At 36.1% G+C, this 112,354-nt stretch overlaps 2 protein-coding genes and 2 long non-coding RNA genes across 6 annotated transcripts; 3 read left to right on the top strand and 1 right to left on the bottom strand.

The window, feature by feature from the left end:
- Positions 1-14,450: 14,450 nt before the first annotated feature.
- Positions 14,451-19,035, top strand: LOC130054095 (uncharacterized). The gene is made up of 2 exons (XM_056162533.1): positions 14,451-14,527; positions 17,169-19,035. The coding sequence occupies exons 1-2, from the start codon at positions 14,466-14,468 to the stop codon at positions 17,530-17,532; spliced, it is 426 nt and encodes a 141-aa protein (XP_056018508.1). The 5' UTR covers positions 14,451-14,465; the 3' UTR covers positions 17,533-19,035.
- A 19,360-nt stretch (positions 19,036-38,395) lies between these two features.
- On the top strand, positions 38,396-44,745 carry LOC125659555 (uncharacterized). Its single transcript, XM_048891270.2, has 3 exons — positions 38,396-38,691; positions 40,248-40,593; positions 42,766-44,745. Exons 2-3 carry the CDS (start codon positions 40,257-40,259, stop codon positions 43,761-43,763), a joined length of 1,335 nt encoding a protein of 444 aa, XP_048747227.2. The 5' UTR covers positions 38,396-38,691; positions 40,248-40,256; the 3' UTR covers positions 43,764-44,745.
- Positions 44,746-45,735: 990 nt separating this feature from the next.
- On the top strand, positions 45,736-91,225 carry LOC130054111 (uncharacterized). The gene is made up of 3 exons (XR_008802388.1): positions 45,736-45,780; positions 71,821-71,873; positions 90,841-91,225. It is a non-coding gene; the product is annotated as an uncharacterized LOC130054111 (long non-coding RNA).
- On the bottom strand, positions 76,577-82,323 carry LOC125679496 (uncharacterized). 3 transcript variants are annotated; one of them, XR_008802379.1, is made up of 3 exons: positions 80,636-82,323; positions 79,415-79,526; positions 76,577-77,577 (listed from the first exon to the last, which is right to left on the bottom strand). It is a non-coding gene; the product is annotated as an uncharacterized LOC125679496 (long non-coding RNA). The 3 variants fall into 3 exon arrangements; XR_008802381.1 differs by lacking the exon at positions 80,636-82,323 and adding an exon at positions 79,751-80,603; XR_008802377.1 differs by having other exon boundaries at positions 79,415-82,323.
- Positions 91,226-112,354: the final 21,129 nt, after the last annotated feature.

The raw sequence follows: 112,354 nt of genomic DNA, 5'->3' as shown, positions 1-112,354 counted from the left end.
AGTTTCAAAAATATTTTTGCGACTTTACAAGAAAAAATCAAAGATGATTGTGATTTACGTTTTTTATATTGCAATGGACGATGCTTTTTATCTATGTGGAATTCCAAGGGCTACAGTTAATTAATAAGACCTTATTGATTTTGAGGTCAGATAATTGAATTAAAGACCATTCCAAAATTGTTCTTCCGCAGAAAATCAGCGGTTATAGCAATGAAATGTTACAAGACTCAAATAGCAGAGTACATGCAGAAATTTGGAGGGATGATTTAGAGTCTCCGAAAATGGAAGTATTAACTATAACAGACCTCAATTGCGTACAGGAAGCACCGATTTCTTTAAATGAATGCCAACTAATAGCACCAAATATTAATACTTTTTTTTAAGCCGGACACAGTGGAGGCCAATGAGCTTGTACGTTTTCCTATTGTGTATTATAAAAAAAGAGAAGGGACGGACGGTTGTGTCTGACTTTAAATCGGATTTAGTCTTCTCTACTATCGCGTGTGCATGCGCTTGCGTATGTGTGTTTGGTTTTCCTAGCTATTCTTGCTTTATTCATTTCTTCCGATAACCAAGTAAATATTTTAGATACTATTGCTGGATCGAGTAAATGCTCTATCAACCCCCCAATCTTTGCTCCTCGTGAAAAAATCAACAGCTGTGAAAGAGACACTTCAAACGCACTGTGCCACAACATATGCCAGAAGTGGTGTAAATCAAATGCGGATTCTAAAAAATATACAGAACTTCAAGTATGTTTAAAATCTCTAAACTTTTCTCAAATTAACAACATCAAAACGTATGGTATTTCAACTATTTACCCCCACCGTTCCTCACGATGAATTAAAGAATAGAATTTGACATCATAGACAGTTGCTTCGTCTACAAAGATGGTAAAAGGACATATTATCTAGCGATCAGTCACACCAAAGACTACGAAGAATTGTCAACGAGGAACTCCAGCATCTTTCAATATGCTTGTGCGTAGAATCAGAGTTGTGTTTGACAAAGTGATTTAATCAATGACTGATCTTAAGATATGAATATTTCCCTTTTCCATGTTTATTGAACAAGCAACTGCCTATAATGTCAAACTGTCAAGTGTGTGAAGGACTACAATATTTAGAACTGATGAGGGGTTTTATCACAATACATACAAAAAATCTATCAGTGTTTCCAGGAAAATTTCAGGTTTAATTTAACATTTCAATCGACGCAAATTAACATCCTCATTTCGAAATACATGTATCTGCTTAGTGAGGATAGTGAGTTACATGATGTCGTGACTTCACATATAACAATTGCATCTCTCACCGATCAGCTTATTATGAAGAAATTCAGTATTATTCAACTTCGTTTGATACCACTGTGATAGTTGTGTTTCTTTTACATCAATGTTTCTATCAAATACTATTCCTCTATTAAACCCTAACATTTTTTGTCAACACGAAAACGACGAATTGAATTAAGAGGGATTCAGCTATATAACCTACTGCATATCATGCAAACTAATGTACACCGACCTACTCGTTTGTTTGTATTATTTATGATTTACAGTCATTCAATTAATTAGTTATGTTCCTCGTTTATATACCTAAAATAAACTATTTTGTTTCTATCTGAATATTTTCCTCCATAATCCATTGAACAGTAAAGGGTCAATCGAACAGATGTTAAGGGGAAAATGATGTAAACATGGCGAGATGAAAGTAAAAGTAGTTGCTAAAAATAATATCTGAATTAGGCAGATGTTTTTATTATCATATATAATATATATTTAATCTTTAATTGTGAACGTTGTCATAGCTAAAATAGACAGACCTTTCTAAAAATGTGTAAATGACGTTGCTCAATGATCATTCAATTATCTGTCTGAGAAAACTTTGAATATAATGAATACCTGTTTAAATATCACGCTCTATGTTTCAATCGAGATTTTATGATATATGTAGGAAGGAAATACGGATGTTTCTCCACAGAGATAGACAATTCTGTTTATAATAATTACAGTAGTGGTCTATACCATACCACCCCCTAGCAAAATAAGACTCACAGAAACCGGTAATTTTGTCAGTAATAATTGTAGTAGTTGTCTATATCATACCATCTGTTTTATTAGGGGTGGTATGGTATAGCCAGTGTTATTACTATCACCTCCTGTGATTCCCCGTTGATCAGAATACAGACAACATCAGGTATGCATTGAAAACTGGGCATTTTTATAAGATCACCATTTATTGAGAACCACCAACAACCAGTTTGAACTTCACGCAAGTGATTTGAAAAGAAACACTAAAGGGCATATTGTAACAGAGAAATATTTAATTTGTGACAATAAAAATCGCAGCACAGCACATTCAGATAATATTGCAAACCACAATTATAACATCATCAAATTCCGTGGGGATCCGGATTGAAATAGGTGTAAAGTACCCCTTGCTTGTCGTAAGAGGCGGTTAAAGTTGTATGGTCCGAATTACGACAATTTTTTCTATCTTGCAAAAACGCTATTAAATCATCGCACGTATGTAGTTATGAGGATGTATGACATGTCATACATTATTTCACCTCTTTTAACTAATTTTAAATCTGTATTTACAAACAAAGGCGTCACTCTGCCATTTCAAGTGACAGTCACGTGATCAGTTCAAACTTTCAAATTATCAGTGGTCTTGTCTGTGTAAAGCTGTGTATTTTGTAACAACAGTACCTTGCCATAAGTTGTATAGAAATAAAACTATAAAATACCTCTTAGTAATTCATTGTTTTACGCTCCTTCAACCTTCAAATTGTACAGAATACGGCATGTTGGGATTCCACTGGCTATTTATAAAATCCTAATAATTAATAATTTATGCGTCATCCGGAACACCTCGAGCCTTTCACCGTAAAAACCGTGTTTTCGGTGAAAAGCCCGAGGTGTTCCGGATGATTTTATTTTATGTATCCTTGGACGAATTTGACTCCAGTTTTGGCACTCTAGTTTTCCTTTTAGCTATTACAAATTTATTGTTATTTCGAATTTCCAAAATTTCGGCTTGAGCATCACTGAAGAGACATTATTTGTGGAAATGCGCATCCGGTGCATCAAAATTGGTACCGTATAGATTTTACATTACGACCTCTGGGTCGAGGTATCTGCTGGTGTACTGTTAGTTTCCGAGGGTCTCTACCGCCTAATTGCTAAGTACTTCGTTACTAGCTTGGAAATACGGATGTATATTTAATTTCTGGGATGAAATTTAGAAATTCATTTCAAAATTAAGGATTATCTCCTATATGCATAACTCTTATCCTTTGACGAATTTTGCTCCAGTTTTTGGCACTTTAGTTTTCCTTTTAGCTCTTACAAACATTGTTATTTCGAATTTCCTAAATTTCGGCTTGAGCATCACTAAAGAGACATTATTTGTCGAAATGCGCATCTGGTGCATCAAAATTGGTACCGTATAAGTTTTACACACACACACACACACACACACACACACACACACACACACACACACACACACACACACACACACACACATATATATATATATATATATATACTCAGGCTGATGAAAGGTGAATATTTTGGATCAGTTCTTTGAATATATCCTATTTCGCTCCGCTTTAACAATGAAAACCTACATATGTAAAACTCCAAAAACATGTAGTCTGTGGTGTAAATACGTTTGTAGATTAGTGTAGTTGAAGTGCTAGTTGTTTTTATATGCACTTTTTATTGTTTTGTTAAATTCTTTGTTAATATTGACAACATTATATGCAAGGTGAAGATAACGAACAGTGATCAATCTCATAACTCATACAGGAAATAGAAAATAGATAGTTGGGCAAACACGGACCCCTGGACACACCAGAGTTGGGATCAGGTGCCTAGGAGGAGTAAGCATCCCCTGTTGACCGGTCACACCCGCCGTGAGCCCCATATCCTGATCAGGTAAACGGAGTTATCCGCAGTCAAAATCAGTGTGCCAAGAACAGCTTAACAATCGGTATGAAACACGTCAGACAGCATTTGACCCAATGAGGTTGTATTGACGAACTAGATCGTTATAACGACCATAGAATTTGCGAAAAGCTCATTTCAATCGAGACTGTTGAAATCCCTGTACCATCAACTTGTTTGTCAGTAGCTTACCTCGATTTAAAAACTTACTATACCCAGAACAAGCTTTTGCATATCGAATCAGTTGAGATATATAAACACCATATGCAGGTGATAATGGAATATTGCTACATAAATGTGGGAAGTTGACGATTCTTTTCGTTTGTCATGAAGAAGGGAAAGGTCGTCGCGAGACAATCTGGTTCTTCTTGTCGTTGGTCATTTTAGTGCTTTGTATAATGTTTTGTATTTGACCTTGTATCCACATTGTTGATCCAGCACTTCTAGGTATCGGGTGTTGTTGGAATGTGGTGATTTACGCTTTCTGAAATACTATATACTAATATTAGTGAATATCAGCCCACACTTAAACGTACGCTAGATTTACGTCTACGAATTTCAGTAAATATGGATTCAAACATCTCACCTGTGGTGTCCCCAGTGGCTGGTGATTGGCCTACTTTCAATTTTGTATTCTAAATAAGATTTCATGAGACTGATCACTGTGGTCTTGAATTTTTCATTTTCGAAATAACTTAATTAAGCGTTAAATTTTCAATTTATTTTTCATTTTTTTAATATGGAAATTTAATTGTTTCAATTCAGACATTCTACGCAGAATGTAAATGTATAAATAAAACTTTTACCATTTTATAAACTAAAAATATGAACATGGAATTGTTAAACCAATTACCAATGCTGAATTATAAAACGTAAATACCGGTATGTGAATATAATTATTAAATAAATTGAATTAAAATCACAAACCAAACAACAAAATAAAATTCATACTCAGAAGTTAAAGCGCAAGCTCAATAACTATAAAAGTGTTGCACTGGTATCTGTCTATACTATGACTGACAATCATAGCAAAAACTTAAAATTCCTGTACATTTTTCAGCTTGTGCTAAAGGTACTTATGGACACAATTGCTCTGGACGACGATGTGTTTATGGATCGTATGGATTTGGATGTTCAAAGAAGTGTGACTGCTCACGTGATCAGTTTTGTGACGCAATTATAGGATGCTCATATAATACCAGTGGTAAATATTTACCCTAAAATGAAGTTTAACAACACATATGCATGCTATATTGCTGCCGACCAGGCATATACATGTATATCTATTCATGATCATCCATATATGATACCATACTGATAAGATTAAAATTGATTTTTGGGTTAGTGAAGCTTTGTTTGACCTCCTACAGTCTGTAGACTTTGGAGTAGCGTCTGATGAGGTAGCTGTTGGAGTTATCTTTCCTTGACGCAAGCCTGGGCTCTTTCATGGAGGTGTCGTATCACCCAGAAAACAATATCCCTCCCGGTCTTCCTGGTATGGTCCAGAGGAATGGAAGATCCAATACATCTGGTATCAGGTTGACTGTTGGGGCTGCCAAAGAGAGCACCATGTTGATGGGACTATCCGCTTATAGGGCTCTCCTCCATATTTTTCTGTTGGGATTGTCTCCCTTAGCCTTTGGCGATACACCGCCGAACCACAAGGCAGTGTTCTTTCTACTTGACCCAGTAGGGGGGGGGGTAGTTGATGGACATTGAATTGTATTCCATCCTGAATGTTATACATTAGGCAGTATTTCCTTCAAGTACCTCAATATCATTGTGTTACAAATTTCCTATCAGTTCCTCTCAATTCTTAGGCAATCAAAAAGCAGTAATACGGCCACTTGAAGCTTTCGCCATTTGTTTGAAAATAAGCAGGATTTTCTCAGCGACGTTTTTACACTTTTGATTGAAGTTTAAAAAAGTACTACCTATTCCATTTATATTATACACTGGTTGCGTTTTATCATAGATTAATTGGTGCATACTAAGGTGTATATATAATCTGTGAATTTAGTGCCCTGTAATGTAAAAAAAATCAGCACCTTTCACGGCAACTTGTTCGCATGTGTCTTTGTTTTGTGGTCTCTTTTGTGCCACTTTTTGATAATTAGTAGTGTTTTTTACATGTATATTGGCTGGAATCAATTTTTGTAATTGACATATTTATTCGCTCATTTGCAAACCTAGTCATTAGTAAACGGTTGTTTGTATTAAGTTGTCTCAGCCAATTAATTTTGTATATTTTGGTATATTACGTCATTTTGTTTGCACTTGGTTTATTACGTCGTTTGTTTGATCATGATAATAAATCACATGTCGGCGCGGGTTCGAATCCCGCTCGCGCCGATAAGTGAGAAAGTTTCCCAGTTTACTTTCGGAAGGTCGGTGGTCTCTTCCAAGATACATTATATCTGGGTTCTCTCTTCCACCAATAAAACCTGGGCTCCACCAGATAACTGAAAAATTGTTGAGTGTGGCGGAAAACATTAAATCAATCAATCAATCAATCAATCAAATGCTGTGTTATTTCATTAGACACTTCAATGATTGTCCAGTAACAAAAACCGAGCTATGGAATGCCAGAGTTTTTGCTCGTGTATGGGTTTTTCTATTTCAAAATTGCGGAATATAAAAATGTTTGTTTTGTGTGTACTTGTATATAACATTTTGAGATATCCGTACGTCTTTTTTAGTACATTGTTTGTAATAATAAAATATTATGTAATGGTTTTTAGCACAACAGTTTTACCATTAAATAACACACGTCACTGATATCATGTGTATATCTTGTTGCAGGCGAAACAGAAACAAGTGGAGGTATGTAATATCAACTTCTTTTTCTGAAAAAATGAAATATAGAGTTAGGAAGAATTCAAATATACTGACCTTTACTCATACTCGGAATTGTAATGATAGTCATTACCTAACGAATGTGATGCAGTTGGGAAAAAGGAGCGTATTAATCTGAATAAATAGTTCGTCTCTAAATTCACGGCTGGGAATCCCCATAGTTTTGAGAGAATCATGGATTGATTGTATCTTGCTTAACGTCTCGCTCGAGAATTTTTCACTCATATGGAGACGTGTATTAAACTGCATTAAAAATCGTCTCTAAATTAATGGCTGGAAATTTCCATAGTCTGAAAGAATCATGAAAGTAGCCAAGTTGATAGTAACTATCAGAAATATATATATATATATATATATATATATATTTCTGTCAATTTATGTAGCTCCGTGAGGCCACGTCGAGCACTCTAGAAGATTATATCGGAGATTTATCCATATATATATATATATATATATATATATATATATATATATATATATATAAGCACTAACGTTCCAACAACACCCGATACCTCAAAGTGTCGGATCCACAACATGGTAACAAGGTCAAATACAAACATTATACAAAGCACTAAAATGACCAACGACACGAACAACCAGATTGTCAAATTTTCGGGACTAAATCCACTAAATGCATAGTGATGAAGAGTAGGAAGCAGGAAGGCCTCTACCAAAATTGTAAATTTCATGATCCCCGGGATAGTGGTTCTGACCCCAGGGCGTGGCCAAACTTAGTATATATTGTTCATGTGTAAAACACTTAGATAATATCTTCTTTAATTCTATTGAAACTAAATGGATATTTAGAAAGAACAGGTAGTCCTTTACAAATATCGTGTTTAGTGTAATTAATGTATCTGAACCGATGATTTCAATACATGTAATAGATAAGATTTGTTTCCTTTTAATATACAATAGAGTAGATAAAATGTAATAGTTTGATACTTCGTCATAACGTAACCATACGTATGGAATGTTTAAAGCAAGAGAAGGGTTGCAAGAACGCAGTTCTGAATTCTTCTTAGCGAAACAACGCTTAGGAAATAAAGATAAACAGGTTTCTTAATATTTGTTAATCCCTCCATATTTTAAAAATTGAAATGCAGAAGTGTGTGTGACAAAGGTAAAAAAATCTCAACATGTTGTTTTAAACGTGTTGATTTTAACTAATATCAAGGAAGCTAGTTATAGGTATACAGACATACATGTACATCCCATTTTGCGTCTGTGTAAACAATAGCTTACTCCATTGACCACACATCGCCATTATACTCGCCGCTCCAATGAGGAGATATCGCCGTTACAAATTTTCTAATTTTGTCTACGCCCCTCCCCAATTCCTTCATAAGTTTAAATAATCGTGAATTAAATTTTCCCTATGACTTTGAATTAGTGAAAATTTAATTTGCGTAAATTTAATACACTATTTAAGGTTCCGATTCGCGGGGAAAAACATGACGTGAAAAAACCCTGATATACGGTAATATCTTCTTTAGTGCTCTTGATTCTGAAATGAAGTAAATAAATGTTTACAAAGGGCAAGTAGTCATTTACTAACATTGTATATTTGATGATCCCAGGGATAGGGGTTTTGGTATCAGATTGGACCAAAATGACCAGTTATTAAATGTGTGAATAATACACCATATTTAACTTCTTTTTAATAAGTACCATTGTAATTCCTTTTAATTTTGGTATGAAGCATATTTAGGACAAGGGGACATAATTTGTAAAATAGAGGATTCCTGAACCTCTGGGGCCTTAGGGTGGGCAAAAATTGACCAATTTTCAACAAAAAGAAAAAAATAACATGCATAGTGATGTCTAGCAGGAAGGCCTCTTACAAACTTGTAAATTTCAATGATCCTCGGGGTAGACGTTCTGACCCCAGGGCGTGGCCAACCTTGGTACATGTATATAGTGTTTATGTACAAAACAATTAAATAACATCTTCTTTACTGCTATTGATACTAAATCAAATTTCCATGGATATTTTAGAAGGGCAGGTAGTCCTTTACCAAAATTGTAAATTTTATGATCCCATGGGAGTGTGTGCTATAGATTGTCAATTTCAGGACTACTGCACCCCTGGGGCCTTAGGGGTGGGGCAAAAATTGACCAATTATCAAAAACCTTCTTTAGAACCATAAATGTGTGAGAAAGGTTCAGACCCTAGTGTGAGGCTTAGTATTATATTGTATATACACTGTATGTGTAAAACATTTAAATGATAACTTCTTTGATGCTATTGATACTAAATTGGAACTAAATAAATATCTTCAATGTAGGAGTAGGTCGGCCTTTACCAAAATTGTAAAGAACAAGGGACGTTATTGGCTAAAATTGATCACCCTTCAAAAACCGATCAAATTGTAAATTTCATGATTCCAAAGGGTAACGGTTTTGGTTCCAGGGTGGGGCCAAATTATCATAGTGATTATTGTATTTACCATTTGAAAGACTTCTTTGTGTTTGCTTTTACGGTATAAAAACTATCCGCATATATAGGTAAAGCAGGAACGTGAGTACCAAAATTAAGAATTTTGCAACATTAGGGTTTTGACTCTAGGACAGGTCCAAATTAGTTATATCATGTTAATGGTAAAACCTTTCATTAAAGCCTTTCGAAGAAATTCAGTTTTAAGAACAAATCTTGATTTATACTGTTGATAAACATCAGAATTTAGCTTAGATATGCAGAACAGGTTTTCATAGCCCTTGTCACTAGTCAAGTGATACTTTTTAAAATTAATAATCAGGTGACCGATATTGGCCTCTTGTTACTTTATTGTTATTGACACGGTGGCCCAGTTCCACCGTAGGCCTCCTTGGACTTGTGTTCATTGGTAAATACATGTATCACACCGGGAAACACGGAGGACACGATGGACTTCCGTGTATTTTCCACCATGGGATTTTTAAGACTCGTGTCCTGTACTTTGTTATGTTGTATGTGTGTGTACGTGCGTATCTTGTTACACGTATCCATTTTGTATTTTGGGGAATACCGTATAAACAAATTGTTAGCGAAGACTTAAAGGGAAAGGCAACCCAGAAGCTTTTTACATGATAAATGATAGGATTAATTAAATGATAAAGTCTGTTGTTATACGGCCTAGATAAGCGTCAGTACTAATTTGAAAACGTTAAAAATTGAAATTCCCGCGATCTATAGAGTCTACCATGATGTGTAACGCTTTTGTGTTCAAGATTAAAAAAAAAATCAGTAATTTTGACGTCACACCGTCTGTTCCGGTTTTTATGAGATTCTAAGATCATCAAAGATATGCATGTGGTAGATCTTACGAATAGATAGATTGATGCCTTCCTGTCAAGCAATTAATTACACTAATGCAAACGGGAGATGTGAAAAAAGTTTGTTTTTTTCTCTCGAAATTTCCGACCCAACCAAGTCATTTGAAAAGAAAAGACTATGTAAACTGTGGATCCATCATTTGTGTAATGAGAATTTGAGATTCGAAACATTTGTATGAAGAAATGTTTGCCGTCTGCCTGGTTTGCGACTTGACTGAACGCATTTTCTCAATTTCTTCTTGCGAAAGAACGGGCTGAAATCTATACAACTCAAATCTTAACTGTTCGTTACTTGTCATGTTTACAAGGCTACTGATGAAATAAACCGGAACAGACGGTGGGACGTCATAAATTAAACATCAATGGCCGCTCACTTAGCGGCGGGTAATTTAAAATATATGATAGATTAATATTGATTTAATCGTTAAGCAAGGATTTTTGTTGTTAAATTTACGATAGCACGATAGCAATAAGTGATACTTTATTCATAAAAACAACAATGTGATTCAGGTTTTCCTTCCCTTTAATTATGTTCCCCAAACAAAGTTTGGGAACATATTGTTTTTACTCTGTTTCTTATTATTAAGGTCTTCCGTCTCAACGGAAGACCTTATAGTGATTCTTATGTTTCTTTTCCTCTATTATTAGGGTCTTCCGTCTTCAGTGGAAGAACCTTCTGTTATTGTATTGTTGATTTTTCACTTTTCTTATTATTTGCATTCTTTTATTTTTCCTTACCGATTTTGTGCAGAGGATTTCTCGGAGATGGTTGGATCGATTTGCTTTGCTTCAATTTTTCAGAGTTGATGCATTGCCATCTGAAGTTTATATTTCCGTTTCAATTTCTGAAAATTCACTTTCGGTCGCAAGTTACGTCCGATTTATCGTTTTTTAAAAATGACATATTGTCCAGACGATTTTTCATAAACCGTCAAAGATTGAGTCTTGAAACTTTCAGGGATGATAGATGATCACTAGTACCTTTGTAATAAGGTTTATCATTGCGATCTGTCACTTCCGGCCGTCACCGGAAGTGAACAAGAGAAACGTCAAATTTTAAAATTATGCTTTTGAAACAAAACTTGCATAGATAAATTAGGTCTCTTTCGGCGTTTCAGAAAATGTTAGACTTACCGGAAGTTTAACCAGCAACTTCCGGGTTTTAGAGGAAACCTTCGAAAAAGTAGGTTTTTCTTTGTCCTAGTATATCTCGCTTATTTATCAAGTTTTTAATAAAATGTTTACAGAAGTTATTGCCAATTTCCATATCTAGGGTACCCTTTAGTACTTTTTCAAAATTCACTTCCGGTTGTTCGTTAGAGCTAAATTTCCGTTTCTCAAATGACATTTTGTCCAGGCGTTTTCTCATAAACTGTTAAGATTGAGTCTTGAAACTTTCAGGATGATAGATGGGGACTTGTAGCTCGGTAATAGGGTTTATCATTGCGGTCCGTCACTTCCGGCGGTCACCGGAAGTGAAAAAAGACATGTCATATTTCAGAGTTATGCTTCTGAAACAAAACTTGCATAGATTTATTGGGTCTCTTTCGGAGTTTCAGAAAATGTAAAACTTATCGGAAGTTTAACCTAAAACTTCCAGCTTTCAGAGGAAAATGGGTCTTTCTTTGTTCTCGTATATCTCGCTTATCTACGCAGCTATGTTAAGGCTTCCCGGGGTTTGAAATGCGTTCAAAGCATACATTGCATTGCGAGGTCGGTTTTTGGTTTTCAATTGCAATTTATATACTTAAGTACAGACAATTTATATAGAAGGTTCTTTCGGCTATATATTAACATATCTGTTATGATATCACATGACTTTGTTGATCACATGACGGTCATTTATAATTGTTTAAAGTGTTTCACATAAATCGCTTCAACGCAGCTCATTTAACAATTATTTTTAACTCTTTGTTTGATAAATGAACTCACCGTATCCTTGTGTACCCGAAATGTGCTTGGGAAAAATAGTAGTATTACTTGCGTACAAAATACACGTATTTCATGAAAAGTTCAACTTACTGACACACTTACCTACACATTTGAGAGTAATCTGTATTCAAACAAAGCCATCATACATTTAACCAAGCAAGATTCAGATAGAGAACAAACTCCTCTTACGATTTCCGTAATAGATCTCAAATGAATCCTCATAAATTACATGTACCTGCGCTAGACTCTTTTATAAACAAATCATAAATTCTACCTCTTATCACTCGTATAAAACAGAGTACATTTCAAAAGTATATTTTTCGAAAGTATTGTAAACACGCTGAATTTAAATCAAGGGTAATTAAACAAATTATTTTAAATTATTCGGACATATAAGATATTAAAATACAATTCAGACACGTGAATTTTGCAATAGCTTTCTGACATCTGATAGGCAGTTTGAAATAAGGTCTCGAGTTTTTGACACTCTCCCCGTCATAACAGCTCTAGTTTGCAGTGACATGACGTCATTTTCCATTATGAGGTCATATTGGTAGTTCAGAGAAGTGAATCCTTAACCTACCCGCGTATCAACTTTATATTACGATGTTTACAGATATTATTGACATTATCAATCTCTAGGAAACCTTTAATAATATTTCAAAATTCACTTCCGGTCGCGAGATAGGGCCGAATTTCCGGTTTTTTAATGACATTTTGTCTGGGCGTTTTCTCATAAACATTTAATGATTGAGTCTTGAAACTTTCAGAGATGATTATTGGTGACATGTAGCTTTGTAATAAGATTTATCATTGTCATCCGTCACTTCCGGCCGCCACCGAAAGTGAACGAAAGTAACGTCAAACATCAAATTTACGCTTTTGAAACAAAATGTGCATGGAATAATTTAGTGTCTTTTGGAGTTTCAGAAAATGTTACACTTGCCGGAAGTTTAAACAACAACTTCTGGTTTTTAGAGAAAACCTTCGAAAAATTGTTCTTTCTTTGCTATCATATCTCTCGCTTATAAATCGAGTGTTTGATATAATTTTCACATATATAATTCATATTATCCATCTTCAGAATATAGTGAATTTTTTTTAAAATTCACTTCCGTTCGTTAAATATCTACGATTTCCGGGGTTTTTTTCTCTAGACGTTTTCTCATAAATAATCAACAATTGAGTCTTGAAACCTTCAGGAATGTTTTATGGTGACTTGTAGATGTGGCATACGTGCTTCAATTTTGTTGCCTTTACTTCCGTCATCCAACGGAAGTACCTTAAAAATATGTAATTTTTCATTTTTTAATATTCTAATGCTCATTACATTATTTAATAGTGTGATAAGTCATACCATTTCCACCGGAAGTTGATTGTTCGAAACCGGAAGTTGTCTGAAAATTCAATATTTTTCACGGAATTTTTAGTGTGGGTTCCGACATGGTCCATTTGGAATTTTTAGTTGTTTTATGGACTCCTGAGATACTCGAAAGCAAATAAAATAAAACCGAAATTGTTTATAATTGATAAATCGTGTCTTACATGTACGTGTTTATTTCTTTGATGTATAGTCCTTCTTCACTAGTTGAATTCTTCCTGTTACGATCCTATCTCGTCAGAAATTGGACGGAAGACCTATTCGTTGCTCGTAACGAGATCATTTCTAGTTATTATTATTATTATTATTGTTCTTTTTCTTAACGATTTTGTGCACGTGATTTCACAAAAACGACTGGATAGATTTTCATGAAACTTTCAGAAAAAAATGTAAAATAGGATTCTCTAGAAGTTTTTTTTAGTTATGAAAAAATCACTTCCGGTCGCAAGTTACGGCCGAATTCCGTTTTTCAAATGACATTTTGTCCGGGTGTTTTCTCATAAACGATTAAAGATTGAGGTTGTAGGTGTATGGTACAAATGCCTGTTGAATGACATCAATAAAAGTGCGGAATCATACACACGTGCGCGTGTATGCACGTGCAACGCTTTCTTTCATTTTTTGGTACTAAAATGACCATATTGAACGTAGTACATGTAATTAAAGGCTAAAATAAAATGATTTTTTGCTGTAGGTTTACAATGACATCACTGTTTAATTGGGGGAGGTTTGGGGAACATATGTAACGGTCCCCGTTACAATTAGAACTAGTTTTGGCATTATTAGCGAGAGTAGTGAGAGCGCTAAAATTGAATGATGCTAACAATTTAGTCCATATCGAAGGTAATAGGCATCTTTCCAGGAATTATAAAGTCGCTAAGATTAGCTCTCACTATATATATATATACCCATTTTTACGGAACAATCGCTAAATTTGTGTCTCATTAACAATACCACTTATACGATATGCTGTTGGTATATGTATCCATATTGTTTGTCTTAGGAATATGGACGGTGAATGTACCCTTCATGGTCGTCGGTTTTGCTGGAGCAGTCCTTTTGGTGACTATTGCGGTTATTCTTGTGAAGAGGTAAGTTGGTCATTGATTAATCTAATGGTCTCCTTGGATGATCGTCTATTCCACTCAGTTATACTTCGAATGGTTGTTAATGTATTGTATTCAAAGTAAATGTTTGCAAATCGATAAATAATTGCGTTTTGATAATCGAAATCTTCAACAATAATGTTCATGTATCACATAGATGTACACAACAGTGAAATGTCAGCGTTTTTGTCCTACGTTCTTCGTTTCAATTCAAATTGATACTGTGACAGTGTAATATAAAATTAGATACTTCGGAAATAGAAAGATAGTATCTGACAAAAGATTTACAACTGAATTGATTACAGGATGAAAGCCCACACATATTTCAAATAAGATATCACTCATATGTTGAATTGATGTATTCCGAGTCGTTCACTTCTGCTTTCATCTTCGTTTGCCAAGGGTTTACGATCCGCTCCGCTTCTCTACAACCCTAGGCTGCGTTACCGCGATTTTCGTGACAACAATTTGCTACATATGATTGGATGCAGGCCAAGTCCCCTGCAGAGAGCGTGTTAAGTCAGAACACGTTCAAGACGGAGGAATGTGTAAACAATTACTTAGCTTTAGTTGTCTTCAAAACGCTTCCATTTAATCAGCTTTTTATAGTCTCCATACAACATGGTGGTGTGTAGACTGTGGAACGAACCTTTGCTTACGAAAAAATGTGTAACTCACTGGTTGCAGCTATTTTTATTTTACAACACACAAAGTGTAGCTGAAAAACGCATTTTCATTGGTTGTACATGATGTAAACCAAACAGTTTGTTTTCTCCATCCGCTAGAGGACGCCACTCAAAGCTAATGCAACCAAGAGTTGTAGAGAAGCGGGACAAATCGTAAATCCTTGGCTAGCGAAGATGTTCTGCTTTATACTTATGACAAACGGGATGACTTCAGCTTCTCTATCGTCAATTTTCCATACTTCTGTAGCAATATTCCATTATCACATGAATATGGTGTTTATAGCTCTCAACCGATACGATACTTACCTCTTGTGTATTGAATCATGTAGCTATAGGAAAGTGACGATAGAGAAGCTGCAATCATATATTTTTATGCCCCGGAGATCGAAGAGCGGGTGCATATTGTTTTTCTCCTGTCTGTCATTCTGTATTTTTGTCTGAAACTTTAACCTTGCTAATAACTTTTGAACAATAAGTGCTAAAGCTTTGATATTTCACATGCGTATTCCTTGTGACCAGACCTTTCCGTGGGTACCAACATTTTTTACCCTTTGACCTTGGAATTAGACCTACTTTTAAAACAAAATTAAGCTTGCTAATAACTTTTGATTAGTCAATAGTGTGTGCTAGAGCTTTGATATTTCACATAAGTACTCCTTATGACAAGACCTTAGCGTGGGTACCAACATTTTTGACCCAATGATCTTGGAGTTCGACCTAGTTTTTGAAAACTTTAACCTTCCTAACAACCTTTGAACAGTAAGTGCTAGAGTTCTCATATTTGACATGAATATTCCTTATGACAGGATCCCGTGGGGATACGGGTTAGAATAGGTCCTCAGTACCCCTTGCTTGTCGTAAGAGGCGACTAAATGGGGCGGTCCTTCGGATGAGACCTTCAAAAACCGAGGTCCCGTGTCACAGCAGGTGTGGCACGATAAAGATGTCTCTCTGCTCAATGGCCATAAGCACCGAGCATAGACCTAAGCTTTGCAGCCATTCACAGGCAGTGGTGACGTCTCCATATGAGTGAAATATTCTCGAGCGGGACGTTAAACAATAGTCAATCAATCAGCCTTTCCGTGGGTACTAAAGCTTTTGACCTTGGTATTTGACCTACTTAAAAAAAATTGACATTGGTCATAACTTCTAAATGGTAAACATTAGAGTTTCATTTTGTACATGAGCATTTCTTGTGACAGGATCTTTCTACTGTTACCAAGATATGTGTCCTTGTGACCTTGACCATCTTTGGAATTGGCCATTATCGGGGGCATTTGTGTTTCACAAACACATCTTGTTGAATATTTGAACCGTACTTCAAGATGAAGAAAATTCATATATCATGGTAATTATGTAAAACTTACACGGTACTAATTTAGACGCACCAGATGCGCATTTCGACAAATAATGTCTCTTCAGTGATGCTCAACCGAAATGTTTGAAATCCGAAATAACCATAAACGTGATAGAGCTCTTTTAGGGAAAAACAGAGTGCCAAAAAGTGGACTCAAATTCGACTAAGGATAAGAGCTATACATGAGGGAGATAATTCTTAATTTTGAAATGAATTTCTAAATTTTATCACAGTAATTAAATATACATCCGTATTTTCAAGCAGCTAGTAACGAAGTACTTAGCTACTGGACTGTAGAGACCCTCGGGGACTAAGAGTCCACCAGCAGAGGCTATGCAACATGTTACAAAATCTCAGGATTAAGCATCTGCAATGACATTTTAGATTTTATGATTGATTATTTCTACACATACTTAGAACAAAATCAATATAGATCAAAGGAAGGAGACTGCAACTAATGTTGTCTCTATGAATATTAAACGAAAGGAGAGCAGTCAAGCAAATGAAAATTAATGATAATCAGATTTTTAATTAAAGTTATCAACTGTTGATCAAAAAATAATGAAATATGTATTTATTTCAGACAGAGAGTGATGAATGCGACTACCCAAGGAATTTATATGGGAGAAAGCAGACCTGTTGCTGATACCACCTCTGAAAGTTATATGAGAGTGGAAGAAAATATCTACGATGAACCTGAACGTGTTTCGTTGGATTACATTGATCCTGTTGATGATAGCGATAAAAATAACTATAGCACGAACAGGCAGGAAAGGCCACGAGAAAGAAGAGAAGATGGGTCGAAAGAAAAATCTTCAATACTGTCTCTCCTCATGACGGAAAGAAAGGAATCTGAATTCGATAAAGTGGACAGGGGATACATAGATATTGTGGAAATTGGTTCCTGCAAAGATTCGCTTCCAACATCACCACCACTAACACATTAACTACAACAGCGACAACATCTACAATGACAACATCAACCCTCCCACTACAAACGACATCACAATTAACAACAGAACCACCAGCACAATCTCCACCAGTAGAAAAGAGAAAACTTCAATTAACAACAGCACTTCCAAAACAATCTCACCAATCAGTAGCACTTGAAACAAACACCATGATACAACCAACTGTCGCAAAAGCAAATACAAGCACATCACCTTTAGAATCAGCAATATATACACAATCATCGACATCTCTTGGAGCGAAAGTAACAGAACAGCCATCATCTCCATTCACCGTCACAACAGAAATAGTAACACGGCCACATTCAGCAAAATCAGAAACAACCAAGCTATCATCAATAGCACTGATGAAATTAGCGTCAGACACCCTATCAGAACCAATAAACAGGACAGATTCAACCACACTACATATACCACGGACGAGAAAAAACGTAAAAACAAAGACGTTTTTGCAACCACAACCTACTACAACAGGACAACCAACGACAACAACAGTCGCAACAACAAGACAAACCAATTCAAAACCATACAACATATGATAGATATGTTATATTTCATATTTCAAGACTTATGATACATACATCTGTGGACGTCTATGTATACAATCATTATGATATGTGCGTATATACATGTATTACATTTGGCTTTCCCTTACTGTTCCAGAAATAATTTATGTGAATAGTGTAGAAAAAATATTTTCAACTGAAAATACAGTTCCAAATCATCAGTATTATCATCATTGATAAAAGACAGTAATGAGATGGTGGCAAATTGGTTTCTTTGGTAAATTGTTCTCGATAATATTTCTATCTGTGTGCAAACCTATCGCAATTTCCACTTCTGTCAATTGTGTCTTGAGAAGGAATTAAACAACGAAATCCATGACAGGGGAATGGAACAAGAAACTACAAATATTAAGATTGGTCTAGGCTTGACAATTCTTATTCTTCTGTTTCTGTCAATCTGTAGAAGGATGATGAGGTCTAGATATCACTAGTAGGAAAGACATCGTTGGAAAATTGCAAGGAAAAATACTTAGTTTTTCCAACAACTTCTAAATTCTCTGCGGTTTTTTCCTATAATACTTTTATCAACTATCTGCTGAAAGTCCGCTGTGACAATAGTAGTTCTGGTGCGTATCAGATGACACATTTGTCATTGGTTGGTGGATGCAAAAAAAGATTTGGTTTTGGAAAATATCCCACATTGTGTAAACTGACAAGGATGAACAGTGGAACACACACATAAAGGTTTATTTCCTTGTTTTTGTTTATTACCTGCATATATTCATCCCTTTGTTCTCTGGTTATTATTGGTCATTAACGACATATTAAATTCATAAACTGCTCATGAATTGTTTGTAACATTCTTGGCTTTTACCATTAAATTTATCACTACTTGATATAATGTGGCATTCATCATTTCACTGAATGAGTCACAAACAGATTCTAGTGTACATGTTGGAATTGTGGCAGAGGTTTTCCATATAATTTAAAATATGGCTAAGATCAAAGGAAAGAATACCGCACCATGACATCAATCTATACTTATAAATTAACACATTTTGCCAATAAACTCCTAAATGCTTTCTCCAGAGTTACTGCTTTCACCTTTAATATTGTTTCGTATGGGAGGTGAAGTCCGTAACCTATGATAGAATCTTACTTCATTAGTGAATATCGTAAAATTAATTAAAAACCTAATTTCGTTTTCGATAAACTACCCCGAAATTGCAAAAATGAGAGAAAAGTGGTGGATCTAAGTCAGTTTTATATGTATGACAATTTAAAATGATATGATATAAAGTTATTCTGTAGTTAATCGATGCTTGATTTTGATATAGAAGATATAAGTTTTGATCATTGTCGAATAAATAAGATATGCCTGTTCGTTTCCTCAATCCGTGATTTTAGTTTTGAATCAGCTTATGGAAACTTCCAGAACGAAGCGAGGCAACATCATACAACCAATTGCACATCCTCGGGCCTTTCCGGCAAGCCGAGAAGTTTCGATTGGTTGACAACATGATCAGCATAAAATTGTGTGGGTGTTCAGTGTTAGTTATGATAGTTTTGGCTAGACCAATATTTATTATTTGATGAAGATTTATACATGAAGTTATATTATTCATGTACATCTCATTCAACGAATGACGCTCCCCCCTTTCGTTGTTCTTAACCTGTTTCGTGTTTACAGAAGTCTGTTACGACTGAATTTAAACTGAATTTCGACTGAAATTATGAACAACTGTTCATTTTGTCCTTCGTCAACTATTCGGCATGACTGATTACAAGTGCATTCGTAAAATCATTATCTAATTTTCAATGCGGTGTGAGATCATTTATGTTAGACCGTTCGTGGCACACTGATTTAGATTACGAATAACTCAGTTTAACTGGTCAAGATATAGGGCTCACGAAGGGTGTGACCGGTCGACAGGGGATATTTACTTCTCCTAGGCACCTGGTCCCACTTCTGGTATGTCCAGGGTTCCGTGTTTGTCCAACTATATATTTTATATTGCTTATGAGATTTATTAGATTGATCACTGTTGGTTATCTTCACCTTTCATAAGGAACATTTAATTTGGAGCTCCAGGTGACTTCCTAATAATCAAGTTTCATTTAATCAAGATTATTTGATACATATCAAATAGTCCACAATTAATTAAGATTGGTTAATACAGTTCGTACCGTTTACGAAATAAACCTGGTTCGAAGTATCTTGCCTCTTACAATTCTGCCTAACGGGGAACGAGTTAATTTTTCATTCTGCTCAAACCATTGTGAAAAATGATTTTCTTAATGACAATCCATTGCCATCGAGCTAATTTATTAACATCGTACACTGGTATACGCAGCCAAACAATCCTTTACCAGTGCAGCAACAGGATGAAGCCACAAAAAAGGGACAGATACTGAGATAGAAGCAATTCCGATCGATTGGTTTTGTTTTTGTTTTGTCCATGGAGAAGATAACGAACTGTGACCTATCTAATACCGATAAGCAATACAATAAAACATCTCTTCCAACAATGGAATCGTCACCGCTGTCGGCGATGGGTTGCCAAACTTTGGCCTGAGTTCGGTGTTTTCTCGGCCGCTTAGCGGGGAGCCTCAGCCTCAGCGATATTTATCGTGCCACCGCCCCGTCAGGTGTGACTCGGACCCGCGGTTTAATTTGAAGGCCTGTTACAACTGTGATGGGTGCTGTGGACCTTTCTATCCTGGGCCCCACAGGACTTGAGTCTGAGACTAGGACGGCAAGGCAGTGAAGCACGGCAACGTTGTGGTCACCCCCCTCCCCCTTTAAATGCAGGAGGTACCCATTCAGCCGGTGATGGAGGTTTAATCCCGGGCGAACGCTACTCGCCTTTCTCAAGGTCAACCTGAAAAGAATCGTCACCACTGTCGACGATGGATTTCCAAATTTTGGCCTGTGCTCGGCCGCTTTGCGGAGAGCGATTTTTATCGTGCCACCACACACGGACCTTTTTAACCAGGATCTCCATGGGACTGGAGCTCGAGACAAGGACGGCATACCAGCCAGGCAGTGAAACACGGCAACGCTGGTCCTCCCCCCTCCCCCGAAGGCAGGAGTACCTATTCAGCCAGTTTTTTTGCAAGAAGAGGAATTTGGTGGATGCATTCAACTTCGACAACGAAATCAGTTTCGTTTTATGAGTGAAAAAAAATGCCATAAACTTGCATTCAAAACTTCAACTCACATTTCCTCTGCTATTTCAAAACGCAATTTATAATAACATCTGTAAGTTTAAACACACGGCATACAGTAGATGTATTATTTTGTATGTATATATGTATTAAAATATAACTTCCACCTGTGCATGTGATTGTAAACGGATGTCATGTAAATGTATATAACATTTGTAAACATGGGCTCTCACAACTCTTTTATTAAGAAAATATCGTTATGAAAATAACATACCTTGAACTACATGTATAAAAGTGATGAAAAACAACTATCTGTATAGATCTTCTATCTAGGGGTATGGGGAACCGGATAGAAAGAGGGAGGGGGGCATGTGTTGAATTATAATTCCCTAGACTATAGTATACATATATACTATTACTTTGAAATTTCAGTGACTTAAGAAATATATCAAACCTGAGGTTTCGTGTTTCACACAAAATGTAGGTTGGCAAAACCTTTTTGAAAATAATGTTAATTAATCACAAGTCTGCACATGCCCTCTCATAGGCAAATGTATGCATTGTATGTATAAGTAAGATATGTATACTACACGTATGCCCTTTTCTTGACCCACATTTTGTAAATAAAACAGATATGATGAGTCTATGGCAGATTATGAAAACATATATACATGTCATCTCATATTGCAATTTATAATTTTGAAACATTAGTATTTGAATTTTCACTGAATATGTGTTGAGGCTCAATTTTAAAATTCACTTTGTCTGACGCAGTCAATGGTATAATATAGACTTAACTGTGCAAATATCAATTATGATGATCTTTTTTCTAGGCATCAGCCTGAGGACCAATGGAGGTTAGATAGGACCAGTGCAGGTTAGATAGGACCAGTGCAGGCTAGATAGGACCAATGCAGGTTAGATAGGACCAGTGCAGGTTAGATAGGACCAGTGCAGGTTGAAGTGGATTTCAAGTCAACAAATAAGAGAGGTACTATATTTTCTTTTGATAAACATTTGTAAAGACAATTCTGAGTATATCTGACATATATTCATATTTTTTACTATATTTAAATATATTTATCTATATGTTGAACAGGTATTCCATTTACAGTGATGATGGCATATCCCCTGGCCCCCCACAACTCCACAAATTTAAAAATCTAAAAATGTTTGATCAAGTTCCGAAGATTAAAGAACTACTGATTTGGATGAAAAACATTAATTCACTTATATGAGCTCATGCAGAGCAGTGGATGTTGTACAACATACTTTACACTAAATTGTGAATTTATGGGAAAAGAAATTATTTATTGAAATATGAAATGGTTATTTAAACACATTTGGTGTAATATACTGTATAGTGATATAAATTTTTTATCAAAAAATGTGTATAAGAAGTAGATTTGGTCCAGTTATTACAAGTAATTGTATGAAAAATAACTAAATATTTAGGCAATCATTGTGAGTGCAAAAAGGTCAACTACAATAGCACACACTATAGATCATTCTTAAATGGCTCATACAAACTTCTAGTATTGTACGTTTGAATGCTCAAAGTGGTAATTTGGGAATGCTTAATCATTTAACGTCAATATTGATTGATTGATTTATGTTTTCCGCCACACTCAACAATTTTTCAGTTATATGGTGGCGCCCAGTTTTTATTGGTGGAAGAGAGAACCCAGACACAATGTACCTGGGAAGAGACCACCGACCTACCGGAAGTAAACTGGGAAACTTTCTCACTTACCGGCGCAAGCGGGATTCGAACCCGCGCCGACAGAGGTGAGAGGCCGTGTGATTTTGAGCGCGATGCTCTAACCACTTGGCCACGGAGGCCCTATTTTAACGTAAATAGTTTATCTCTGTTGACTGTATCTCTTAAAATTCATTTCTAGAAGGGAGGTGGGTAGGGTTACAAAATCTGACATAGTTTCAGATTAAACCTCATTTGGTATATTTTTTTCTATTCAATATTTTAGATACTACTTGGCTTATTGTAAAAATGATATAAAATCAGGAATTTTATAAGCAGATTTTTTTTGTTATCAGAAAGTTTATGCCTGATAGTATTTGAGAAACGCCATATTCAGGGTAAATTTGGCTAATTGCCAAGTCGAATTATCTCAATGGTTTCCTTATATGTATTTTGAATTTCTAATTAATGTTGATTTTTTTTATCTGTTTGTGTTTAATTTACATAACTATATATGACAAACAATATTTCTGGTGTCAATAAATTTTTTATTGGCTTCTGTATTAATTTGCTAAATTTTGGCATTTTTTGCCTTTTGGGGCTGCAAAAGAGGGGATTTCAATCTCGCTTTCCTCAAAAATTAACCTGATTACTTTTGTTGATTTTTTTTATATGTTTTAGAATAAAGTCCAAATATTATAATAAATAAAATTGAAAAAAATTCAATGAGTGGTTTTTGGGGGGTAGCTATCAGTAGCTACCTTAATGTGCCAACGTCTGTAGCGACACGGGATCTCCGTTTTTAAGGTCATATCCAAAAGAGTAACCGCATCTAAGGTTTGATGCGGCCATGACACGAGCAACCTTGAACCTAGCTTTTAATTGTACATACAGGAGAATAATTTCCAGCTGATTTAGTAAAATCAAATGTTTTTCAAGCATTAGGCATTTGTCCCTCACAAGTGAATTGCATCGACTTTTTAATTTGTAGGTAGTGATAGAACACTTGATTTAGCTATATATCTCTCGGTGATAGTCAAGATTTTGTGCAACTAAGAAAAAAGGGAGCATGGCGACGTCTCCATATGAGTAAAAATTCTCGAGAGGGACATTAAACACTATACAATCAATCACTTTTAATAGATTGTGTAGAAGATGAGAGTCACGTTTTACTATCTTGTACTGCATACTTAATCAGAAGAGATGTTTTTACTACTTGTTGTACCCCACATTGTATATGTCAACTTACACTGCATTATTTTTTATTAACGAATTTCCCTCGGCAAACCACCCAGTTTATACTTTCCGCTTATATTTACAGGCATTCTTTGATTTACAGAAAAGACTATGCGTAATCATTGTCTTTATATATATTTCTATTATTTCTTTATCACAGTGACATATAGGTCCAATGGATCAGGTGTTTTGAATTCGCATTCATAATCATTCGAAATGATGTATGTCACTACAAATACTGACTTACTGTAACAATACGTGACAGAAGAGTGCATCAAAATTGTCGCCGTGACTACACTAATCCCAATACAATAATTTTTTTCTAAAGAAAATTTGGTGTCTAAAACTACAAGTTTTAATCATGAATCAAGTCGCGATCTTCGCTCGACAACACCTTCTTTTTACTTTGACAAGAACTGTATATTTTGTGCAAATTTTCTGATAGGAAACGTGGCGTTTATGGCTTTTCTATCCGAGCTGTAGATTTTTCAAAGAAACTCGTAGATATGAAAGCAATGAGGAATGGTAAAAAACAATACCCTCGTCCCGGCTAATATACATGCATCCGATTCAATTTATCGCTAAACATGTAGCGTGAATTTTCTAACTGGAAAGCAAATCTGGCATAAATTGATACCATTATTTATACAATGTTTGGTACCATATAAAAGTTTTGTCTCAAATAATACACATATAAAATATGAAAATACTGTCATTTACCATCCAAATGTTACGGCCAAAGTTAAACATTTTGCGGACTGACAAACAATCGAACAGAGCAAACAAGGATCTCTTCATTAAATATTTGATACAACAGAACTTAATGTCACATTAATTATTTTGAATTTTATGAGGCTTTAATGTCACATTAGATATTGGTACAACTATGTCTATGGTACAAATCACGATGCATACTCTTCCAAATTAGGACCTAAATAGAAGATTCTCGAGTTGAATATTAGTTGATTAGTTTCGCAATCTTATTATTCAAAAGAGGTACTAAGAAAGAACCAATTTTGAACTTATTAAAATCATAATCAAAATTTTTTTAAACTGTTTCACCTTTTTTCAAACCTTCTTTCACCTTTTGTTTTCCAAAATGCGAAAACAGTGTGCAGTTCATACTTTCGGAACACGTCGTGTGGTGAGTTCCGAATTGAGCATTGACTTAACCGACTTTCATTTTTAGGACGCTGTAGCTACGGTAACAACTCCATCAGCTGAATATGATGATCGATCAAGTGGATCAACTTCAGGATGGTCGATTGGAAGAGGCAAGGGAAACGTCGGAAAGTCTGACACGCCTGTGCACGGAGAAAGAAAATGCAAGTAGATCTACACTCAAGTTAATCCGAGATTCCCCTGACTATAACAGGTACGGTACAATCACTACATTTAGCTACGTAGCTTGAATTACCTTCATAGCTTTGTTTACCTACATGGCGTAGCTTAATTTAGCTACTAAATCATACTTATTTCTTAAATGAGCATTTTTTTCAGGATGTACAAAAAATTGCACTTTCATGCAGTGATAATTTTCATCCAATTCATCCAAAAAATACTCTTGAAGATGCGTCTCCTTCAGCGCAAGTGCAATTAAAGTTCTGAAAGTTTTGGGGCTATGTGTTCATGACCAAACAGTTACTTCGTGAATTGAATTACAAAGAAAACCAGTTTTGGTTGACATGATAATTGATTGGTAGTTATTCAGCACAATGTGAAGTAATCATAATTATCCATGCCTCACCGTACAAATGGTGGTGAACAGTTACCCAAAGAATAGAAATACATCTTTTGCTTAAAATTGTACAAAAGCAGCAATGCTTAAACTATCTTTGCACTGGGTTGCGTTTTCAAAACTCCATAGTACAAATATTGGTAGTCATATACTTGCAATTTTTTTTGTCTATTTTGAATAAAAAGCAAATTTGCGAAAACTTGCATTAAAATAGCTAAATAACCCCTGCTTTTGTTCGGCGGAGGTTAAAGTCAGAGGAATCTCGAATTACACTCAAGGGCCAGATTTATTTCTGCGCTTTAATCGTTAACAGATTTTGTATTTCAAATATTTCACAAAATTTTATATAAGTTATTGTAGTCAATATATGAAAATTTCAGACTTATGATCAAAGTAATTTTATCTGAATTTTTAGAATTTTAATGTGAATCTTTGTTGTTAATTTTGATTAATAGGAATTTACATAAGTTGAAGCTCAAAAGAAAAATTTAATTTTTACATTTAGATTACATATTCCACATGATCCAGTGAATGTTCAAAACTGTAATACTTACAGAAAAAAACCCAAACAATGGCATCAGATTTATATCTACACATTGTGCATGATTTGTAAATAATAGTGATAGCCAGTTGAAATGTTTTAGCAATTTTTTTAATATATTGTTTCTATAGAATTATATATATTTAACCCTTGAGTGTTAAGACAATGATTTCTAGTTTTCTGAAGATCTAATGGACTTTCTTTTTTAATACACTACACAATAAAAGTATACATTGACTTACTTTTATGCGAATAAAAAGAGGATATTTTTTGCTCTCAATAGCATATGCAGGCAGTTATATATCCGACAAGGTTTTTGGGTGTGACAATATATCAGAGTACAACTAAGTTACACATGTTACTAATATGTAATATTCAAACAACTGAACACAGAAATTTTGATAGAAATTGGTGTACTGGTAGGGAAGACAAGTGTAAGTAACACATAATCATCATCCATACATGTACAAAATAGGTTGATATATTTTTTTTTTTGGATTAATTATTTTAGCATTAAGAAGTATTCTTGACACACTGCTCAAGCAGCAAAACGAAATACTTGAGAGGATCAAAGTCCTGGAACAAAAAGAACATGATAGAGAGGACTCTAGGGAAGAAAAAATACATGTTCCCCCAAGTGTATGGGTAAATGACTTAAAATCACATTCCTTAATATTTACAACATTTTATTTAGAATGTCTAATATTTTTAAAAGTTAAATGAAAATTGTAACCAAGATACTTTACAAAAACTTTATGTTGTTCATAAGATATGTAGATCTAGCTACTATAAGTAATTTCCCTCTATGTTTTAATTTCTTTCCCTTAAATTGTACTGCCAGAATTCTGTAAGAGATGGATACACTGATGGTTTAAAGAGAGGTTTCGCCTGGAATTTTGAGGGAAAAAAGTAAATTTGTCATGCCATATACTTGCTCTGATTTGAAGTTATGTATCTATCATATTGATCTTGTGCATATAATAAAATTTCTCTTGACTAATGTTAATCTGCTTATATTTGAATAAAACTATGCAAAGCTAAAAAGATATATGAAGTAAAGACAAAATCTCCCCAGTTTTATTTGAAGTAAGGTATTTTTTTAAGATCTTAAAGTCCTCATTAATACACTTTATGTTACTTTTATGTGTTAAATTAACGGACTTAAGTTTCAAGTATTAACTTAAAATTATATTGAGTAATTAAAGGGAGAAATGTTGTGCATTTATTATGAAAAAATATTATTATGCATATATACAAAATAGACCACAGGAGGATGAAAACCAGGAGATGTCATCTCATATCTCCACTTTTGTGAAAGGCTGGAATGCCAGTGTAGAAGAGCGGATAATTCAATGTAAGTTTAAATGAAATATATATATAAACACTTTTATTTTGCTGATGATACATATAGCGCTTTTTATTATAACATTTCCATTCTTTGCTCTATAATAATAATTAATTTTGTTTATATTAAGGTGGTTTACGAAGGTATTTCCTGTCACCCCCCCCCCCCATAACGTGTTTGTAAATAATACACTTTGAAGAACAATTAATTTGTTCAACTAAACTTTGAACACACATATCAGTCAACCTCTGTTTTATAATAGGAAAAAAAGTTTAGAAGTTGCATTCTCCTGATCACACCAAATATATCCTAACCCTATATCGTACAATTTTTGTTTGATGCAATAGGCCCAGTTTTTGCTACATTTTGTCATTCTATCACAGTTGTAATATTAATTCATCGTAACAATTTCTAATTATACAATTTTCACTACGCAACACTTTAAACCAAAATTTGAACATTCTGAAGAATCGAATGATTTTCATAGGTAACCTCCCAGTTTCAAAATACACCGAGGCAGAATTTATGTTTTTTCGCACACCTAAAACAGATTTTATAAACTCTAACTGTATCTTTTCTATATCTCTGGCATTATGGCTTCCCCATACCTCACAACCATAATTCAGGATACTTGCTACATATATGTCAAAAAGTGTCAATAGTGTTTCTGTGTTAAAGCACATATTTTTTACTTTTGATTTTAATGAGAACATAGCTTTTCTACCTTAACAGGCTAGTTGTTTTTGCGTAAAATTGTAGTTACCATTAAACTTAAATAAAACACCAAGGTATACAAATTTATCAACAACTTCAATTGGCTGACCATTGAGATTCCATTTTTCTGAATGTTTGATTTTACCTCCATTCCTAAAAATAACAATTTTTGTTTTATCAACATTAACAGTAAGATCCCACTCAGTTGTATATTCATATAACTCATCTAACATATTTTGAAGCTCATGTACGCTTTCAGCAAAAATGACCATATCATCTGCATACATCAAAACATACAAGTTTAGCTCTCGCAACTGTAATGGCACAATATCGTGTTTTAAAAATTCTACTTCAAAATCATTCACATATAACGAAAAAAGGATGGGAGATAACACTTCTTGTAATAGTCCTATGTTACTTTTAAAAACTTCTGACATCATACCTGCAGATTTAACACTAGATTTCATGCTTTGATACATAACCCGGATAATGCGTAGTAATTTACCTCTAATACCATATGTGCTGAGCTTTTTCCACAATTTAATTCGATCAACAGAGTCAAATGCTTTCTTGAAGTCTATGAAACAACAATATAATCTCTTTTTGTTTTAGAAAGCGTCATATTAATAATTGAGGACAGACAAAAAATAGCTTCTGTTGTACCTACGTGAGGCTGAAACCCAAACTGAGCATCAGTTATTATATCATCGTTGTAAGACCACTGTACAAGTCTTTGGTTTAAAATCGAAGTAAATAACTTACAAAAACAACTCACTAAACTAATACCTCTATAATTGTTGGGATCTGACGTATCACCCTTTTTATGTAGTGGAACAATTATGGATTCTGACCATGCATGAGGAAAAATACCTGTTCTAAAAATTCTATTAAAGGAATTGTGAATAATAGGCAAAATACAACTCTGAAATTCAATAAAATATTCATTCAACAGCAAATCAGTTCCATGGGATTTCTCTCGTTTTAATCTTTTAATTGCATCAAGTATTTCTTTTTCACTTATTTCACAATCAAGATCCTCAAATACAGTTTCATCAATATTGATAAAGTGTTCTTCTGATGGTGTAGGTGCTTGCGATACCAGTTAGTTCTTTAAAGTGCTCAAAGAAAATAGATGGATCAGAGTTTGGTCTCTTTCTTTTTTTCATTTCAAACTTTGAATAAAATGCATTAGGATTATGTTTACGTAAGTAGTCCAACATATTTCCCGCTGTCCGTTTTGTACTGACGCTTCAGTCTAGCTGATAGGACCTTGTATGCTTTTTTCGACTGTAAAAGTTCCTGATGCGTGCTTCGCGTTTTAGTGCTATTGAACAATCGAAGGTCATTGCGATACACATAATACTTTCTCTTCAGTTCAGGTGTAACCCACAGTTTGTCAATGGGTATTCTGCTCGAGTACACATATCTACGTTGGTTACTAGTCGCTCTATTTTTCAATTCAAATAAGGGTGCCATTACGTCAGAAAGTTGAGAAGTAAACAAATCCACCGAGGAATCAATAGTGTCCTGACACTCGACTTCTGGAGTTTCTGCTGCTGAGTGTAAAGTACTGAGACATGTTTGAAGTGCATTTCTTGCCTCATCGAGGCAATCTGATTTCCATCTGAATATTCTATATGGTGGTGTATGACTGTCGGCGGCAAAGGTTCATTCTTTACAATATTTATTTCACTAGTTTTCATAACCTCCAATATTTCCTCCATTTCACAACTTACATTTGTACCGAAAGACTCACCACCCAAGTCTGTTTCCTGTTTTCTCTGGCTTTCATCTAAATTAAAGTCAGAAACACACTCGAACACGCCTGGTTCGTCGATAATAGCCTCCTCTTTGTTTGGACTCACATGGAGCTTGTACCTCACATTTTTCATAGGCTTGCTGTTTTTTCGCTTTCGTTTCCCTTTACCTCCGTGACTAGTGTGTGGCATACCAAACCATAAGAATTTCACTTGAACATGCGCTTATTTCCGCTTTTTTGATACAAAATGTCACTAATCTCCCTCTGCTCAAAAATACACCTCCATACCGCCATTACACACGTGACTATATATATTCAAAAAGCAAAGGGTGGCATACAGAGCAGAGAAGAGCTCAGATACAGAAGATACTGAAAGTCGACTGTACGTCAAGCGATGAGGAGTGTGAAGAAGGTTTTATTACTTATACCCCATCCTGGCAGAGTGACACTTATGCCAAAGTGAAGAGCACTCTGGATAAGGTCTTTCTCGAAACTTACTCCTTGAAAAGCAGGCGACTTCTTCAAAACCGACGAATTGGAGCTAGTCATGTCAAGGAGCCCCCGACTTTTCCAGAAGGATGTTTGTGGATGCTAAACAAAGATTAAATATGGTGTCCTATTTCTATCTGTTTTTATCCGTCGTCTTGCTGGCTTGTGTATCATGCGCTAACTTTTAAAATTTTCAACTTCTCAAGAACCACCGGACCAGTTTCAATCAAACTTGCCCCAAATTATCTTTTGGTGTAGGGGATTCAGATTTGTTCAAATGAAGGGCAGTGTCTTTTTCCAAGGGTAGATAATCAAAAAAGGCAAAAATAAGGTGGGGTCAATTACAAATCTTCTTCTTAAGAATCATTGGGGAAGTTGAAACTTAAATTAAGCTTCCTGACATAGTATATATTGGAGTTTGTTCAAACAATGGTCCCCATGGGTGGTGTGGGGCCATATAAGAGGATCAAAGCCTGCACAGAAATATATTGGATGATATCTTTTAAATTCTTCTCAAGAGTTGCAGGGTTATGATTGGTCATGTTAATATGGAAGCATCATCAGATAGTGCTGATTCAAGGTTTTTTTTTCAACACCCCCTCCCCACTCCCCTCCCCGGGAATAGGGTAGGGACACAAAAGGCATTCAGTCTTACATGGAAATATATAGGGAACATCTTTGAAATTTATTCTCATGAACAGCAAAGCCATGATTCACATGCAAGCATCTTCAGGTAGGTTAGATTCAAATTTGTTAAAATCATGACCCCCGGGGATAAGGTTGGGCTACAAAGGGCAATCAAAGTCTTCCACAGGAATAGATAATAAAAATCTTAGAAACTCTCTCAAGAACACCAAAGCCATCATTATATAGTCATGTAAATATGCAAGCATCCTCTGAGAGGGTGGGGCCACCATTAGGGATCATAGTTTTATTTTGGAATATATAGGGAAAAATCTATAAAAATAGAATGTTCCCTTCTCAAGGACAACAGTGATTCTAGTTTGTTCAAATAATGTCCCCCAAGGGATGGATTGAGGCCACAACAAGGGATAAAATTTTTATATGGGAATATGTAGAAAAAAATCTTTTAAAATTCTTAAATAAATGCTCTCGGGGAAAATCAACTTTTTAGGGCACCTGAGTAAACTCAGGTGACCTATTGCAATTGGTTGTTGTCCCTCGTGTGTTAACAATTGAACATTTTTAACTTCTTCTCAATAACTACCAGTCCAATTCTTTTCAAATTTGGTATGAAGTATGATTGACACAAGGGGGACATATTTGTAAATTCAAGGACTCCATCACCCCTGGGGCACTAGGTGCGGGGCAAAAACTGCCCAAAATTGACCGGTTTTCAAAAATCTTCTCAAAAAACACACACATGTAAGAAAAACTAAATACATAGTGGTGTAGAGCAGGACGGCCTCTACCAAAATTGTAAATTTCATGATACCGGGGGTAGGGGTTCTGACCCCAGGGTGGGGCCAAACTTGTAATATAGTGTTTATGTGTAAAACATTTAAATAACATTTTCTTCAGTGCTTTTGATACTAAATTGAAACTAAATGGATGAAGCAGGTAGTCTTTTACCAAACTTGCATAAATTTGATTTTCCCCTGACGAGTAAGGGTTTTGACCCCAGGGTGGGGCCAAACATAGTATATAGTATTTATGTGTAAGTTTGCTGATACTGTATAAAATCTAAATACATACTTAAGAATAGCAGAAAGGGATGTACAAAAAATGGTGAATTTTTCAACCCAGGGTTATGTCTTTAGGATGAGTCCAAATTAGTCATACATTTTGATGTTTCAATGTTAATACACCTATTATTTAAAGCCTTTCATCAGTGTATGCACTTTTGAGGGCAGTGAAATTTTAAGAACACATCTTGTTTTATACTGTTGCTGAACATTAAATTTAACTTAGATATTCAGAACAGGAATTTTTTTCTAGATTTCATAGCCCATGGAAGTAGTGATACTTTTTCACTAGTATTCAGGCGACCGATAAGGCCTATGGGCCTCTTATTATAGCTACATTCTGGATTAAACTTGTTTGAATTTTAAGCATTCAACTTAACTGAATAACCTCCCTTCTCTAACGCAATGTCATTGATTTTTATACCCCCCCCCCCCCGCAACAAGTTGGGGAGGGGGGGGGGTATACTGGAATCGGGTTGTCCGTCTGTCTGTCCGTCCGTCCGTATGTAGACGCAATGGTTTCCGGGCTCTAAAGCATTATCCTTTCCACCTACCGTCACCATATCATACATATGGACTACCTATGGGATGAAGATGTTCCTTATCGATTTTGGGGTCAAAAGGTCAAAGGTCAAGTGCACTGGACATCGCAGTAGCAATATGGTTTCCGGGCTCTAAAGCGTTATCCTTTCAACCTACAGTCACCATATCATACATATGGACTACCCATGGGATGAAGATGTTCCCTATATATTTTGGGGTCAAAAGGTCAAAGGTCAAGCGCACTGGACATCGAAGTAGCAATATGGTTTCCGGGCTCTAAAGCGTTATCCTTTCCACCTAGTCACCATATCATACATATGGACTACCCATGGAATGAAGATGTTTCCTATATATTTTGGGGTCAAAAGGTCAAAGGTCAAGCGCACTGGACATCGAAGTAGCAATATGGTTTCCGGGCTCTAAAGCGTTATCCTTTCGACCTACAGTCACCATATCATACATATGGACTACCCATGGGATGAAGATGTTCGCTATCGATTTTGGGGTCAAAGGTCAAAGGTCAAACGCACTGTATGGTTTCCGAGCTCTAAAGCGTTATCCTTTCCACCTACAGTCACCATATCATACATATAGACTACCCATGGGATGAAGATGTTCCCTATCGATTTTGGGGTCAATAGGTCAAAGGTCACGCGCACTGGACATCAAAGTAGCAATATGGTTTCCATTTGAATTCTTTAACGGCTTTTTTCATCGCATGGAGATGCTGAGTTCCTAGATACCTTTTGAATCATAATACTGAAGTTTTACCTATTACCAACACCCTTTGGGAGATTGGGGTAAGCGGGGGGTATTCTTAGTGAGCATTGCTCACAGTACCTCTTGTTTCTATTGGCTTCAGAAGTCACATGATTTTTGGTCTGCTGGTTTATGCAATGGCGAGGTTCACTGATTTAACTGATGATGAAGTACAGAATTTACTAGATGAACCAGAGCTGAAACACAATAATCTATGAAACACAGTAACTGTTAATATTAATTAGGATATTGGATACGTTTTCTTTTAAACTAGTGGATACGGTGCATGATAAATGATAACAATCACACTGTCCTGTTCAAAGTCAAAAAACCGTGTGCATCTAGTAAAAACAGCCTAAAAATATGAAGGTGTGTAACAAAACAGTTATAGACTGTGTCCTCGGACAACAGCTGTTTTGTTTGACCTTCGAATGGATCTGTTGCCCTCAGCCTACAGATCCATTTCCGGGCCAAACAAAACAACTGTTGTCCTCCGACCCAGTCAGTTCAGTTCAGTCCCTTTTATTTGGACTTTCATTTCAAATTTTATAGAAGAATGACATTTTGTTACATCGTATAACAAAACTAGACTTGACAATAAACTGGCAATTAGCCATATATTCTTTGATAATACAACACTGGATTCAAAGCACAAGTAATATTGACCTCTAGTCGAGCAATATATGGAAATCCTAGCTGCTAAAGAAATTGTGTTAACCCCTAGATATTTCTTGGTACCAGTAGATATTACCTCAGTATCTGAAGTCAATATTATGCATAATTTATCTAATAATTTGTCCTGACCGATCCTCTTTCCCTGTTTTTCAGGTGTCAGGACGTGTGTGACAAATACCGGTATTCCGTGGAATTCAGTGGCATTGGCGATCCTCCAGAAGAATCTCAGCAGGTTGGATATTGTTCCCAGGCAGCCATTTTCACTTCCTCATCTCAATCTAAACCAGCAGTGGACAGTGATGGCAGCTGTTATCGTTTAGTGAGTACTTCAAAATTGAAAATGGGAAATATATTGGTACATATAAAAAGTACAAGATTATAAAAAGTTCATTATTATAAAAAGTACATTTAATTGCATGTTACTGGGATGGCTGATATCCATGCATGATATAAAGTTCTTTACTTGCATTACCAATGACAAGCTCATGGGTATGTTGCGACCCAAAGCAGATCACTGTGGCCTCCTTTTGGAATTGCAACTTGTGATGACATGTAAACATAGATATGCATCATGTTCATGTAGTTGAGGGCACATCGTGTACACTAGCGGTGCACTCTATACTCACCTAATCAAAATCCATCGTGTACATGCACTAACGGTGCACTCTATACTCACCTAATCAAAATCTATCGTGTACATGCACTAACGGTGCACTCTATACTCACCTAATCAAAATCCATTGTGAGCTGCTGCCATCAGTTGTCATCCATTATTTGTCTGTCGTTGGTGCCTGCATATTCAGTGTTTGTCAAGGTAAACTGAATTTAGCATATAATTTCATATAGAAGCTTGTACAATGTACAAACATTATTAATGATATGCAACACATGATTATGGTATATTTCTCCAATGAAGCCATCCTTTTTTATGCTCCCTGAAAATTTTCCAGGAGAGTATTTAATCGCCATCATGTCTGTCCGTCTGTCCGAGCTAATATATCTTAAACCTTTTATCAGAAAGAATTTAATCATAATTGATCACAAATATTCTTTGGGACAGGGACTTTTTGGACCAAGGTCATTTTGGAAAAGTCAAGGTCACTGTGGAAAGGTCAAGGTAACTCAGATCATATACCTTGTGTAAGGAAAAGTTCCTCATAGGCAAATGGCTTTCAGACAAAGGTCATTTTTGGAAACAGTAAATGTCATTTAGAACGTATACCTTATATATTAAAAAAACCTTCATTTCAACAATATTTCAATTAAAGTGTGTTGCACTCACACATACAAGCTCATCCTGTATATTATGTGTTTGAGATTCATTTTATTATAGGGAAGTCGTGTTCAGTTGAACTGGTGAATTAAAACATAATTCTGGGGAAAAAAATTCTTCCCAGGTTGCACAGTAAATATTTCCACACAGAGAGTTGTTATCCCCCGAGGAAATTCTGAAATTGGAAGTGGCCTTCACTATAAACTTAATGAAACAGAGCTACCCAGACTCGGACCAGGAACAGGATAAGGAACAAATGGAGATCTCTATAAAGCAGTTGATGTCATTTAGTAAAATTTCCAACTTAGTTAATGCAGACAGATTAAGGTGAGCTAATCCATAATCACTTTCAAATCTGACTCTATGTGATATATGATGTTACATATCTTGCTTAGTTTTTGTCTATTTTTATTGCAATTACCATTAATATTTATTAGGGGGGGGGGTATATAGGAATCACTCTGTCTGTCTGTCTGTCCGTCTGTCCATCCGTCCGTCTGTCTGTCTGTCTGCAGATTCGTGTCCGGGCCATAAGTTCTTTGTTCTTTGACTTAGGCATGCCATATTTGGCACACAGGTGGATCACCATGAGAGGATGTGTCGAGTACCTTCACGACCTCTATATGACCTTGACCCTTGACCTCAAGGTTAAAATTAAAGGTTTTTTATAATGGATTTATGTCCGGGCCATAACTTCTTTGTTCTTTGACATAGGCATACCACATTTGAAACATGAGTGTATCACCATGAGACAATGTGTCATGTACCTTCATGACCTCCATATGACCTTGACCTCAAGGTCAAAATTAAAGGTTTTTACAATGGATTCGTGTCAGGACCATGACTTCTTTGTTCTTTGACATAGGCATACCATATTTGACACATGAGTGTATCAGCATGAGACGATGTGTCGGGTACCTTCATTACCTCTATATGACCTTGAACTTTGACCTCAAGGTCAAAATTGATTATAGGGTTTTGACATAGTCATACCATAAGACATGGGTGTATCACCATGATACTATGTGTCATCTACATTCATGACCTCTTTATGACCTTGATCTTTAATCTCAAGGTCAAAATTATAGGTTTATGCCATGGATTTGTGTTCGGACTATATCTTCCATTTTCTTCTACAAAGGCATACGATATTTTTACACTCAGGAAAGAGGTAATTTATCCTATTAACATCACCCTTTGGGATATTGGGGTAAGCGGGGGGTATTCTTAGTGAGCATTGCTCACAGTACCTCTTGTTGAGACTTGATTTGGGTCAAGATAGATGTAGGTCAAAAGCATCAACACACTAAATCTATTCCTGTCCAGCACTTCAAACTTCTAGTCTTTTTTGTTTTTTGTTGTTGTTTTTTCATTTGTTTGTTGTATAGTTTTACACAAATAAAATATTGTTATTTTAAACTACACATGTATTTGTATGATCGTTTCGAATTGATGGAGTCCAGTACTTTTATTATACCGCTGAACTGCTGAAATAGTTTGCCAGATATTTATACTGTGCACATATGAAAAGGATATCAGAGAGTATTGTTTCCTTACTCTGAACACCATAAAAGAGTGGAGATTTAAGGTATAAAAGGTGTCAGAAGATGGCATTTTTGACCTTTACAAAAGCTGCATGAAAGTTCAAATTAAATGCAGAAAAGTATTTAAAAGTTGACATTTTGTAACATCAAAAGATCTGCAAAAGTTGCAGAAAGATGAGTTTTACTCGTGAAAAGGTAAATAAAAATCTAAAATGTATATAAAAGTAGAAATTTTTAATGGCAAAGTTATCAAAAAGGTCAAATTTTGTTATGTAAAAAGATGTAAAAAACCAACAAATAAAAAATTCTCAAAAAGATGGAAAAATATCATATATTGATGTTAAAAAAGGTGTATAAAAGTGGGTCATTTGGATATCTTTTTTGCGTTCAAAAGCTGTACAAAATTCGATCTTTTGTACATTTCATTAAAAAATTAAAGGAGCAATAAATGTGTAAAAAGATTAATGAAATGTGGCCTTCTGTTCATCTTTTGAATATACAAAAGGTGGTTTTTCATGTAGTGGTACATGTGTAAATGTTATTTTCGTCAAATCTAGAAACTTTGCTTGATTACATTATTCATTTTAAAATTAAGGATTATCTCCCCCCATGCATAGCTCTTAGACGAATTTGACTCCACTTTCTTTGGCACGCTGTTTTTGGCTATAATAGCTCTAAAACTTCATTGTTATTTCAAATTTCAAACATTTCGGTTGAGCATCACAGAAGAGACATTATTTGTCGAAATGCGCATCTGGTGCATCAAAATTGGTACCGTATAAGTTTTTACATTATGACCCCTGGGTCGAGGCATCTGCTGGTGGACTGTTAGTCCCCGAGGGTCTCTACAGCCCAGTAACTAAGTACTTCGTTACTAGCTTGAAAATACGGATGTATATTTAATTGCTGTTATAAAATTTAGAAATTCATTTCAAAATTAAGGATTATCTCCCTCATACATACATGTAGCTCTTATCCTTAGACGAATTTAACTCCACTTTTTTGGCACGCTGTTTTAGGCTATAATAGCTCTAAAACCTCATTGTTATTTCGGATTTCAAACATTTCGGTTGAGCATCACTGAAGAGACATTATTTGTTGAAATGCGCATGTGGTGCATCAAAATTGGTACCGTATATGCAATTTATGTAATAAATGATTTTATGCTGACAACTGTACGTACCATATGATTGTTTACCCATGGTGAACCTCAATTATTTACCAATACAGAACCCCGTATGTTACCCCTTAGCGATACTTCATTTTGATTGGCTAAAAGATAGCGTCCCTTTTGTGAAAGGTAATCCTGATAGAAGTCTAAGATCACAGAGAATATTTTTATTGCAAAAGTTTTGTTTTCGCCGATTTATTACGGTTTAAAAGTTGCTGCATCGTTTGAGGTTTGCAGTTCTACGCTATGTGAGCGGAACAGGACTTCTACAGGTAAAAAATGACATAAAACTGAAATTTGTTTTGTTTCACGCACAGCCGAGTGTGACCGCCATACTGAACTCTGTCTTTGTTTACAAACATGGCGAAAGTTTTAGTGGTTGGCCACAGTTTCATACGTCGTCTCGAACGATCATTGGGGCAAATTGAAGGATGTATCAATAATTTGGGATTAGATTCATCTTTATGTACAGTGTATTTCTATGGAATTAGCGGTGGAAAGTTAGATATACTGGAAGTTGACTCTTTGTTATTTGAGAAGCTACGGGCATACAGACCGGACATTATCGTGATTCAGCTAGGTGGGAATGATATGTCCATTAAAGCAGTCAGACCAGAAGTCTTTGCATGCAGACTAGTAGACTGGGTTCAATCTTTGACTGAACAATTTTGCTTCATAAAAAACATTGTGGTTTGTGAACTTTTTATTCGCACTAAACCAAGACAGGTTAGTGTTGAATTATACGAGTTTAAGCGAGGCATTGTGAATCAAATGTTAAAGGACATGTTGGAAGACCATCCTAACCTCACATTTTGGCGTCATTTGCGGCTGATGCAAAGTCCCTTGGCTATTTTAAGTGGGGACGGTGTTCACCTCTCTGTGATAGGGACAAAGAAGTTTTATAGGAGCCTTAGATTAGCCGTTCTTCATGCTAGACAGTATTTCTTTAATATTTGATATTTGTATTGCTCTTGTGAATGGGTCAATAATCAGATTGATGTTGGTGCAATATATATTTTGCATATATACAATTAGGTTGTATAGTGTTTGAATATTCAGATTGACGTTGGTTCACTAGTACATTTATGAATATATACAATATATGTTGTGTGGCATTTGAATACATTCTGGATTGCTGGGTTTACTTAACTCAGTTCTATGTGAGCTAATACATTGAGAATAACTAGTGTACTTTGACACAGTTCTTTTGTTTTCTATAGTAAAACTACTACTATACAAGTGTCACATTTACATCTACAATCAAAAGTTGAACATTAATTATCAAAAATGATAATAATATTTACCTACTTAAGTTTATGTCTTGTCTATACACTGGTAACTTGGTCAGTGACGTGCTGAATAAACAGTTTGTTCATGCTGGGCAGTTGCATATGTGATATTATTTGATGCCTATTAAAGGTTTATGATTTGTTTAGCATGGTTCAGGAGTCCTGGGCATGTATTGTTGCATATATGATATAGTTTGATGCCTATTAAAGGGTTTATGATTTGTTTAGCAAGCTTCAAGAGTCCTGGGCTTGTACAGTTACAGTTTATTTGGCATGGTATGAATTTATCATGTTATATACAGTATGGGTATACTGGTACTTTCAGATTTAAGCCTTGTAAGAGGTTGTAACACTGTATACAGTCAAATAGATGTCAGGTTCACTTCTGAACAAGAATTTATTTCTGAAAATATGTAGTTATATAAAAATTAGCAGGTTAAATTACCTGTACCCTAATTAATGGCATGCAGATATCTACATGTATAGTAGCATGCTAATATTATTTTAGCATGTGCTTAATGAACATTTTGTTATTGTAGATCTTAATCATGGGTCCAAAGAAGAAGTCCGCTGGCACTGAGCCTCCAGCTAAGCGGAGAAGGACTGCGCAAAATGGCAATGCTACAAACATTCTAAGTGCAAGTGACACTACAAATAGTGATATAATTCAATCCTTAACTAAAAACATTACAAGTAATATTATGACAGAATTACAGAAGGTCGGAGTTCTTCCTACACAGAATCCACAAGTGGAGCAAGCAGGAGGTCCAGATCAAGACAAGCAGCAACGATTTGAAAGAAATACCAGTGGTACAATGCTGCAAGGTGAACAGATACCTGCATCAGCAGTTTTGGATTTGAAAAGACAGCTACCAAATACACAGGGTAATCAATCCGAATATAAACCTTTGGGGAGACCCCTTCACACTTATGTTACGACAAAACTCAAAGAAAAGATTCTATCAAATGAGTTTGTGCAAATGAGTGATATTTTAGATCCTCCCACAGAGCTGGAGTTTGTTGACTTTCATTTGTCAGTGAAAGACAAAGGAAAAGTTGGGCTATCTTCTAACAAGAAGAAGAAATTTGTCACTATTGAGGAGTGGACTCATGCTTTTAATATCTTTAGTTCAGTTTTAAGACAGGACAGCCCAGATGATCGAGATCTTCCAGAGTCGTTAGCAGTGTACATGCACTTGATTAGATCTATTCAGAAAGATGGGGGGGGGGGGCTGGTTTCATTATGATGTAACATTTAGGAAGGCCAGACAAGGGGACTTGACAATGTCTTGGAGGCATGTCGATCAAGTGTTATATAGTCGTGCCCTTATGAAAAAGTTGGGGGGTCCAATTATTCATAGCCAGAATACAAAAAAACCAGCTTTTTCGTCCCCATTGTTTCAGATACAATGATGGGAAGTCCTGCAACAGTCAGTGTAAATACCCACACATATGCTCTACCTGTTTCAAACCCCACCCTAAAACCCAATGTTGGAGGGGCCGTGACAAAAAGTCTGCAAGTGGGCCACAGCCTCCCAAAAAAAGACCGAGTGTCTCTCCCAACTACCCACTCCTGTAAACCCTGCAAAACTAGCTCAATATTTAATTGGATATGACAAGACAAAAACTAAATATCTACTAGAGGGGTTTAGAAATGGTTTTCATCTAGAATTTGAAGGGAAAAGGGGGTTTCAGCTCAGTTCAAACCTTAAATCTGCTCTTGAAAATGAGGAGGTTGTTACTAAAAAAATTGCTAAGGAATTAAAGGAAGGTCGCATAGCAGGTCCATTCTCTGAACTACCATTTAAGTCCTTAAAGATTTCTCCTCTAGGTATAGTACCTAAGAAAACACTTAATCAATTTAGAATGATACATCACTTGTCTTATCCCACGAAACAGGAAGGTTCAGTAAATGCAGGAATCTCTGATGACTCAGCTGCAGTCCACTATGCTGGAATCAATGATGCTGTAGGTTTTATTAAAGAACTTGGTATAGATGCATTTTGTTGCAAGACAGATATTCGGTCCGCATTTAGAATCCTTCCAGTATCTCCAAAGGACTATGAGCTATTAGGTTTTATGTGGGAGGGTAAATACTACTATGATAGATGTTTACCAATGGGTTGCAGAACTAGTTGCAAGATGTTTGAAGAATTTAGCTCAGCAATAGAATGGATTGCAAGAAATAAGTTGGGAATGAATGCTGTGGTTCACATATTAGATGATTTTCTGTTCATTGAAAGATCTAAATTTTCATGTCTCCAGAAATTCAACGAGTTTCTCGATGTTTGTAGGGATATTGGTATTCCACTTGCAGCAGATAAGACTGTGCTTCCTACGCAGGTTATTGAGTTTGTTGGAATTGAACTTGACGTTAGGCTCAGAGAAACTAGGTTACCTTTGGATAAGATTGAGAAATGCACACGGTTACTTCATTCATTTAAGAGTAAGGATAGGTGTACGATTAAGGAAATGCAATCATTGATAGGTACGTTGAACTTCGCTTGCTCAGTCATTCTGCCAGGTCGTGCATTCCTCAGACGCTTTATCAATCTTTTGATGAATGTTTCAAAGCATCAAAAATTCATTACAATAAGTAGAGAATGTAAGGACGACATGTCTATGTGGCTAGCTTTTCTAGAGTGTTATAATGGAAAAACAATGTTTTTAAATGAAAACTTTCTGTCTAGCAACACTTTACAATTACATACCGATGCGGCACAGTCAAAGGGTTTTACAGGAATTTATAAAACGCAATGGTTTTATGGTAGTTTCCCAGAGGACTGGAAGAAATTGAATATCATGACATTAGAGTTTTATCCGATAGTTATTGCAGTCAATTTGTGGGGTAGATTATTTGCTAATCACTCTATTTTGTTCTTCACGGACAATGAAGCCTTAGTGTCAGTGATCAATAGGCAAACAAGTAAAGATTCAGTAGTAGTACAGATGGTCAGATATCTGGTTCTTCAGTGTTTGCATTATAATATCATATTTAAAGCAAAACATATCCCTGGAAAACACAATAAACTGGCAGATAGTCTTTCTCGGTTGCAGGTTCAAGAGTTTCAGAAGCTGGCACCACATGCTCAACCAGAACCATCAGTGGTACCAGAAGCTCTGATGCCTCAAAACTTTTGGAATACATTGAGCAACTTACAAAAGCAGCCATAGCACCATCCAGTAAGGCTACGTATAATAGAGCTTGGAGGACGCTACTGTCTTTTTGTAGTAAATATGGAATGTCTTGTGAACTACCCCTGAGCACTTCGCTGGTGGTTCTCTTTGTAGCTCATCTTTTCTCCGACTCTTTTTCCCCTAGGTCCATTTCAACATATTTACCAGCCCTTGCTTATGTTCACAAAGTGCTAAATTACCAAGACCCAACGCAAGCATTTGTTATACAGAAATTAGTTTCAGGGGCATATCGTTTGGGCAATACCTTTGATATACGTTTACCCATCACACCTCATATTTTAAACAATCTGCTTTCGTGTATACCACAAGTCATTCATGAGGAATACAAAAGAAAAATGTTTCGAGCTATGTTCTTATTTGCATTTTCTGCATTTACACGTATTGGGGAAATAGTAAGTTCAGATGGGCATACAGATGATGTCATTCAGCTTTCAGATGTTACTTTCACTCGGGGGGCAGAAAAATTTAATCAGGTCAATGTCTGCTTTAGGAAGTTTAAACATAATTCTTCAGAACAGCCTAAGTACATTTCATTCTCACATGGACCATGCCAAATTTCTGCCATCGATTCCCTTGTTCAGTATTTGAATGTTAGGAAAAACAATGAAGGTCCACTTTTCATTTTAAATGGGGGTTTACAGCTGACAAGGAGTGTATTTAATAAGACCCTACAAAAATGTTTGCTTTGCTGTGGCTTGGATAGTACACGTTACAAAGGTCACAGTTTTAGGATAGGTGCTGCTACGGTGGCTGCACAGAATGGTTGCACATATGCGCAAATTAGATCAGTGGGACGCTGGCATTCAAATGCATTTCAGAAATATATCCGATCAAATAACATACCTAGCAATAAGTAATAGTAAATTTTGTCAGAACCCTTGTTTGGCCTAGGATTGTGTATACCTGCTGGGGCCGGTATATGCATTGGTACAATATGACACTTCTATTTAACCAAGTTACTAGCTTGGGCCAGTAACTAGTGCAGTTTTCATGTACGGATTAACATTCTTTTACGTGTTACCTGCTGGGGCCGGTAATGCAGTTGAAGTTCATTATATGTATATCATCATACTGTTGAATTATGTTTTGAGTTATGATCTTTTAAGAGTTAACCTGCTTGAACTGGTAATATTATTGAAATTAAATTGTATGTACATATCAAAGGTTCGCATGTTATCTGCTGGGGCCGGTAACATTATTTTTCTTAAGATTAGTTTAAAATACATGTACATTTTATATTATATCACAATAGCCAAGATCTTTGGTACAATGTGCTTTTTACCGGATAAGGTTATGGATAGTTTTTATGTTTCTTCTAACTTGTTAATGGATGATGTGCTGGCAATGGCTTTGGTGGGGTCGTTTCAAAGACCATGATTGGCATGATCTTTTCAACCTGTGGGTAATGGACCCCACCTTTGCCCATTATTGGATTGTTGTTAAATATTAACAATATAACTTCTTATTTGTTAGTCCCATATACATGTTACCTTGATTATTATTTGTTTTCTTGACTTACATGGAATGCCAGTAATAGATATGTATTTTATATGTGTAAATTTTACTTCGGTCTGTCAGTTTTTCTTGAAAAATTCAGGGTAATTGTAAATTTAAGTATGTCCATTGTCTAAAGAGAAAGTAAGCTTTTGTATATTTATGTTTTGAATTGCTCGAGTGCAATTTTGTTATTTGTTTTGTATTTGTTTTATTCACATGTGTATTGGATAGTTGCATGTAGTCCTAGGAATATTTTTGGTAGTTATTTTTTCTATTTGTTCCAATTACATGTTTGAATTGTTGATCAAGATTTATTTGATCAATAAATTTCTTTTCAACATACATAGAGTTTTTGTTGTAAAGTAAGGAGGAGGCATAAGAGTTTTTACATTAAGAAAAACCTTCATATTTCACCAAGTTTTTTTAATAACCAAATCCTCTATATCAATTCAGTATTCTTGTATACTTAGTTTCACAAAAGAAATCATATAGACTTATCGCATTCATCATCGGCAGAAAAATTGCTTATCCAGCATCAATCTGAATGAATATCGTTCCTTTCAAATCCAAATACAAAATAGATAGTTGGGCAAACACGGACCCCTGGACACACCAGATGTGGGATCAGGTGCCTACGAGGAGTAAGCATCCCCTGTTGTCCGCAGTCAAAATCAGTGTGCCAAGAACGGCTTAACAATCGGTATGAAACACGTCAGACAGCATTTAACCCAATGCGAGATTGTACTGACGAACTAGGTCGTTATAACGACCATAGAATTTGCGAAATGCTGACTTCAATCGATACTGTTGAAACCCCTGTACCATCAACTTGTTTGTCAGTAGCTTACCTCGATTTAAAAACTGGCTATAACATATTAATTGGGGAAAATCTTCGTGTATATAGCACAAACTATTATTGAAAAGTCTTCAAAAACTGCTTACAATCATAATCATTTAATTTTGATAATAAAAACGCTAATTTCTTGATTTTGTGCTAGTACATTTCAGCCACTAGGATCTCCGTCTATACACAGGAACGCCCACAGGCCCATAGAAGCGGCATCGTAAGACAGTGGCTATAAACAGCCACCGTCTAGAAAAAGGACAAACATTCATTCTGTTTCATTGTTTTTTTACCCAATCCGTCGCCCACACTCAGTTATTGCTTTATAGAAATTGAGGTAGAAATAACTTCCTCATGGATATATATTTGAGGAAATAGTATCTTTATTCTATACCTCATTACCGTGTGTAGTTTACAAGCAATGTTGGAGGAAATTGTGCATAAACCATGATGTTAGTCGCATCTTACGTATTTCTCTTCTGTTTACGTTTTGTTCATTCAAAAGCTGGACTCGGGGTAGGAGTCTGCGGTCGGTAAGTAATGATCACCATAAAGAAAATGTAAACCAAATAATTTGATTGAAATTTGATGAAACTTAGAAACAATCATGCTTACATTTATAACATCAGACACAAGTCGTGTTAATACCGTGGCTTATTTGTAGTGATCCTTTGAGGTGCTGTTCGAATTTTCTACTGGGCGATGGACACTGCGAGCGTAAGCAATTATCTTTTGTTTTTGAATAGTTTAAAATCACTGTACATGTAACCATATTCATCATTTCTCCGACAAAAAATGATGGGGTATACATGTATCGCTACGTCATCCTATTTTCATTCCCTTAAAAAATAAAATGCATTGCGAAACGGATATAGTAATGGGACCATTCTTGTGTGGGTGAGGATGTTTCAGAGAGACTGTGTGCAACACTCTCAACTCTAAAATTAATTTTGTATTCCTTAGTTATAAGAGTTGTGATCGATATCGTCACCTTTTCACTGAGTTTGTAGACACTCTACGGACAGCAATTTCTGCTCGATTCATTCCGAACATGTAGCTTTGTAATCAAAAGAAATATCCTTGATTTTGTATCAGATGTTACTACAGGACTAAATAGCAAAGGCTTGCTCAATTGATACGTTACTTCACTTGAGAAGAAACATCTCTTTCTAGGACCTTCAACGCAACATTTAGATATACATTTATCTACGTTTTATCTATTAGTAAAATTCATTTTTATTCAGATTTCTTTCGGTATATTACAGTGAAGTCAACGTAACAGTCACCACAGAGTCTATCACATTTACTTCATATTTGGATATTCTATAGCACATCAATTTTAGCGGCCAACTGAGAACTAAACTTTATGACAAACGGGATGTCTTCAGCTTCTCCATCTACAACTTGAACCTGTTGTACTTGTTTCATACCAATTATTAGACTCTTCTTTACACACTGATTTTGAGTACGGGTTACTCGTTCCGTTTACCTGATCAAGCTATAGGCTCACGACGGATGTGACCAGTCGACAGGGGATGCTTACTCCTCCTAGGCACCTGATCCCACCTCCGGTATATTCCCGGGATCCTTATTTGTCCAACTCTATTTTGTATTGCTTATAGGAGTTATGGCTTGTGAGATTGATCACTGTTTGTTATCTTCATCTTTCATATAGCAATTTTCTATTATCACCTACATCTGATGTATTTATCTCTCAACGGATTCGATACACTAGAGCATGTCCTGCGTGTGACCAATTTTAAAATCGAGGCAATTTACTGACAAAAAAGTTGATGTTACAGTGGTTTCAACAATCTCGTTTGAAGTCAGCATTTCGTAAATTCTATTTTGTTAGAATGATCTTATTTGCAAATACAACCTGTTGTAAAGTACATGTATAATGCTTACTTGTTGCATAACAATTGTTCAGCCGTTCTTTAAACTGACTTTGAGTACGGGTTACTCCGTTTACGTGATCAACCTATAGGCTCATGGCGCATGTGACCAGTCAATAGGGGATACTTACTCCTCTAAAGCACCTTCACCCACGTCTATTAAGTTCGGAGGTTCGTATTAGCCCTACTCTGAATTATTCCCTGTGAGATTTAAGAGATTGGTCTATGTTCATTATCTTCACTTTTCTAGTAGCTTTGTTATCATGAGTGAAAAAACACTATTGAGTTTGGGATCTAAAGATCACAACGGGACTTCATAAAGAAAACTTGTAGACACTCATTGTGAGAACTCTTCTTATTGTTTTATCTCCCATTCTCGACGTTTTTCACACATAAAGATACGTCACCAGCCTTTTGTGAAATGCCAGAAATTTTTATCTATGCATGACGTTTACCTCATGTCCTACTGCAGAGAAAAATCTAGGCATTTGATTGGACGACAAACCGTGAATATAAGGCCCCATATTATACCCTGCCAAGAATAGATGGGTACAAAATAGCTTCGATAGATCTAGATATATACTTAATCGCTTCGTAAAATAAAAATTATTAAAAAAAAATATTAAAATCCATCATTTAGTTTTCGCAGTTTCAGAAATATTATAGTGAAATTATATTTATTTCCGTTAATTGATAAAAGTAACTGTAAGGTAATAACGATGTTTACCAGCTAATTTGTGTTACCGGTCACAAATCCCTCTCATCTTTAGCTGTGTACCAAAGCTTATCCAGCCGTGAAAAAGGAAACCATGGAATACACTATATCTAACTATTTTTACAAGACAATCCACATCAGCACTCCAACATCAATAGAAACTCCATTTATCATGCCACCATCAACTCAAACTCTACTTTCACTCCGCACACATCAATATTTGCCTGTACAAAATTCGCAACTCAATGCCAAAAAACCTCGATGATATTTTCCCCGATTTTGGACCTTTTATCCAGCAGCGACTACCAAATGTTCCATCCTTTAAGGGACACACAATTCACAATTTAAACACAAATGCCGTAAGGGCAGAGTGGTTAGAGCATCGCGCTCAAAATCACACGGCCTCTCAGTCTGTCAGCGCGGTTTCGAATCCCGCTCGCGCCGGTAAGTGAGAACGTTTCCCAGTTTACTTTCAGAAGGTCGGTGGTCTCTTCCCATGTACATTGTATTTGGGTTCTCTCTTCCACCAATAAAAACTGGGTGCCAGCAGATAACTGAAAAATTGTTGAATGTGACGGAAAACATCAATCAATCAATCAGATGCCGTAAGTTCAGGAATCAAAACGATGGCGATCAACAAGTTTACTCTGTGTGACGTCACAGCTGTTGCCGCATCGTTTGGGTTTACGCTAATATGCTAAAGTCCTATACATGTATATTATATATATTATTGATAACTTTCTCATATCAAATGTAAAGTTAAAATTTAAAATAAAAATGCAATTATTCTTTAAAAGTTGTCTGTTGAATTAGTTAACAAATGTATCCAAAAAAATTCTAATAAATTCTTTATTCCATGGGGATCCGGGTTAGAATAGGTCCTCAGTAACCCCTTGATTGTCGTCAGAGGCTACTAAATAGGGCGGTCCTTCGGATGAGACCGCCAAAATCGAGGTCCCGTGTTACAGCAGGCGTGGGCACGATAAAGATCCCTCCCTGCTCAATGGCCATAATCGCCGAGCATAGGCCTCAATTTTGCAGCCGTTCATCGGCAGTGGTGACATCTCCATATGAGTGAAATATTCTCGACAAGCAAGGGGTACTGAGGACCTATTCTAACCCGGATCCCCACGAGATAGAGAATTTGAGGACTGATATCAGAAATGTTTGGCAATGGAAATTATAATTTATCATTCAGGTCTTTTGTAAAGTATCACAGAGACATATGTCTCTGTGATACTTTACAAAAGACCTGAATGATATGTAAACTTAACCATTAGAGAAGCTAGGATAAGATTCATGTACGTAGTTTCAAAAATATTTTTGCGACTTTACAAGAAAAAATCAAAGATGATTGTGATTTACGTTTTTTATATTGCAATGGACGATGCTTTTTATCTATGTGGAATTCCAAGGGCTACAGTTAATTAATAAGACCTTATTGATTTTGAGGTCAGATAATTGAATTAAAGACCATTCCAAAATTGTTCTTCCGCAGAAAATCAGCGGTTATAGCAATGAAATGTTACAAGACTCAAATAGCAGAGTACATGCAGAAATTTGGAGGGATGATTTAGAGTCTCCGAAAATGGAAGTATTAACTATAACAGACCTCAATTGCGTACAGGAAGCACCGATTTCTTTAAATGAATGCCAACTAATAGCACCAAATATTAATACTTTTTTTTAAGCCGGACACAGTGGAGGCCAATGAGCTTGTACGTTTTCCTATTGTGTATTATAAAAAAAGAGAAGGGACGGACGGTTGTGTCTGACTTTAAATCGGGTTTAGTCTTCTCTACTATCGCGTGTGCATGCGCTTGCGTATGTGTGTTTGGTTTTCCTAGCTATTCTTGCTTTATTCATTTCTTCCGATAACCAAGTAAATATTTTAGATACTATTGCTGGATCGAGTAAATGCTCTATCAACCCCCCAATCTTTGCTCCTCGTGAGAAAATCAACAGCTGTGAAAGAGACACTTCAAACGCACTGTGCCACAACATATGCCAGAAGTGGTGTAAATCAAATGCGGATTCTAAAAAATATACAGAACTTCAAGTATGTTTAAAATCTCTAAACTTTTCTCAAATTAACAACATCAAAACGTATGGTATTTCAACTATTTACCCCCACCGTTCCTCACGATGAATTAAAGAATAGAATTTGACATCATAGACAGTTGCTTCGTCTACAAAGATGGTAAAAGGACATATTATCTAGCGATCAGTCACACCAAAGACTACGAAGAATTGTCAACGAGGAACTCCAGCATCTTTCAATATGCTTGTGCGTAGAATCAGAGTTGTGTTTGACAAAGTGATTTAATCAATGACTGATCTTAAGATATGAATATTTCCCTTTTCCATGTTTATTGAACAAGCAACTGCCTATAATGTCAAACTGTCAAGTGTGTGAAGGACTACAATATTTAGAACTGATGAGGGGTTTTATCACAATACATACAAAAAATCTATCAGTGTTTCCAGGAAAATTTCAGGTTTAATTTAACATTTCAATCGACGCAAATTAACATCCTCATTTCGAAATACATGTATCTGCTTAGTGAGGATAGTGAGTTACATGATGTCGTGACTTCACATATAACAATTGCATCTCTCACCAATCAGCTTATTATGAAGAAATTCAGTATTATTCAACTTCGTTTGATACCACTGTGATAGTTGTGTTTCTTTTACATCAATGTTTCTATCAAATACTATTCCTCTATTAAACCCTAACATTTTTTGTCAACACGAAAACGACGAATTGAATTAAGAGGGATTCAGCTATATAACCTACTGCATATCATGCAAACTAATGTACACCGACCTACTCGTTTGTTTGTATTATTTATGATTTACAGTCATTCAATTAATTAGTTATGTTCCTCGTTTATATACCTAAAATAAACTATTTTGTTTCTATCTGAATATTTTCCTCCATAATCCATTGAACTGTAAAGGGTCAATCGAACAGATGTTAAGGGGAAAATGATGTAAACATGGCGAGATGAAAGTAAAAGTAGTTGCTAAAAATAATATCTGAATTAGGCAGATGTTTTTATTATCATATATAATATATATTTAATCTTTAATTGTGAACGTTGTCATAGCTAAAATAGACACACCTTTCTAAAAATGTGTAAATGACGTTGCTCAATGATCATTCAATTATCTGTCTGAGAAAACTTTGAATATAATGAATACCTGTTTAAATATCACGCTTTATGTTTCAATCGAGATTTTATGATATATGTAGGAAGGAAATACGGATGTTTCTCCACAGAGATAGACAATTCTGTTTATAATAATTACAGTAGTGGTCTATACCATACCACCCCCTAGCAAAATAAGACTCACAGGAACCGTTAAGTCAGTAATAATTGTAGTAGTTGTCTATATCATACCATCTGTTTTATTAGGGGTGGTATGGTATAGCCAGTGTTATTACTATCACCTCCTGTGATTCCCCGTTGATCAGAATACAGACAACATCAGGTATGCATTGAAAAGTGGGCATTTCTAAAAGATCACCATTTATTGAGAACCACCAACAACCAGTTTGAACTTCACGCAAGTGATTTGAAAAGAAACACTAAAGGGCATATTGTAACAGAGAAATATTTAATTTGTGACAATAAAAATCGCAGCACAGCACATTCAGATAATATTGCAAACCACAATTATAACATCATCAAATTCCGTGGGGATCCGGATTGAAATAGGTGTAAAGTACCCCTTGCTTGTCGTAAGAGGCGGTTAAAGTTGTATGGTCCGAATTACGACAATTTTTTTCTATCTTGCAAAAACGCTATTAAATCATCGCACGTATGTAGTTATGAGGATGTATGACATGTCATACATTATTTCACCTGTTTTATCTAATTTTAAATCTGTATTTACAAACAAAGGCGTCACTCTGCCATTTCAAGTGACAGTCACGTGATCAGTTCAAACTTTCAAATTATCAGTGGTCTTGTCTGTGTAAAACTGTGTATTTTGTAACAACAGTACCTTGCCATAAGTTGTAATAGAAATAAAACTATAAAATACCTCTTAGTAATTCATTGTTTTACGCTCCTTCAACCTTCAAATTGTACAGAATACGGCATGTTGGGATTCCACTGGCTATTTATAAAAACCTAATAATTAATAATTTATGCGTCATCCGGAACACCTCGAGCCTTTCACCGTAAAAACCGTGTTTTCGGTGAAAAGCCCGAGGTGTTCCGGATGATTTTATTTTATGTATCCTTGGACGAATTTGACTCCAGTTTTGGCACTCTAGTTTTCCTTTTAGCTATTACAAATTTATTGTTATTTCGAATTTCCAAAATTTCGGCTTGAGCATCACTGAAGAGACATTATTTGTGGAAATGCGCATCCGGTGCATCAAAATTGGTACCGTATAGATTTTACATTACGACCTCTGGGTCGAGGTATCTGCTGGTGTACTGTTAGTTCCCGAGGGTCTCTACCGCCTAATAGCTAAGTACTTCGTTACTAACTTGGAAATACGGATGTATATTTAATTTCTGCGATGAAATTTAGAAATTCATTTCAAAATTAAGGATTATCTCCTATATGCATAACTCTTATCCTTTGACGAATTTGGCTCCAGTTTTTGGCACTTTAGTTTTCCTTTTAGCTCTTACAAACATTATTTCGAATTTCCTAAATTTCGGCTTGAGCATCACTGAAGAGACATTATTTGTCGAAATGCGCATCTGGTGCATCAAAATTGGTACCGTATAAGTTTTACACACACACACACACATACACACACACACACACACACACACACACACACACACACACACACACACACACACACACACACACACACACACACACACACACACACACATATATATATATATATATATATATATATATATATATATATATATATACTCAGGCTGATGAAAGGTGAATATTTTGGATCAGTTCTTTGAATATATCCTATTTCGCTCCGCTTTAACAATGAAAATCTACATATGTAAAAATCCAAAAACATGTAGTCTGTGGTGTAAATACGTTTGTAGATTAGTGTAGTTGAAGCGCTAGTTGTTTTTATATGCACTTTTTATTGTTTTGTTAAATTTTTTGTTAATATTGACAACATTATATGCAAGGTGAAGATAACGAACAGTCATCAATCTCATAACTCATACAGGCAATACAAAATAGATAGTTGGGCAAACACGGATCCCTGGACACACCAGAGGTGGGATCAGGTGCCTAGGAGGAGTAAGCATCCCCTGTTAACCGGTCACACCCGCCGTGAGCCCCATATCCTGATCAGGTAAACGGAGTTATCCGCAGTCAAAATCAGTGTGCCAAGAACGGCTTAACAATCGGTATGAAACACGTCAGACAGCATTTGACCCAATGAGGTTGTATTGACGAACTAGATCGTTATAACGACCATAGAATTTGCGAAAAGCTGATTTCAATCGAGACTGTTGAAATCCCTGTACCATCAACTTGTTTGTCAGTAGCTTACCTCGATTTAAAAACTTACTATACCTAGAACAAGCTTTTGCATATCGAATCAGTTGAGATATATAAACACCATATGCAGGTGATAATGGAATATTGCTACATAAATGTGGGAAGTTGACGATTCTTTTCGTTTGTCATGAAGAAGGGAAAGGTCGTCGCGAGACAATCTGGTTGTTCTTGTCGTTGGTCATTTTAGTGCTTTGTATAATGTTTTGTATTTGACCTTGTATCCACATTGTTGATCCAACACTTCTAGGTATCGGGTGTTGTTGGAACGTGGTGATTTACGCTTTCTGAAATACTATATACTAATATTAGTGAATATCAGCCCACACTTAAACGTACGCTAGATTTACGTCTACGAATTTCAGTAAATATGGATTCAAACATCTCACCTCTGGTGTCCCCAGTGGCTGGTGATTGCCCTACTTTCAATTTTGTATTCTAAATAAGATTTCATGAGACTGATCACTGTGGTCTTGAATTTTTTATTTTCGAAATAACTTAATTAAGCGTTAAATTTTTTATTTATTTTTCATTTTTTTAATATGAAAATTTAATTGTTTCAATTCAGACATTCTACGCAGAATGTAAATGTATAAATACAACTTTTACCATTTTATAAACTAAAAATATGAACATGGAATTGTTAAACCAATAACCAATGCTGAATTATAAAACGTAAATACCGGTATGTGAATATAATTATTAAATAAATTGAATTAAAATCACAAACCAAACAACAAAATAAAATTCATACTCAGAAGTTAAAGCGCAAGCTCAATAACTATAAAAGTGTTGCACTGGTATCTGTCTATACTATGACTGACAATCATAGCAAAAACTTAAAATTCCTGTACATTTTTCAGCTTGTGATGAAGGTTCCTATGGACACAATTGCTCTGGAGGACGGTGAGTTTATGGATCGTATGGATTTGGATGTTCAAAGAAGTGTGACTGCTCACGTGATCAGTTTTGTGACGCAAGTATAGGATGCTCATATAATACCAGTGGTAAATATTTACCCTAAAATGCTAAAATGAAGTTTAACAACACATATGCATGCTATATTGCTGCCGACCAGGCATATACATGTATATCTATTCATGATCATCCATATATGATACCATACTGATAAGATTAGAATTGATTTCTGGGTTAGTGAAGCTTTGTTTGGCCTCCTACAATCTGTAGACTATGGAGTAGCGTCTGATGAGGTAGCTGTTGGAGTTATCTTTCCTTGACGCAAGCCTGGGCTGTTTCATAGAGGTGTCGTATCACCCAGAAAACAATATCCCTCCCGGTCTTCCTGGTATGGTCCAGAGGAATGGAAGATCCAATACATCTGGTATCAGGTTGACTGTTGGGGCTGCCAAAGAGAGCACCATGTTGATGGGACTCTCCGCTTATAGGGCTCTCCTCCATATTTTTCTGTTGGGATTGTCTCCCTTAGCCTTTGGCGATACACCGCCGAACCACAAGGCAGTGTTTTTTCTACTTGACCCAGTAGGAGGGGGTTAGTTGATGGACATTGAATTGTATTCCATCCTGAATTTTATACATTAGGCAGTATTTCCTTCAAGTACCTCAATATCATTACGTTACAAATTTTCCCATCAGTTCCTCTCAATTCTTAGGCAATCAAAAAGCAGTAATACGGCCACTTGAAGCTTTCGCCATTTGTTTGAAAATAAGCAGGATTTTCTCAGCGACGTTTTTACACTTTTGATTGAAGTTTAAAAAGTACTACCTATTCCATTTATATTATACACTGCTTGCGTTTTATCATAGATTAATTGGTGCATACTAAGGTGTATATATAATCTGTGAATTTAGTGCCCTGAAATGTAAAAAAAATCAGCACCTTTCACGGCAACTTGTTCGCATGTGTCTTTGTTTTGTGGTCTCTTTTGTGCCACTTTTTGATAATTAGTAGTGTTTTTTACATGTATATTGGCTGGAATCAATTTTTGTAATTTACATATTTATTCGCTCATTTGCAAAGCTAGTCATTAGTAAACGGTTGTTTGTATTAAGTTGTCTCAGCCAATTAATTTTGTATATTTTGGTATATTACGTCATTTTGTTTGCACTTGGTTTATTACGTCGTTTGTTTGATCATGATAATAAATCACATGTCGGCGCGAGTTCGAATCCCGCTCGCGCCGATAAGTGAGAAAGTTTCCCAGTTTACTTTCGGAAGGTCGGTGGTCTCTTCCCAGATACATTATATCTGGGTTCTCTCTTCCACCAATAAAACCTGGGCTCCACCAGATAACTGAAAAATTGTTGAGTGTGGCGGAAAACATTAAATCAATCAATCAATCAATCAATCAAATGCTGTGTTATTTCATTAGACACTTCAATGATTGTCCAGTAACAAAAACCGAGCTATGGAATGCCAGAGTTTTTGCTCGTGTATGGGTTTTTCTATTTCAAAATTGCGGAATATAAAAATGTTTGTTTTGTGTGTACTTGTATATAACATTTTGAGATATCCGTATGTCTTTTTTAGTACATTGTTTGTAATAATAAAATATTATGTAATGGTTTTTAGCACAACAGTTTTACCATTAAATAACACACGTCACTGATATCATGTGTATATCTTGTTACAGGCGAAACAGAAACAAGTGGAGGTATGTAATATCAACTTCTTTTTCTGAAAAAATGAAATATAGAGTTAGGAAGAATTCAAATATACTGACCTTTACTCATACTCGGAATTGTAATGATAGTCATTACCTAACGAATGTGATGCAGTTGGGAAAAAGGAGGGTATTAATCTGAATAAATAGTTCGTCTCTAAATTCACGGCTGGGAATCCCCATAGTTTTGAGAGAATCATGGATTGATTGTATCTTGCTTAACGTCTCGCTCGAGAATTTTTCACTCATATGGAGACGTGTATTAAACTGCATTAAAAATCGTCTCTAAATTAATGGCTGGAAATTTCCATAGTCTGAAAGAATCATGAAAGTAGCCAAGTTGATAGTAACTATCAGAAATGTATATATATATATATATATATATATATATATATATATATATATATATATATAAGCACTAAAGTTCCAACAACACCCGATACCTCAAAGTGTCGGATCCACAACATGGTAACAAGGTCAAATACAAACATTATACAAAGCACTAAAATGACCAACGACACGAACAACCAGATTGTCAAATTTTCGGGACTAAATGCACTAAATGCATAGTTATGAAGAGCAGGAAGCAGGAAGGCCTCTACCAAAATTGTAAATTTCATGATCCCCGGGATAGTGGTTCTGACCCCAGGGCGTGGCCAAACTTAGTATATATTGTTCATGTGTAAAACACTTAGATAATATCTTCTTTAGTTCTATTGAAACTAAATGGATATTTAGAAAGAACAGGTAGTCCTTTACAAATATCGTGTTTAGTGTAATTAATGTATCTGAACCGATGATTTCAATACATGTAATAGATAAGATTTGTTTCCTTTTAATATACAATAGAGTAGATAAAATGTAATAGTTTGATACTTCGTCATAACGTAACCATACGTATGGAATGTTTAAAGCAAGAGAAGGTTGCAAGAACGCAGTTCTGAATTCTTCTTGGCGAAACAACGCTTAGGAAATAAAGATAAACAGGTTTCTTAATATTTGTTAATCCCTCCATATTTTAAAAATTGAAATGCAGAAGTGTGTGTGACAAAGGTAAAAAAATCTCAACAAGTTGTTTTAAACGTGTTGATTTTAACTAATATCAAGGAAGCTAGTTACAGGTATACAGACATACATGTACATCCCATTTTGCGTCTGTGTAAACAATAGCTTACTTGTCGCTCCATTGACCACACATCGCCATTATACTCGCCGCTCCAATGAGGAGATATCGCCGTTACAAATCTTCTAATTTTGTCGACGCCCCTCCCCAATTCCTTCATAAGTTTAAATAATCGTGAATTAATTTTTCCCTATGACTTTGAATTAGTGAAAATTTAATTTGCGTAAATTTAATACACTATTTAAGGTTCCGATTTGCGGGGAAAAACATGACGTGAAAAACCCCTGATATACGGTAATATCTTTTTTAGTGCTCTTGATTCTGAAATGAAGTAAATAAATGTTTACAAAGGACAAGTAGTCATTTACTAACATTGTATATTTGATGATCCCAGGGATAGGGGTTTTGGTATCAGATTGGACCAAAATGACCAGTTATTAAATGTGTGAATAATACACTATATTTAACTTCTTTTTGATAAGTACCATTGTAATTCCTTTTAATTTTGGTATGAAGCATATTTAGGACAAGGGGACATAATTTGTAAAATACAGGATTCCTGAACCTTTGGGGCCTTAGGGTGGGCAAAAATTGACCAATTTTCAACAAAAAGAAGAAAAAAAAACATGCATAGTGATGTCTAGCAGGAAGGCCTCTAACAAACTTGTAAATTTCAATGATCCTCGGGGTAGACGTTCTGATCCCAGGGCGTGGCCAACCTTGGTACATGTATATAGTGCTTATGTACAAAACACTTAAATAACATCTTCTTTACTGCTATTGATACTAAATCAAATTTCCATGGATATTTTAGAAGGGCAGGTAGTCCTTTACCAAAATTGTAAATTTTATGATCCCATGGGTAAGTGTGTGGAATAGATTGTCAATTTCAGGACTACTGCACCCCTGGGGCCTTAGGGGTGGGGCAAAAATTGACCAATTATCAAAAACCTTCTTTAGAACCATAAATGTGTGAGAAAGGTTCAGACCCTAGGGTGAGGCTTAGTATTATATTGTATATAAACTGTATGTGTAAAACATTTAAATGATAAGTTCTTTGATGCTATTGATACTAAATTGGAACTAAATAAATATCTTCAATGTAGGAGTAGGTCGGCCTTTACCAAAATTGTAAAGAACAAGGGACGTTATTGGCTAAAATTGACCACCCTTCAAAAACCGATCAAATTGTAAATTTCATGATTCCAAGGGGTAACGGTTTTGGTTCCAGGGTGGGGCCAAATTATCATAGTGATTATTGTATTTACCATTTGAAAGACTTCTTTGTGTTTGCTTTTACGGTATAAAAACTATCCGCATATATAGGTAAAGCAGGAACGCGAGTACCAAAATTAAGAATTTTGCAACATTAGGCTTTTGACTCTAGGACAGGTCCAAATTAGTTATATCATGTTAATGGTAAAACCTTTCATTAAAGCCTTTCGAAGAAATTAAGTTTTAAGAACACATCTTGATTTATATTGTTGATAAACATCAGAATTTAGCTTAGATATGCAGAACAGGTTTTCATAGCCCTTGTCACTAGTCAAGTGATACTTTTTAAAATTAATAATCAGGTGACCGATATTGGCCTCTTGTTACTTTATTGTTATTGACACGGTGGCCCAGTTCCACCGTAGGCCTCCTTGGACTTGTGTTCATTGGTAAATACATGTATCACACCGGGAAACACGGAGGACACGATGGACTTCCGTGTATTTTCCACCATGGGATTTTTAAAACTCGTGTCGTGTACTTTGTTATGTTGTATGTGTGTGTACGTGCGTATCTTGTTACACGTATCCATTTTGTATTTTGGGGAATACCGTATAAGCAAATTGTTAGCGAAGACTTAAAGGGAAAGGCAACCCAAAAGCTTTTTACATGATAAATGATAGGATTAATTAAATGATAAAGTCTGTTGTTATACGGCCTAGATAAGCGTCAGTACTAATTTGAAAACGTTAAAAATTGAAATTCCCGCGATCTATAGAGTCTACCATGATGTGTAACGCTTTTGTGTTCAAGACCAAAATAAAATCAGTAATTTTGACGTCACACCGTCTGTTCCGGTTTTTATGAGATTCTAAGATCATCAAAGATATGCATGTGGTAGATCTTACGAATAGATAGATTGATGCCTTCCTGTCAAGCAGTTAATTACACTAATGCAAACGGGAGATGTGAAAAAAGTTTGTTTTTTTCTCTCGAAATTCCCGACCCAACCAAGTCATTTGAAAAGAAAAGACTATGTAAACTGTGGATCCATCATTTGTGTAATGAGAATTTGAGATTCGAAACATTTGTATGAAGAAATGTTTGCCGTCTGCCTGGTTTGCGACTCGACTGAACGCATTTTCTCAATTTCTTCTTGCGAAAGAACGGGCTGAAATCTATACAACTCAAAACTTAACTGTTCGTTACTTGTCATGTTTACAAGGCTACTGATGAAATAAACCGGAACAGACGGTGGGACGTCATAAATTAAACATCAATGGCCGTTCACTTAGCGGCGGGTAATTTAAAATATATGATAGATTAATATTGATTTAATCGTTAAGCAAGGATTTTTGTTGTTAAATTTACGATAGCACGATAGCAATACGTGATACTTTATTCATAAAAACAACAACGTGATTCAGGTTTTCTTTCCCTTTAATTATGTTCCCCAAACAAAGTTTGGGAACATATTGTTTTTACTCTGTTTCTTATTATTAAGGTCTTCCGTCTCAACGGAAGACCTTATAGTGATTCTTATGTTTCTTTTCCTCTATTATTAGGGTCTTCCGTCTTCAGCGGAAGAACCTTCTGTTATTGTATTGTTGATTTTTCACTTTTCTTATTATTTGCATTCTTTTTTTTTTCTTTACCGATTTTGTGCAGAGGATTTCTCGGAGATGGTTGGATCGATTTGCTTTGCTTCAAATTTTCAGAGTTGATGCGGTGCCATCTGAAGTTTATATTTCCGTTTCAATTTCTGAAAATTCACTTCCGGTCGCAAGTTACGTCCGATTTACCGTTTTTTAAAAATGACATATTGTCCAGACGATTTTTCATAAACCGTCAAAGATTGAGTCTTGAAACTTTCAGGGATGATAGATGGTTACTAGTACCTTTGTAATAAGGTTTATCATTGCGATCCGTCACTTCCGGCCGTCACCTGAAGTGAACAAAAGAAACGTCAAATTTTAAAATTATGCTTTTGAAACAAAACTTGCATAGATAAATTAGGTCTCTTTCGGCGTTTCAGAAAATGTTAGACTTACCGGAAGTTTAACCAGCAACTTCCGAGTTTTAGAGAAAAGCTTCGAAACAGTAGGTTTTTCTTTGTCCTAGTATATCTCGCTTATTTATCAAGTTTTTAATAAAATGTTTACAGAAGTTATTGCCAATTTCCATATCTAGGGTACCCTTTAGTACTTTTTCAAAATTCACTTCCGGTTGTTCGTTAGAGCTAAATTTCCGTTTCTCAAATGACATTTTGTCCAGGCTTTTTCTCATAAACTGTTAAGATTGAGTCTTGAAACTTTCAGGATGATAGATGGTGACTTGTAGCTCGGTAATAGGGTTTATCATTGCGGTCCGTCACTTCCGGCGGTCACCGGAAGTGAAAAAAGACATGTCATATTTCAGAGTTATGCTTCTGAAACAAAACTTGCATAGATTTATTGGGTCTCTTTCGGAGTTTCAGAAAATGTAAAACTTATCGGAAGTTTAACCTAAAACTTCCAGCTTTCAGAGGAAAATGGGTCTTTCTTTGTTCTCGTATATCTCGCTTATCTACGCAGCTATGTTAAGGCTTCCCGGAGTTTGAAATGCGTTCAAAACATACATTGGATTGCGAGGTCGGTTTTTGGTTTTCAATTGCAATTTATATACTTAAGTACAGACAATTTATATAGAAGGTTCTCTCGGCTATATATTAACATATCTGTTATGATATCACATGACTTTGTTGATCACATGACGGTCATTTATAATTGTTTAAAGTGTTTCACATAAATCGCTTCAGCGCAGCTCATTTAACAATTATTTTAAACTCTTTGTTTGATAAATGAACTCACCGTATCCTTGTGTACCCGAAATGTGCTTGGGAAAAATGGTAGTATTACTTGCGTACAAAATACACGTATTTCATGAAAAGTTCAACTTACTGACACACTTACCTACACATTTGAGAGTAATCTGTATTCAAACAAAGCCATCATACATTTAACCAAGCAAGATTCAGATAGAGAACAAACTCCTCTTACGATTTCCGTAATAGATCTCAAATGAATCCTCATAAATTACATGTACCTGCGCTAGACTCTTTTATAAACAAATCATAAATTCTACCTCTTATCACTCGTATAAAACAAAGTACATTTCAAAAGTATATTTTTCGAAAGTATTGTAAACACGCTGAATTTAAATCAAGGGTAATTAAACAAATTATTTTAAATTATTCGGACATATAAGATATTAAAATACAATTCAGACACGTGAATTTTGCAATAGCTTTCTGACATCTGATAGGCAGTTTGAAATAAGGTCTAGAGTTTTTGACACTCTCCCCGTCATAACAGCTCAAGTTTGCAGTGACTTGACGTCATTTTCCATTATGACGTCATATTGGTAGTTCAGAGAAGTGAATCCTTAACCTACCCGCGTATCAACTTTATATTACGATGTTTACAGATATTATTGACATTATCAACCTCTAGGAAACCTTTAATAATATTTCAAAATTCACTTCCGGTCGCGAGATAGGGCCGAATTTCCGGTTTTTTAAATGACATTTTGTCCGGGCGTTTTCTCATAAACATTTAATGATTGAGTCTTGAAACTTTCAGAGATGATTATTGGTGACATGTAGCTTTGTAATAAGATTTATCATTGTCATCCGTCACTTTCGGCCGCCACCGAAAGTGAACGAAAGTAACGTCAAACATCAAATTTACGCTTTTGAAACAAAATGTGCATGGAATAATTTAGTGTCTTTTGGAGTTTCAGAAAATGTTACACTTGCCGGAAGTTTAAACAACAACTTCTGGTTTTTAGAGAAAAGCTTCGAAAAATTGTTCTTTCTTTGCTATCATATCTCTCGCTTATAAATCAAGTGTTTGATATAATTTTCACATATATAATTCATATTATCCATCTTCAGAATATAGTGAATTTTTTTTTAAAATTCACTTCCGTTCGTTAAATATCTACGATTTCCGGGGTTTTTTTTTCTCTAGACGTTTTCTCATAAATAATCAACAATTGAGTCTTGAAACCTTCAGGAATGTTTTATAGTGACTTGTAGATGTGGCATACGTGCTTCAATTTTGTTGCCTTTACTTCCGTCATCCACCGGAAGTACCTTAAAAATATGTAATTTTTCATTTTTTAATATTCTAATGCTCATTACATTATTTAATAGTGTGATAAGTCATACCATTTCCACCGGAAGTTGATTGTTCGAAACCGGAAGTTGTCTGAAAAATCAATATTTTTCACGGAAGTTTTAGTGTGGGTTCCTACATGTACATGGTCCATTTGTAATTTTTAGTTGTTTTATGGACTCCTGAGATACTCGAAAGCGAATAAAATAAAACCGAAATTGTTTATAATTGATAAATCGAGTCTTACATGTACGTGTTTATTTCTTTGATGTATAGTCCTTCTTCACTAGTTGAATTCTTCCTGTTACGATCCTATCTCGTCAGAAATTGGACGGAAGACCTATTCGTTGCTCGCAACGAGATCATTTCTGGTTATTATTATTATTATTATTGTTCTTTTTCTTAACGATTTTGTGCACGTGATTTCACAAAAACGACTGGATAGATTTTCATGAAACTTTCAGAAAAAGAATGTAAAATAGGATTCTCTAGAAATTTTTTTAGTTATGAAAAAATCACTTCCGGTCGCAAGTTACGGCCGAATTCCGTTTTTCAAATGACATTTTGTCCGGGTGTTTTCTCATAAACGATTAAAGATTGAGATTGTGGGTGTATGGTACAAATGCCTGTTGAATGACATCAATAAAAGTGCGGAATCATACACGCGTGCGCGTGTATGCGCGTGTAACGCTTTCTTTCATTTTTTGGTACTAAAATGACCATATTGAACGTAGTACATGTAATTAAAGGCTAAAATAAGATGATTTTTTGCTATAGGTTTACAATGACATCACTGTTTAATTGGGGGAGGTTTGGGGAACATATGTAACGGTCCCCGTTACAATTAGAACTAGTTTTGGCATTATTAGCTAGAGTAGTGAGATCGCTAAAATTGAATGATGGTAACAATTTAGTCCATATCGAAGGTAATAGGCATTATAAAGTCGCTAAGATTAGCTCTCACTATATATATATATATATATATATATATATATATATATATATACCCATTTCTACGGAAAAATTGCTAAATTTGTGTCTCATTAACAATACCACTTATACGCCATGCTGTTTATATATGTCTCCATATTGTTTGTCTTAGGAATATGGACGGTGAATGTACCCATCATGGCCGTCAGTTTTGCCGGAGCAGTCCTTTTGGTGGCTATTGTCGTTATTCTTGTGAAGAGGTAAGTTGGTCATTGATTAATCTAATGGTCTCCTTGGATGATCGTCTATTCCACTCAGTTATACTTCGAATGGTTGTTAATGTATTGTATTCAAAGTAAATGTTTGCAAATCGATAAATAATTGCGTTTTGATAATCGAAATCTTCAACAATAATGTTCATGTATCACATAGATGTACACAACAGTGAAATGTCAGCGTTTTTGTCCTACGTTCTTCGTTTCAATTCAAATTGATACTGTGACAATGTAATATAAAATTAGATACTTCGGAAATAGAAAGATAGTATCTGACAAAAGATTTACAACTGAATTGATTACAGGATGAAAGTCCACACATATTTCAAATAAGATATCACTCATATGTTGAATTGATGTATTCCGAGTCGTTCACTTCTGCTTTCATCTTCGCTTACCAAGGGTTTACGATCCGCTCCGCTTCTCTACAACCCTAGGCTGCGTTACCGCGATTTTCGTGACAACAATTTGCTACATATGATTGGATGCAGGCCAAGTCCATTGCAGAGAGCGTGTTAAGTCAGAACACGTTCAAGACGGAGGAATGTGTAAACAATTACTTAGTTTTAGTTGTCTTCAAAACGCTTCCATTTAATCAGCTTTTTATAGTCTCCATACAACATGGTGGTGTGTAGACTGTGGAACGAGCTTTTGCCTACAAAAAAATGTGTAACTCACTGGTTGCAGCTATTTTTATTTTACAACACACAAAGTGTAGCTGAAAAACGCATTTTCATTGGTTGAACGTGATGTAAACCAAACAATTTGTTTTCTCCATCCGCTAGAGGACGCCACTCAAAGCTAACGCAACCAAGAGTTAGACCTACTTTTTAAAAAAATTAAGCTTGCTAATAACTTTTGATTAGTGCTAGAGCTTTGATATTTCACATAAGAACTCCTTGTGACAAGACCTTAGCGTGGGTACTAACATTTTTGACCCAATGATCTTGGAGTTTTTGAAAACTTTACCTTCCTAACAACCTTTGAACAGTAAGTGCTAGAGTTCTCATATTTAACATGAGTATTCCTTATGACAGGGTCCCGTGGGGATACGGGTTAGAATAGGTCTTCAGTACCCCTTGCTTGTCGTAAGAGGCGACTAAATGGGGCGGTCCTTCGGATGAGACCGCAAAAACCGAGGTCCCGTGTCACAGCAGGTGTGGCACGATAAAGATCCCTCTCTGCTCAATGGCCAAAAGCACCGAGCATAGACCTAAGTTTTGCAACCATTCACCGGCAGTGGTGACGTCTCCATATGAGTGAAATATTCAATCAATCAATCAACCTTTCCGTGGGTACTAAAGCTTTAGACCTTGATATTTGACCTACTTTTAAAAAAAAATGATATTGGTCATAACTTCTAAATGGTAAACATTAGAGTTTCATTTTGTCCATGAGCATTTGTTGTGACAGGATCTTTCTACTGGTACCAAGATATATGTCCTTGTGACCTTGGCCATCTTTGGAATTGGCCATTATCGGGGACATTTGCGTTTCACAAACACATCTTGTTGAACTTTTGAACTGTACTTCAAGATGAAGAAAATTCATATATCATGTTAATTATGTAAAACTTACACGGTACTAATTTAGACGCACCAGATGCGCATTTCGACAAATAATGTCTCTTCAGTGATGCTCAACCGAAATGTTTGAAATCCGAAATAACCATAAACGTGATAGAGCTCTTTTAGGGAAAAACAGAGTGCCAAAAAGTGGAGTCAAATTCGACTAAGGATAAGAGCTATGCATGAGGGAGATACTCCTTAATTTTGAAATGAATTTCTAAATTTTATCACAGCAATTAAATATACATCCGTATTTTCAAGCTAGTAACGAAGTACTTAGCTACTGGACTGTAGAGACCCTCGGGGACTAAGAGTCCACCAGCAGAGGCTATGCAACCTGTTGCAAAATCTCAGAATTAAACATCTGCAATGACATTTTAGATTTTATGATTAATTATTTCTACACATACTTAGAACAAAATCAATATAGATCAAAGGAAGGAGACTGCAACTAATGTTGTCTCTTTGAATCTGAAACCAAAGGAGACCAGTCAAGCAAATGAAAATTGATGATAATCAGATTTTTAAATAAAGTTATCAACTGCTGATGAAAAAATAAGGAAATATGTATTTATTTCAGACAGAGAGTGATGAATGTGACTACCCAAGGATTTTATCTGGGAGTAAGCAGGCAAGTTGCTGATACCACCTCTGAAAGCTATATGAGAGTGGAGAAAATATCTACGATGAACCTGAAGTTGTTTCTTTGGATTACATTGATCCTGTTGATGATAGCGATAAAAATAACTATATCACGAACAGGCATGACAGACCACGAGAAGAAAGAGAAGATAGGACGAAACAAAAATCTACAGTACTGTCCCTCCTCATGAGGAAAAGAAAGGAATCTGAATTCGATAAAGTGGACAGGGGATACATAGATATTATGGAAATTGGTTCCGGTACAGATTCGCTTCCAGCATCACCACCACTGAAAACATTAACTACAACATCAACTCTCCCACTACAAACGACATCACAATTAACAACAGAACCATCAGCACGATTTCCACCAGTAGAAAAGAAAAAAAATCAATTGACGACAGCACTTTCAAAAGAATTTCACCAATCAGTAGCACGTGAGACAAACACCACGACACAACCAACTGTCGCAAAAGCAAATAGAAGCACATCACCTTTAGACTCAGCAATAGATACACAATCACCAACATCTCTTGGAGTGAAAGTAACAGAACAGCCATCATCTCCATTCACCATCACAACAGAAATAGTAACACGGCCACATTCAGCAAAACCAGAAACAACCAACCTATCATCAGTAGCACTGATAAAATTACCGTCAGACACCCTATCAGAACCAATAAAAACGACATATTCAACCACACTACATATACCACGTACAAGAAAAAAACGTAAAAACAAAGAAATTTTTGCAACCACAACCTACTACAACAGGACAACCAACGACAACAAGACAAACCAATTCAAAAAGCATACAGTATATGATAGATTTTCACGAAACCGCACAGAGAAAAAAATAAGTTACATTTCATATTTTAAGACTTATAATACATACATATGTGGACGTCTATGTATACATTCATTATGATATGTATGTACATTGTATATACATGTACAACACTTAGCTTTCGCTTACTGTTCCAGAAATAATTTATGCGAATAGTGTAGACAAATATTTTCAATTGACAATACATTTCCAAATCATCAGCATCATCATTAATAAAAGACAGTAATGAGATGGTGGCAAATTGGTTTCGGTGGTAAAATGTTCTCGATAATAGTTCTACCTGTGTGAAAACTTGTCGCTATTTCGACTTTTGTCAATTGTGTCTGGAGAAGAAATTAAACAACGAAATACATAACGGGGGAATTGAACAAGAAACTACACATATTAATATTGGTCTAGGCTTGAAAATTCTTATTCTTCTGTTTCTGTCAATCTTTAGAAGGATGATGAGGTCCAGGTCTTAATGGTAGGACAGACACCGTTTGAAAATTGCAAGGAAAAATACTTTTTTTCCCGAACAAATTCTAAATTCTCTGCGGTTTTTTCCTATAATACTTTTATCAACTATCTGCTGAAAGTCCGCTGTGACAATAGTAGTTCTGGTGCGTATCAGATGACACATTTGTCATTGGTTGGTGGATGCAAAAAACGATTTGGTTTTGTAAAATATCCCACAATGTGTAAACTCACAAGGATGAACAGTGGAACACACACAAAGGTTTATTTCCTTATTTTTGTTTATTACCTGCATATATTCATCCCTTTGTTCTCTGGTTATTATTGGTCATTAACGACATACTAAATTCATAAACTGCTCGTGTATTGTTTTTAACATTCTTGGCTTTTACCATTAAATTTATCACTACTTGGTATAATGTGACATTCATCTCACTGAATATTAGTCACATATTCTAGTGTACATGTTGGGATTGTGGCAGAGGTTTTCCATATGATTTAAAGTATTACTAAGATCAAAGAAAAGAATACCGCACCATGACATCAATCTGTACTTATATATTAACACATTTTGCCAATAAACTCCGAAATGCTTTTTCCAGCTTTACTGCTTTCACCTTTAATATTGTTTCATATGTGAGGTGAAGTCCGTAAGCTATGATAGAATCTTATTTCATTAGTGAATATCGTAAAATTAATTAAAAATCTAATTTCGTTTTCGATCAACTACCCCGAAATAGCAAAAAAAGTGGCGGATCTAAGCCCGTTTCATTTCTTTTGTTATTATGACAACTTAACATAAAATTATATAAAGTTAATCTGTTGTTAATCGATGCTTGATTTTGATGTTATAGAAGATATAAGTTTTGATCATGAACGTATAAATAAGATATGCCTGTTCGTTTCCTCAATCCGTTATTTTAGTTTTGAATCAGCTTATGGAAACTTCCAGAACGAAGCGAGGCAAGATTATACAACCAATCGCACATTCACGGGCCTTTCCGGCAAGCGTAGAAGTTGCGATTGGTTGACAACATGATCAGCATAAAAGTTTGTGGGTTTTCAGTGTTAGTTATGATAGCTTTGGCTAGACCCATATTAATTATTTTATGAAGATTTATAGTTATATTATTCATGTATATCTCATTCAACTAATGACACCTCCTCCCCCCCCCCCACCCATTTTTTTTATGTTCTTAACCTTTTCCGTGTTTATAGAAGTCTGTTATAACTGAATTTTGGAATGATTTATTAACATGTACTGATATGCACAAACAAATGGATAAACACGAAAAAGTTTTTAATTTGGTTGAACATGTTTTGTGATGACATAGATCTTGAAAGTAAGTAATAAGTCGAAAAATATCCAATATGTCAGATATCGAATGATCCGGGACTGTTCTTGGAAGTTCGTGCCTTATAACTTACAAGGTTTTATTAAAATTATGTTGTATACTATCTCACAATGTCTAAGAAATCATGACACTGTTGACAATATAGCAATTTTTCTGTTTGTCATTCCAGTGGCGCATCCAACGGGTCGGAAATGCCCTCTTTCGTCAGAAAACCTTGCTACAAAGGGTAAAAGTCACGCATTGTGATCCCCCTATGAACACCAAAATTAGTGGTAGACCCCCTTTTTAAAAAGAAAATTTCTGGACACGTCACATGCATTCATATACATGTGGTGCATCATGTTTTTCATTCTTGCATTTGACGAGAAGAAACGACATGAATCCATAATTTCACCCTTAAATTGTTGCACTGGACAAAAACTACCATTGTAAACACATTCGCATCACCGAGTTTGAAATTATGAACAACCGTTTATTTTGTCCTTCGTCAACTATTCGGCATGATGGATTACAAGTGCATTCGTAAAATCATTATCTAATTTTCAATGCGGAGAGAGGTCATCTATCCCACCTCTGGTGTGTCCAGGGGTCCGTGTTTGCCCAACTATTTATTTTGTATTGCTTATAGGATTTATAAGACTGATCGCTATTCGTTATCTTCACCTTTCATATGGAATATTTAATTTGGAACTCCAAGTGACCTCCTAATAATCAAGTTTTATTTACTGTATATGCTGTCGATAAATATAACACAACTAATGCGCTCAATTATTTAAAAAAATAATTTCAATTAAAAATATCGATGAATCAATTCATGTGCGCAATAATTCTAGCACACATAAAAAAAATCCCTCTATGCAATATTACTTGATTCTGGGATTTCATGCAAGGTGAAGATAACGAACAGTGATCAATCTCGTAACTCCTATAAGCAATACAAAATAGATAGTTGGGCAAACACGGACCCCTGGACACACCAGAGGTGGGACCAGGTGCCTAGGAGGAGTGAACATCCCTTGTTGACCGCTCACACTCGCCGTGAGCCATATATCCTGATCAAGTAAATAGAGTCATCCGTAGTCAAAATCAGTGTGCCAAGAACGGCTTAACAATCCACATTGCATGTGATATATTTTGATACAACATTTAATTTCATATTGTGGTTCCATCCTACCCCTTGGGGCCATTATTTGAATAAACTTGAATCTTCACTACCTAATGATACATGTATAGTTGCATATGAATATGCAACTAATCCAGACTGCTATTCTTGAGAATTTTTTTTTATTACTATATCCAATTTGAAACTTCCATCCCTTATTGTTTTTCACCACACATCCGGTAACTGAACAACTTTGAATCGGTATTCTTTAAGGACGTTGCCCATAACATAAGTTTTGTCTTTTCTGGCCCAGTAGTTCTTGAGAAGAGGATTTTGAAAGAATGCCACAATTTATTCACCATTTCTTAATTATCTCTCTTTAAAGGGGGCGTGATCCTACAATTGTAGATTCCCTTTTCCCAATTATGCTTTGTGGCAGGTTTGGTTGGAATTGGTCTAGCAGTTCTGGAGAAGTTCAAATGTGTAAAGTTTACGAACGCTGGGCAAAATGAGATCAGAAAGGCTCATTTGAGCTTTTACCTCAGGTGAGCTAAACAGAGCTTTTTTTTCTGAAAGAAAGTAACCGCAACAAAACATAATTCCTTCCAAATATTCCGTGAAGTGTAACGTATTATTTCTGGAAGTGAAATCTTGGATGAATACATAATTTATGTACAATGTTAAAACACAATATTAGGTCTTTATTTAAACATCTTACATACCCATACAACACCTTTTAGGAGATAAACTTGTATTAATCAAAAAACGTCCTTGTATGAAATTACATTTTAAAAATATATCACCAACATTCATCAATAACAAATCAATCATTAGAAAAAAACAAATAGCCTCGCAGTGACCTCCATGCACACCAACAGCTGGGTATATTTCTAGGGGGAATACTTGTATATTTAAATACCATATTGTAATTTTTCTAAATACTTCAGTTTTAAGCGAATCATAAGAAAAGATACCCACCGCCACCCCTTCAACCATCCTGCTGTATATATTTTACACGTTGTCATTTGGCTATAGTTGTGGCCTATTGTTTGTTGCCACCTTATTTTTCATCATAGTGATTATAATTTTCACACTATATCTTAACATGTAACTTTGGGAGATCCTAAACCAAGTCTATGTACAATTTGATAAGAAAGTAGGATCTCCCTAATTGTTTATCTTGATATCTTCTTGTCATTAATAAATGACAGTTTTACAACTACAATAATTACTTGTTTGTTGAGATGAAAAATAACTAGCTGCGGGAAACATGTTTTAACTTCTAGATTTATCATATAGAAGGCATAAATGTAATTTTGCGCTTTATAAATGAATAAAATAATAATAATAAGATAAATCTGGATGAATCTCATTCCTCTCAAATCCGGTGCATGTGCAGTATTCTTGTTAATTACAAAGCCATCATCTTATGAATCGAGAAAAGTAACATATCATTAATTGGGAATTACCTTCGTGTATATTGATTCATTGATTGATTGATTGATTGTATCTCTCGGCCACCGTCTTCATGTATATAGCACAGATTGTTATTGTAAAGGTTTCAATACCTGCTTATAATCATAAACATTTAATTTTGATAATAAAAACGCAAATGTCTTGATATTCTGCTTGCACATTTCAGCCACTAGGATCCCGTGTATATACAGGAACGCCCACAGGCCCACAGAAGCGGCATCTTAAGACAGTTGCTATAAATAGTCACCGTCTTAAACAAACCGACACATATTCATTTTGTTTTATTGCATTTGTAACCCAATCCGTCGCCCACACTCACATTTATTGCTTTTTAGAACATTCAGGTAGAAATAACTTCCTGATGGATATGTATTTGAGGAAATAGTATTTTTATAACATAATTCATTACCGTATGTAGTTTACAAGCAATGGTGGAAGAAATTGTGCACAATGTTCATTGCATGTTACGTATTGCTCTTCTGTTTACATTTTGTTCATTCAAAAGCTGGACTCGGGGCAGGAGTCTGAGGTCGGTAAGTAATGATCACCATAAATAAAATGTAAACCAAATAACTTAATTGAAATTTAATGAAACTAAGAAACAATAATGCTTACATTTATAACATCAGACACAAATCGTTTTAATATCGCGGCTTATTTGTAGTGATCCTTTGAGATGCTGCCCGAATTATCGACAGGAGTATACATTCTGCAGCCGTAAGCAATTAACTTTTGTTTTTGAATAGTTTAAAATCACTGGAACCATATTCATTTCTCCCAGAAAAAATGATGGGGGTATACATGTATCGCTACGTCATCCTATTTTCATTCCCTCAAAAACTTCATGGCGAAACGGATATAGTAACGGTACCATTCTTGTGTGGGTGAGTATGTTTGAGAGAGAGAGAGAGAGAGAGAGAGAGAGAGAGAGAGAGAGAGAGAGAGAGAGAGAGAGTGTGTGTGTGTGTGTGTGTGTGTGTGTGTAACATTGATTAATTGATCTAATGTTTTCTGCCACACTCAACAATTTTTCAGTTATCTGGTGGCGCCCAGTTTTTATTGGTGGACGAGAGAACCCGGATACAATGTACCTGGGAAGGGGCCACCGACCCTCCGAAAGTAAACTGGGAAACTATCTCACTGATGCGCGCGAGCGGGATTAGAACCCACATCGACAGAGATGAGAGGCTGTGTGATTTTGAGGACGATGCTCTAATCTCTCGGCCACGGAGGCCCTGTGTGTGTATCACTCTTAACTCTAAAATTAACTTTGTATTCCTTAGTTATAGGAGCCGTGATCGTTATCTTCACCGAATTTGTAAACTCTTTACAGGCAGCATTTTCTGCTTGATTCATTCTTCACATGTAGCATTGTTATCAAAAGAAAAATCCTTGATTTTGGATCAAATGTTCAAGGTCACTACAGGACTAAATAGGAAAGGCTTGCAGACACTCCACAGGTTACATTACTTTATGCTCAATTGATTTAATACTTTACTTGAGAAAAAATCTCTTTCTAAGGCCTTTAACGCAACATTTACATTCATTGTTATTTCGGATTTCACATATTTCGGTTGAGCATCACTGAAGAGACATTATTTGTCGCAATGCGCATCTGGTGCATCAAAATTGGTACCGTACAAGTTTTACATGATGACCCCTGGGTCGAGGCCTTTGCTGGTGGACTGTTAGTCCCCGAGGGTCTCTACAGTTCAGTAGCTAAGTACTTCGTTACTAGCTTGAAAATACGGATGTATATTTAATTGGTGTTATAAAATTTAGAAATTCATTTCAAAATTAAGGATTATATCCCTCACGCATAGCTCTCATCCTTAGACGAATTTGACTCCACATTTTTGGCACACTTTTCCCCTATAATGGCTCTAAAACTTCATTGTTATTTCGGATTTCAAACATTTCGGTTGAGCATCACTGAAGAGACATTATTTGTCGAAATGTGCATCTGGTGCATCAAAATTGGTACCGTATAAGTTTTACATTTAGATATACATTTATCTACTACGTTTTATCTATTAGTAAAATTCATTTTTATTTATATTCGATTCGGTATATTACAGTCAAAGCGAAAGTCACCACAGAGTCTATCACATTTGCTTCATATTTTCATATTTTATAGCACATAAATTTTATCGGCAAACTGAGAGCTCAACTTTATAACAAACGGGATGTCTTCAACTTCTCCATCTTCAACTTGAACCTGTTGTAAAGTCGAATGCTGACTTGTTTTATACCAATTGTTAGACCCTTGTTTACACACTGATTTTGAGTACGGGTTACTCCGTTTACCTGATCAAGCTATAGGCTCAAGACGAATGTGACCAATTGACAGGGGATGTTTACTTCTCCTAGGCACCTGATCCCACCTCCGGTATATCCAGGGATCTTTATTTGCCCAACTCTATTTTGTATTGCCTATATTAGTTATGACTTGTGAGATTGATCACTGTTCGTTATCTTCATCTTTCATATAGCAATATTCTATTATCACCTTTATGTGATGTATTTGCCTCTCAACGTATTCGATACGCTAGAGCATGTCCTGCGTGTGACCAATTTTAAAATCGAGGCAATCTACTGACAAAAAAGTCAATGTTACATTGGTTTCAACAATCTCGTTTGAAGTCAGCATTTCGTAAATTCTATTTCGTTAGAATGATCTTATTTGCAAATACAACCTGTTGTCAAGTATGCTTACTTGTTGCATAACAATTGTTAGGTCGTTCTTTACACACTGATTTTGAGTACGGGATACTCCGTTTACCTGGTAAACCTATAGGCTCACGGCTGATGTGACCGGTCAATAGAGGGCACTTACTCCTCTAAAGCACCTTCACCCACGTTTATTATGCCCGTAGGTTCGTATTATCCTTACTCTTAATTATTCCCTGTGGGAGTTAAGAGATTGGTCTATGTTCATCATCTTCACTTTTCTTGTAGCTTTGTTATCAAGAGTGAAAGAACGCTATTGAGTTTGGGATCTAAAGATCACCACGGGACCTCATGGAGAAAACTTGTAGGCACTCATTCTGAGAACTCCTATTATTGTTTTATGTCCCATTCTCGACATTTTTCACACATAAACATACGTCACCAGCCTTTTGTGAAATGCCAGAAATTTTGATCTATGCATGACGTTTACCTTATGTCCTACTGCAGAGAAAAATCTAGACATTTGATTGGACGACAAACCGGTAACATGAGGCCCTATATTATATTCTGTCAAGAATAGATGGGGTACAAAATAGCTTCGATAGATCTAGATATATACTTAACCGCTTCGTAAAATAAACATCATTTTAAAAATATTTTTTTTAAATCCATCGTTTAGTTTTCGCAGTTTCAGAAATTATAGTAAAATCACATTTATTTCCGTTAAATAATAAAAGTAACATAATAACGATGTGTACCAGATAGTGTGTTATCGGTCACATATCCCTTTCATCTTTAGCTGTGTACCAACGCGTATCCAGCCGTGAAAAAGGAAACCATGGGATACACTACTTCTAACTATTTTTACAAAACAATCCACATTAGCACTCCAAGATCAATAGAAACGCCATTTATCATGCCACCATCAACTCAAACTCTACTTTCACTCCGCACACATTAATATTTTCCTGTACAAAATTCGGAGCTCGATGGCAAAAAACCTCGATGATATTTTCCCCGATTTTTGCATGACCTTTTATCCAGCAGCAAATACCAAATGTTCCATACTTGCAGTGATGCATAATTCACAATTTAAACACAGATGCCATAAGTTCAAGAATCAAAACGATGACGAACAACAAGTTTACTGGGTGACATCACAGCTGCTGCCGCACCATTTGGGTTTAGGCTAAGGAGTTAAAGGCCTATACATGTATAATATATATATTATTGATAACTATCTCACATCAAATGTAAAGTTAAAATTAAAAAAATAAAATGCAATTGTTCTTTAAAAGTTATTTCTTAAATTAGTTCACAAATGTATAAAAAGAATTCTAATAATTTCTTTCCAGTTTTGTTTTTCAGAACGCACCCCCGTCTTCATTGTCCGATTTCTACATTGATCGCTCTGCAGTAGGACATATTCGTTATATGGATTCTTGGCAGGGTATATGGACTCGCATTCCATGTCAAAGTATATAACAGCTTGGGAGAGAATATAAACATTGACAGGGAATTCGAGTCCATATACCCTACCAAGAATCCATATAACGAATAATATATCGTGTCAAAGTCTTCCGTGACACTATACCTTTAAGGTCGTTCGCAGGACTTTTCACATTTAATGCCGATGTTGTAGATTAGACCTTTCTCCGAAAAAATGGGCTACGCATAGCATTTCCCCTAGGAAGAATAAACCCAGACCCATCTTTTGCCCTAGGTAGAAGCACCCCAGTATAGAATCTCACAACTGTCCGTTTCCAGTAGTGTAGGATTTCCCCACAATAGTTATCATATTCCTGGAAACCTGGCTGTATACATGTAGTAGGAAAAGTACTAGATAATAGAATTGCCCCATAGTTAGGTTTCTCCCACCCGATTTTGGATTTAATTTTAGTAATATGTCCTTCAGATAGCCAATTGCGTTGTCATCTAATACTGTATATTGATTGATTGATATTTTCCGCCACACTCAACAATTTTTCTGGTGGCGCCCAGATTTCAATGGTGGAAGAGAGATCCCAGATACAAAGTACGTGGGAAGAGGCCACCGACCTTCCGAAAGTAAACTGGGAAACTTTCTTACTTACCAGTGCGAGCGGGATATATTGCATACAAAAGTATGAGGGTTTTTATACCCCCCGCAACAAGTTGGAGTGGGGGGGGGTATACTGGAATCGGGTTGTCCGTCTGTCTGTCCGTCCGTCCGTCCATCCGTCTGTAGACGTAATGGTTTCCGAGCTCTAAAGCATTATCCTTTCCACCTACCGTCACCATATCATATATATGGACTACCCATGGGATGAAGATGTTCCCTATTGATTTTGGGGTCAAAAGGTCAAAGGTCAAGCGCACTGGAGATCGAAGTATCAATATGGTTTCCGTGCTCTCAAACGTTATCCTTTCCACCTACAGTCACCATATCATACATATGGACTACCCATGGGATGAAGATGTTCCCTATCGATTTTGGGGTCAAAAGGTCAAAGGTCACGCGCACTGGACATCGAAGTAGCAATATGGTTCGGTTTGTCATGCCATTTGTTTTTTACACTCAGAAAAGAGGTAGTTTATACCTATTACCAACACCCTTTGGGAGATTGGGGTAAGCTGGGGGTATTCTTAGTGAGCATTGCTCACAGTACCTCTTGTTTTTAATGAAAAAGCATTTTAAAGTAAAACTTATACGGTATAATCTTTACTCCTTATACCCCGCACTTTTAAATCTACACACAATAACTACCATATCATCGTAAGCCAGGCGAGCTTGTTGGAGCAGCCGGCGTTTATTATGTAACGCCATACAAATGCACATATATACATACAATGCCATATTTTTTTTTATGAACGACGCCTACATATACCGTATTACGAAAATATTTGAAATGAAAATATGAAGTTCTGCTTTGTATTAAGTGTTTAAATTTTTAACCCCATCACTGACATTAAAAACCGCCCAGGAAAAACCATAGATGGTTAACTATGGAAACCTGTGTCCGTGCAAGTGTAAATAACATCTCCAGGGCAATGCCGGACGAGCATTTAAGCGGAACTACCGTAGTAAACATTGAATAATGATAGTAATGTGAGCTAAACTTTGATATTTAAAAAATAAAACTCGAGCGCCTCGTGTGAAGCGTTGGCTTAGAATAACCAAACACAAGACTATTACTCGAATTCACTAGGATTTTATTGGCCTTTCTATGGCCCCGCCTACTTTTTTGGCGCTTTAATACGTTTCTATCATACAATATTTTCCCGCTATTCTACGGAACGCGGGAAAAATCTAGTATAATCTTTACTCCTTACACCCCTCACTTTTAAATCTACACAAAATAACTACCATATAGCCGTAATCCAAGCGAGCTTAGAATTTTAGTCGTCCAAAAGTTAGATATGAAAAGCAAAAACTAAATCAAAATGAATAATTTTCCCACAAACAGGAAAATATTAACCATTGATGTCACAATCCAAGATTTTTTGAAAATGACATCTGATTTTCAATACTGTCTTTGACATAACCGTCTTTTGATGAATCTGAAATCCGACGTCCGTGCTTTTTTCAAATTCTGTCATTAACGTTAGAGTTCGCTGCGGTATTAGCTCCACCAGAACGCAAGAATGCAGACCTATATTGACTTTATAAGAAATTCGCAAAGTTTCTTTGCTAAGAGGGCGTTGTCCGAGTCGTCCAAGGCAAATCCAGTGGAACTCACGATGTCCTCAATGTTCCTCTCCAATCTTAGCTCTGAAAATAAATATATGAACGAAAATAAGGCTTTAGTCAAATACTAATCTTACTATTATCGTATCGAAGATGTTGGAACTCCTAAGTATTCCGTTTTCTCCCTTGCCCTTTTGGGTAATATAGGACGTAAAATACTTTTTGTTTTTAACACCATTCTCCCATGTATCCCCTTTTTTAAGCATTGACCAAAATGGTGCAGATTTCCCCAACGGAATAACTAAACTTCCTCTCCTCAGTCTGATATGAGTTAATTTATCAGTCCCTTACCGACGAAGTCGAAGGGGACTTTAGGTTTGCACTCCATCCGTCCGTCCGTCTGTCTGTCCGTCAGTCCAGTTTTCCGCACTTTTTTCTATGTTCTTGCAGACATTTATTTTATATTTGGTACATGATATGGCGTTGCCATAACACGTTACTGATCAAGTTCGAATTTGGTCCCGGTCCGTTGATTTTTTTTACTTCGTTATGGCCCTTGGACTTAATTAGAGAAATAGTTTGAATTATCAGTTTTCCAGACTTTTTTTGGTTGTGCTTGCAGATATTCATTTGATATTTGGTACATTGCTTTGCTATAACAAGTTACAGATCAAGTTTGAGTTTCGTCTCGTTCCGTTGATTTTTCATTAAGTTATGGCCCTTGGACTTTGAAAAATAGCATGAATTATCAGTTTTCCGGACTTTTTTGGTTGTGCTTGCAGATATTCATTTGATATTTGGTACATTACTTTGCCATAACAAGTTACAGATTAAGTTTAAATTTTGTCTCTGTCCGTTGATTTTTCATTAAGTTATGGCCCTTGAACTTAGAAAAATAGAAAAGAGTACTCCACTCATTAAAACTTCTAGCACAGTAATACAACATATTGCTAAATTATTCATATCACCTACATGTCAGTTTATTGACTTGGTTAAAGACCTAATTAAACCTAATTATAAATTTCTCTTTTTACCCTGGTCTTGTCTCTACTCGAATAGTAGTTGATTCCTATCCTGGTTTCCCAATTTTCCCTTTTATCATAACCTACATAATGAACTTTGAATTTTGTTGTGGTAGAGTAAATTTTGCAACTGGTAGGGACTATGCATTGCCATGCAATACTCTCAAAATGCTTGTTGTTTTACAAATAAGTCTAGATGGAGGACTACATGTAGCCAGTTGTTTTCCTCTCCCCAAAATTGCTTTAAAGCGTCTACCTCACTGGTGTTATGACACCACCATCTTGAATTAATTTTAATACACTTGGTATTATAATCTGTTGCGAACCTGTCGCATGTGTGAGGCCCCCATAAAGTATCCATATCTTTGAAAATGTGATTTTTGATCCCCCAGTCATCAATATCATAACATCTACTCAATGTATCCGCATGAACATTTTTATTTCTTGGTACCCAAACACAGTTAAGTGCGACATTGCTGCGAGAACATTTCTTACGAATTTCTTGTGCAATCCTATGCAAATGAGCCTTTCTACTGCCCACCTCTAATATTCTACTGACATTTTACTGTCTGTGTGCCAATCTACACTTTCACCGTGAATACTTTCTCCTATAGTATTTAATGATCTATTAACCGATTCTAGTTCTCTCCAAGTAGAACTCTCACAAGATTTCTCTCTTGTCCACAATCCTATAACTTCTGAATTATCATTGCCTTCTATAACTGCACCATACCCAGTATCAGATGCATCGCTAAAAACGTTCAAGTTCGAGTTACTCTTGTGAACTTGAATATGATCTGAATTAAGGTTCGACAGATTTCAATTCCTCTGCTGACCGTGAATTCAACTCAATATAAGAGTGCCAACTAAAATTTGACAAAATATCTTGATACAAACACCTTGTGTAAAAATTGATCGCGTGTCCTACCGCGGCTTCCATAGATTTGTAACACCTCCAAATTGTGTTTTAGTTCTTTATTCCATGGTGATTAAGTATATGTACAGTGTTCCCTAAAATATACATCAAGATGTCATTAAAATCTTTCCCATACAAGTCAATAGCATTCTTGATTAATCCAAAAATAATTCTATACTTTTTTATTGTTTGACTTACAATCAATGACCTCAAACAATATTCATATAACTGTATTATGAATATCACCATTACACAAATATTAAAACTTTGTACACAACACTTCCATCAAAATACACAACAGCAATATGCAAACACATACCCAAAGTAAGGGGCAAACGTGGTTACTACAGCTATGGGCACTTCCCTTCTGAATAGTGTTGTATCGTACATGTAAGATGTACTATATCAAAATAAAAATATCAAATACAGACTCTATACATATTGCATGACCTTAGACTAATTATTACACTAACTGATTTCAAGTAACAATTAAATCATCTCAATACCCTTGTCTGTATAACTTTAGATGTAAACAATGAACTGCTGACACATACCGTGAACATTTAAACATGAAATTTATCTTCATAATAACTTCAAAGAACCGGTGCATCCATACCTAGAAAACTACATACTCTGTTACTTGTTCGAAATATACAAAGTGCTAGTTGCATCACTATAATACAAATTTTCACAGTACCTTAGACCATTTCCTGTCAACCAAATGGCCACAAAAATATCACGAGAAGTGACCAGCATGCAATGCACTGTTTCATATGACATTATAAATATTAATCAATAATTAGTTTTATGTCAAAGGTTTTCTTTAAATAACATAGCCCGAAATAATTTTCAACAAATAATGAAAATAAGAAATGATTACAAATAAATCCAATATTTCCAAACCTCATCAGCTTATCATTTAATGTTACATAATTTCACCCAATATGCCAACACTTAAAATAAAATGGTCAAGAGATAACGACCTCGACCCCAAATAAAGAGGTCCCCGGTTCAAATCCAATCATCACACAATATTTTGTTAAACTTGAAATTAAATTTCCTCTCTCTTAGAAATATAAGCTGACATGTGGCTCTAGCAATAGCCCTAACGTGGAACGTGTTTTGACCTGTTTGAATTAGTTTTAAAACATTTTTATATACTTCATTACCATCTTAATTCGCTCAAAAGTAACTTTCAAATTACCTGTCTCTGTATTCCACTCCAAACCCAACCAAACTGGGGTTTTTGGATGCCATTCACACTTAGATTCAGCGATCACAAAACCCAATTCAGAAAGATCCTTTCTTACAAGTCTACTAATAGACTCTGCCTCTGAAAAAGTTTTAGATCCTGCCAAACCATCATCCAAATATATGATTACGTGTAATCTTAAATTCCTCCAATACTGAACACCTTTTCTCAAAACGTTTGTAAAAATAAAGGCTGTCGAAGAAATGCCAAAAGGTAAAACGTTAAACACGTAATATTTTTTCTAACCATAATGCTCCTAATGAAAACCCAAATATTTTCTGTGTTCTTCAAAAATTTCTATATGATGATATGCAGACGTAAGGTCGAAACAAAACGCAAAAATATCCAGTATCAAAAAGTTCCCGAGCAGTTCTAGTATCTTCCATCCTAAATACAAAATCATGAAAGAACTTATTGATGTGTATGCAATCTAAGACCAAGCGTGGTTTACCTGATTTATTGAAAGCCACGGTCAATGCATTGGCCATAAAAGAAATGTGAGTTACCTGTGTTATGCAGCATTTCTGAATAACCTTTTGAATTTCTTGGTAAACAATACTCACATTGTCACTGGCAGATTTGTTGTTGTTAAAAAACTCACTTGATGGAACGTGCTTAAATGGAATTATGTAACCATTCTCTATAATACTCAAGACATAATTGTCTGTGCACATACTCTTCCATTTCGACAAATGCATTTTCAAACGTAAATATGGACTGACATATTCAGTATCATGATCTTTTTTAGAAACTATAAACTGACTTTGTGCTATATCAGCTTTAACAGAATTACTATTGTAATGAACATTAGCATTTTCATCTAGAATACTAGTACTTATCTTAATTAACGTTTCCTTTTTACAATCCCGTGCCCAATGCTCCGGGAAACCGCGCTTGTAATAGGTCCCTGGCTTCTTGTTGCTGTAACTTTTGTTTGACTTCTCAGGTGCTGATTTTGCGGGAGTTGTATAAGGTGTGAATCTGGCTTTTTGAGCTCGTTCCTCCTTCAATTTCTTTTCCGCGCGCATCTCTGCTTTAAATATTCTTTTCTCGTCTTCCTCGTCCGATGATATCTCGTGTTGAGTATATTCTTGTACGGTTCTCCAACCATTTTTGACGAGTCAGCAAGTTTTACTAGCCTTTGTATGTCGTCTATAAGCTCTATACCTTCCGTAATGCTTTGGAAAGCGGCTTCGGCTTCACCGTCGTTTATGTGGGTGTTGGCCTGTACCATTTTATCTCTCACAGTGTTGTTAAACTTGAACTGTGCCTCGTTGCCTTTTCTTTTAAAAACGAAAGTCTTATCGGAAGCTGCTTGAATTATGCACATTTACTGTTCGTGCTGTTGCTTTTCTTGCTTCGAGATCTTCACCTCTAAAGAAGCCAATTTGGAATCTATAACGTCTGACACTCTAGATAACAATATATCCATTTGTTGGGACTCCATTTTGCTGCTCCAAAAATAAAGCTCGAATGCCTCGTGTGAAGCGTTGGCTTAGAATGACCAAACACAAGACTATTACTCGAATTCACTAGAATTCTATTGGCCTTCCTATGGCCCCGCCTACTTTTTAGCGCTTTAATACGTTTCTATTATACCATATTTTCCCGCTATTCTACGAAACGCGGGAATAATCTAGTACCAATTTTGATGCACCTGATGCTCATTTCGACAGATAATGTCTCTTCAGTGATCTCCAACCGAAATGTTTGAAATCCGAAATAACAATGAAGTTTTAGAGCTATTATTGGGGAAAACAGTGTGCCAAAAAAGTGAAGTCAAATTCGTCTAAGGATAAAAGCTATGCGGAAGGGAGATAATTTTTAATGTCCATCCTTCCGTCTGTGAACAATATTTCCAGAGGATATCCTTTATAGACATCGAGTCTTTTAATGAAATTTTATGTCATGAATACAATTTTTGGCAATGGAATTTATGATGATGTCTCTGTGATACTTTAGAAAAGACCTGAATGATACGTAAACTAAACCATTACAGAAGTTGGGGTAAGACTCAAACATTTATATACACAGTTTCAAAAAACTATTTTCGCAACTTGACTAGAAAAAATCAAGATGATTGTGATTTACATTGTTTATATTGGAATGGATGATGCTTTTTTTTTAAATCTATAATGTGAAGTACCTGTGGAATTCCAAGGCCTACAGTTAATTAATAAGACCTTATTGATTTTTAGGTCAGATTATTGAATTAAAGACCATTCAAAAATTGTTCTTCCGCAGAAAATCAGCGGTTATGGCAATGAAATTAATGTTATAAAACTCAAATAGCAGGGTACATGCAGAAATTTGGAGGAATGATTTAGAGTCTCTGAAAAGGGAGGTATTAACTCAATTGGAGACAGGAAGCACCAACTCCTTTAAATGAATGCAAACTAATAATAGTAAATATTAATACTTTTTCACTTTAAGCCGGACATAGTGGAGGCCAATGAGCTTGTACATTTTCCTATAGTGTAGTTTTATAAAAGGACGGACGGTTGTGTTTGACTTTAAATCGGTCTTCTCTTCTGTCGCGTGTGCGTGCGCTAGCGAATATGTTTGGTTTTGCTAGCTATTCTTGCTTTATTCATTTCTTCCGATAACCAAGTACATATTTTAGATACTATTGCTGGACCGAGTGAATGTTCTATCAAGCCCCAATCTTTGCTCCTCAGCCGTGAAAGAGACACTTCAAACGCACTGTACCACAAAATATGCCAAAAGTGGTGTAAATCAAATGCGGATTCTAAAAACATCTACAGAACTTCTAGTATATTTGAAATATCAAAACCTTTATAAAATTAACAACATTAAAACGTATGACTTTTCAACTATTTACACCGCCATTCCTCACGATAAATTAAAGACTAGAATTTGACATCATAGACAGTTGCTTCGTCTACAAAAATGGAAAGTGCAAATATTCGTATTTAGCGATCAGTCACACCAATGACTACGAAGAATTATCAACGAGGAACTCCAGCATCTTTAAATATGCTTCTGTGTAGAATCAGAGTTGTGTTTGACAAAGTAATCTTTTCAATGGCTGATCTCAAGATATGAATATTACCCTTTTCCATGTTTATTGAACAAGCAACTGCCTATGATATCATAAAGTCAAGTGTGTGAAGGACTAAAGTATTTAGAAACTGATGTTGGGTTTTATCACAATACATACAAAAAACTATCAGTTTATCAAGGACAATTTCAGGTTTGATTTAACATTTCAATCGACGCAAATTAACATCCTGATTTCGAAATGTGTGCTTAATGAGGATAGCAGGTCACGTGATGTTGTGACCCCACATATGATAATTGCGTCTATTACCGATCAGCTGATTGTGAAGAAAAACAGTATTATTCAACTTCGTTTGATACCACTGTGATAGATTCGATATGGTTTTTTTTACATCAATGTTTTTATTACATACTATTCCTCTATTGAAACCCTAACAATTTTTGTCAACACGAAAACGACGAATGGAATTAAGAGGAACTCGGCTATATAACCTACTACATATCGTGCAAACTAATGAACACGCACCCACTCGTTTGTTTGTATTATTTATGATTTAGAATCATTCAATTAATTAGTTATGTTCCTCGTTTATATACCTAAAATAAACTATTTTAGGTCTATCTGAATATTTTCCTTCATAATCCATTGAACAGTCAAGGGTCAATCGAACATATATTTAGGGAGAAATGATGTGAACATGGCGAGATCAAAGTAAAAGTAGTTGCTAAAAATAATACATGAAATTCAATTAGGCAGATGTTTTTATTAGCATATATGATATACATGTATATTTAATCTTTAATTATGAACGTTGTCATGGCTAAAATAGACATAATGATCTCTTCCTAAAAATGTGTAAACGACGTTGCTCAATGATCATTCAATTATCTGTCTGAGAAAACTTTAAATATAATGAATACCTGTTTAAATATCACGCTTTATGGTTCAATCGAGATGTTTCGTTATATGTAGGAAAGAAATATGGATGTTTCTCCACAGAAATAGATAATTGTTTTTGTAATAATTACAGTAGTGGTCGATACCATACCACCCGCTAGCAAAATAGAACTCACAGGAACCGGTAATTTTGTCAGTAATAATTGTAGCAGTTGTCTATATCATACCACCTGTTTTACTAGGGGTGGTATGGTACATGTATTGCCAGTACTATTACCATCACCTCCTGTGATTCTTCGTTGATCAGAATACAAACAACATCAGGTATGCATTGAAAAGTGGGTATTTCTATAAGATCACCATTTATTGAGAACCACCAACAACCAGTTTGAACTTCACGCAAGTGATTTGAAAAGAAACACTAAAGGGCATATTGTAACATAAAGAAATATTTCATTTGTGACAATAAAAATCGCAGCACAGCACATTTGGATAATATTACAAACCACAATTATAACATCATCAAATCCCGTGGCGATCCGGATTGAAATAGGCCCACAGTACCCCTTACTTGTCATAAGAGGCGATTAAAGTTGTATGTTGTATTACGACAATTTTTTTCCATCTTGCAAAAACGCTATTAAATCATCGCACGTATGTAGTTACGAGGATGTATGACCTGTCATACATTTTTTCACCTGTTTTAACCAAACTAATTTGATTTTAACCAAAATTATTTGATTTTAAATCTGTGTTTACAAACACACGCGTCACTCTGCCATTTCAAGTGACAGTCACGTCATCAGTTCAAACATTCAAATCATCGGTGGTCTTGTCTGTGTAAAGCTGTGTATTTTGTAACAACAGTACCGTGCCTTAAGTTTAATAGAAATAAAAATATCAAATTCCTCTTAGTAATTCATTGTTTTACGCCCTTTCAGCCTTACAATTAGACAGAATACAGCATGTTGATTCCCGTGACGCGTGTGGGGCTATTTATAGACGCCTGACAATGTATAATTTAAAAGTCATCCGGAATACCTCGAGTCTTTCACAGTAAAACACCTTGTTTTTCGATGAAAGGCCTGAGGTGTTCCGGATGATTTTATTTTATATATCCTTGGACGAATTTGGATCCGGTTTTATGACACTCTAGTTTTCCTTTTAGCTTTTACAAATTTATTGTTATTTCGAATTTCCAAAATTTCGGCTTGAGCATCACTGAAGAGACATTATTTGTCGAAATGCGCATCCGGTGCATCAAAATTGATATGGTGTAGGTTTTACATTAGGACCCCTGGGTCGAGGCCTCTGCTGGTGGACTGTTAGTCCCCGAGGATCTCTAAAATCCAGTAGCTACGTACTACGTTACTAGCTTGCAAATACGGATGTATATTTAATTGTTGGAATAAAATTTAGAAATTCATTTCAAAATTAAGGATTATCTCCCTGATGCATAGCTCTTATCCTTGAACGAATATGGCTCCAGTTTTTGACACACTAGTTTTCGTTTTAGCTCTTACAAATTGATTGTTATTTCGAATTTCCAAACTTTCGGCTTGAGCATCACTGAAGAGACATTATGTGTCGAAATGCGCATCTGGTGCATCAAAATTGGTACCGTATAGGTTTTACATGTACCACACTTGTTTACTTTCTAAATAATCTTCTCGCTGTTTTCTTTCACATGCAAATGTTTTCAAGCATTTAATTAAGGAAAAAGTTATAACTTTTAACACTAATTGATGTGCTTGAAAGTAATGATGTACAAACATAATACATGAACATCCGATCATACAGCTTTAAATTTGGGTGAGAACGCAAAAAACCGAGGTCCCGTATCACAGCAGATGTGGTATGATAGAGATCCCTCCCTCCTCAAAGACCGTAAGCATTGATCATAAGCCTAAATTTGCAGCCCTTCACATGAAATGGTTGGTGATGTCTCCATATGAGTGAAAGATTCTTTTGATTTCATCAATAAAATATGTTCAAAACAAAACAAAGATTCTCGAGAGAAACGTTAATCATATAATCAATCAATGTAACACCATCAAGAAGTGTCTCTGTGTTCTGACGCTAAATACTTAGGTCGTCAACAGTCACCAAACAGTGACACCTTGTCCGTTTTGTGAAAATGAGTTAATCCTTATTGAAGTAAACGAAGGAAGAGGTGGTGGTCTGTAAACATATGCCTCTGCCGGACATGACGGAAACTGAAGACGGCGTTCCACTAAGTTGGTGCGCAGAATCCCCCATAGTCTGAAGATGTATTGAAAATTCTTATTGAAAATATAAGTAGCATTAAAAAACACTTTATATTAATTGAATATTATTTATATTCAATATCAAAATAGAAGTACAAAATGTATTTCAACGGCATATATAAGCATGTTAATGTAATGACGTTGTTTGACTTGAGAATGATAAAAATGTAGGTGGATAATAACTTAACATAGGTAATTGGAGTTTTGTCAGGTTTCACGACTACGATATCCCCTAAACTCAAATGCCACTGTGCTGCTCCAGTCGTTCTAGCTTGTTATCAGGTGCCATTTTCGTTGGAGTGTAGGGTGGCTACACAGAATCTGAAGAATATACATTAGAACATGTTGATATTGTTCCTATCGTAGTGCCCTTTGTAAAATTCAGATGCCAATGAGAGCTCATGCCACAGATGCCACATTTCCGTAGAAGCTTTCCTAATCTTGATTCTGATACAAGGAACTGTCGTTCATCGTTTGGCTTCACTTTCAGTCGCAATGGGAAATATTGGAGTCCTCATTCTCACTATCACTTTCCTCTCGAGCAGCATAGTTTGGATCTTGATAATCACCATCATCACTGTCGACATCTTCATCACTTATTTAATCTGACTAGTGGATTGTCTAGACTGTTGATGGGATGGTAAAAGACCAACACCCACTATTAAAGACATTTCATCAAACAGACTCAAACACTGAACACCAGTAGACACTGTAGTTGCGATTGATGATAGAAACGATACTTGAATGCGTTTTGTCCGTTGAGGAACTGGGATGAAATATTGACACCGCTTACATCAGGTTTCTATTAAACTTACCGGATTTATGGCTACATATTTCTCCTTAGTTATTGTTACAGAGTCAGCCTGGGCCTCACCCGACACTGTGTCTGTAGTAGATACTTTGTATGCGGTTGCCTTTGGGGCACTGGAATGGATGGAATCCAGGTTCTTATCTGTCGAATTTTCCACTACCTCTAATACGTGGATTTTCTTAAATGAATTAATAGTGTTTAAAAACATACATAAACTGTATATTTATAAATATATGAATGTAAAACATATACGGTACATGTATCATGCCATACAGTTTGTATAGAAAAAATACAGGGGATACTTGTTACAAATGAAACGGATCTAATCTAATTCCCTTCATTTTTCTTAAAGAGTTTTATCACTGTTCGTTATCTTCATCTTTCATTCATGTAGGTCTAAATTTGCGGTACTTAACCTAAAGCTGTTGGTATCTTAAAATAAGAAATGAGTGAAAACTCCTCAACCAGTCGTGAAAGCAATCAATCATTAACCCTTCCCTCTCCTGAATTTTAAAAGGTGTGAAAAACTATATATTGAGGTATAATAAGTCGTATGCCACTACTTAACCTTCATCCATGCATTTTAAATTTGAAAGATTTTGAATATTAGTCAAATGAACATGTTAGGATTTGTTTGTTTTGATATATCTATTTATTCTTGTCAAGAATTTTAGACAAAGTCGTGTGAAGGCATCTTCTCTGACTATCCACCCCCTTTCCCTGAAAAACGATGCTACGTCAATATAGAATTGGGCACACACGGACCCCTGGACACACCAGAGGTGGGATCAGGTGCGTAGAAAGAGTAAACATCCCCTGTTGAACGGTCACATCCGCCGTGAGCCCTTTATCCTGATCAGGTAATCGGAGTAAATCTTAGTCAACATGTGCCAGGAATGGCTTACCAATCGGTATGAAACACGTCAGGCAGCATTTAACCAAATTATCAATTGCACTGGCTCGGTTTAACGACCATTCGATTTGCTATAAATACTGCGAAATATGATTTGAAAATTCCCATTTCCATTTTGTCTCAACAGCCCAATTATTTTATGAAATGATGTCCTCGTTTATTAACGGTTTTTTTTACTTCAATAACGTTTTCTTTATTTTCATTTCTCTGTGGTGTGTTTCTATGTAACGGTGGTGACGAATCTTTGTACAACTTCAAACGATTTACATGAGATTTGCATGAACTGACGACCGATGTTCTATGTCATCATAATAGCATCGTAACCTAAATGAATGCAGTTAGTTTACCTTTGGACTTTCCAATTAAGGCCCGAGCTTATGTTTATTTCCCGGTTTTAGGTTCATAACGTTAAGTAATACTTGACCCCTTCATTGAAATGGAGGAAATGTTGTTAGTTTATTACATATCTCTTTGTATGTGTTGTATACCTCTTTAACAATTTCTTTTGCAATGTTTTGTACGATTTTTTACTTTATACATTAAATCTTGTTTAAGCGCTTAATTCAACTATTCCGAGAATATTAAAGCAATATAATTTCTAATATCAAATCTGTCAAGATTATGCCAGACAATGGGGTTGAATATGAAAAAAAAAAACTAGATACCTTGTCTAAATGGATATCAGATATAAAATGAATATTAAAATCACGCATAAACACACCCAAAAGTGCGTACTTCTGTGTTTAGTACACGAGAAATGATTAAAGGATTAAATAGGTTAAACGAGGAATATGTTTTAGTTGCAGTTGACAAAGCTTGTAACATTTTCTGTCTTTGTATGGCTCATGATTACAACTGTATATTAATCGAGCTTGGCATTTATCCACATTTGAAAATTGTACGTATACTCCAACTTCCCTTTCAAAAGATGATTTTTTATCAGTTAAAAAAAAAATTAATATCGCAATCATTGGGACGGATATATATGAGTTACCGTACCTATATTGGATTCATAAACTTCCCAAAAACCCTTACAAGTATAGATGCATTGCTGGATCTATTAAGCCCCGTTTTGTGCTCCTCACGAAAATGTGAACAGTTCTGAAGGAGAAACTTCAAACATTTTGTCAGAATGGATAATAGAGGAATATCAAAATCACGCATAAACACACCAAAACAAAAGTGCGTACTTCTGTGTTTAGTACACGAGAAACGATAAAAGGATTAGATAGGTTCCATGATGAATATGTTTTAGCTGCAGTTGACAAAGCTTGTAACAATATTTCCTTTCTTGCTTCACAAAAACCCTTACAAGTATAGATGCATTGCTGGATCCAGTAAATGTTCTACTGATAAGTTGACAATATAGGGTTTCCAATAGTATCGTATTACGTCAACATTTCGAAACTTTTATGATCGTTATAACGATTTAATTAACTTTTAGAACCTGTCATTGGGTAAAATGTTTTCTGCCACGTTTCATATCAGTTGAGGCCGTTCTTTGTACATTGAATTTGACTACAGATTACTTTGCCCGAGCGATATATAAGGCTCACGACGGGTGTGATTGGTCAACAGGGGATTATTATGTGTACTCCTCCTAGGTACCTGATTCCACCTCTGGTGTGTCCAGGGATCCGTGTATGCCCAAATCACTATTTTGTATGGCTTATAGGATTTATGAGATTGATTACTGTACGTTATTTTCACCTTTCATCAGCCTATTGACATTGATTCTTTTGACAGGAAGCGCGAAGAAATTCCCAGAGAGTTGAATTTATACTTTGATACATTGCTTGGTGTCAAGTCTTGTAACCTGAAAAAAGTTTGATACTGATTTGCATATCTATCTATCTATATATATATATATATATAAGTATGGCACGCACAATTAATTTTTAATTTTTTAAATTGAATATCTCAATTCAGACATATAACGCAGAATGTACATGTAAAAATACAACTTTTATCATTTTATAAACTAAAAATATGAACATGGAATTGAATTGTTAAACCAATAACCAATGCTAAATTCTAAAAGGTAAATACCGGTATATGGATAGAATTATTAAATGAATAGAATTGAAATCACAAACCAAACGAAAAACAGAACTGATACTCAAATAATTAGAACTAGAATTTAAAGTGCAAACTCAATATAAATCTTAGTAACCATAAAATTGTTGCATTGGTATATGTCTATACTATGACTGACAATCAAAACAAACACTTCATTACATGTTTCAGCTTGTGATGAAGGTACCTATGGACACAATTGCTCTGGAGGACGGTGTGTTTATGGATCGTATGGATTTGGGTGTTTAAAGAAGTGTAACTGTTCACGTGATCAGTTTTGCGACGCAAGTATAGGATGCTCATATAATATCAGCGGTAAATATTTACCATAAAATGCTGAAATGAAAAAAGAAGTTTAACAGCACAATTACATGCTAGATTGCTGCATTTTGATAATGTTATTATCAAAATACAAGTCTTCAAGGGGGAAGGGAGATACTTTTGTTCATGTGAATGATGTTATTGTTAATTGAAGCAGATGATTCAATATCTTGTTTACGTTCCATTTACAACTTTATGAAAGTGATATTTTGAGGTTTGAATAAACACATTTACAAATGAGGAAAACTAGATTTAAAACGAACAAGTATTGAAAAATATAGATTTATATCAGGCGTATATAGTATTTATGGTCATCCATATATAATACCATACTGATAAGATCAGAATTAATTTCTGGGTTAGTCAATGTTTGTTTGGCTTCCTTCAGTATGCAGAGTATGGAGTAGCGTCTGGTGAGGTAGTTGTTGGAGTTATCTTTACATGACGCAATCCTGGGCTGTTTTGTGGAGGTGCTGTATCGCCCAATAAACAATAACCCCTCCCAGTCTTCCTGATATGGTCCAGAGGAATGGAAGAATCAGTACATCTGGTATCATGTTGACTACAGGAGCTGTCAGAGAGAGTATCATGTTGATGGGACTGTCCGCCTGTGGGGCTCCACTCTAGATTTTTCTGTTGGGGCTGTCTCCCTTAGCCTTTGGCGATACAACGCCGAACCACAAGACACTGGTGTTTCTACTTGACCCAGTAGGCGGGGGTCAGTCGATGGGCACCAGGGCATATTCACACACCGGTGGGTCATGCATGTTACTCCTGGGGGACTAACCACCTTTCTTGTCAAGTTATCCCGCCCAACACCCGGTCGCTCCGTCAGTAGACTCTGTGCATAACCGACTAGAAGGTGCTACTGAGGACACAATTGTACAAGAGAGTCATACGAAGAGGGACCACCTGGCTAAAACATCGCATATTATTGCCTTCTAAGTTAGCGGGTCGTCCAGCCCAGACCCCACAGCTACCCTAGGTAAACTGCAGATATACGGTATTTTCGTTTTTATATCCAACAAAATTCTTAAAAATCCTTTGCTCTATTGCCCAAACGTACTGTGCGACTACATATGTCAGGAGTGGTGTAAATCAAATGTGGATTCTTAAAAAAGAACTTTTAGTGAACTTAAAATCACTTTGAATCTGAACAAACTATCAGGGGTGACAAATGATGTGAGATCTTTATCCTCGACCCTCATAGGAATTTGCCAGTAACCGTTACACAGATCTACTTTTGCAAAATACTTACTCTATCCAATCTTGGCAAAGATTTCCTCGGGATCAGGCATTGGTTCTGCATCGAACACACTCACCTTGTTTAGCTTTCTAAAGTCAATGCATATTCGCTTGGAACCATCAGCTCTTTTTTTTTGCAATTACAGTAGAGCTGGAGTATCGAGACTCGGACGGTTCTATAATGTCCATCTCAATCATTTTCTTGATTTCACCCCTAACGGAATCACGTAAAGCAAATGGAATCTGACACGGCTTGTTACGGATAGAATCTCATGTTGTCAGATGAATCTCATGTTGAGCTAAATGAGTACGATTAGGTAGATCCGATAAAACATCTTTGAATTCTGAAAGAATCTCTCTGATGTCTCCTTGTTGTTGTGTCGTCAGATTCTTATCAACATGCACGTCGTCAAATGTTTCCTTAGCTTCGGCAGGCGGTACCTCTAAAGGAAAATCACCCTCGCTATCTGAATTCTCAAATACGTCTTCCTCTATGACGGCGCAAGAACTTAGAACTTCACGAGTATCTATTTTTCGTTCGATGTATTTTTTCAAAAGGTTGGCGTGGAAAGTCTTGATTTTGCCCTGAACATCAACTTTGTAATCAACCTTACCAGATTTAGAAACAATGGTAAACGGACCTTTCCATTGCATGAGTAGTTTATTGTTGTCTGTAGGGAGGAGGATTAAAACCTTGTCTTGGACACTAAACGAACGTGACTTTGTTTTCCGATCTTAGTATTTCTTGTAGCGCTGACTGGACTTCTGTAATGACTTTTTTGCTAATTCACATGTTTCTTCTAAACGTTCTTTTAAGTCTAACATATACTGATAAGTGCTCTTTACCTCTGGATCCTTTAGTTCCTTTGTCCACATCTCTCGTAGTACTGACATCGGTCCACGAACTGCTCGTCCATATAATAATTCAAACGGGGAAAATCCCATGCTCTCTTGAGGAACTTCGCGATATGCGAAAAGCAACGGTGCTACATACCTGTCCCAATCCTTGGGTCTTTCAGCGGCCATACGTCTTAGCATTTGTTTGAGTGTTCCATTGAACTTCTCCACCAAACCATTGCAAGCGGGATGATATGGAGTTGTTGTTAGCTGTGCAATAGAAAGTAAACGACCTACCTCTTTCATCAGGTTAGATGTAAAATGGGTTCCCATATCTGACAGAATCTCCTTAGGAATACCAAGTCTAGTGAAGAATTCAAACAATGCTTCAGCAACACGTCTTGTCTCGATGCCCTTGAGTGCAACAGCTTCAGGATATCTAGTACTGTAATCAACCATGGTAAGTACATACCTGTTTCCACGATCGGTTGCTGGAAAAATGGGTCCAATCAAATCTACAGCAACTCGCTCGAATTGAGTATCAATGAGGGGCATGGACTCTAGCGGAACAGGATATACCTTACCTTTTGGTACGGTTCACTGACACACATCGCAAGACCTACAGTATCTTCCTACGTCTCCTAGTACTCCTGGCCAATAAAAATTTGACAACACTGTCGTCTTTTTCACTCCCAAGTGACCAGACAATACACAATCGTGTGCAAGGTTCATGACTGTAATACGATGTGGTGATGGAACAACAAATTGTTTAAAGATTTTATTGCTACTCACCTTAGGAGATTGAAAATATCGGAACAGCAAATTATCTTCCATGACAAACCAAGACACACTATGTTGTCCTGTGAACTTTCGCGTACCAGTCCTTGCATACTCCCAATACTTATCTAGTGTAGCATCCTCTTTCTGTGCAAGTCTCATACCATCTGCTGAGATCAAATTGTCAGTGATGCTCGTTACCTTCAGTGATTTTTATTTCACCTTTTCCTTCTGAATGTGACTTCTAGTCTGCACGGCTAAGCCTTTCACCATTTCCTGCGGATTTTTTTTTTCTACATCCTTATAATTTCTATAATTGTCCCATTCTGGGTCAGGATTTGTCGGATCTCCAGCGCCAATAATGTTACCTATGATTAAACCATAGACTGGATTGTTCATACATAGAGCTTTTACCTTACCTGATATGAAAGGTGTATACGTTAATATATACCTCTGGAACTCTCCGGACAGTTCCGTTAATGAGAACACATTCCACACTTCGTCCTGTCAGCTGATCTTGAGAAACGAGACTGTGTTTTACCACAACACCACTGCATCCACTATCTCGCAGAACCTCGACAGAATGATTACCTACATACCCATCTAAAACTGGCATACCATGAGAAAGCCGACAAGCTCCACCAATGACAGGTAATATATGTCCACAACGTAATGTTACTTGGTTGTCCTGTATGCAACAATCTCTTTAACTTATCCGACAATATACACAAAGAACCAACATGTTTACCTGACTTAAAGGATTGATTTCTTTGTTGATTCTCATCCCTAACATCTATTTTCGGGAGTTGTGCCTTTCCAGATCGGGAAGTCGTTTTAGAGGTTGCACCAGTAGTTAACATTGCCGCACACTTGTTAGCGTTGGGACGATATCCTTTCTTTAACCTATCAAAACAATCCCTAGCTATGTGACCTGTACGTCCACATTCGTAACTTTTTTTCTTTCTTACCTGCACTTGGCAAAGATTTCTTCTGAACCTCTGCTGAAACTGATCTCACATCATCGGTCTCTACTCGATAATTTGTGCGGTCATAAGAAAATGAAGAATCACCGTGCGCTTCAATAAACTGTTCAGCTAAACGCGTCATTTCTTTAATGTCTTTTGGATGACGTTCACGCAGAAAGGTAGCAAGTGTCTTGCTACATCTTGAAAGGAATTGCTCGCTCAACATTAGATCTTTTAACCCTTCAAACGTAGGTGGGGATTTCGCGAGCTCCATCCACCTTGTTAAATAATAGTCTATGCGCGCGAGGAATTGAGGAGAATTCTCGCCCTTATCTGACTTAGTACCTCTGAATTTCTCACGAAACCCTTCCTCAGATAATCTAAATCTCTGAAGCAATGAACATTTTAGCTTGTCATAATCAAATGCATCTCCAGCCGACAAACGAGAATAAACCTCAAGAGAAGTACCTGTGAGCAATGCACTAAGGTTTATTGACCATGTATCCCTAGACTACTCAGAATTTTCTGCAAAACTTTCAAATCTTTGCAGATAAGCATCAATACAATCTCTTTGATCATTAAAAGGAGGAAGCTTTGGCAACTTAGTACGACCTTGAACACCTGGGGCTATGGGGACACCTTCATGTTTAGAGTTAATTTCTAATGCTAATGCTTCTGCTTTAACTCTCTCTAACTGGATTTGTTTCTCTAACAATGACATTTGATTATTTGATTCTTTCATTTGCATTTCCATGCTTAACTCTTTTTCTTTTCTCTTCGCTTCTCGCTCACATTGTACTATCTGCAAATCCAGTTCCTTCTCTTCTCTTTTTACCTCTCTTTCCCTTGCTCTCTCCTCTCTCAACAGTTTATCTTCTTCCATTTTTCTCTCAGTTTTCTCTAACATATTCCAACAACTTATTTCCTTGCAAACCTAACTTCTGCCCAAATTCTCTAACTCTTTCTCCATTTTCAAAGCTCAGTTTAATCAGCGTAAGGAAGTTGTTATTCAAAATATTTCCATCCCGGACGAGCCCCCAATTGTCACAATTTGTGATATTGGCATGGAAATAATCCCTCGCTGCAAATCGTTCTTTGAAGAAAGATCAAGAGTATGTGCAAATAAGTTTATTATCGTGCTCACTAATTTAGCAAGTAACATCTACACTCATACACACGCATGCACACAACAACTCTCATACAAACAAAAACAACAAAAAATATAATAAAACAAAAAAATATGAATTTACAGACGATTACACGTGTACCCGACTAAAGCTAAATGTTAAGTTATGTTGCCTTATGTAGTAAAACCAGCAGACTTGTCTCTTAAATTCGAAATAGATTACATAGGATGGCAAAACACAATACGTTGACTAAAGAGTTCCCACACTTTACACAAAAGTCGTTGGCTGTCTTCAGACACGTGGTGACACTTTGTCCATCACTCGCTCAACGTTTCTGTAGCCGTACACGTATTTCCTGTATTTCTATAGGTCGTTCTCCAACGATGTTCATCAAATATCTCAGAACGCCATAATATACATGTTGCGAGCACCTTCTCGAGCCATACAATAACACACACACACACACAGAGCTGGTCACTTATAATTACACAGTAACAGTCGGGGTTTTTACATATACATTATATACACTGAAAACTTGCATATGTCGGGTATATTGTGTAATACAAATAATTTAAAAAGAGTAACAAAATTTCCTAACGTAAACAAAAATAAACAGTTCACACTCACCGCTGTCGAAATGCTCAAAATTGTGTTCTCACTTTCCACACAGGAACATCATTCGAACACCCGTACTAAATGTACATACAATGCAGGCCCAGTAAACCACACAGGTAAAACTCTCGACCACACAGGTCTATCATTTTCACACATTGGGCGGACACACGTTCCCACTTCCACGGCCTGGTCAGAACTAACACGTAAGCATTTACAAACCGGTTTGACAGCCGTGACCAGCTATCCGTAACGACTATATGGTGAGAACAAACTATGGAACGTCATAACAAGCATAATAAAACAAACTCAAATTGTGACAATCATTAATTCAAAATATTGATCAGACAATCTCTTCCTATGTCACGAGTGGATTGAACATGTGACCTAAAATCAATAGGGGCCATCTACTCTTTATGCTGTACCAGTGTACCAAGTTTGGTGTCAATCAAGCAAATAATTCTTAAAATATAGGAGACAATATATTACTATTTTCAGTTCAACAATTGACTTTTGACCGTGTGACCTCAAAATCAATAGGGGTCATTTTCTCTTGAAGATGTACCAGTGTACTAAGTTTGATGTCTGTCAAGCAAAGGGTTCTCAAGATATTCAACGGACAGTATATTCCTATGTCCAGTTTGACTCTTGACCTTTAACCATGTGACCTTAAAGTCAATAGGGGTCATCGTCTTCTGAAGATGTACTAGTTTACCAAGTTTGATGTCTTTCAAGCATAGAGTTCTCAAGATATTCCGCGGATATTATATTCCTATGTCCAGAGTAGATTGACCCTTGATATTTTACCTTTTGTCCTGAAAAACAATAGGGGTCCTCTTCTATTTATAACCAACCCACATATGAACTATCATTTTCATCACCTGAATCGTTCTCAATATATTGAGCGAACAACATGTGGTCTACCGACCGACCGACAGATGCAAACCAATATGCCTCTCTTCTTTGAAGGGGGGCATAATAATATTTTTCATTCATATGCCGATTCGATGTATCCAAGTGAACTCAAAATAAAATACACCACAGAGTCATCCATTTCTACTTCATACTTAGATATTTCATTGACAGTAGATATTAACGGCAAACTAACCACTCAACTTTATGACAAACGGGATGATTTCAACTTCTCTATCGTCAACTTTCCATATTTATTTAGCAATATTCCATTAACACTTTGATATAGTGTTTATATCTCTCAACTCATTCGATACGCAAAAGCTTTTTCTGCTTATCGTCAGTGTTTAAATCGAAGCAGACTACTGACAAACAAGTCGATGGTGCAGGGTTTCCAACAGGCTCGTTTAAAATCAGCATTTCGCATATTTTATGGTGCCTATGTTGGCAATTTCTTTCCTTATTCTTATGTATTTATTGAGCAGCCAGAGTATTTTCTCTCTCTATCTTATTTCTCTTTACTTCTATCTCTGGTATGAAAGTCTATCATAAGTGTGAAAGTGAGTGTTTGTGTATTTAACATTGAGTTCCTATACACACTGGTCATGTAGGGGCAGTTGTAAAATTTCTGACTAAAAGAATTGAATAAATGTGTTGAACAAAACAAATTATGGTGGTTATAACGATCTAGTTTGCCAATACAACCTATTATTGGGTCAAATGCTGTCTAATGTTTTCATAACGATTGTTAGACCGTTCTTGGCAAACTGATTTTGACTATGGATAACTACGTTTCCTGATCAAGATATAGGGCTCACAGCGGGTGTGATCGGTCAACAACAAATGTTTACTCCTCCTAGGCACCTGACCCCACCTCTGGTAAATCCAGGGGTCAGTGTTTGCCCAACTTTCTATATTCTATTGCTTATAGGAGTTATGAAATGGATCACTGTTCGTTATCTTCACCTTTTATGTATCAATTTACTGGAATCAATCTTTGTAACTTACATGTTTATTTGCTCATTCGCAAACCTAGTAATCAGTAAACGGTTTTTTGTATTAAGTTGCCCCAGCCAATTAATTTTGTATATTTTGGTATATTACGTCATATTGTTGTTCCCCGCCGTAACGCGGAAGGGGACAGAAATCCGGCGTCCGTCCCACTTTATTTTGTGGACCCGACTCCTCAGATACCGCTCAACGGATTTTGGTCATATTTTGTAGGATTGTTAGTAACCATGTGTAGTTGATCTTAATACGACGCCATTTTGATTCGACAATTTTACAGGAGTTATGGGACTTTGTTGAATTTGTACATGCTACACTATAGGAACACTTTGTGGACGTAACTCTTCAGAAACCGCTCAACAGATTTTGTTCATATTCTGTAGGATTGTTAGTCACCATGTGTAGTTGATCATATTGTGCCGGCATTTTGATTCGACAATTTTCACAGGATTTATGGGACTTAGTTAGAATTTGTACATGCTACTCAATAGGAACACTTTGTCGATGGAACTCCGTAGACACTGCTGTACGGATTTTGTTTAAATTTTGCAAGATTGTTACTCACAATATGTAGTTGATAACATTCCACAACAATTTAGACTTTACAAATTTTACAGGAGTTAAGGGACTTTTGTGCTTCAACCTATTTTTAGGCGGCGGGGGACATATGGCTACGCGTAGCAATCTTGTTTGAACTTGGTTTATTACGTCATTTTTTTATCATGATAATAAATGACATGTTCACTTCAAATGTTGTGTTATTTCATTGGACACTTCAATGATTATCAAGTAACAAAAACCGAGCTACGGAATGCTAGAGGTTTTGCTCGTGTATAGGTTTTTCTATTTCAAAATTGCGGAATATAGAAATGTTTATCTTTTGTGTGTACTTGTATAACTTTTTGAGATATCGGTATGTCATTTTAGTACATTGTTGGTAATCATAAAATATGATGTCAGAATTGTTGTTAGCAATTTTAATTTTTACCATTACATAACACACGTCATTGATGTCATGTGGATATCTTGTTGCAGGCGAAACGAAAGCAAGTGCAGGTATGTAATATCCACTTCGTTTTCATAAAAAATAAAATGCAGAGTTAGATGAATTTAAATATACAGACCTTTAATCAGACTCGGAAAGGATTGATATTGTAATGATAGCCATTACGTAACGAATGCGATGCAGTTGCGAAAAAGGAGCGTATTAATCTGAATGAATAGTTCGTCTCAAAATTCATGGCTGGGAATTCCCATAGTTTTGAGAGAATCATGAAAGTAGCCAAGTAGATGGTAACTATAGCGCATAGTTTAATTAACAAACCAAGTTTTCAGTACTCAATTTGGTAAATATCGCGTTCAATTCGCCTTAATGGCAGCCTAAGCGACGCGTGCTTAGCAACTAATTAGAATTTCTTGCAATCATTGACAGCATTCATTGTATTGAAACAGAAAAAAACACATTGGATTTTGGAATAAAATTTTGATTGAGATATGCCTGTCATGACTGAAAATGATTGTTAGCGTGCTATTGGGATGCTGGAAGCTGGGGTGTCTCAAAGCAAAGTGGCAAGACAGTTTGGAGTTTATATTAACACTGTAAATGCTTTATAGAGACGATATCAGCAAACTGGTACCGTACGAGACCGCCCACAATCAGGACGTCCGCGTGTGACGTCACATTGGCAAGATACGTATTTATGGACGCTACATTTGCGTAATCGATTCCAATCGGCTTCTTTGACCGCTAGGGCATCGACGGGTAAATCCCCTGTATCGTAAAAAACAGTTTGCGAGAGGCAACATCCGTCCACAACGTCCTACTATTCGTCCAGTTCTGCTCTAACGTCAACGTGCGAGGTTAGCGTGGTGTATGAGGCATTGTTGTTTCAATAACAGATATTGGGCGGTTTACAAACGAGTCGATAGTCTTATTCGGCTTACCGTCGTGCCGGGTAACGTTACATTGACGCCTACGTTATTCAGCGCCACCAATTCGACGGAGGGAGCGTTATGGTCTGGGGTGGAATTACAACACATAGAAGAAGGACAATGTAACCGGCGTACACTACCTACCGTGACGAGATCGTACGTCAGCGCGTCATTCCATTAATTAATTACAACCAGCGTAGCACCATTCTACAGGAGGACAACGCACCACCACACGTGTTGTTAGTGACTATCTACAGCAGCAAACCTTGAGTATGTCACTCTGGCCTGCGATATCACCCGATTTATCGCCTATAGAAAATGTTTGGAATGAATATGAACGATGTGTACGTCAAGAGCCAAATCCCCCTGCTACGTTAGATGCTTTGCGTCGTTCTTTATTGCGCATATGGCGAAACATTCCCCAGGTATTTCTGCACAACTTGATTCAATCAATGAGCCGTAGGTACAGTAGATGTGAAGAATGCATCGGCGCAAATGGCGGTCATACATGCTATTAAACTTGTGAAACGTTTTTGCATCCCCTTGTTTTCAGTGGCTGTTCGTATCAACCATAATGGCCATAAGCGTTGATTTGATGTTTGAATTGAAAGACAATGAATAAATTTACATTTACTTTCTAATCCTTTAATAAAATGCATTAGAGATTTTTAAATTGATATTTGCTTATAAATGCAAAGACCGAATCACTAAAGTTTGTTGGGCGTATGAACACTGTCAGCCATGTCGTCTGCATCTCGGCCCACAAGAACCGATAATTTTGTAATAATAGTAGGGGTCTATATCATACCACCCATAATAAAATTGTTATTATCCTTTATAAGGGGTTGGTATGGTAAAAACCCCTACTATTATTATTACAGACGAAATTACCTGTTCCTGTGCACGGCCGCGCACGTGTGCAAAATTATGACAGATTTGTTGCCAATTCCCATATCAGACAACATAAGTGCACTACATTCGATGCCTAGAGAAGTTTATCATACCTTTAATGTGGTTAATAGTACCAACTAAACACAAGGCATTAATCCAAGTGCGGGATTTTTCAACAATGCTTGGTTCAGTAGTTGTACTTTCCATTTCTCTAAATTACAACACGGCCAATTGGCACCTATACTGACTACATCTGTTTACAATTAGATAGGGGATGCTTACTCCTTCTAAACACGTGATCCTACCTCTGGTATATCCAGGGGTCCCTATTTGCCCAACTCGCTATTGTGTATTGCTTATACGGGTTATGACATTGATCACTGTTCGTTATCTTCACCTTTCATTTGAAAATATATGAACTGTTTAAAGTTCAGATTGTACAGCTTTGTTTAAAAATAACTGTTTATGATATTTATTGGAAAGTCATTTCGAAATTGGATTATTACATTTTTTCCAGCATTGTCCACTCTTTTCATTTCCGTTACGACATCACATTTTCCTGTTCCAGGGCTGTTCCGTTAATCACTACTTACATAATGAATTAGGCGGAAATTTAAAATATATATAAAAACCACACATTAAAAAGGTTTAAATTTGTTAATATAAGCAATAAATTATTATTTTTGAAAAATGTGGTCTTATAACTGAAACGATGCAAACAAATTTTCTTAATGCTTCTTTTTTAGCTAGTATTTATATTATTTAAAAGAATAAAATCCAAAATGACCACAAAATAATCAACGATTGTTAATAGATAAAACTTCGTCAATATATCTAAATGTCGAGTTGAAGCAAAAAAAAAAAAAAAAGGATTTTTCTCATGTAGAAGCATTATAATAAACTCTTCTTCATGAGAATATAAAAACAGGTCAGCTAACAAAGTAGCACAATTCAACAAACTGTTGGAAGACCTGATCACCAAAGACTACGAAGATATAATGAGGAAGCCCAGGATATTTTTGGTTCAACTTTAGAGTACATTCGTTGGGCAAAATTGTGATTATATATAAACATTTATTGGTACTACAAATTGTTTTATATTCAATTTCTTAAGTTTCGTAATGATGTAATGTAGCTGAAGAAAGTTTGCAATTTTCACTAATTATTCCCTGTAATGCCTATTAGAACTGACCGCTATAGGATGTCACTGACCAATCAAATTAATTGATTGCTTATGACGTATTCAATTCATTCCGGAAAATTTTTCCTTTGTTTTCAAGCCACGGAAATTTCCAACAACTACTACTTCCCCTCCCCCTTTTACTATGCTTGTGGGGTCAATTTTCTGTATTTTGTGTGGGGTCGGTTTTGTGCATCACCTTTTTTGCAATAGTGATTTTTAGCATTTGTACATGATTTTTTAACTAGGCTGCTTTGTGTCATGTGAGTAGGCAGCCTGTTTTAAACTCAATCGAGTCAAGTTGTACTTATTAGTGAATTCTCTGATAGCCCAGCCAATTAATTGTTAAGTAGGATTATGTAGTATGACATTTTAGTTGCTAGTCATTTGTTATTTTAATACATGACAAATTCACACAACAGTATTCTTTCTTATCTTTTCATTTGTAATATACAGCAAAAGAAGCTGAAAATTGCCAGATTTTTTTCCCTATTCTTTGGGCAAAATTTTCTATTTTTGACTGAGATGAAGTTGAACAAACACGTTTTAGAAAGGGGACTGAAGGTAGCGAGCTAACTCTGATCCAGATAATTTAACAAGTAAAACAAAATGGATACCACGGAGGAATTTCATTTTAAGAATACAAGGTTGACTTAAACCAATGTCAACGTGCATAATCTGCGATTTGAACATTCATTGAAACGCTGGACGATAATCACTCCTTACGTACAGTGTACGTATTCTTTAAAACAGATTATGATTACCTACACTAAATCATAATGTAGTTTTTCTAATACACAGAGTCGTCCACTTCTGCTTTATACTTAGAGATTTTATTGAAAGTAGACATTAATGGCCAACGGACAACTCAATTATATGACAAACGGAATGATTTCAGCGTCTTCATCGTCAACGTCCCATATTTATATAGCAATATGCCATTATCACCTGCATATGGTGTTTATATCTCTTAACTGATTCGATACGCAAGAGCTTGTTCGACTGGGGATGCTTACTCCTCCTAGGCACCTGATTCCGCCTCTGGTGTGTCCAGGGGTCCGTGTTTGCCCAACTATCTATTTTGTATTGCTTCTAGGAGTTATGAGGCTGATCACTGTTCGTTATCTTCACCTTTCATTATAGAATGGTACATAAGATGGCTTTTTAGTGTTCAGACAATCATGGATTTCTTCGAATACAAAAAATGTTTTACGATATCATTGTGTTAAATCATAATTTACATTCAGGATGTAACAAATTATTTACAATGAGTTAAGTAACTTTAATTGAAAAATCAAAAATTAAACCGAAATTATCAAACAGCTGATGCGGTAATATTTCTACTATCTTTTTATTGTAATTGGTATGCACCCCTCATCGTGCGGCGTCCCTCAACAATCGAACATTTTTTAACTTCTTGATAACTACGATTCTAATTCTTTACAAATTTGGTGTGATGCATCTTTGAGACAAGGGGACGTAAATTGTAAATATAAGGACTCTAGCACCCCTGGTGCCTTAGGGGTGCGGCAAAAACCTCCAAAAATTCATCAATATTCAAAAATATTCTCTAAACCTGCACATTATTAAGAAAAACTAAAACTAAATGCATAGTGATGTATAGCAGAAAGAAATTTCCTGATCCCCGGGGTAGAGGGTTTGACGTTTGGGAGGGGCCAAACTTGGTATATAGTGTTTATGTGTAAAACATTTAAATAATATCTTCTTTAGTAGTGTTGATACTAAATTGAAACTGAATAAATATTTAGAAAGGGCGGGTAGTCAATTATTAAAATTGTACATTTGATGATCCCAAGGATAGGGGCTTTGGTATCACGTTGGACCAAAATGGTCAGATATTAAATGTGTGAATAATACAACATATTTAACTTCTTGTTAAGTACCATTGGAATTCCTTCAATTTTGGTATGAAGCATATTTACGACAAGGGGGATATAATTTGTAAATTACAGTATTCCTGCACCCCTGGGGCCTAAGGGGTGGGGCAAACTTGATCAATTCTTAACAATATTCTCTACAACTACGCGTTTGAGGAAAACAATGCATAGTGATGTATAATTGATGTATAACTGTTCGTTATCTTCACCTTTCATAGCAGGAAGGCTTCTAACAAAATTGTAAATTTCAATGATCCTTGGGGTAGAGGTTTTGACACCAGGGCTGGGCCAAACTTGGTATATAGTGTTTATGTATAAAACACTTAAATAACATCTTCTTTAGCATTATTGATACTATATCGAAATTCAATGGATATTTAGAAAGAGCTGGTAGTTCTTTACCAAAATTATAAATTTCATAATCCCATGTGTAAGGGTTTTTGTACTGGTGTGGGGCCAAAATGGTCAGTTATCAAATGTGTGAACAATAGTACATCTTTAACTTCCTCTCTATAAGTACCATTCCGATTCCTTTCAATTTTGGTATGAATCATCTTTGGGATAAGGGGACATCAATTGTCAATTTCAGGACAACTGCACCCTGGGGCCTTAGCGTTGGGCAAAAATTGACCAATTATCAAAAATCCTCTCTACAACCATAAATGTGTAAGAAAGGTTCTGACCCCAGGTTGGGCTTAGTATTATATCACATATATATTATCTATCTATCTATCTATCTATCTATATATATATATATAAAGAGGGCCTCCGTCACCGAGTGGTTAGAGCATCGCGCTCAAAACACACGGCCTCTCACCTCTATCGGTGCGGGTTCGAATCCCACTCGCGCCGGTAAGTGAGAAAGTTACCAAGTTTACTTTCGGAAGGTCGGTGGTCTCTTCCCATGTACATTGTATCTGGATTCTCTCTTCCACCAATAAAAACTGGGTGCCACCATATAACTAAAAAATTATTGAGTGTGGCGGAAAACATCAATCAATATATCTAGAAAGAGTAGGTCGACCTTAACCAAAATTGTAAATTTCAGGATCCCAGGGAGTAACGGTTTTGGTTCCAGGGTGGGGCCAAAATTATCATAGTGATTATTGTCTTTATCATTTGAAATACTTCTTTATGTTTGCTTTTAGGGTATAAAAACTATCTGCATATTTAGGAAAAGCAGTGTGTACCAACATTAAGGATTTTGTAACCCTACTGTTTTGACTCTAGGACAGGTCCAAATTAGTCATGGTGAAGCCTTTTATCAAATCCCCTCAGGACATTTAAGTTTTAAGAACACATCTTGATTGATACTGTTGCTAAATATTAGAATTTAGTTTAGATATACAGAACAGCCTTTCATAGCTCTTGACACTAGTCAAGTGATACTTTAAACTAATAATCAGGTGACCGATAAGACCTGCTGGCCTCTTGATACTTTATTGTTATAGACACGGTGGCCCAGTTCAAAGTGTCGGATCCACAACATGGGTACGTACAAGGTCAAATACAAAAAATTATACAAAGCACTAAAATGACCAATATATATATATATAAATGAAAGCGCTTGCGTTAAATTTTTAACTTTGTGTACTGTTTATTCTATTTCTTTTAATATATATATATATATATATATTGGGATAAATCTCCGATATAATCTTCTAGAGTGCTCGACGTGGCCTCACGGAGCTACATAAATTGACGATCAGATGGAGTTCAATCACATAACATTTATTTCTCTACAGGCTGTTTCGTGAGGGGATGGTTTCCCCTCACTCGTCGGGAGAAAAATGACATCTAACGAAAAACATCCGCGTGGCTGAGAATATGTTACACAGAAACATACTGGATAGTTGCTAAGCATGATTACACACAGGATTGAGTAAATAGAAATTTATGGGAATGACGGCAAGTGCTGACAAGTTCTGAACGCTTATTCAATGAAGATTTTTCGGGATGACATATTATAAAGAATTTCTCTAGAATACAGAGGTTGCACTTTTTTGAAATGTTTGAGTATGATGATGTTTTTCCTAAAATTTCCCACTTGATTTTGTAGTCAATATTTTTGTCTTTCAATGTCCATATGAATTTGCTGAGCTCGGTGGTATTCTTTTTCGTGGAATTACGGAATGAATGAGTGTGGTTGGCGTATCTTAATTTGAACTCGGTGTCTGCTAGTCCCACGTAGCTCTCTTCTTGTCCATTATCGGCTCTGACTCTAGCTAAATACACAATTCCGTGGGCGCGACATTCACCGTTGAGCGGGCATTGGTCTTTGTTTCGGCAATTACACCTGTTACATGTATCTCCGGTCTGGCGCACTTGTTTAATTGAAGCGTTATGCGAGTCAATTACATTTTGCATGGATGGCATACAACTGTATGATATTTTAATAGTGTTTCTGTTGATAATCGGGCGTAGAACATGGCCTATCGGGAAACACTCATCTATAATTTTGAGAAACTGTTTACCCAAGTTTGTTTTTACGTTACTATCATATGGGGGGTTAAACCATGTGATGTTACGGGAACGATTTCTTCTGCTGTTCTGTTTAGTTTTGGCTGATTCGTCGTATGTTAGCTTGTATTTATAGCCGCTTTCATCAAGTGCTTTTTGGTATATGCCGGTGGCTTTGACGAATTTCTCTTTGTCCGATGAAATTGATGACAATCGGTGATTGATGCCTGATGGTATAGCTTTAAGTATGGAAGGCGGGTGGTTACTGCCGGAGTGTACGTAACGCGGAATGTTGCCGGGTTTCAAATACGGGGAATGTTTACTTGTATGTAAGTTCAACGTTACGTCCAAATAGTTGACCACCTTCTTGTTGGCATCTATAGTGATACGGAGACCATGATCCTCAAATATCTTGCACAGACGTTGTTTTATCTTCTCTGTGACTCGTGCGCTGCATTTCGTAACGCCTAGTCCGTCGTCTCTGTATAGTCCTACGTTTAATAGACTACCGAACTCGGCTTTGATCACTGACAGCAGGTAGATGCCGACTAATTCACAACACTCAGCGCCATCGTATGAGCCCATGGTAATATCGAATAGATTTTCTTTGGCTTCTTTCTTGACCCACGGTTCGTTTTGACATAGTAATAACGACTTCTTTGTGTGCATAATGATGTGACTATCCGCATCGGAAATATGATGGAACTTCGATGCGTAACTGAGAGCATTGTGGAGTAATTGCTCAGATATGCTGGGATAAAAGTCCACGATATCAAAACAGATGAATGAAGATGAACTCTTGTCAGGTATACTGTCGAACACTATTAAAATATCATACAGTTGTATGCCATCCATGCAAAATGTAATTGACTCGCATAACGCTTCAATTAAACAAGTGCGCCAGACCGGAGATACATGTAACAGGTATAATTGCCGAAACAAAGACCAATGCCCACTCAACGGTGAATGTCGCGCCCACGGAATTGTGTATTTAGCTAGAGTCAGAGCCGATAATGGACAAGAAGAGAGCTACGTGGGACTAGCAGACACCGAGTTCAAATTAAGATACGCCAACCACACTCATTCATTCCGTAATTCCACGAAAAAGAATACCACCGAGCTCAGCAAATTCATATGGACATTGAAAGACAAAAATATTGACTACAAAATCAAGTGGGAAATTTTAGGAAAAACATCATCATACTCAAACATTTCAAAAAAGTGCAACCTCTGTATTCTAGAGAAATTCTTTATAATATGTCATCCCGAAAAATCTTCATTGAATAAGCGTTCAGAACTTGTCAGCACTTGCCGTCATTCCCATAAATTTCTATTTACTCAATCCTGTGTGTAATCATGCTTAGCAACTATCCAGTATGTTTCTGTGTAACATATTCTCAGCCACGCGGATGTTTTTCGTTAGATGTCATTTTTCTCCCGACGAGTGAGGGGAAACCATCCCCTCACGAAACAGCCTGTAGAGAAATAAATGTTATGTGATTGAACTCCATCTGATCGTCAATTTATATATATATATATATATATATATATATATATATACATACAGTACACGACACGAGTTTTATACACCCCACCGTGGAAAGACCACGGTGGAAAATCCACGGAGATACACCGTGTCCTCCGTGTTCCACGGTGTGTGTTATTTGCGAATACACACAGCTGCTAAGAGCTTTGTTCTGGCCACGGGCCTTGCGGGAGATGTGAAAATGTGCCGTAGGCCAAATAATCAAGATAAGGATGGAATTTTAAGAAAAGAAAAAAATGTCAATATTTTCCCTCCGGATACTTATATTGTTTTTCAGCATTTTGTGCCAATTCCAACGATACCAAACACTATATATTATGTTTTTAAGAAAATCTGGTTTGGAATTTTTTTCTTTTTAGTCTTCTTTCTTCATTAAAATATTCTTAAATTCTATGTTTAAATAATGTGTACTTGCAGGCAATTCCTGTTTTGAATGCGAATTAGTATATTCTGTAAATGAAAATCATACATGCATGTACAACATGTGATAGGGATATTTAATAATTACCGATGTGCTCTCTCTCTCTCTCTCTCTGACAAATGCACTGTTTAACATAATTACTTCCATCATATTGTGTTAATATGCATCTTGACGAATATAACTTGATCCAATATAAAATTACAAACCATCGAATGATTTATTTTTTAAATCCCGAGTTAATTACATTTGACCGAGACTTATGTTCGATGTACTTTGATAGAGGTTTTCATAAAAAAAAAAATGTTCATCGGGAGTGTCTGGATAATGCAATGGTTTTTGTATAGTATATACCATGCAAATTCCTAGTGTCTTTGTCACAGTATAACTAAATTATGGTTAGCTAGTTTGGGTTTTGACTTCTTATGAAAAGTATGAAATATATTGGGTCGGCGCGATATCAGATCTAGTCTAAGATCACGGGTATCTTGCGCCGACCCAATATATTTCACACTTTCCGCAAGAAGCTAAGCACTTCTGTTGATTTCAAATACACGGATTAGCTCACCCCCATTGTTCTACTGAGGCGAAAAACCCTTCGAATTTGCATGGAATGTACAAGTTATACACAGGTCATTGTTATAGTCATACATCAGAGTACCGCTAACCCGACAAACATTTTTTTTAAATTTTGTATGAGTTATTGAATGACGAAGTATGACCAAACTGCAGATAGAACTTTATAGAGCCCCGTGCTAACATTACTTATATTTTTCAATGTATCAGAAGGGGTATGTTGCCGGTTAAGTTGTGTAAATTTGTTGACAAGAAATAAACTAACAACAAAAATGGTGCTTTTGTCCGATTACGAAAACCTTAAATTGGGAGCATGTGTGTGTGTGTGTGTGTGGTGGTGGTGGTGGTTGGGGGTAGTCTGAAACTGTCTCGACCCCCCCCCCCCCCTTCTGACTTCAATTTCTTAAATCGTGCATTGGGTAGGTCGCTACAAGCTACAAGGCTAAATCCTTAACTTTCAAGTTTTCAGATTACACCCTCTCCGATTCTACGTGCTTGTAATCAATATTTAAGGATGTAAATCCCCGCGTCAAATGCAACTAGTTCATGAAAAAAGACTAATGTCAATATAAACAGAAATGACTTGACGATTATTTGCTTTTATTCATATACGCTATCGATTATTAAAATCTTTAATGTAATCTTTAGATGTATTAGATGAGAGAGAGAGAGAGAGAGAGAGAGAGAGAGAGAGAGAGAGAGAGAGAGAGCATTCTGGTAATCATTGATTATAATATTCATGAATGAATGCAGATACGGGAAGTTTATACGTTCAGTATAAATCTTGAAATTACAATTTCTTTCTGATTAATTATCCATCCCCTTTCATTCTGATATTGTTTTTTATTTCCCATTTTGTTTTCTTTACATGTTAAATTTTTCGGCTGGTCCGGGTTAGGACTAATGAATGAGTCCCCCCCCCCCCCCCCCCCCCCCCCCCCCCGCCATTCTAAAACGATGTTACGTGCTTAGCTGTCTTTCTCCCTCTCAGTCAAAAATAAAATAAATACATGCTATATACATGTATACTGCAACATCATTGGATTTACTGGATAATTCTTCGATTTCACCTTCATAATACATGTTATACCCCCATCACACTAGGCCACGTTCGCACTACGACCATGTAAAAATTGATGATCGTAGTGCGATCGGGTACGTCGTAGTAAGGTCGTAGTAAGAACGTAGTAAGGTCTTTATGGTCGTGATGGTCGTGGAGCAACTTTGAACATGCTCAAAACAAACGTAGTGCGGTCGTGGTCAAATTTGATCGTAGTGGAAGCGTAGTAAGGACGTACTAAGGTCGTATTTAGATCGGCATGGTCGTAGTAGCATCGTAATGGGATCGTGATGCAGAAGAAACCGACTGCACTGCGATTCCACTACGCTCTCTATACGACCATCCCGTTTTCACTACGTTCTCATTACGGTCATCCCGTTTGCACTACGTTTTATTCACGCTTCCGCTACGATCACGGCACGTCCATACTATGTTGTTGAAGACTGTAGTAAGTTTCTACCAAGATCATCCCGTCCTTAATACGTCCTCACTACGATTTCACTGCGCGCAAGCCACGACCGAATCACGTTCTGTTCTCCCCCACACACTGGTATAAAAACTGAACAAAAGTTGCATATGACCATTGCTTCTTTGGAATCATGGAAAGGCCAGACCAAGAAATATTGATGGAGATGTTGATGCATATTCAGTATATGACACTTAACGACCAAGCTGCTATATTGTTACTAAGGCGAAGGAGGAGGAGAATCGTAAGGCAGCGTAGATCTTGCTGGGTACGACCTTGGCTTTCTGTTGAAAGACTTCAGTTTGGCCATTATGATCAACTGATGAATGAATTGAGGATGGAGGATCAACAGTCCTGAAGGTTCTGAGCTGTATTTATACTGAATCTGGATCTGATTCACCTGCTGCAAAGCGTGGCGACATCGGCGCGGAAACGTGGTAGAACCGTAGTAAGATTGTGGTAGAATCGTAGTAAGATCGTGGTACAATCGTGGCAGAAGCGTAGGAAACTCGTGTTGCAGTCATGGGAGTCGTGGTGAGAGCGTAGTTAGAACGTGATGGACGTAGTGGGAGCGTAGTAAGAACTTGATGAACGTAGTGAGAACGTGGTGAAATCGTAACAAGGCCGTAGTTTAATCGTAGTGGAGTCGTGATAAGAGCGTAGTGAGGACGCCGTAACATCGTGAAGACAGACAAAATTACAAATTCATGCCGTTCGCACTACGATCTCACCACGATCTAAAAAAATTATAGAACGTAGTGAGGTCGTGATGGATGCGCGGTGGCATCCACGGAGATCCTCCGTGGACTTCAATGTCTAGCTCGCGCGGAAAAAATAGGACTTCAAAGGTGCCGACAATTTTAAAGGTCCACCGTGTTTGGGTGGGGCAAATTTGTTCCACCGCGTTACGTGGAACACGCATATAACTCGTGTCGTGTACTATATATATATATATATATATATATATATATATACATATATGTGTGTGTGTGTGTGTGTGTGTGTGTGTGTGTGTATTCAATGAATTCTTTTTTCGTGGTATCGGGGTAGAAAAAAGTCAAAAAACCGTTATTCCCTATTCTTCAACAATCAGAAATATTAAATGACCTCATTCAGCCCACGGATATACTCCACAGAAGACGTCAACCACCAAATTTGAAAACAATTCTCACTAAAGCCAAATTTACATCAAACCCCGAAAAACCAGCAGTCTTCAAATGCGAGGATCCACGATGCGGTACTTGCCTATTTACACAAACCGGCCACTCCATAACTTTCAAAAACGGAATGAACTTCAATGTAAATTCAACTATGACGTGTAAATCTAAAAATCTACTTTATTGTATGACGTGTCCTACATGTGGAGAAAACTATATAGGTCAAACAGGAACCAAATTGGCTGACCGTGTTCGTGTACATAAACAACAGATCAGAGATCCTACAATAAGAAGCAC

Source organism: Ostrea edulis, chromosome 1 (genome assembly GCF_947568905.1).
Source record: "Ostrea edulis chromosome 1, xbOstEdul1.1, whole genome shotgun sequence".
NCBI classification, from domain to species: Eukaryota; Metazoa; Mollusca; class Bivalvia; order Ostreida; family Ostreidae; genus Ostrea; species Ostrea edulis.
Note: the sequence above shows the minus strand (reverse complement) of the source record. Positions and strands in the feature narration are given on the sequence as shown.

What these genes read in the sequence shown, in the direction of transcription:
- LOC125659555 (XM_048891270.2), top strand. Translation starts at nt 40,257, where the DNA reads ATGGGTCCAAAGAAGAAGTCCGCTGGCACTGAGCCTCCAGCTAAGCGG. An exon ending in ACAGCTACCAAATACACAGG is followed by an intron (nt 40,594 to 42,765) that starts GTAATCAATCCG and finishes TCTCGGTTGCAG; the next exon opens with GTTCAAGAGTTTCAGAAGCT.
- LOC130054095 (XM_056162533.1), top strand. Translation starts at nt 14,466, where the DNA reads ATGGTCGTCGGTTTTGCTGGAGCAGTCCTTTTGGTGACTATTGCGGTT. An exon ending in GCGGTTATTCTTGTGAAGAG is followed by an intron (nt 14,528 to 17,168) that starts GTAAGTTGGTCA and finishes TATTTATTTCAG; the next exon opens with ACAGAGAGTGATGAATGCGA.